Here is a 112,368-nt window from a genome sequence, read left to right as displayed (position 1 = left end):
GGGCAGTTTGGGAACAAAGCTGGGGAAAGAGAGCTGACCTGTGTGAATCCCTTACGCTGGTCCGGTTTTATGCCATTCCAGATAGAGCCACCCAGCAGCACGGTCCTGGGTGAGCTGGGAATCATCCCAAAGGCAGAGAGGCACCAAGCAGGGAGGCCATCCCTTCCTAATACGTGTTCACATCTGACTCAGCAGCGTATCCATTGGGAATCCAGATGCACAGAGCTTCCAATGTGAAGATAATAAAAATGGGGGAAAAAAATAAGCAGCGCAGAGCTTAGGGAGTTTCAGCAAGCGTAACCTTTTTTGTTTACTCATGTACACCAGTGCTGCAATCACTGGTGCTCAGACAGTTTACGGGAATCGCACCTGACCTCAGGAATGGAATAACCAGAGACGAAGGCAGAGCTGGCGCACGCAGCCGGTCACCTCCGCGGCACACAGAGCATCGAATGGACCGCGTCCGCAGCAGCCCTCTGCCTCTGCCAAAGATCCAGGAGCCACCCTCACGTTCAGATGTCACCAGGTTACACGTTGTTAAGACCTCTGGGGGTGCCTACCACAAAAGAAATGTCTTCTACTGTAGGGCGGAGGTGCTGTTTGGTTTGTATCACTGCAGCTGAGAACCCACCTGTCTGCGAGAGCTGGGACACCGTGGCAAAACCATCGCCCCATGGGTCGGGCTGATGAGCCCACAGAGCTGCTCTCTTTAACTTTCTCAAATCAATTGATCTGTGATTCATGATTTCCAGCATACTGAAGGAAACTTTCCGTAGAGGGAGAAAACAATCAGGTGTGTATGGAGCAAATACCATAACAACGAGAAAAACAACAACAACAACAAAAAAAGATATGGAAATAATCCATATAGCATTCAAGATAAAGTCCCTAGCATTAGATTTTAGACTTCATTTAGCACCCATTTTAAGTGAGGGTCTGTAAAACACTAAATAAACTAAATATAAATAAATAAATATAAAATATAAATAAAAATTTGTGTGTGTATATATGTGCGTGTATGTGTGTATATATATATATATAAGAGAGGGAACATGGAAATAGGAGCTAGTGGAAAGACCTGGCTTTGGTCTTTGTGACAGAATATTTGGCAGCTCTAAGGCCTGGAGCCTGTATTGCAGCTTATCCCACCAGTGAATCTGCAGATAGAGTCTGGTTCTTGTTTTCTAAGATAATTCCATTTTCCTTTTAAAGAAAAGCACATTCTGATTCTTAACTTTGCTGCACGTAATATTGAACATTTCTTGTGGAGTGCACACAATCCAAATGCATTTAGAGCCAGATTCTGCTACTGCTGAAGTCAATTAAAGGTTTCAAAATAAGACTAGGAACCCTTTATCCTGTTTGCAGGCTGTAATCCTTCTGTATCAAAGGCTAAAATCCCTCAGTTTCAGCATTTTTCCCTTAATATTGACATCATCATGGGAAAATGAAAAGGCAAATAAACACACAATAAATGAGCAGAAAGAGACAGAAATCCTTGCTGCAGGGGGTATAGCGCATACTGATAATGCTGCCTCACATGCCTGTCTTTTCCTCACTTCCCACATTGCAATGTTTTTTTATTTCTTTAGATTTAACAATAATTAATAAAAGCCCAGGCTGAGCCCAGACTCTGAACTACTTAGTAATAATGAAACAATATTAACAACCATCCTAAATCATTAAAAGCCAACAAAAAGTAAATTGAGTCAGCCACCAGTATGAAATAATAAATTAATCAATTAATTCACTAGACATAAGTGGAAAAGACAAGTTTAAACACACACACGTCCATTTGCATTCATTCCTATGTACCAGCCACCGAGCAGATTGGGGGAGGGTTATCCCACGACTGCAAGTTCATCAGTGCTCTCCATTTTTACGTGATTTCCTGACCATTGTAAATGTTTCTGAGAAATCTACCTCTCCACTACTGCAAAACTGAAGAAAAATGCTTTTTCATAGTAACAAGGCTTTCTTCTTTCAAAGCCAGGTTCTTCAACCCTAGCGAAAGTAACGTATGGCAGCCCACTAACGGGGCAGTGTTGCTCTCTGAGATGATTGGATCTCCAGGCTTTAGTTGACATTATAGTTAGGAAGCCCAAATCCAGCCTCCTGGGTGAGGAGACAGTCGCAGCCATGGCATTGCTGGCCCAAGGAACTAGGTCTCTGCAAGCGTGCTGCGTCCAAGGTGTTTATACAACCTGATGAGAGCATGTGAATTGGAGATAATTAGATGTATTTCTAGCATGAAAAATACAGCTGTATGTTCATCTTTCAAGGAGGGTAGGATGCAAGCAATCATGTGTGACAACTCTACTCCTGGTGTACTAGCAAGGGACTCAGTGCCAACATGAGATTGACGTACAAACCCTCCCGACTCTCTTTTTTTTCCCTGCAAACCTTTGTGTCACCGTCAGATGGGATTCCCTTCACCTCTGTTGCTTGAGATCATTCCTATCCTCCGGTTCCTGGGAGCCGTTACCAAAACTCAGATGTCCCCAATACTTAATGAATATCCTAATCACTAGAACTGAGGCTAATAATACTCATGGGCTCCAAGTCGAGTGACTTTTAAAAGGTTTTAAAATAAGGCGATGCAGCAACACTTCATGAGGAAGCCTTCCCCTTCCCTCTAACACCCACGGCTCAGGGCTGCCCCGAGACGGGAGGGGACGGGTCAGACCTGTCACAGGAAACGGTGCAATCTCAATCTGAGGTCACATCTCAATCTGAGGTGCAAACTCAAATCCAAAACCAACATCTTCACCGCTGGGCAAGAAGTGAGCCTCCACCTCCTCTTCCCTGTTCTGGAGCGGTGCCTAGAGAAAAGCCAGCGCGCTCCTCTTGCTAAAGCCACGTGCAAAGGAAGGAAGCTGAAATCGTTTTGCTCGTTTGCTTGTTTCAGCAAGAATAAAGAAAAGCTTTGGCTCAAATCAAACTGAAAAGTTGAGTTATTCATATGCACCTTAAACAGTGTAGCAGCCAAAATGCACAGCTTTCCACATAGCCGCATTGCAAACACTAACACCTCTGGGTGTCACCCCCTCCTCTCCCCGAGAGCTTCAGAAATCACAGGGGAAAAAAAACCTGTATGGTTTTGGCTTTCAGAGAGTACTGGAGTCCCGGTCCACCCTCTCCTGCACCAGACCTTGCTGTTAATATTCACAGGCCCCAAGCTGTGCACAACCTCTGCCACGCTCGCGCCGTTACAAACCGTCCTCCCCTCTCCCAGAGGCAGCGAGGATGTGAAAGCGCAGCTGCAGAAGGCTGGTTGCTCGGAAGCTGGGATCCAGCAAACATGGATTTGGCACTGCTGTGCTTCAGCAGAGATAATCCTGGGACAGAAAGATACGCCTTCACCCAAATGTTTAGTCCTCCTCACTCCTCTCACCTCCCACGCTCCTCCAGCGCCTCCAGCAGCTCTCCTGGCTTCCCTCACCCGCAAACTCACAGCTCTGGGGTTTTCTGCACCGATTTCCTTTCTCTTCTCTCCAGGGACTGAAAATGTTTTCACATCTATGATGTTATTTTTTTCATCTCACTCCCTCGCCACCCTCGTTCCCCCCCAACATGCTGACAATGGATATCCCATCCTGGACCACAACCTTGCCAGCAGCCTCCACTGCCCCTCCAGTGCACAGCAGCAGAGTGAACATTTTCCTTCCATGCATGAGCGGGTCTCATCACAGTATCAGGTCTTCCCCTTACATCTGCCTTCTGCAGGGCTTGGGCCCTTCTTCAGCAACTCTGCAGACCTTCATGCTACCATCACAGCTCCCCATAGAGATGCATCTGCCCCTGGACTCCAAGGTTTTCTCCCCATGGTTCCTCTGTTGGCCTTGGTATGATTTTGTTAAACACTACTCCCCACCAAACCCCACATCCTGTGGTTACCTACCACTTCTATCCCTTATCACACTGCTGCCCCATGGAGGTGGCCTCTTTGGTCTTACTCTCCACTACCACCTTCTCTTCCCACACCACTGGGTCCGCACTCAGAGTTATACCTACCTTCAGCTAAAAGTATCAGACCTTGTCAGTCAGAGGGTTGTTGTATTCATCTTCTTTTCCCAGCCCAGAGCTTCACAGCCTGTCCTCATTGCCTGTGTCCAGCAGGAGCCAGCACAGGAGCCTCCACAGCGCAGCAACCAGAATCACAGAATTATAGAATCATAGGATCATTCAGGTTGGAAAAGACCCTTGGGATCATCGAGTCCAACCATCAACCCGACTCTACAAAGTTCTGCCCTACACCATATCCCCCAACACCACATCTGAACGAGTCTTAAACACATTCAGGGATGGTGACTCCACCACCTCCCTGGGCAGCCTATTCCAGTGTCTGACCACTCTTTCTGTGAAGAATTTTTTCCTAATGTCCAGTGTAAACCTACCCTGCTGCAGCTTGAACCCATTCCCTCTTGTGCTATCGCTAATTACCTGTGAGAAGAGACCAGCACCAACCTCTCTACAGTGTCCTTTCAAGTAGTTGTAGAGTGATGAGGTCTCCCCTCAGCCTCCTCTTCCTCAGACTAAACAGTCCCAGCTCCTTCAATCGCTCCTCATAAGATTTATTCTCCAGGCCCTTCACCAGCTTCGTTGCCCTCCTCTGCACTCGCTCCAGCACCTCAATATCTCTCTTGTATTGAGGTGCCCAGAACTGGACACAATACTCAAGGTGTGGCCTCACCAGTGCTGAGTAAGGGGGACAATCACCTCTCTCCTTCTGCTGGTCACACTATTTCTAATACAAGCCAGGATGCCATTGGCCCTCTTGGCCACCTGGGCACACTGCTGGCTCATGTTCAGCCGCTCGTCAATTAGAACCCCCAGGTCCTTTTCTGCCAGGCAGCTCACCAGCCACACTTCCCCAAGCCTGTAGCGATGCATGGGGTTGTTGTGGCCCAAGTGCAGGACCCGGCACTTGGCCTTGTTGAAGCTCATTCCATCAGCGTTGGCCCATCAATCCAATCGATCCAAGTCTCTCTGTAGAGCCTCCCTATCCTCATGCAGATCAACGCTCCTGCTTAGCTTCGTGTCATCTGCAAACTTACTGATGATACACCCTATGTCCTTATCAAGATCATCAAAAAGATGTTAAACAGAAATGGTCCCAACACTGAGGAACACCACTTGTGACTGGCCGCGAGCTGGATTTAACTCCATTGACCACCACTCTTTAGGACCGTCCATCCAGCCAGTGCTTGATCCAGCAGACTGCATGCTCATCCAGGCCATGAGCGGACAGTTTTTCCAAGAGAATTCTATGGGGGACAGTGTCAAATGCTTTTCAAAAGTCTAGGTAGACAATATGCACAACTTTTCCCTCATCCAATAATCGGGTCATCTTGTCATAGAAGGAGATCAGGTTCATCAGGCAGGACCTGTCTTTCATAAACCCATGCTGACTAGGCCTGATCCCCTGATTGTCCATTATATGACTTGTAATGGCACTCAAGATGATCTGCTCCATGACCTTCCCTGGCACCGAGGTCAGACTGACAGGTCTATAGTTTCCCGGATCCTCCTTTCTGCCTTTCTTGTTAGATGGGTGCTACATTTGCTACCCTCCAGTCCATTGGGACCTCCCCGGTTAGCCATGACTTCAGGTAAATAATGGAAAGTGGTTTGGCGAGCACATCAGCCTTTCAAATGGTCTCTCTGCAGCAACAGCAAATACCCCGGGCATCCTCTCCTCCGGTTTCAGCACTCTTAGGAAGACTCTCCCCATTTTTTTGCACTTTCCCTATGGCTGTAGCCCCCTTTCATCCATACCCGAACCAGTCTTTCCTGCTACTGTTTACTTTCCCAAAGAGGCATCCTGATCAGGCTGCAACTCTGTGACCACGACCTCCTGTACACTTTTTCTCGTTGGCATGGCTGGCTTTGCTTTGGCAGGATGCTGTATCGGGCAATATCCTGCCTGCAGTTTCTCTTTTCAATTGACCCCCTTTGGGTGCACTGATTTTGTAATGGCTTCATGCTTTCTTCTCTGTGAAATCAAGTTTTTAGCCAGATTCAGCTACTGCAGTTGCAAATATATATTTTTAAAGCCTCTACTCGCAGCTGTGCTTACAAATGTTTCTATCATACATGCAGAAAACTTTAGTTCTGATCTGAAAAATCAAATCATATAAAAGTAGCAATGGAAGAGCTAGGCTTGAGCTGCAGAAACAAAACCAGACTGTGATTTTATGCCCCTAATCACACAAATCTGTGAGTGATTTAAAGCTCCGCTACAAGCCACGATATGCAGAACCTTCATTTATACACCCCAGACATGGATCTAGTTGCAAAAACTAAGCAAGATTTTAGAAGTCCTTTTCATGATGATACTTAGTTCTGTTCATGCACCCAGATGTCATGACATACCTAAAATACTATGCCTGCAACCAGTCTAGGATGTGTTTGCACGAAGAGACTGTTCCTCCTACTGTATATGAATAAGAGTGGAAAGTAGGTAACTGTATTTTTCAAGGACTTCGATACAAACCTTTGCCGATAACCCTGGCTGAAACAGTAGGCCCGTATACAGAGGCGTATGATTTTTTTTAGCCATGTACTCACTGAAAACTGACAAGAAGAGGTGTAGAGGCACCCACCTTCCACCGATGCCAACCCATTTAGGTAACTTCAGCACAGGCTGATTTGCAATTGTTAGGCACGTACATTTTTAGCTATGCTCAAAATCCTGCTTTTCCACCCACTTTCTTCATTAGCATATTAGACGCCCCCATGGCATACTTTAAAATGGTCTGTAAGTCAGGCATGTGTGAGGGAAGGTGGCTCCACTGCTGCAGCTGAGGCAGCTGAAGTCTTCCCTTTCAAAGTGGGAAAGAGCAGTAACATGCAAGGGACAGCCCCACGGGAAGGACATCAGCCCCACAGCCTGCCTCGACGTCGGGGTTATTGCCTATGGTAGGGTGGAGAGCAGAACTCACAAATAGTGTTCTGATTATTCTGATTGCAGCCCTAACAATATCCTGTATGGAAACCTGTATGCGTGTATATATACATGTATACATATATATTTCCTATAATTTTTTTCCGCATATAGATATATGGAAAACAGATGTCTTATTAAACATTCACTTTCTGCTTTGCAGGTAAATCATATGCCAAGGGTTGAAGTGCCAGGTGACATGCATTGATCAGCTTTTTGGCTACGGTGACCGGGGGAAGCCACACGATGAGGTGCCCTCTGCTAAGCCTGCACCCTGGGCAGGGACCCCTCCTGTCACTCAGTGCCACTGCGGCAGCTGCCCAGGGACAGCAGGGCTGCTTGGACACTGGATTTTCTGATGTCATCATAAGGATATTCGCCTTAGATTTGTCAATCATCTGTACTGTCAATCAGTTTACCTAGCACAGCGTTTGCCCAGGCTTTCCCCGGGGTTTTTGCATTCTAAATCTGCTGGCAAACCTCTAAGGGACTCCTCCAGCTTCTCCCCTCAGTCTCGCTGCTGCCAGGCTCTTGCTCCAAGAGCAAGACCAAGCAAGAACCTCCTCCAAGAGCAGGACCCTTGGACCTCAGTCCCACACCTCAGGGTGTGTTTGGGAGAGACGGTAATGTGATGGGTAGGCAGAGAGATAAGCTTGCCTCCTGGAGGGAAGGACAAGGATGTCCCTTACCAGGGTCCCCCTCCTGCTGCATACAAAAGCCCCACTACTCATGGCCTCCTCTTCTCCTCTATTACCTCCCTCTCGGCTCACCTGTCCCTGATCTACTCCTGTTGGAGACTGCTGCATAGTTTTTTCACCAAATCAATAGGGATTCTGTCCCTGACAAAACCTAAATGCCCCTTTTTCCTGCACTCCCAAAAGTAAGGCAGGCGGAGATGTACCAGGAAGAATCTGGGGTCCCTCCCGGTGAGCAGCCCTCTGCCCACTGCTCAACCCTGACTTCAGAAGTGAATTGTGAACCACTCGCTACCTCACCCCCAGCCTCAAGAATAGGCTTAGCCTAAGCATTTCACAAGGTGGCCAAAATCCCTGCTGTATTTCCTTCTCTCTCTTTTTCCCCCCCCGTCATTTCCCTGTAACTCCAGTGCCACTCCTTGTAATTGCCGCAGAAATGTAATTGCCGCTCTGTGTAATTGCTGCAGAAACAATCATCTGAGCTGTCATTGACTTACATTGTTCACACATCAGGAGAAACTGGCAGATCAGAGTCACCCCACCCAGCTTCAGGGACCTGCTGCATCTGTATTTACATCTGAGGTAGGTATCGAGGCTGCTGGCATAAGTAATGGAGACCTAGAAAATACAGACGAGTGAAATTTAAGGTACAAGTCACCTGTCCAAAGGTATGTTTCAACTCAAGGATTAAACAAATCATTCTTTATATCCATGGGCAGTATTAACTGTATCTCTAACAAATATATAAAGTAACACCAGTGTTTGGGATACAAAGGCAGCTTTGGATTAGACACCTAAAGTTAGACAAGAAGATCCCAACTGGGTTCTCTTACAACAGAAATCATGACTTTCAGATTAGCTCTGTTAATCTATTTTGATATAAACTGTACTTTCTTCTGCTCACACAAGGCCAAATCCCGTTAACTATGTAGTTGCCTAGCAAGGAAAATTACATCTTATGGCACTGCAGAGTGGGTCCCTTTGTGGTATAAGCTATGTCAGCTGTTACCTGTACATCCTTGTGGCACATGGCAGGAAAATCTCATACTTCTGTATCTGCCCCTTTCCAACAAAAGCATAAAACAAACAGACAAGATGCAATAGGAGGACCGGCATTCTCCAGGAGGCTGAGGTGGTGTGAGTGTGATGGCGCTTGATTAGCCACCCAGCACCTTCCAACCGGAAGACGAACATCTACCCGCCTGTTTGTGCCTTCACCCTCTCGTCAGGGAGTGAAGTTGTGGCATGTGTTGGTCTGGATTTTCTAATACTCACATGCACATATTTTACTCAATGCTCAAATGAGCAAGGACAAGATCAAAGATATGTGCCCACCATCACCAATTATCTCCTGGTGGCAAACAAGTTGCAGCTAACTGCTTTGCATACAGAGGGCTGATCTCAGCCAGGCATTGCTTCATCCTGGCTGTAGTATTGACTCTGGAAATTTTGAAAGCATGGAAGACGTTGAAGTTATGTGGATGTTGTTGGTATTTGACTTCATTGTGTTCATATACTAGCAAATGGTTACTGAAAAAGATGCCTGTGCAAGTCTATAAATGAGGGAGAACAGCAATTAAAGGGTAGTTTCCCCTCATCACATAGTTTCATCTTTCCAGAAAAGATTCAGATGACTAAGAAAGACCCCAGTTATCTCTCACAGGAACAAGGAGAGACATTAGTTTAATTTTTGTGCCCTGATTTAAGTTTTTGCCACTTGAAGAGGATTTGCATTAATTACATGAACTTCTAGCTGGCCTTTCCTTTCTTTATCAGCCTGCTCTGGAATTGAGGCTTGAAGCTGTACAATAACTATACGCTATTTTGAGATTGTGAGTGGATCTTTGCAGGAAGAGAATGCAAACGAGGTACAGGTTGGCGCGTAAGCAGACACAGGCCGGTGCAAAGCAGACACAAGGTATTTAAGAATACTCTTCCCAAACTTCGATGTCAGGGCCTTCTCCAGCGGGGCAGGTGAGTGGTCTTTGCAGTACGCGCCCTGAGTACTCGATGCAGGCGATGGGCGCTTGGAAATGCTCTAGTGGCTTTGCAGCTCTGTGCACCTGCAGGGGTGGGACTCAGCATCGGCACTGGAAACTGGTGCAAGATTATCATGGGAAGCAAGACACTGTCGGCATGGAGTTGGAAGAGTTACATTTCAACCCATTCCCATCTGTTGTTATTGCCTGCTGTTGGCACTCAAACTTCGGCGTTGCCCCTTGCTCTGGCACAGTGTTCAAAGTGCAAACAAGGAGGGTGGTGAATGAGAAGAGAACCATTTAAGGAGCATCATGTCACTGACTTGGGTTAGTGCACACAGACATCAAGCCACTGGGCCCCCCAGTTCTTTCCACTCTTGCTCTCGGGTAGATAGAGCGTTTGCATGTTTTAGCAGCGCCTGCTGCAAGGGCAGAGCAGTTCTGATGCATTTGTCCACTCAGAAACCACAGAGCTTGACAAGCCACCAAGACCATGCAGAAGGGAAGCCGTAGGAGGATTACACTGTACCTGGAAAACGTTCAGCTACTGCCTTACCTCAGGTTTGCAGTCCCTTTGTATTGCTAGAATAGAGCAAAAGGAATTAATTAAAGGCTAAAAACCTAACCCACTATTATTAAATTCCAGAGGATGAGCTATTTTTAAGGTACATAAATATTTGGCAGAAATTCTTAACAATCCCCTTTTAAAGGAATATCTTTATGTAAGCTAGGTTTAAGAAGACATCTTTGCAAAATCTAATAAAACGCAGACTAGTTTCACATTGTCTCATACTTCTATTGAAGCTGTGATGTCCAAATGGCAGCAGGTCCCAGAATAACTGAAAAAACCTTTTTCACATCTTTTCCTTACATCGAAATTAGATATCAGTGAAACATTATCAGTTCCAGTGGTATAAATTATTTACTTGCTACATACACAATTAACATTTTAAATGAGTTTGACACACTTAAGATTCTATAAACATTATTGTGCGGTACAGGATTTCTCAATACTTTGGGGAGACAAGGCATGAGAAATAAATCCAATGTGCATTTTCATATTATAAAGTTATTATATAGAAGATTAAAGACAAAACCACAAATAAAACAAGAATACAAATAAAATTCTGTACAACAACACTTTTAGACTGTGCACCGAATGATCACTTGGGATGAAAAAATATTAAAAAAATTCTTTATCTTCCACCCAAACAGTTCAGAAAACGTGTTGGTTGGTGTGCAGTATATTGGATGTGCTAACATTTTGAGTAATGCAGGCAAGATCGGCAGCCACCTGATCAGCCAGCGCTTCTCCGCAGACAAAGGTCCTCAGAAAAAAATCAAGAGCAACCTAGCTAAAAGTGACAGTTGGTCTACAGCAAGGAAATATTTCAGTAATGAAAGTTTGCCCTGTGTTTTAATTGGCGTTGGATTAGTGTTCACAAATGTTGTGGTTGTTCGGTGCCCTACCATGCTACGCTTGGGATGCTGTTCCAAGCGCACAAGCAGAGAGAAGTACCTGGATGTGCCACCTGGTTTTGCTGCAGGGAAAACACCCACGCTCTCCGCAGAGCAGCACTGTTGTCACACGGGTTTGCTACATTCCCACAAAGCTTGGAAATCTGCCTGGCGATGCAGAAAATATGTCCGTTTCTAAACCAAATACAATGAGCTGCGGTTGAGAGTTAGGAGGAGTGCCTTGGACCTGCAACGGTTTTGGCTTCTCACACCTCTTGATAAGGACCTGCCGTTGGGCCATGGCCTTTGTCTAACTGAGCCTTTGGAAACTTTCCAAAATCTTTGAGAAATTGTGAGAAGATGCCTCCGGGTGTTTGCATCACAAACCATACGGCACACTACTGCACACTCGCCCAGTCTCCCAGCTCCCGAGTACCTTGGGAGAGACCATTTTACATGACAACATTGTCCACGGATATTGTTTTGGAGAGGCCTGGGGTGAGTAGTAGCACCACTATTGAGAAGCAACTACTGGTAAGGATTTCAGTTTTGTGGCAAAAATCAGGCTACCTCTAAAAAAATCAAAATAAGCTCATAAACCCTGATTATCTCTGCCACGACGAGATAAGGAGGCTATCAGCTGAGCCACATCTTTTAACAGTTTTCTATTAAGAACAGTAAATTCCAGCATCAGAAAAGAAGGAGGAATAAAGCAACGCACACTAGAGCAAAGGCAGGAAAAGAGGCCAAAACTTTCAGGCGGAGAAGTGACGCGCGGAGGACCCAGCATCCTTGAAAGACATTAAATAGCTCCCAGAAGACTTTCAGGGGCATGAGAAAGGACACGGTACAGTCAGGTACTGGCTCCTTCCCACAGAGCAGTAAATCTCTTGCAAAGTCTCTTCGCAAAGCCTGTTTACGTGCCTTCAAAAAACATCGGTTATTTGTCATGCAGTCCCCCAGAGCGAAATTGCGCAGTGGTTTATTTTGCATGTGTGTTATATCACAGATTTGTTGACAAGGCACGCTGCTATAGTAATCCTAAGGGGGAAGTCCCCCTGCAAGTTTGCCTATATGTATATTTTCTATTCTTCACAGAGCATTTAAAACCAAAAAAAAAAAAAAAACCAACAAAACTGTGGCTGTTGCGGAGCCTATGAGGCTGAAACCACTACCATTTGAAAATCAGATACCGTAACAACATGTGAAATATGAGAGAACTGGTATATTAAATAAAACTTAGGATGCTCGGTATTTTCTGTGTGTCGGGCTTTTTTTATATCACTGGTTGTTACAGTTTCAGGTTTGAGTACTGATATGGGTCGGCGGATCTCCCTCTTACACATAAGGGGAAGGGGAGACCAAATTCCCCTTTTACTTATCATCGTGGGATTAAGGAGACATAAGCATAACTCTCTGTACAAGTGGAGTTTCAACAGGGGAAAAACTGGGAAAAGTAAAAGAGAGATGAAGCTACATAAAATCTGATTATCTTTAGGAACTAGCTGGCAAGATAAAGGATTAACCTGTCACGCAGCACTTCAATTAGGCTGCTTTTTTAATTGCAAGGAGATTTCATTAGTAGTGGAAATCACAGTATCATGAGGCAACTTAAAATCATATTGTAATGTCGAAGCCACACAGTAATTAAAACCGGACAACATCCTCAGTAAAATCTTTGAAAACATCAGCCAGAGACAGGCTGTCCACATTCATTTTTATTAACTACACGATCCATGGCAACTGATTCCAGCAGGTTTAGCTCTTATATTTCGCCAGATATTGAATAGGAGAATGAATATCTTTAATTATTTCTAAGTCTAAGTAATGAATTTCCATGAGTCCTAGCTAAGAAGTCATTGTTTTAAACAATATGCCAATAACTGGCATAACAGCGCAGCACAGGGAGGAACAGTTTTTCCCATGTTCCTTTGTTTACAGGATTTCCAGGCATTGTGCCAAGATTTTTCCCTACGCTAAAGAAAACTCCATTCTTTCACATTCTTCACTTTCCTGCACACAGCTTGACTCTCCCATGCTGCCACATTCCCTTTGAATCCTCGATCCAACCAAACCCAGTTTGCTGCACTCGGAATTTAAAAACAGCGTTTCTGTTTGCCGGTTTTCTGAGCACTTGTGGAAAGAAAACATGAGAAGGTGAAGAACCAACTCTTTGATTTGAACCTGGCTTCTACTAGCTTCATCTGATGGACCCTAATTCTTGTATTAGAAAAGAGTACAAATAGTCAATCCCTTTCCGTGGCCCTCAAGACTTTTCAGACTTTATTATATCTCCCCTCGGCTGTCTCTTTTTCCAGCTGAAGAATTTTTATTGCTTACTAAAAGTCACTTAAACGCACTTGCACAATGTAAGATAAGTAACCTTGTTTCATCTAAAATACTGATCAGAGATTAATAAAGACTGTAATTATTGCAGTTGAACTTCAAGCTTTTACCTGTACTAAGTCAGGATCTGATTTTCTAAGACACTCAAAAAGTCCAAAGCGTATCACAGGTCAAAAAGCCCTCTCTTCAGTTTGACTGGTGTAATGTTGGTCTTGATTAGAACAAAGCCATTAATTTTCCAGAAGATAGAAAAAAATTGTGACCCTTCATCTGTGCAAAGAAATATCCTCTCATGGGCAATTATTAGCAAAATAATACCAAAAAAAAAAAAAGTAAAAAAAGAAACATGGGAAAACCACTTTAAAAATACATAGATACTTAAATATTGTATTTTCACGTCATTGGGCTATGACTGTTTTGTTACATTGTGTGCCACACGGGTGATATACAGTACAATACAACCCAACACATCCTGTGGCTCAGTATAAAAGCTTTCCCCCTTTACCCTCAGCACAGACACAGCGTGAGTGCTTGCAAAGCCGGACTGCACCCAGTATGCTGCGGCTGCATTTTAACAGCACAGCCCATTGCAGTGTGGTACCTGGTTACATCAGTTTCCAAGCCTGTTCACTCACTCCTAATTCTGATCTCAGTTGCTGCCCGCTGTGTTTCCCCAAGTCTCTAGTGTCGTTACACCACTGTGATTTTCGCGTGATTCTCGCGTGATTCTCAAATTGGTTTTAATCTATTTCATAGGATATATCCTCATTCAGTCACACGCTGAGTTGAGCCTAATGTTAACTAGGGCTTTCCTCAATATCAAGAGCAAAATCACTTAGCAGTAGAACAAAAAAATCAAATATTAAAGCTAATGGGTGCTGTGTCCGTTTATATCACTGGAGCATTTGATGTATAACTCTTAAGCTTTAGGAATCTTACTTTACTCTTATAAAATCATGTGTACCTCTTTCTCATCTTACAGATTTGAGTTTAAGAAACTGAGTGACTGCCTCCAGTACTCTCAGCTATCCAGAAAATTCACAATTCTTGGTAGGCTTTAGAAGCAAAAGAAGAGAAGTTAGTGAATAATTACTGTAATGCTTTAGAGTTACCGCCTGTGTGGATCTGCAGCCTAGGAACTACGCAACAGGACTTTTTAAGTCTCACAATCATTTCAAAGAGTGAACCACCAGAAGGTCTCAATTTATACACTCAATATTGTTTCACATTGATGAGCAGAGGCCCAATGCTCTCATTTCTTCGTGTACCCTTTTGCTTGTCCAAACTCGTAACTTCTTCTGAAGAAAGGGGAAAGGAGGAAAAGGAGTGGGTGGCAAAAGCAACATGTCAGTAGTCTTAAGTATCTTTTCTTTCTCAAAACTCTGCCCAAGGCTAGAAGATTAACTGAAACTAGAATTAACGACAAGAAGATTGAGGGGCGCTTAACCGCTTATTGACAGAGCAATAACAAAATCCACCTTCCCCCACAGCTACGACACCAAGAGCAGTGATGAGTAGGGACCTGGCTGACCCTCCCACCACTACATAATTAGTATACACATTTCTGGTACGGAAACATCACCAGTGTTGGCTACAGGAGCAGCTATTATTCCCAGAACAGGAAATTCACAGCTTTTTTTTTTTTTTTTTGCTTCCTACTGCTTGTATAACAACGGTCTTATTGCATATATCCTTCCAGGCAATGCATTAGACAAGACTGAATTCCACCTGGACCTCTTCCCAAATGTTATGAGACAGATAGGAAGATATTAAGAAAATAATCCTAAGCTTTTTACACCAGCAACTGATTTTACTTCCACTTCAAAAGTCTACCGACACACAGGGAATCCTGCAGACCAGGAAAAAAACATTAGAAGATTAAAGTGAAATTATCTTAAATAAAAAGTTTGGATAGGGGAATTTAAAGTGAGTTTGTCTTTATTAAAGACAAGAAGGGTAGGGTTGGAAATAATAATTTTAATTGCACTGTGCAATGGAACCATCCCAGGGAAAATGATATAGAAACGGTAAGAGAACAAAACCACATAGGTCAATACTTGCATTGAAATACTATTTTCTCACTGTATGGGCTCTAACTCGTATCAGAGGAGATGGTCTGGCAGGCTTATTGAAAGCAACTGAAAACAACTTATAACTTGCAGAAACACGTCTCTAAGGGATATCTCCGTTGCTGCCGATGCCAAGCAAAAATACCAGAACTCTTAATTAAAAAGAGAGATTTAAACGAAAGTAGCTTTATACTGATTCTCAGTGCCCTTATTCTTCTCACTCTTGACAGAAATCAGAGATGGAAGGTCTGATGTCCTATAAACTCCAGTCCTCATCCTCCCTTGGCAAGATCTCAGTTCAGAGATGTAACCTTCAAAGCTGAGGTTCCCTTCAGAATCGTCACAGGAGCGTGTGCCAGCCTCTTCCAGTTTGACTCCATCCACGTCAATGATCCTGTTCACAGGGAGCTCCGTACGAGGGTTCTCTCTCACACCAGGAGGATTAAAGCTTCTGCTGGTCTTCGCTTTGTGAGAGGTTTGTTCACAAGAGTTTCCTGAAGTCCCTTGTGAATCTCTTTTCTTTCTGTGGTTTGCACCTAACAGAAGAATTAAAAACAAAAAACAAAACACAAAACAGAAGAGTTACGTATCACCTGGCTTTTAGCAGTTTTCAATATTGCAGCCTCCTCTGAGGTCCTAATGGTAGACAGTCAGCTGGGATGTTCCTCTGCCCCATACAGGAGACTTGATGTACCAAGTAGGTAACTAAACAGTAGATCTCAAAGATACATGTAAAACAGTAATATGTATCTGTCCTAATTTAGCATTTTTCAAAGTTTTTAAAAGAACTCCATTAAAAATACCTACTTAGTATAAATTTTTACAGCTGTAGAACAAAAACTGCTACACCAGCAAACCCAAAAGTGAAGGAAGAGAATGCAGAGCTTCCACTGGGGCAGAACAGGAGATGTTCCCTGACTTGAACTGGCCTCTCATACCAGATCCCTGCTGAGGTATTATTTTTACTTGGCTAGAGATTAGTTCTCTAACAGGCCAAGGAAGGATGATTTGAAGTTGGAGTTCACTGTTCTGAACTGCAACCGAGCAATTATGGGCCACGGTTTACAAGAGAAGAAGAAAAGAAATAGATCCACTGAAGGGCTTTAGACATTCAAGAAACACCTGAGTTACATGTGATTTTTTTAACCTTGAGGTTTCTTTTTGGTACAGTGCCTCTAAAATCACAGTCATTAGGATTTGGGTCTATTCTCTACAACTGCTCATACAAAGTCGTTACTATCCCGAGGTAACCCTAGATTAAAAACTCTGAGCTCCCCAAAAGGTAGTTTTGCATTAGGTGTGATACTGCAAACTGTGAGGCACTTGTTAAACAAATGCAGATAAAGCTGCTTTTCCTGTGTCAAAGGCAGCTTCTTGTGAAGGGAAGGATGAAGAATGAGCTGATTTCATGATTTGCACCACCGTTACGAATATGATTTCTGTAGTTGAGATGCTCGCACCATAATGATATAAAAAGGGGCAAAATTTGCAGAGAGAACTGCTTTTGTTAGATCAACTGGTATCCAGGAAAAAAAAATAGAAAACCTTTGAAGGCACAAAGGCAGACCCGAGGAAGGCCTTCCATATTTAATTTCATTTTTCCACGTACACCAGCTGGTCTTTTAAAATATACCATCTTGTCTAACATGTCTTACCTACACCATTTTTAAACTTTTTACCACAGTACACACATGTATCTGACCAGCACATTTAGCCACATAAATCCCATGAAACTTGTGTGGTAAAATCCCATAGCTGGCTTTGAAATTTTTCATTTGTGTTTGTTCCATAAATTGATGCGTACTGGGCTTTTTGCAAGAAAAATAAATGTTAATGTATAATCATCATAATCAAGAACTTTTTGATATGAAGAAGGGTAAAAATGCAAATGAAAGGGACACAAAAAGCCATTCCATACTGTTTCAATCAAATCACTCCTCTCAAGGGTCTGCTCAAGGGTTAAAGTTTTCTATTTAATGAAAATAAGTTAAAATTCTAAGTAGTGCAATATTATTTTAGTGCTTTAGCTGCAGCGCAACCCCACATTAATAATGTGGATATTACGCATCAGTAACGCTTGCCTTTTTTCACATCCCGAGGAATTAGATCAAACTGCAAACAAATCAGCTGAGCAATAGCAGAGAGAAGGCAGAAAGCTTTCTCAGCCCTGTTAGCCCAGCACGATTCCAGCCTACTAAATTACAGCTAACATTTAATGGGACTATATTACGCTTCATGTTTACATCTCCCTACTGCAGCCGAACACTGGCTTAATTTTAACTGCTGTTTGCATGGCTGTGGTGTAAAATGCTATTCTTCTATTCTAAACTATTTATCTTAACATGAATGTACTGAATTGTGCTCTTGACCTTTTTAATCTACTATTCCTCCCTTTGAGGAAGATCTCTAATTCTCCTTTCATCTTGGTTTAAGAGAGATATTAATTTCAAAAAAGCCATACTAATGAAAAATTACACCAAATAGTTTGCATTGACAGAGCGTGAGTCATCCAGTTGTCCTAGTACTGAGGATACATCTTTCTACTGGATGGAATGTAAAGAACCAACTTCAATGGTAGTGTAAGATCTCATAGCTCTGTTGACTTGAACTAAGCTAGAACACTTTCCACGGTCAAAAGACACAGTCTGCATTAACAGGGGACAACAGATGAAAGAGCTGAGGAAAGCCATGGAAGGCATAAGTGTTGCTGTATTCATTTGGTTGCTAAGTCTTTCTACAGCTACGTGCAAGAAATGCCATTAAGTCTTGGAATTATGGTGTCGCTGAGTCACCACATGGAACAACAGGACTTGCGAGTTGTCTAATAGGAACAAAGCAAAAACAAGGTCAGCGTTACCTCTCAGGCTTCACAAGACATAAGTCCATCCGCAGAGGAATAAACCTGTACTATGGGCAGTTTCTTCTATTAATGCCCTTTTCAGGAGCAATCCCTCTGAAGTATCTAATTTATTATACTAGAGGCAGAAGAGTAACAGGGAAGGTCTTATCTAAAATACTGGTTCAAAAGAATATGGAATGACTAAGGAATGACACTGTGAAGATAATTTCTTGTTTCCTGGTAGGGTACAAAACATCTTGGCTCATGTACACCAAACGGGAAGATGATTTCAAGAGTAGCACTACACTGAAAAAACATTTCAATGTGCTTTTTTCCCCCCTCATTTTTAAAAACAAAACATTTATGAAGCAAGGGTATTTAGCACAAATAGTAGAGGAGATTCCCAAAACCAGTTTGTGTATAAACTTATCCCACAAGTTTTAAAATAGACTCAAGATTTGCATGAACTCAGTGGAACTTTATAATGAGGTTTAAATGATGCCTACAACATTTCTGCACTGGTCTCCTACTTGTCTTCTCTTTTTGAGTCACAAATACCCGCGCAAACTCAGCTGTGCCGGGCACCATCGAAGGTGCAGAGGGCTTTCACAGATAACATTTCTCTTCACACATTCTTGCACAGAAGTGACAAAAACTTCCATGGATATCTCTGCGGATTGCTTTGCCTTACATAAAGCATGTCAGGAATTATACCACATTTTCCTGAATCTGACCTGTCAAATGTCCTACCTAACTTCAGAAGGGAAAGGAAGCCAGTGCTTAGAGCAGCAGTTGCACAGACCAACTTCCAAACAGACTGGAAAAGAATAATCACGCCTCTTGGTAACCTTCGGCTCCCCTGCTAAGCATTCCATGCAGCTCTAAGGGAATTTTCTTGCGCATCTGATCCCATTAATGTGTTCCAGCTGGTCTAAAGATGGGACGATGCATGTCGTCTTCTGTCTTTAAACTGGAGATCTGCTATTTTACAGGCTCGCACCTAAATGACTGCTTAGAAGGCTGCGTGTACTGGTCTGCATTTTTCAAAGGTAAACGACCAGGCAGTGTTTTGGCTGATCTCCTCATTTCCTTTACCAATATTCCTCTTTTTCTGAAATTTTGATTTTGTGTACTATTCTCAACCTCTCTGAATTTAATATTATGAGTATAGAAAAGTGTCTTTACAGACGAACACAAAGGGATTTTCTGTTCTGCTGTATAAAATATTGCTCAAGCTCCAAGTAAGATCTTAGCAAGATATTGGAAGACATTGTCTTCCAAATAGTTTAGGACCAAAGGAGCATTTGGCTAAATTCCAGGCAAAGAGGAGGTTACAAAAAACCTGGAAATTTCAGGCACAGCACTAACTGTCAAATGCAGATAGGATCAAATAACCGTAACTCAATGCAGATGCTTGGGATTTAAAGGCCCACCCACAATGTCTTGCAATGATATTATTTCTATACCATAATTATTAGATCTATTTATTTTCAATGTTCTAATTTCAGTTATGATTCACTTGTTAAAGCATAATTTAGATCCGATCTGAAATTCAGCACCTTTATTTTTAAGTGATCAATACTCGATTTAGTTCCATTCACTTTAGTTCCATCCATACTTATCTTTTTTTATAAAAGCAGGTAGACGGTTATTAAGTTTCACTGTAAGAGATGAGCTTCAAAGTCCGTACTTAGTGGATTTCATATATGACAGAATGTTAAAATTCTATTCCGTAATTTTCCCAACACTATTTCCTTATAGACAGACACCTCTTCCATGCAGATTCAGCATTTCATTTAGCTTTCTGCCTTTGCCAAAATCCTACTGCTCTTGTCAAAACCATTTACTATTTAGATGGCTCATTCCTACTGAAAGATAACAAGAACATTCTGCTGACTTCTACACCATTGATCCCAGGCATTCAACTTCTAATGCCAGAGAGGATCAGATATTCTGTTAAAAAGAAACGAGCTCCAGTTTAATGATTTTGTGCTTACAGCAGATAAGAGCCTGTTTGAAGTATTTCACAATACTCATAACTCTTGTGAACAGAAACGACTAAAGTTTTCAGGAACAACTCCTGGAATTGGTTATTTACTGGCATACACCACCTCCAAATGCAATCGCTCATTTTCAGTCCCCAGATTCTTTAATGCGGGAGGTTGGGCAGATACTGTTCTCATCTCTGATTTCATACAACAACCTGTCCTGAAGTGATAACACGCTGGCCGAGAGAGCATTTTTTTACATGAGACTATAAAAAAGGAGCTTTGCGAGGTCACTTCTGCAGTGGCATTCACTTCAATGTCCTGGAAATATTTCAGTATGAGTAATTCTTTTTCCTTAAAACACGTGTAATCTGGCAGATTCACTCTGGGAAAGACACTTCTCCCTTCCTATCCTAAACTGTTGTGAAATGGTACTTGAAAATTTTAGGCATTCCCACACGTGGATTCTTTTAAGTGGTGGATACATGACTTCCACACTGGCTGATGTACTGTTAGCACTGTAAGAATCTTTTTTTTTTTTTAAGTTTGCAAAGCGATCTATGCTTCCAAAGGGGAAAGGATACTTCACATTTAAGATTCAGAATTCTGCAGGTTAAATTCCCTTCAAAAGTTTCCTTCCTTTTATCTCTGAACGGATACAACACCAAGGAGAAAGAGGATTTAATAAAAGATTCCTACCTACAGTTTACGTTAAATCTTTTCCAAGGAAATTTGACTTTATATGCCGCATTTCACTTGCATGATGAAACACCAATTGCAGCATATGCTCAGGGCCTTGAAATCACACTCAATAACAATGTGGGCATCAAGCTAGGAAATGGCTTATTCTACAAAGCAGCAATACTCTGCATTATCAGTCTATTTACTTTTGTCCTGGGAATTTCTGGAATACATTTGCAGCATTACGTTTAGAAGCACAGGGCGGATAGAAATTCTTTCATTGCGCTCACCTCAAAAGCATTCGCAAGAAGAACAAAGCACAAAACATTTGGAAAGACAAGTTCTGAATATCCCATAGCAGACGGAGCTGGTATAACTACTACTACTGCTCACCGGTGGCATAGATCATCAAAAAAGGAAACACTGCAAACTGTCTTTGCTGGGGGCAGTGACCTTTTATACACACGGCTACCCCAGCTGCTGAAGGGAACTGCACACAACACCGTTTAAAAGCCAGGAACGGTCTGAGTAGAAATAAAATACGAAGTTCTGAACGCTGATCCCAAGTGGCACGCGTGCCCTCAATAACTGGCCAATTTGCTTCAACTTCCTGTTTCTCTACTGCTAAAATTGAAGTAATTTTTTAATTCTTCCGAGCAATAGGCGTGACAAAAATCTCTGCAAGAGCCTAAAAGTATTCAGCCCTCGGTTTGATCCTCCAGCATTTCTTGTTAACATTGGTTTTGCTTTTCCATCAGTAGACAGAAACAGCAGGTTTAATTATTGCGGAGAGTAGTATGTTGGGAAATAGTGGGCTGAACTACTTCAATCAGTTTTAATTTAATCTGCCATTCATTAAGTTATTTTTCAATTAAGAAACTCTAAAATGCGGCTTAGCAGGGCTACCAGTTACATTTCAACTAATAATTCACCTAAGTTCATTTCACCGTCTAAACGTAAGTCACGCGTTTGAACAGCTCGGGTTTTAGCCTGGGTGCATTTGTTTCAAAGAGCAGTTGTAATTTTTCTAACATTTTATCCAGTCAGTGGTACAATTTGTGATTCTCTCCAAAATGCGTATCTTGCTGTTTGATTGAAATAAGCTTACATTTCAAGTAATTACCCCTCAAGGCCTTCCTCGCTTCCTGGTTGTCTACTCTTAACATAACTCTCCTTCTCCTTTGTTTATTATTGATCTCAGTCATGTACTACATTTAATTCTCCGATTCCATCGTGCTCTGATTAAAAGAGGATTAACAGATTCTGGCCTTAGTATTACTGGATCCCCACGAGTACTGCTTCATATTGATCCAGAATCCAATTATCTTCTACAAAATTACACAGAGCCAGTGAGGCTATAATTAACTGCAGGACAATAGCCTTTGTCATAAATAATGATTTATATTATTTTTACATCTTTTAGTCATAATCCCTTCCTTTTCTTAAATTTTTATTTCATTTACTTTTTCATTCACTTGGTTGTCTTGATTTACATAGGAAACGGCTGGATTTTCTCTAAAATATGCCATGTGAATTAAGGGATTGTGTAAAATATTAACTACATAAAAATATTATAAAATTTCTTACAAAAATAAAGGTTTGGTTTGAATTTTGGAAGATACACGCGATTGACTTTAATCTCCTTAACTATCACAAAGTTTATCGCACTTGGAATTCATTACCCTTATAAGTGAAAAGTTTAGTAGCCAAAAAGTGAAAGTCACATAAATACTGCTGATATTATCTGATCTCTATTGCTTGGTTGCAGCGCACGGCGTCCTCTCTGTGACTAATAAAAAAGAGCAGTTGGGAATTTTTTTTTGTCTTTGGGAACAATAGCCAGCCCCAGGCTCTGAGAGTCCACCCTGCATTTTATTTCTGCATAATTTATCTTTCAAAGCAAAAAAAAAAAAAAAACAACAAAAACTGGCACGAACTCTCCCATTTCTGAAAGAATTCTTTTCAATAAGAAAAGCAGCAAGTTTATTTTGAGGATACCATTGCCCGTCTATTTCAGAAACAAAGAAGCATCTTCAGAACAAATGAAGTAACTGTTTAAATAGTCTAAATTCACCCTTTATCTTCCACAGCCTTATTATTCAAGTATAACTGCAGAGAGTTCACCACGCTTTTATTTTCCCTGGCTGGCTCTCTATCTTAACGAATGACATTATCCACCTATTAAAAGGGAGTTTTGAATAAACTCTTTATTTGACGGAACTCAATTGCTGGATCCAGGCTATGCATCTACTCAAAAAAAATACCTTCTTACTTGGTAGGCAATAATTCCATTGACTGTAATTGTAATTTCCTTTTAAGAATATTTCTTATTCGGAATAAAAGAAAAAAAAAAGGGATTTTTTTAATAACAGAAGGAAGAACAATTTGATGGAATCAAATCTACAGTCTGCACTCCTCCAGTCTGTTGACTGAGCTGGTATAACTACTACTACTGCTCACTGGTGGCATAGATCATCAAAAATGGAAACACTGCAAACTGTCTTTGCTGGGGGCAGTGACCTTTTATACACACGGCTACCCCAGCTGCTGAAGGGAACTGCACACAACACGGTTTAAAGGCCAGGAACGGTCTGAGTAGAAATAAAATAAGAAGTTCTGAATGCTGATCCGAAGTGGCACGCGTGCCCTTGATAACTGGCCAATTTACTTCAATTTTCTGTTTCTCTATTGCTAGAGTTGACCTATGTAAGGACGAAATGGCGCTCGCTGAAAAAGCCCAATGGCTACTAAGACTAAATGCCCACCCACCCATAGAGGCAACAATCCCAGTGAACAACTCACTGGCCCCCGTGGAATATCGCTGAATAAATTATCTAGTGCAAAGCCTGTGGCCTGATATTCACAGCTCCTGCGGGCACTAAAGGTCTGAATGGCTGCCTCTCCCATGACAGCTATTTTTCGCTTGGGCAACGAACGTGCCTAACCACCTGGGAAAAACTGGACAACATTCAAAGTATCTAGATTATACTATGCAATTTAAAAACAAAACAAAACAAAAAAAAAACCCAAAAAAACCTCAAAACCAAAGAGATTAAATCAGTATTTTAACACTTCCAAAAATGAATGCAGCACTTCAAGCCAATTTCACCACACAATAATTAAGTTATTTCTTCCACAGATGGGTACCACCACCATTATATGTAGAGGCATGAAGTAAGCGCATTTCAGTATTAGTGTTCAGACTCACAGAAACCCCTGACTTTTAAAGTGGGAAATTTGCCAGAACTAGCAGGCTTATTTAAAATAAAGGCATTTTCTTCTTGATGAGTAATGCAACTAGAATCAGTACTGATTCTTGTATTGCAAACTGATCTGATATGTACTTCATAGCTAAATATTACTGCAGTATAAACACATTTCACCAATTTAAGAAAGTTAAGATCTATGTTTGAAAAACTGTTCTCAAAAGCTCTGAGCGATGCAAACCTCATTCTGCTGTTTTCCGTTATGCATATTTTGCTTTCTAGATCTTCAAATGAAAAAAACCTCAAGAATTACCTGTTGGAGGGACAGATATTGGCCTGGCTTTGCTACATCACTCTGCGGTTAGAGAATTGCCCCCTGGAGAATGTGAGGGACAGCTACAGCCCTGCCCAGCATACACAGACCCAATGTATACAAACCCAACGCATAGTGTAAGCACACATGTCATTTGCCTTTATACCAATTTGAAAGCATGATTAGAGACCACTTTAAATTACGTAGTCATTATTTTTCTTTTTATCCCAACATTCTAATTCAATAAACCAATCAGAAATGCATTTTCCATTGATAGGAGATTATGAATGGAGAACCATTAAAGCACTTAAAAAAGCAACCATTATTAATGATTTAGTCCTTTGAAATACTGATTATTGACTGGAGATAGTTTCCAGCAGTCTTTATTATAATTACTGTACATCATTGAATAGTCTTTCCATGCAAACTCCATGAAATCATGAAAATAGAAAAGTTTTGTTTCAGCCCACATTTTTTCCATAAAATCACCGTTGTTTTGTAGAATACAGTTCCCATAAAATAGTAGTGTACTATGAGAGGAGTGTAGAATACAGTTAAGTGTATGCAATAAAGTTGTAGAAAAAAAAAAAAAGGTGTTTTACATCTTTCTTTTAGATTTTTGTTATTCCTTAAAAAAAAAAAAAGATAAAATCTGGTTTGTCACAAAGCTAAGAGAAACTAAGATTTTAGTTTTGCAAAATTATTTTGATTACTTAAAGGTCTCATAGGTGACTATGATAGAAAAATAAAACACAATCACCAGTGAAAGTAGACCAGACCAGTTGGAATACATGAAAATTAAAATCTGTAAAAAAAATAATATTAAAATAATTCAATATGTAGGATATTAGTTATTTGTTGTGGTAATGTTGAAATAATTTTAAAAGGGGAACTGCTACAGAGCTTTCAACTGCTTCATTTTCTTCCATGGAGGCCCACAGCTATGTGGGAACACAGTGACTTTTGGAAAAACTATATTTTCAGCCCCCAGAACACAATGAGACCTAGGTAACAGCACCACAAGCCTCTCGAGTATTTTTTTTTTTAATTAGGCTTCACAGCACCGTTATGTAGGACCCATCTCTAAGAATGAAAAGGGCAGTGTGGTCTCCAGCACCCACCCAACCCTTCCTTTCTTACCCAAGACTACTCAGTAAAGAGGTTGTTACATTGGTTACCCCACATCAAATGAACCGAGATCACCAGCTCATTTCTTAAAGGCCAGGGAAGAATTGCTTTAGTTTAAAATAAGAAGGAAAGTAATGAATATAAAGTTTAGCCCAAGAACCCAAAGACAGAAGAGACTCTCCTTTCAGGAGTTCCTGTTATGACTCATTTAAAGAAATCTCCTGTCTTATCTGCCTTCTGGTGCACATGTCAATGCTATGGATTTCACATGTGACCCATCAGCATCTCAAGACAGCATTTACCCTTTGATATCCAGATTATTAACAAATATAACGTTTGTCAGCTTTGTCTCATGGCAATTGCTAGTTCATATCTATTAATCTGTTTGTTATTAGAAGATAATTTCAATCAGAATTCTTAATCCAGGACTGAAAGAACCATTTTTAAATAATGAAGAAAATCAAAGCTTAAAACCAGTTTGCGTAACTAGGTCTAGAATTTATTACTCCTGAGAGAACAAAGATACAAAATACATGTGAAAACTACACAAAGATTTCTACAAAGTAAAAAGTAGAAAGTGGGAAAAGGGAAAGCTACAGTTCAGTGGTTACACAGAAATGTATGGCATGCATTAAAATACTGTAAATTCATGAAGTTTTTTTTAAGTGCAAATGGTTTTTTTAACAGTTCTCACTGAAAAATATGCAAATTGATACCTATGTTGTACACTTGTCATATTATCAGAAAGACACCAACACAAATCTATGCATATACACATCAATAAGTCTGAAGTACATTTTGTGTTTTTGTTATGTGTAGGCACTGATTACAAGTCTGTTCAATACCCAGTTTCAGAAATTAAGTGGTAGCGCTTATAGAACATTTCTCAAACACTACTAATAAAGGAATTTGTTTTTAAAATACCGAGAGGAAGAAATAATCTGCATTGCCATTTATAAGCATCCAACAACCAAAGAAGTATTTACAAATCATCAACCATACAGATAAAGAACAGTATCAAATACTCTGTGTAAAAAGATAAATAATTAAAATGTATATTCCCACATCACAAAGAAATGTGATCATACAAATTATGGCACCACATGTTTGTGAAACATCAAAAATAAATGTAGCACATAGATACCTCTTCTTATATTTTACATTAAAATGTACAGTACAATGACTGTAAAACGTCAATGTCACAACACCCATTGTCTTCAAACTCTTGTTTCCGGTAATAACAATTATGATTAGAGTCCGTGTTTATAAAGAAATTCCATACTTCAGCCTTGCGCTAATATTGCTCTGTGATATTGCTAGACCATGAAACTTACATCCTAAAAAAAGTTACATATTTTCTTTAAAATGATCTAATAGGAAGAGTTATTTCACATGTGAATATTCTGGGAGAAAGCGTGATAGATGCAACCTATTTCTCTGTGTAGCAAAGTATGGGTTAAAAAAAACCTAACATTTTTATTTTTAGTCACAAAAATCTAATTTACTAGAGAAATATTTCTTAAATTAAGGTTTACCCATTTCAAATTTTAATCATAAACAGGAATGCAATTTTCAACACATAATTAGGGTTCCTGCTAAAGCACTTAAAACTTCCAAACCCTAATCATGTATCTCATTATGACAAATGGATCAGAAAATCTGGAACGCAACAGTGTTATGCAGCTCAAAATGCTGATATCGTGTTTTGTACTCCTAGGCTAAAGAGTGAGATAATTATAGTACATGGATGTATTTTAAAGGTTTGTCTGCATGTGTCCATTTCCGGCCACATGCCAAAGCCAAACAAAAGTACATTGTTAAAGGCAACCAGAAATATTACAGTTAGTACAGACTAAGGCAATGAAAATTTTTTTTTTTGTAAAAAACTTAAGGTGCAGAGAGAATTTTCTTTCTTGTTTTAATGGGTGCCAAATAATGATTAACAGTGCCAAGGAAAAGTAGTTTTACATGAAAGGAAAGACTATTAAAATCTAGAAATACCTGAATTGGATCTTTGATATCCAGATTTTTCCTGATTACCTGCAAAAGGAGTTGGGGGTGGATAGTTGGCTTCTGTGAGTTTACTGATGTCTGACGGTGGTGTTGGTGGTGGCGGTGGTAGCAAAGTGCTGTTAGGACTACTAATATCTCCTTCAGCCACAAGAGTCAAGTCTGCCACATTCTCATCATCTACCGTCTGTATGCCTTCAGCTTGCAATTCTCTTGACTGCCTTTTCCATATTGTTGCATTGTTTTCCTGTGCATGCGGAATTGGAGACAATGCAGTATTAAAAGGAACACTGAAAGTCTTCTGACTGTGGAGTGCTGTCAAAGCAGATTTATGTTTATTTTCTGAGTAACCCATTTTCTTAACTGAATTTTCATTAAAGTTTTGCAAGGACTCCTGTTGTCCAGTTGGTGATGTACATCCATCCTTGCCATCATTTTTTGAAACTCGCTTGTTGAGGCCTTTAGGGCCTACGGGAGTAGATGAGGATGGTTCTGGTCCAGTGGGCGGTAAACGAAGAAAGTCAGGAAGAATAAGGTCTTCTTTCCTTAGCAGTCCACGTTGGTCATCTGCTCTGTTACTTTGAGCTTTGGATATGAGTTCAAAAAATTCTATTGGGGAAAAACCCAAAATTGACAAGTTTTTGTCAGAAAGTGCAATGCCATTAAAACGTAAATTTTCAGCACATTTATTTTCCATGAAGATCTTCAATTCTTTCAATGCTGCCTTGAAATAAGATCCCATGTTAATTAGGAACTTTTTCAATTGCAGCAATGTTCGCTAGCATCACTATAATTAAGACCATCAGGATTGCTATTGTAAGAGTTTTGCAGTTTAGAACAGCTGCAATTCACTGAGCCTTGAACACATCTTCTATTTTATGCAGTTAATAAATCCGTACACACACACGGGATTTTTTTAATTCTTTATACAAAACAAGGCTCTGGTCTTACTGACAATGGGTGCGCATTTTTATATTCTGGATGGTTTTTACCCATCTTAACTCAAAAATAGCCATGCCATTTGAAAGTTCAAAGATTCAAAATGTTGCAAACTTCCTTGTTATACTGAATTTATCTCAGTTTAACGATATTTTATCACAGTTTAAATTCAATTCACGGTATAGTTTTAATCCAGGATGTTATCATCACAGGGCATGATCAGATGATTTTTTAAGTAACCCCATTTTCATTTGTGCTGCAATTAATCAGTAGCATATAGGCAGTCAATAACCATCAAAGGCACCATTACTAAAAGCGATGGGGCAGCTTTTTTTTATAGAGTTTTTAACACAATTAGAAGTGATTTTCTGATCATGCCCTTAATGATGTCCAATGGTTTAATATGTTTCTATATATAAATAATACTCATAGTAAATCACCACTGTTCTAGAAAGTCTCAAAACTTGGCAACAAGAAACTTATCAATCATAAGCCAAGAATTATACCACTCCTCAAAAATGAAGCATCACAACAATAAACAAACTCTTCGGTACAAAACATATAAATATAAAAATATTTAACTCTTAATATAGGGTCTCTGCATGTCCTAATTTTTCAAGAAGAGAGCATTGAGACTACAGAATATTAAAGATGCTTAAAAAGACCATCTCCAACAGATGAATTAAAATCAATAGCTTCAACCCAGCTTATAAATATCGCTTGAAGCAAAAGCCATTACAAAATAAAGCACAGAACGTTAGTATCAGTTTTAACTTAGCATAATATGAGGTCATACACTTGCACTTCTATGACCTTGTTCCTAATCCTCTATTCATATTTGGCAGGCTTTGCAACGTGTCTGTAAAAATGCCATTTTAACATGCTTTGTCAAATGCCATAAAATCTGAATGTAGCCGAGATGGAAGCTTCAAAATGCTTCTTATTGCCAAAGTTTTGCAAAATGGCGGTATGCATATTAAAACATGCAACATTTCTGAAATATGTGTCATACAAAAATGTTCCTTTTTGAAATTTCAAACTTCATAGAACAGGTTTTGTGGTTTGTTTTTTTTCATTAAAAAACAGTCTACAACATTTGGTACGTATTTTCCAAACTTGGACAAATTTCACAAAATGCAAAATAAAATGTGAAAGCCTCGAATTCTGAAGTTTTCAAATTATGTTAATGTTTTACTCAGCCCTAGGAAGAAAAATGAAAATATTAAAATATGGAAAACAAGTTAACAAAATAGTAAGCAACAGAAAATAATTTAAAACGCACTAATATTTTGTAATAACACTTATATTAACAAATATCTATTTTGCAATAAAAGTTTCAGTCACAGCATTTTTTTCCTTTCCGAGACATTTATTCACAGATGAACATTCACTTGCTGTATAACTATGCATAACCAGGTCTTGGATATGCATATTAGATAACATCAGCAGTAAATTTTAATCTGTGGGTAAAACATGTCCTCTGATTTTTTTTTCTACTTGGGGAAATAGGGAGGAACGTGTAGGGCTGACAAGACTGGCAATGGCTTCAGTTAGTGCCCTAGGGCACAGGATAGTATTTCAAGTTTTCTACTGCTACACTGGTTTTATTCCTCTTTATCCCATGGACATCTTTCTACAAGAAAGCAAATTATCGTATGAGTTCTTTTCCAATGGTACTCCCCAATCTATTAAGATGTAATTGGAGGTAAAATAGGCCTCAGAATATACAAGACTACCAATAACCTCTTTGCTCATTTCTGCTTCTAACCACCTTTTCAGAGCAGTTACTGAACATAAACTAAGCTTTTACTTTTGCTCATCACAGCTCCTCCAGAGTCATCAGATTATACTGCCCTGACTGTTATAAACTTTAGCATAAAATTTTCAAAAATCCTTTCCTGAGTAAGTTAGGGCCTATACCACTGTGCAGAATACCTTTCAGTGAATTAAAGGCTCTTAGGTAAAGGTGAATAGAAAGGCAAGCTTTGACATGGCTTGCAAAGGGTATCAAATGGGATATTCAACTGCAATTGAGTAACTAATTCCTTCTTATTTTACCTGGAGTTAGGTAGCTTTCACTTCTTAAAATCCCACTAGGCACCTGCGTCTATCTTTAGGTATTCTTGAAATTTTACCTTCAGCTTCAAAAACTATACAATTCGAACACAGTATCAAACAAAAATATAAGGATCATGACTATGATTTTCACAATGCAGTATTAAACACATGGTACCTTTTCCTACACAGATACAAAATCCTAATTTTTCTAAGACTACTTATGTTAATACATAAACTATAAAGTTCACATACCCTCTGCTTCATCCAAATTTATTTTCTGACATTTTTTTTTCCCAATCTTTGCAATAGAGTCTTCTCTCTTTGACAGCCGGACTTCCCTAGCATTTTTTCCATTTTCGCCTTTCATTTTGATAGAATTAGACTTTCCTAGAGTTCTTCCCTCTCCCTGCATTAGAAGGAAAGTTAAGGTACTACTTACATTTAGGTTATATCATTTTGTATATAATATGGTCTAAGTGAATAAAAAAGTTATTTTGAAAACACATTTCTCTAACACCGCCACAACAAATGTTTTAATCTTGATTATTTTAAAGAACATTTGCTATAGTACTTCCCAAAAATGTATAAATAAATATAATATTCTTTACTCTGAAGAATTCACATTACAGAAATGGCCTTTGAATTTCAGAGTAATTCAATCATTTTCAAATATAGATAAACCAATGAGACACGAAACAACAAATACAACACAGTGAAAGAGCTATTTGATTCATCATGAAGACAAAGTTCTCACAAATAAATGCCGTTGACAGTGCAAAAAATATCAGATGAATTACAGCTATACTCAATCTAGTTACATAATTTGATCGACTAAAAATCATAGATGAATGCAGCTTTTAGTACAGAATTCCAGAAGGAAACAAAAGATGATCTAAGGGACAAAAATCATTGCAGAAGACTTACAGTAGATACTTGATTTCTCGAAGTAGTTACAGTTGCACTCTGTTTTACTGATGCACCTTTTTGTTTATCTGTAAACACTGAACATAAACATACCTTCTATAACTACAAATTTATAATTTCCCAAAGAAGTAATATTACAAGTGACAATGATGCACAAAACAGATTTTTTGCTTTAAAATTTCTCAAAGATAGAGTGAGCAGTTGATAACCCTGATACTTTTCAGTCAAAACCTACTAGAATCTCCCCCTCATCTTCAAATTTTTCTAATACAAGCAATACTTTTAAAGATGCTGAAGTTTCATTTAAGCTCGCCTAAATTTTCAGTTGATTTCAGTTTGTAATTCTCAAATTTAGAATTTAAACAAGAATCAAAATTCAGCAGAGAAGACTATTGAAAGGTCCTTTGAACCTTTTCCAACCTGTTTTATGCATCAATTGTTTTCTAGACATTGCCATATTCTCCTTGTCTACTTCTAAGTAACTAAATGGCTCCTTCAAATACATCTGCCTACAACAAATTTACTAACTGAAGATGGGGCTGCAAACACAGATTCATGGCCCTTTTTCACTAGTACATTGCCACAGAATCAGCCTACTGCTAGAATGATTTAGGCTTTTACCGCAGCTGGCAGCACACAGGATTACAGTTTTACTTGTAATCCTTAAACTAATTATCTGTGAGAGTATTTAGATTGATACCTTTTTTCAAAATGACAATTGGTTCTGTTTCCTAGAAAAATGACCAATCTGATTCTCCTCAATAAATACCTCCATGTTTATTCTCCTAGTTCTTCCTCAAAGAGGATGTCTGCTTTAAGTCAATTTAATTTAACTATATCTAATTTCATTTTTAAAACTAAATGTTCTATATCTATAAAAAGGTTTCCTAATGGAATTGAACCTTTACTCTCAAGGCTGCTTACATGAATCTAGCGTGTTAATTGTGACAAAAGATTGTCAGCTGTTCAGTTGATCAGCTTCTACTTTTCACATTATTTTGTCCAGGGAAATCACAAATTACATCTTTTTTACTATTATCTCCAGAAATCATCACTTTAAACTGGAGATGTAGGCTCTGCATGATAAAGAAGGGGGTTATCTCAGCAGTATCTATAGCTGCTGCACAAACTACATCTGTTTTACTTATATAGAATGTTTCTTTTGAATTAATTGCCAAATCCACAGAAGTTATCTGGCATTTTATTCTCATTATTCTCACTGGGTACTATGTCCCTAAATGTGTGCACGTGTATCTATGGCTGAGCTAAGTATTCAATTATTACTACTACAAAATTTCTTACTGCAGCAGTAAAGTCTTGGTATCAACAGATGAATTTAATCTTCAATCTTTACAAACTGCACTCCTTTTTAGTTAAAAAGAATATATGCCACATGTGACACGTCCAAATCTAATCACATTTACCTCACCTTCGCATCAGCAGAAGAAACTGACCACAGTCAGGGTTAATGAAACTGTCTTGACATTGTAAATAAAAGCTTTTATTCCAACGTACCTCTACCCTTTGTTGGCTCTTTTTCATCTAGAACAACTCGCTGACCATCCAGATTAGATATAGGGACACCAAGATCAAGTGGTTCCTGCTCACCATTCTAAAGTCGGATCACAGTTTGTATATAATAGAGAAAAAGCTGTTTTCAGAACAAATTTATGCAGTCTTGACATTTTTTGAAAGAAAATGAGCAAAGCATTTTTATGTTTCAGTGTAGGCTCAATATATCTTTCTTCCACCATTCTAAAAATGTTTATTCCATTTGTGTAAAACTACCTTGATTACAATGAGTGTAACCCATACACGTGAGGAGAACGATATTTGGGGAAAAGAAGATACAAGGAGAAAAAAAAAATTTAAAAATCACCCGATTTGCAAGCATACACAAATACTCTAGGGCTATCAGGGTGTATGTTCAGCAAATCATATTTTTCAGAGGAAGCTTGAGATTATTTTTATATTCTAAATTGGTTGTAGTCTGTCAATTTTTATAATTCATTAAATTAAGTTATCTTTATACCAACATGTTTTCCAGTTATTTTAAAAACATGGACTGGTTCAGCCAAGACAACATACGTTCTAGAAATATCACAAAAGTAACTTTCCATTCCCTGATATTCCATCATAATAGAATAGAAAAAATGCTAGTCAAGCATTTTACTAGTAAAGAAGTTGAAGTAGTCTGCCTCCACAGAAATTTTCTGCAAGGAGATTTGAGGTAACTTTCATGATTCCCAGGATAATGGAACAATAGCTTTAACTAATCTCAATAAACATTCCCCGGCTAATAACGCAAAAAGTTGAGCTCTGGAAGAAGCTAAATTCAGGCTTTACTACTTAGGATGTTAGACTTATTCTGAAAGAGAATATAAAACAGATGCAGACTACTTTGAGGTAGTTACTATTACGCATAATGGTTATGACTACTATGCATTCTCATCTCAACGTGTAGTTATAAATACAGATTTTAATGCCTAATTATAAGGATAGGAATAGTTTCAGGGACTATCATATGATCTTCTCCAGACAAAAAGTATTGCAGCTTGAATTACATCAAAAGATACTTACTAGTCTTGCCACAAGTTCATTAAGATTTAAACCATATTTTGCAACCACAGGCCTTAAGACCTCTGTTACTGGTTTGGTGGGTTTAGCTTTCAAACCAACTGATCGATTGATTGGAACAAGATCCAGCCTGAAACATATCAATTTTAACATTAAGTACGAAATATTCCAATAAACAAAATGTACAAAATATACAAAATCCAATCTACAGCAAAGTTATACTGGTTTACAGCTACTGACCCTGAAACTTCACTAGCACAAATCTATCACAACCTGAAGGTATAAAGCACTTTAAATACAAATAAAACTTCCACTGTTTCACTCGCCAGAGCTGAGTGAAGACACGAGCCAACCTAATTGCACGGTGATCCTCACACCAATTAGATACATTCCATAGCACTTGCATCTTTACAGTGAGGTTGCTGTGACCACTCTGGTCCAGGAGTGCTTCCAAAGTGATTCCATGCCTTGGATGGAAGAAAAATATCTCTCCCACTTCCACAGAAGAGGATCACAATGTCCTATTCAATTACTTGAGATGGGCTTGGACGAGAACTTTTATTTTTAAGCATAGGAACAAATACAGTGAAATTCCAGAGGATGCTAATTTCATGCTAGATGCCACCATATCACCAAAAAATTGCTGTAAAATAAACTTACATGCCAAAGCTGTAAAAGCAATTCAGTTCTAATTTAAAGAATAAAGACAGCCCTGTTCAGAGTCTATTATGCAATTTTATATCACTTCATCAAAATAGAAAAAAAATAATGAAATAACAAAAATTTTAAAACCCAAACAACTATTCCATTTTTGTCTGTTTTCCTGCACAGAACTGTACCTAGTTGGTTGTTTGGGTTTTTTTAAATGCTCGTCATCTGTGCCCCAGTTCCTCCATAACAGCTACATTGGACTATAACGGCACTATAGTTACTAACAAAACTATCAAAAGCAGTGTACATCATCCGAAGAAATGAAAATTATTAGTGATTTTGTCAGTCATGATTAAACATAAACCCCATCTTCTCTCTCATACAAATTACTTAAATACAAGATTTTTAGTCTTATTGAGTCTTCCCCTCCACAAGAAACATGAATAACTGAAACTTTGTCTTTCATGTTTTCTTTGAATACAACAGCTACTAAATGAAATGATCAATTTTAATCATTAACTGGTAATTGACACAGAAGTGGCAGACATTCAGGTAATGAAGTATATCCACATAGTATTTGTCTTATGTCTGAAAATATTCCAAATATTTGAGTATTTTTGCTTACACAGTGTCTACCCACAGAAGGAAATAATGTAGAACATTTCTACACTTTAATTAACACACAAGTAACATATGGTACTGCCTACTTAAAAGTTCCTTTTTAATTTGGAAACTCAATAAACTCACACCTAATAAAAGTCTGCTCAATCTCAATTTCGAAATTGAATATGCTAAACCACATTCATTAATCTGAAGTACCCTTAAATAGAAACTAGCCCTATTTCCTGAAGAAAAGTTATATAAAGCCACAATGAAGAATGCCTGTTAAAACAAATTTTATTCACTTCAAAAGCTCAACTCAATAATATAACACAAACATTCTACTTCATGACTTTTTTTTCAGGAGTTTTCATAGCACTAGTTTGGATTGTTAGAATTTAGGAACTTTAAAACATTTTCTGGCATTTTGGAAAAAACAGAAACATAATTTTGAAAAAAAATGTATAATATTACATAATACTAAATATATGATGTACTGAATTATATTGTACCCAAATTAATAATAATATTATAATATTGACTTAAGATTCAGGGTTAGAAATCTATACTCAGATGAATTTATATACTCAGAGGAATTTATATTTATATACTTAGTCTTACTGTAATCTGCCAGTTAGGCACATAATTACAGATGTAACTAAATGGGAATATGTACTCCATAAATACATCCATTTAATCTTAAAGGCCTAATTTTTTATTGTTGCATTTAGGATTAGACTTGGAGGCTTGCAGTTCAATTTCCATCTCATTCTCATGCTGCTCCATCCTACTAAACATGTCTCTGACTGATGTGGAAGGTCCCTCTGTGCCTAAAGATCTGTCCTATATGCGTGTTCACAACTGCTTCAGCTTAGGCAGTTCGACATCATAATAATATTTAAAAGTACCTAAACTGGAACACTGGCATCAAAATCCCACTTGTATCCAAGACAGAAATCCAGAAAGCTTCCGCTTGCAGCATTTAAAACTTGCCATGTGCTGTTCTACTCAGTTTGAAATGTTCCTGGAGGCCCACATTTCTCCCACTGATCCTTACCCTGGTTGCCCTCCTCTGAATTACCTTTTAAAGATACCCTAATCTCACCATTACCTGTAGAGGAAGCACTTAGCAGCTGACTCTAAATCTAAGGGATATCAGTGCCTAAACGCAGGCACGGTATCTAACTTAGGCACTTGTGTAACACAGAGAATCCCCATACTAAATGTATGTCTCTTGCCTAAGTGTTACTGCAATCTAAAGTAAAAATGGACTTTTACTATAGCAGAAATTCAAACTGTGACTTCACTGCAAGATGTGGAAGTCAATCATTTTCAGTTATAAATGTTACAATGCCTTCCTTCTTCACATGAGACTCTTTGCTTGATACTAAGGTCTATTTCTTCTAATGTGCCTGTACCATGAATGGGAATCTAACATCCCGTAATGCTGGATTCTGGATTACAGTCTAAATGTTGCATTGCATGGCTAACTGGATTTTTTGCTGGATTCAGATAAATTCTTTTCTGTGTTAACTACTGCTTTGCTGCACAGGTGATGGACAATATACTTTAGTGCACTGACAAAAAGTAAAATGGAAAATGCCAGAGGAAGATAGTATTTTTGACTCTTACCGAAATAAAGTGCGTTTTTCTAAACGTAGGTCCCGAGACTCCAGGATGCTACTGTCTTGGTGCAATACAAGCGGCTACAGAGCATATATCAGGAACAAAAGAAGAGAGCAGGAATTAATTTTAAAATATGTACAAAAGAACAGCTAAGTGGTTAAAAAAAATAATTTCAGATAACTCAGAAAATTATTGATATAGGTTGCATGCATTCTAGTGGATATTCATTTACAATATGCAACACGATTAAAGTGTATTTTCTTTCAGCTAGTTGTGAGACAATGGCCAAACTTCAACTTCCCATGGAGTCAGAAGGTAGTCAGGAACTCAGTGTTTTAAAACAAGCCTAGGTTCTTCAACTTAAATAAGTCATTACATAGAGTGATGCATTAGAAAATATGTCAAGTTAACAGTCATTAAAATATTTGAAAAAACAGGCACATATCTATGCACGTTCATTGATTTTTGTCATTGTAATCATCTAGATTTATCATAAGCACAAATTTAAGACAATAAATGTTTCACATCCACAGCTTCTATTTGAATCGAAGATACTTCTGTCGGAGTAAGAGCCATCACCCCCCACCAACGTAGACTACTGTCTTGGAAATTTCCTTCAATATTAAAACTTATATCTAGTATGAATTAATCTCATTTCACCTTTGAACAACTGAATGTCATTATGTTTCTTTGCTTTAATGAAGTACCATCTACTGCAACACGTTTGTTTTCTTTGTGGATACTTTCAATTAAGTACAAGCTAACCATTCCCCTGGACAAACTACATGGACTAGATACCTAAATTAATTTAGTATTACAAGGAAATCCTTATCATCAGCTCTCTTCTGCTTTCTGTAATGTATATACCCCAAACACAGTACTCCACCACTTCTAGTTGTACTAAAATTCTCCTTCAATCAACTAGCATTGACAATGTATAGCTATATGTAGAACCAGGAGATACACATTGCTATTGTCAGAACAGAATTCCTTATTAGTAAAATGAGTATGAAATCGCCTTAAAAACAGCACAGGAATATGCAATACCTTGTCACCTCCAACTAAAAAAAGGTCCACTGCAGCTATGTTAATGCCATGTTTCTCACAGAGCCCAGACAGCACCTCTTTGATAGAGAATCCAGATTTAACAGCCATTTTGCTGGATGAACCATCCGGAAGGTTTATACAGCAGTATTTGGGGGATTTCTCTTTATCTGGTACAAATGCAGGTAATCTTGAGGCTTCAGACTTGACAGGGGAAAGAAAGGAAAGTCAGTGCCCAGTGGGAAAATTAGGAATATGCATAAACTTTTTGAGTCCTTACAAATCAAATCAAGCCAAGAAGCATACTTTCTACCCTGTTTACAGTTTAGAAATCCTTTTAAATATCACAAATATCTAATAAATTTAAATCCTGAAAAAAAAATGTTTAGATAAAGATAACAGCACTGCAAAAACCTAAATGTATTTCAGGAACATATGAAGTTTTAGACAGCAAGTGTGTAAAACAGATTACAAGATTCTCAAACTGTAGAGCAGAACTCCTAACCAAAAAGTATAAGAAGTAAATAAATCTTATTCGGCTTCCAAATAGTTACGTGTCTATACTCAACAACGACCTGCTGATGTAAAAATTACCATTGGCACATTATGAATCAACATTTAAGTGATGACGAACACCTTTAAACACCAGACTCCTCAAACAAAGTTTTCTCCTCTTTTAACATCATCTGAATGCTACACATACAAATACACCACAGAGAAATTAAAATTTTAAACTAATTCACTTAATGACCATGCTTTTTTTCTTATTAAAGGGAACATGAAGTACAATATTATGGGTTAAGGCCAAAGGGCACACCATTAACTTTTATTCTTGAGTAACACTAGAATAGTAACACTAATATGACATATCAAAAGTATCTTTGAAAATTTAACAAAAAGCTCACTTATAACTTAAAAGGATGCTACCAAAAATACTATTTTCTACAGTCTTTTATGGTACTCATCGTGCTTTTTCTCTTCTCTAATTTGTTAATTCTCAGCCAAATCACAGTAACTTTCTGATTTAATCAGTTGGAGTGGGAGAGAAAAGAGGGGTTGTTGCTTTAGGGAGGCTTTGCATTTTCTGTTTCTGAAGATAAGACTTTTCCGCAACAGAAATAAAAACGACTGCCATGCTTGCTTCCCTGATCAATATTTTAGCATAGGCAAAATTACATAGTTGCTAGAATCTAGTCTGTTAGAGGGGTATCAAGACTACAAAAAAACTTCTTAAAATTTCCTTTTTAATAGTCTTCCTCCATATCAACATAGTTATAGTATTACATTACATTCTATTATTAGCAGTGTTTTAATTTGGCATTTCATTAGTTTTACACTGCAAATGTAGAACTTGATGCTTAGAACTTACAGCATCTTCAGTGATTATTTTCCTACATACTATGACAAAATCACAGTGTGTGCAATGACATTCCCTACCTCTCTTTTCTCAGATTTTAGGAGAAGAATTAAGTCATAATGACAAGAATCAAAACTCACAACTTTACAAGAAACAGGGAGGAAAGAAGGACAACAGACAACACAACTTGCATACAGGTCAAGCAGACGGAAAGCTTTAACATGTGTCTGTTCAGAATAGAATCTCAAAGCACTGGCAGGTGGAAAAAGCTGTTTATAAAGAGCTACAGTAGCTCCCTTTGAAAGGCAAACTTTTATCCTGGACATTCACTGGTGCCTGAAGTTAAGACAGACAAGATGCAAAGGATGTCTTTCTGTTACAAGGACAAAATCAGAAGAAATATACAAACGCAACCTCTATTACATTCCTAGTATTCTAAAATTGCTTAATACTACATCTTGCCCTCTAACTGTATCACTTAAAGACCCTTTCTCAAAATACTACTTCAAGCAAATTACTTCACACTGCTTAGAAAATTAGTAATTCAATGTTTTCACTGCTTCCCCACTTCATTATAAAGAGCCGTCCATTACCAAGTCAAGACTAGCAGTTGATGACATGGAGCCTTGTGATTCCCGTCTGTATGACAATCCATTGGACTGAATAGAATCTGTTTGTAGAAAGAATGAGTGATCAGAAAAAGGCTTATTTTTATTATTTATTATAATAGAGAAAGCTATTTCAAGTATTAGCTCCTCTGGTCACAAAAATAATTCTTTTCATTAAAGGAAAAAGAAACACATCTTCATACTGTGCACTGAAGCATGGAAACCAAAACAAGTATTTCTTGGTTATGTAGCCCTTCAATAACCCCATTTGATTTTATATTTAAAAAAATTAATCTTAAAACGTCTTTGAAAATTTAAAAATTATTTTACATCTCCAGGTATTTTGAAAGAAGATAAATATTTTTAAAAGTGCAAGTATGGTGGTAGAAAACTAAAACCTAAGACAATTACTAGTTGCTTTCAGAACTTTAAGTCTATAGTTTTAGCAAATGCTTCTGATGTCTTTTCACATGTGACTATAATGAGAACACTTAAACTATCCATATGATCAAAGATATTTTGTGGGTCTGGGCCTTTACTAGAAAATAGAGAAGAAGAAACCACAGTCACATTATGGTCCAAATTTGGCGCCTTGGTGGAATTTCTCTATTATTGTTAACTCAATTGAATGAGTTAATGCAAAACTTTAATCTCTTTCTCTAGAGGCCATGCACAGGTGCTTTCATAGGGGTACTCTTCCTTGAACTCTCAAAACCAGTTAAGTAACAAAACAGAAGATTACAAGGGTTTTCACAACTCTGACTCTTCTTTTTTCATTTTAGTCAGGAAAGGTGGAAACAACTAGTGAGCATGTTCAAAAGTGAACATACCTGTATGGTACTAAGAAAGAAAGGTAGGATAATGCAGATGGAGGAATTTTTAAATAGCTGTAACTATAGCACTATTTGCATGTACAGCTCTTGAACTTCTCTGTAAAGAAATCATCTTGCTACAAAAATAGTAGGCCCTCTGTTTGAAAAAGCAATTGCTAGCACACAAAAATGCAGAGCCTACTGGAAAGCAGAAAAAAAGTCTCTTGCAAGTCAATAAAAACAAATTTAAATATTTTCATACTTTTAACTATCTATTTGTAGATCTGCTTCCACAAAACTTCCAGTGATACTAGCCACGCTATGGCCTTCTGACTTGACAGTTTCTTTTCCTTTGTCACACCCAAGGATGCACTTAGATGCAAACTAAACGCACTGAGATTAGTCACATCTATTGTTGAAACAACTTTGCAACGAAGTGGAAAGTGAATACTCACCATTTGGATAATCACCATTTTCTTTTCTCTTCTGTGATTTTCCCAAACTCTTACTTCTTGACCATGAGAAAAATGTTCCCCTTTTTTTCTTCTCAGTATCCTCCTCTCCTGACTCTTCATTTAAAGATCTTCCTGACTTTGATTTGCCACTTAACTACCACAAAACAGAATTAAATCATTGGTTGGATCACAGCTCTAAGAGTATTACCTAAAATAAACCTTCCTACGCTTCTTCCCAAAACAAGAGTGTGATGGTCAGGTTAGCTGTCATCTTTACACCACTCACAAGCGTATACGACAACATCCCTCTCTGTAGCAATCAAAAAAAACCAAAACCCAGTGGAAACAAAAAGAAGTATACAGATGGAAATGTGCTACTCGGTAGGGAGTACAAAACGGAAGGTGGAAATAAGCCGCAGAAAGCTCCTGCAAATATGAAAGAACTCTCCACAGCTCACCAGTAATGCCTAAGTTAACATGAAGAGGACACTTGCCTTGCTTTTAAAACACAGAATTTCATTTCAGTATTTCAGATATTTTTCCTAGGCTAGGCTTGAACATGAACTGCATTTAAAGACAATGACAAAGTATTGTTTAACATTTACAAGTATAATCAAAGTATTTATTAGTGCTGAAGAATACAAACATCAGGTATGTTTGATATTAAACTAAACTTGCTTTTAACAAGCTAGTATTCTTCTTAGATTATTAGAGTATTCCTTAAAATGCTACTTTTAAAAAGATTCCTAGTCATAAAAATACATAATAGCAGATGGGCTGATGTGTAGTGATTGACACAAAAAATGCAAAGTTATAATTTACCCATACAGTTATGTAATACTATGGTGGTATTATCTACATGAAGAAAAAATAAACTCTAAATAATGTTAGGAGACCGGTAAGACTTCTGATCTGATTTTTAAGAACTGTATCTGTTTTACACAGAATTATCTTAGTTCAGTAGGGGCTAAGAAATTTAAAAACTATCCTCTGCAAAGATGAGTTAGATTAGGTTAAGCATCCTCCAATAACATCTCATAAAATGTCTGCTCTCAGCAAAGGTTAAGATACCACACCTTAATTCCAATATTCAATCAAAATAAGCTTCTGAACTGATGCATTAAAACAGTCCTAATTTTTTATTTGTACAGATATATTTAAACGATAACAAAGATTTAAAATTATATTCAGGAAGTCAATCGCTAGAAATCTGATTAAAAGGTACAGATTTTAAAAAAATAAGTTTTTTCCTGAGTGCATAAAGATTTTGTAATTATATTTGCCAGCACCACTAAACAAACATTCTAATTGTTTCCTATATGTTATCTTTGATCTTCTGAAGAACTTGAAAAACATTATTTAAGAACATAGTTTTCAGATAACAACAAAACAAAGGTAACCTTTTTCGGTGTTGAGATATTGGACTTCTCTGAACTGATACTGTGTTTAGAAGTGGGGCTGCTGGGAACACGCTGAGGATCAGGAAGAGGTCGACCTTCTACTTCAGCTAAGATGCATTCTTGGTACAGGGGGGATTTGAGAAAGCGAGTATAGCTATCAAACTTCATCAGGTTAAATATCTGAAATTAAAATGCAGTGGATAATGGTTACATAGCTTAAATAACACACCAAGAAAATGAAGCTATCTCACAACAGCCAACTCCCGCAAAATTTAGGGCATTAACCTGTAAACAGCAGTAGGCATGATTTTGTTTAGACCTGGTTAAGTACACTGCACCAATTTAAAGTGAAACATAATTCGATCTATTCCCTTAGCACAAGTTCAGAAAAATGCTATGATTTGTGCAAAATGCATGAGAAGCTGAGAAGCTGTAGAGTTTTGACAACACTATCCTCATAGCCATCTTTTACTGCATTTATGCCTTTGTACATTCTATGCAAAGCACACAGCAAGCTATCCATTTTAAATATTATTTGAAGATTATTATATCAGTGCTATATGTGACAGGATTGAATTACATAAGTGTGTTTTAAGGTAGCTGTGAGCAAGAAAAGTTTATGGTCTAAAACTCAGGAATATTATACAATCACAATACACAATACCATGCAATGATACAAGATACACTAGGTTAATTACTGACGTGGGGAAGAGCAAAGAGTCCTTTACAGTATTATATGCACAATCATAAAGAAAAAAAGATCAATAGCTTTGGAAGATTCAATAATCAAGGTGCTGTAAAATCAAGACCTCGAAAAAGAACAGTTTACATAAAATGGCTGCTCTGGGCAAGATCAACATTTATCTTTAAATACATAGGAAGGAAGCAGCTCTACACCAGGCCTGGAGCAAATGTCTGAGGCTAATTCAGCCAAAGCTAAATTTAGGAAAGTAAAGGAAGAGAATTTCTTTATTAAATGCTAAACAGAGTATTTTACTTTCTTGTTCCATTCTTGCAAACCTTTAGTTTTAAGTGAATTCATACTTTTACTTTGTATCTTCTCCAGTGGTTCACTTGATCTGAAAAAACAGTATGAATGCCACCTTCTTTGGACGTGACAAATTCCCTATAAGTGAAGAACAGTATGTGCCACACAACTAGTTATGGCATTCACAAAAGTCTACAGGGAAATCCATCACTAAATCACAGTGGCCCAGTTGCACATCGAAATAATTTTTCAGGTTGTGTCAAGACACCGTTCTCAACAAGCATTAGCCCAAAGTTTTTCTGGCAAACAGCAAATAACACAGAGAGAACTTGACCCTGCAGAGTCACAAAAACCGATATTCAAACTGCATGCTGACTTCCACGTTCCTGCCTTCCTCACATATATTCCGATTTCTGCTCAAGTGCTACCTGTCATGTTTGTTGGGCCTTCTAATGTGCTGTTTTCCGCACGGTAAGTTATGGAAAAAATACTTTTGTAGCGTTAGTTTTGCCAGCTTAATGTGCTGAAATGGCTCAGCACAAGGCCTGATGTGCCCTCAATGCAGTGTCAAAGAGATAATCCAGTGTCATAGATTTCCCACTTGAAAAACTGCTCACAAAGGGGAATCTCTCTCTCACACTATGAAAAATAAAATCCTTCTCTGACCACAGGTACGCTGGCAAAATTCAAAGAGACAACTACTTTCAGAGCACACATGGTTTTCAGGCCAAGGCTCAACAAATTATTCAGCACACACAACACACGTAGCTTCAAAACATTTCTTGAGTTCTGTTGAGCTCAAAGAATAATACTTTTGTGTATTGCCAAAACAGCGTAAAATACAGAACAATTACAAGAAATCAAAATGCCTCAATCTCAAGGACTTACAGATACACTGATACGAGGTTATTGGGGAAAAATGCTAAGTACAGTCTGCGAACACCAACACAGATGCAAAACCCAAGCTAACTGAAAAATACAAAATACTTCATCTGTCCTTGAAGTTTTTAAGAAAATGAAACTTAGAAGGTTACCTTCCTCAACAAATCACAAAATTTTAAGCTAAATGCAATTTGTGCCTCCCAAATATAAGACATGATTCTACAGCACAGCTAACACTAATACCCTAACTTTAATACAGTTTCAGGATGAAAACCAAAGCTTTTCGGAGTTGCCTCCTGTCACAGAATCTAGCACCAAATGAAGATAAAATTGTTATTCCATGATAGGTAGGAAGACTAAAGGAAAATATTGCAGAGAACTAAGAGACAAAGGAGAGTTACTGCAAAGATGAAGTCTGTAGATTAAATATACTTAATACAATAAAACATTCCAACCTTTTAATTTTGCTGGACAGTGTGATGACAGCTTAACTAATTTACCTTGAGATGATCATCATCTGCCCTACTGTTGCTAGCCCACACTACATCCCCAATTTCCTATATTTAGCATTATTATCATATTAATTTACACATTTGGAAAAATCTAGCAGATGCTATTTCTTGTTCCTACAAATGAGAATGAGAAATATAGCTTACAAAAGTGTAATTTGAACTTTACACATAAACAAGGGTAGAAAAACTTACATGCATTTACACAACTCTACATGAAGTAAATGATCTTTTATTCTTATTTTAGTATCTTCAAGTGACCTACACCGCCTTGCACCCAGAAACACTCAGAATGCTTGTTCTTATTCTATTCTAAGAAACAGTGAAACCCTAACTAGGTATTTTGGCTGCATCCACGCTGTCACATTAAAGCATCTCTAACTCTAACAACAGGCTCAAGGGCAAATTTGTCAGACTATGGACAGAAAGCAACTTCCAGCAGCTTTCCCAATGGGCAGTACTTGAGAGGTAACACCCTCAGAAGTCCTTTCCAAGGCACTTTCCCACACACACTTGCGCAACTCCACTGCAGCCTTACAGAAACACTCCCTATTCCCCACCATCATGTAACACTTATCTGACAACCACCACAGATCAGCGCCTTTGCACTCTATGCTCAGTGCTGAAATCTAAAAAACTCTTGTGAAAGACCACAAAAACCAGAGCCTTCGCATTATTAAGACAGTGTCACCACCACAAGCTGAATGTTGGCAGTCTGTGGGCATGTTGCAATAACTACACGCACCCAGAGTTCTGCGTTCCTAAGGTCATGCCACCTATCAGGACCACAAACTGACCTACTGCAGAACCACCACTTAGTGAAACCAAGATACTAAGGGCCATCAAGGCAACTGATCACCCAGCACCGACCTCAGCCAGGCAACACACCATTAGTACCTCAGCTGTACCAGCACCTAGCTCCAAGGCTGCTTACTTTGGCAAAAGTAACTCTCATCCTGCTTCACCTAGTTTTTCAGTGGGAAGAACGGGCCTGACTGAGGGATCTGATGGCAGAACTACAGAGGCATTGATAATTTGAGAGAAGCAGGTGAGGTCCAGACAGGCCACGTGGCTGGGATTAGACCCACAGCAGCACTTCACATCAGCATTGTCACCCACTTTATAAGCCCTCCAACCTAAAGACACAGCATTTTCAAAGAAGGAGGAAAACCTGCATCAGCCCAGCCACCAGACTCATAAGAACACCTTCTGCTCCACCAAAAAACTGGGAGAGGATGAAGAGGAATTCAGGCTCGGGCTCCACAAAGCCAAGATGAGGAATACATGAAAAAAATCTCTGGGAAGATCATGGCTGGTAGTTCCCACAGTACCCCCAGGCCTTCGTAGGTGCATGGAGGGTAGCTGTAACGCTAGAAGCTACCAAACCAGCAGTTAGCCCTTCCTGTCTATCTTCACTTTGCAGATTGAGTAAGATACTATACCCACCTGCTCTTATGGCCCAAAAGCACACAATCTGAGGTTGCACTAAGACTGTGACCTGCTTCATTTATGCAGTTAAAGCCACAGCCTTGATTTCTAAATAACATGATCTCAAAATTATTCCTACTAATAAATTATTAGGGTAGGAGTTACCAAAGAGATTACTTAGGAGAAAAAAGAAAAAACTTAAATTCCACAGAAAATGTGAAATGTATCCTATTGTTACATAACTGTTCTGTTCTAAACATTAAAAATTATTTAAAATTAATCCACTTCTAAGATATTCAGACACCAACAGTTTTAACCAGCTCTTTGTTTGACAGTTCTATTAAAGCACAAGGGAAGGACTCCTTCAATACAACAGACATATTTTACAAACCACTTTAACCAAAATTAGATGCTATTTGTGTGCACAATTGTCCACTACAGAAAAGAATAAGCAACCATATGCAAACACCATATGCAATGTTATTGACCACATGGCATTATTTACTTGCACTAAACTTTCATTTCAATAATAGTCTTTTTCAGATTATTTTTTAGTTAACATCGTTTTTCCATACATATGCAGATGTACAGAAAAAGTCAAGACACATTCCATTATACAGTGTCTCCCTATTCTGCTAATAGAATCTATATGATCTTGACTTCTCTCTTTTTATGCACAGTAAAACATACAGCATGTGAAACTACTTTTATAGATTTTAAAGCACTTCAGTGGAAAAGATAATAGACATAAAAGTACAACAGTAATGTTTTCTATGGTTACCTGAAGTTGCTGTTCCTTGAACATATCTGGATGTGGAGAATTGAGAATATCATCTGCCAACTGTGCCTGGCTATCAATATTAACTGGGGTTGTAGCTTTGCTACACAAGAACTTACTGAAGATCTCCCGTGCTCTGTAAGAAAGCTAGAGAAAAGAAATGCTAAATGTATGTTTGCTTTGCAAGCATATTTTTATACAGGTATTTTTTACACTGATATATTCCACACAAACATATACAGCCACTCCACAGTTTCCTTAATATATAAGCATTTTTCATTTGGTAGTTTTTGTTAGTTTTAGTCATATAAGTAGGGCTTTTCCTTGAATATTACAAATATTCATAAAATATTTCTTAAGCAGTAAAAGTTGCCATCAAAATAAAACTTAAAATAATGAAACTATGAAAATAATAAAGGTAAATCACATCAAATCCTGTCTTACAAAGGAGAACGGATTTTTTTAGATTTTAGACCTTTTACATAACAGCTACTATTTAAATAAATCCTCTAAGTTTCAATTTCTAGAAGTTACAAAAATGTAAACATATATTTGGACATTCACTGTTAAAAACATTCATGCTCTGTTTTTAACTTGTTTACTTTGAAACATCCACATTCTGGAAATAATGAAAAAAACACCAAACTGATCTTAAAACCCTTAAGGAGAGTGTTCAGAAAATACACTGTTCAAAGACAGAAGCAAGTGGGAAAAATCTGAATGGTCCCCAAAAGAGCAAAGAGGGACTTGCAAGATGAAACCATTTCCACAGTGTAAACTTGACTAGATTTGGCTGTGGTCTCAACAGAAGTGTTGCCAACCTGCACTGAAGTCACAGTACAAAGAACAAGCACAGCTCCAATAATTTCAATAATTTTGAAGAAGTAACAATTTTTAGTAAGCAACACCATATACTGAAATACCACAGAGACTTACCTCTTTTTTATCATGTGCAGGTACATGGTTAAAATATTCACAGGCCTGCCAAAATAAAATATTTTCTTCACTAAATTCTTTCCGTAGAAATTCCTAGGGGAAAAATAAACAAATACAAAATGTCTCATAAAAAGACATTACTTGCCATTTCAAAAAACAAATTTATAATGCTTGATAAGAATATTAAAGTTTGCTTAATGGTAGCATCTCAGTCAGTCTCACAGTCCAGTTTTCTTCTAAAGTAAAAATCAATGCATGCCCAATATAGGCCTACTGCTTCTCCTCTTTCTCATTTCTTTTTAAACATATACAATTTAGAAGAATCCATCAAGTTACAATCAAATCATTTGCATGTACAAAGACGAAGTTTGATACTGCATGTTAAGTAGCGCATAAACTAGTGAATAAAGTTTTAATAAAAATTTAAATAATTTATAACTACATTTAAAAATTACACTGTTAACCAGCTGTCTTTAATTGCAGTTCTACTAGTATAATAGAGTAGATGTTTATCAAGAAGTGCCCGTAATCAATTCTGTATTCATCACAGCGTCTTTCTGCATCACATGGCAACTACAAAAAATCGTTTATCACTGCCTGCTGATGTGGTTACATGGTTCTCCTTGGAAAATGCATTCCTAGAGAAAAAAAAAAAATAATCTCCCAGTACAACATACAAAAATTAGGACATTAATATTATAGTATCCGAAGGTCCAAATGAAGACCGGGATTCCATTCAGTGGAAAATTGTACAATGACAAAACTGTCCCTGACTGAAATCTGTATAATTCAATATTCTCTCAGTATATGTTCCTTGAAAGCGTTTTAACCACTGGGGAGAGATATTAAAAAAAAAATTAACTTGGTCCTCTAAAAAAATTATCTAGGCATTCATGTAATTGGAACAATGCTTGTTTACACTTTAGAGCTTTAGGTATCAGTGTTTAATTGGCAATTTCATTTTAAGTCAGCCTGCAAGCAACAACCTTCACACAACTGTCACGCTGGTAAGACTCAAGCTTCCTTAATATACAAGGCAGTCCCAGTAAGAGGAACCTTCACAGAAATACTTATTTGTGCTTTTAAGATTTAGACAGAGTTTAGGGAGTCCAACCATCAGAAAGCAATTGAGATAAACTACAATACAGGGAGTCTAAATCCACTAGCAACCTTCTCAGTTTAAACTAAAAGTTCCTCAGATCCCTAATCTGAGACACCAAAGGTATAAAAGACAATCCAGAGAACAGTCAGGGGACCTTTCTGTATTTTACATGTAATTACAGGTTAAAAGAGAATCAAATTACTGAGCAGGAACTGGAACTCAACTACTTACTTCCTCACTCAGTGCCTTCACTATGAATCTACCATCAATCTCCTGCCTGCTTTCTTTCTGGCCACGTGATTTGGGCACAGCTGGCTGTACAACATTTCAGCTTTGTTGGGAAGACCGAGTGGTGCCCCAGTTGGAACATTATGTAGCCCAACCGTTGTCACACATGGCTGGGAAGCTGGAGATGTTGGTTTGAGCCACTTGAGGAGGGAACTTGCAATCAAGTCTCACTTCCTGGATGACTGCTCTAATCAGCAGACTATTATGCAAAATATGAGTATTTGCAAAACATGCAAAATCTTTTCTTCTTAGAGAGTAAATCCTGCTCTGTGACAAAGCTGTCCTCAGGAAAGGCCTATGCATGATGAATTCCAAATGCACAAAGATGCTTACTAGGCAATTGTAAATTAAAATGCTGATGTTCCACTGTTCTTGAATACTGGCAGAAATCTGTATCTTTCAGATAGTCATAGGTGAATGCCTTTGCAGTTCATGGGCTTTCTGAGCTTCCCTTTGAAGGAATATTAACCATTGGCTTCAAACTGGAAGAAGGTAGATTTATATTGGATATTAGGACGAAATTTTTCACTATGAGGGTGGTGAGGCACTGGAACAGGGAGGTTGTGGATGCCCCATCCCTGGAAGTGTTCAAGGCCAGGTTGGGATGGGGCTTTGAGCAACCTTGTCTAGTGGAAGGTGGAACTACACGATCTTTAAGGTCCCTTCCAACATAAACCATTCTATGATTCTATCACTTAAAAAGGCTCAATGATTCGGCTTTATGCCAGACTCTAAGGCACTCACTCTTAAGTGTATGTTTTACTGGTGTCTCAAAAGTAATGAGAAAAGACAACTAAACTATCAGTAGCACTCCCTCAAACTATATCAGTTTTCAGGTGGATTCTAACATCAGATTAAAATTGTATTTTTTCTTTCAGTCTGAGTAGTCATCTCAGTTATCTAAGCAGAACCGCTAATAACTCTTGGGCTACTCTACTAAGAAAAATGGAAAGACAGGGAATATAATATCCAGGATACATTATTTTCCTTTCATCTTCTCTGTTTCCTCAAACAGGTTTTCACTGTTAATGTGTTTTTTTGGGTCCCCACACCATTTAAGATGGAAGTCTGCTTATTAATCATTTGATATTTTAATGTACTTTTGTATCAAGTAAAAGGAGTCTGAGTTACTGCAGATTCCAACAATCTACATCTCTCAAACCATGGGTTTCTTTAGGTCCTGTTTGTGAAAAGTATTTGGGCAGCAAAAGATGTCCTTGTGATTCAGAATCAGCAACAGACTTTCAATGCAACAATGCAAAAGTGTATAAACTTTTATTTCCTCACATGTAAAAGATATGATAATACTTACAACTTCATAAAAGTCCTGCGCAGAAGCTTAATTTATTTTTGCAAATACTCAGCACCATCCCTGCAAGCTGCAGCTTTAACCAGTGCTGTTAGCTACCTTAGAAATACTTTTTGGAAGTAATTAAAAGCCTTTTGCCGGAAGATAAGCCGCTGTATCATTGAAAAAATGTTCTACGTGGCATCCAACATTTCAGTAGGCAAACATGAACAGATTACCAGTTCTTAGGAAACCACTGAAACTACTGCCTCTTTCTTTTTTCAAAGGCTACAGATACAAATATAACCAAATGTAATTGTTTTATAAAATGGGGAAGATGTCTAGAAGTTCAGATTCAAAGAAAAGTACAGCCCTCATTTTTATCTGAAACTTTTGCTATGCATGGCAGTATGTGTATTACTATGAATTCTTACTCAAATGCGAACCAGTTCAAACCTAGATGCCCAGATAACAACTGTGCAACAAGGAACGCCTGTCTCTTGTCCTATGTCAGAATACTGTCAAGGGAGAAAAAATACAGAAAAGTTACTGCAGCAATATCAGGTATTTTGAAAGGCCTCTTACTGTTCCTCCAAACTTACCGAAAAATATTTAACACCAACAGGATCCTGAAGAAGACGCTCAAATGAAACAGCCCAGCTTGCAACTCTTCTCTCTCGAAGTCGTCGGCAGCTCTGTACACTGGGAAGACTAGCATTGCTGCTGAGGCTGTTTTCACTGATGCAGTCTTTTAAATCAGTACTATTCAGCTCTGTAAAAAAAAAAAAAAACCAAAAAAAACACCAAAACAAAAAAACATACTTGTCAATAAAATATTATTCACTTTTACTTTTCAGCATTGTTTACTTGATTTATCACACCTCCTGCTGAAGCTGAAAGTAGTGCAGACTTCAAAATATGCCTCTCCATGTTTATTAGGAGGACCTGCACAGAAAAAGCAGCCCCAACCACCTCTCAATTTTCTTCTGTTGCACTGCAAAGTAAATTAAACGAGTGTCTTAAAGCAATCCCCTGCCAGAAGCAAAATGAGCAGACACAAAAGGAAATCTCTTTTCTTGCTCAACAAAATAAATATTTTGGACAAAATTTACTGCTCACATTCCTCACCCCATGGACTGCAATCCTTTATAAGATTATCCAAGGAAGGTAGACCACTGTTCACCAGAAAGTGGGCAAAAGCCCATTTAATGATAGGAGATAGCAAAATCTCATAGAGCCTTCAGTCAGTAGACAGGGACTCTGAAGCTTTTCATGGAAATGAGAGATTCCTGTTAAATGCAGAAAATTTAGGGAAGGAGTCAACTAAGGAAAATACCAAGGGAAATGATCTAAGTAATGGATGCCTTCCTCATCTGTGGAAAGTAAAGGTATCAAACCATAGATCCTAAATTTATCAGGGTTTCTGACAGGAACAAGGGTCTGTGACTCCCTCCCAGATGCAAGCAACATAGTGCAGCTGGGAACCTCAAGTTGTGAAATGACAGAATTCTCTAGATCTCAAAAAAACAGGAATTTCTTTTATATTCCGAAAGACAAATTAACAAGAGCCCATAAATAATTCAGGAAAACACAACCTCGTGTATGTCATAATTTCAAGTATTAACCCCAGATCATCTTTGTCAATATCTTTTATTGATATAATAAAACAGAGTACCCACAAAAAACTCATAAGTGACCGCTTGTTCACAGAAGAGGAAAGGTGAAAGAAATAGCTGCTCTAAGTAAAAGAGAGAACTGTATACAACAGGGTTCTACTCACAGACTTGTCATTTATTTGTTGTGTGCCCTTTTACAAATCACTGCTCTCCATCTTGCAGTTTACACAAATGTAAAATTGGTATAGTTCTCCTCACAGATACCAACTTCACAGAGGTGATCTGAAGTTTAATTAACTGTGAAGACACAACTAAATAAAGCCCTGAGCTACCTGGTCTGGTCTCAAAACGGACCCTGCTTTGAGCAGGAGAGGTTGCACTGGAGAGACGCCAAACTGAATAATTCTGTGATAAAGGGAGAACAGTAAAGCAGACATTCAATTCCTTGAAAAATTAGCAGTAATAGATGTGAGAAAACAGTACCTTCAAATAAAATAGATGGTATCTTCAATAATTCTATGCCAAATGGAAAAGCAAATATACAGCTCACTATAAATGTAAACTGATTGAGAAAACTGAATTCACAACCAGTAAGAAATGGTCTGTTCTTCACAGAGACATTTCTACTGGTGTTTATTTTCCTCACTTAATCACCTGGACTAACTAAAGCTATTTATAAAGATAAGAAAAAAACAAACAAAAAATAGTTTTAAAACTTCATTTTTAAATGTATTCTGTAGCTTAGAAATATTTACTCAGATGTAACAATTAACTACTACAAATTTCTGTAAGCAAAGCTATTGTTTAAGACAAAAATAAGTCAAAATAAGACAAAGATACAGAACTAGATTAGGGAGGAATGAAAATGTAACTTTATATTTTCAACAAGGATAATATTTGAGGACCATAATAACACATGAGGTATATAAATATTTTTCTTTGCCTAATCGTTACATTAATCAAAGCTAATTAAAAACATTCAGCAAATAATGCCAATTTTTCTTATAAGAAATATGTATTCATTTTTTTCTTTAAGACATATGAAAAAGCGTAACTAAGTCAACTGTTAGCTTCAGTAGAGAATACCTGTCACCGCAGTGAAACTATTGTGAAAGAAGCTAATGTGAATCTGAAAAGAATTGTATCTAAATTTATTATCTGAAGTATGTTGCTTTAACTCTGCAGGTGGATACATTTTATTTTACAGTCCAGGATATAAATAGACACCCACTTCTTGATATATCTGGAACAGTTTCAGATACCGCCTCACTCCTAGAGGGTTCAATCCCCAGTGTTCTCCAGTGATGAATGATGAAAATTTCCTTTTTTCAGAAAGGTAAACTCATCCCACACACCAAACCGTTTAAACCTACTTGGCTGACACAGGGAAATTAGAGAGTAGCCACACAAAATGCTCAGCTCTGAATCCACAAGTCACAGCGCCTTAGGACTCAGAAGGGGATACAAAATGGTAGGCACAGCAGTCATTAACAGGTCAGCTTCGCCTTCCTCCCTCTAAGTGGCGGCTGTTCAATTTCCCTATGGCAGGCAAGAAGACCAAACTGCAATTACAGTCTCTGGGTGTTTACACCAGTGGGTGACTGCTAACTACCTTTAATTGCTAGCAGCTGCTCACGGTCTCTAGCTTGTCAGAGTTACATTTGCTCTTAAACTACACTGGGTTCTCGTTCCTCTGATATGCTGCAGACTCTGGAGGTCCCATGAAAACAAATGAACCAAAATAAGACTCCATTTTCAACAACTTCAAGAGCTCCTGGCACAGGTCGTCCAAAGTGTTAAGGCAGCATTAAGGAATTACTCATTCACAGTAAACTGTCTCTGTTCTAGTGGATTTTATTTAGCTAATTCCAGTTTTTTTCAGAAAGAACTATTGGAACTCATACTCAACCCTGACACTGCTTTGTTTTCCCTTAAAGCAAAAATGCAGTTGGTTTGCTTTTAAAATCTGTATAGATTTCTGCTGGGGTACCTATCAACCTGAAAACACCACAGAACAAGGCTGTTTCCCAGAAAAGGCTTGGTTATTCTAGTTACTTTTACCACATGTATCAACAGTTGCAATTAAAACAGCTACAACCTACTGCATATAGACCATTTAGAATCAGCAAAAAAGAAAGGTCGGATGGGAAGGAAAAAATCCCACCAACTCTTAACAACAGTGTGCAATTTATCCAAATCATGCTAAATGAAGACTGTGTATGTCATAACTCCTGCTCCACTCCCTTTGCAGAGGAATGTTTCTGATGTAAGACTTCAGTGTCAGGTTTCCTGACTCTCACAATTCATGCATTCCTAGGTACACACAGCCCACCTTGAAAAGCAGGAATGCAGAAACTTTCCAACCGAGTCACATATTTCATCCAATGATCACTCTGTGATGATTGTTAGAGGAAACGTAGAGTCCTGATTCCCACCCTCAAAGGTTCTAACCGCAAGGCTGTTGTGCAAAGTGGCCTCCTCTCTCTTTTTAAGTGTTTAAAAAAGGAAGATTAGCCACTGGGAATCCCAGGATGCCAAAGGAGCCAACTCAGGTGCACGAATGATGTAGCAGTGTGTGGAGTTTCCTAATGCCTGCCTCCCTTTCTCCTTAGTGCGTGGAAGCATTAACGCATCTTGCATTACCTGTAAAAAGAGGTAAGTATCAAGTATCCTGAATCCTAGGGACCTAAAATTTCTGTTCTGTTCAAGAACAACCATACCTAGCGAGGAAGCACTACTTTCTGTGCAAACACATTCAGGTTCATTTATTACCTTCTGTAAATCGAGAATTGACACACAATGTTTTCTAAATATCCCGCAGAAAAACAATCTTTTAATGTTTACACATTCTGTGGAGGTTCTTGGTTTTGTTTTACAAAACCAGCATTATGTAAGAAAATACACGCATTTAATCAGCTAAAATCTTGAATGTATGCAGAATAAGATGGCTTTGAAAGTTTTGATTTAAATAATACAAAGCAGTAAATCTGAGTACAATTAATTAAGGATGGTTTTCTGTGCATTTGTTTGTAAAATCTGTATGTACTTTTAGACCTATGAATAGGTTTTATTATTGTGAGAAGCTAGACATAACTCCTTGTAATCATCGAAGTGCAGAAATTCATATAATTAAGATATTCCAGTTAATCACTAAGTACATTACCTGGATAAAGCTGGTAAGAACCACTGTGGTGCCACTTAATCAAATACTTCAAGCCATTCACTAAAAGCCATCCTTCTGAATCCATACCAAGTTCAGCTGTAACGTCCTGGAACCCATCGGGTGCAGATTGGTCTTACTATACGGCACATTGTTCCTCTGCAACTTCGGGATAAGGGAAGCAAAAGCATTTCCCCCAGCAATTCCTGGTAGCCTCTAACACCATTCTAAACAAATTGATTCTTTACCCTCATGGCTTCAAGCAGAGGAAAGCAATAGTATACTTAACACAAAGCATTCTAAAATGCTACATAAATAATTTAAAGAAAAGACCTTTTGCCACTGCTGCTAAAGGAACCTGAATTATTTATGTTACAGTGGAACACAGCTACAACAAGCATGCGCTGCCAATGTAACTGAAAAATAAGTCATATACCTGCTGCAGGAAATAATCCATCTGTATTTATAATGTAAACAGCAGAGTTTTGTTTTATTTTGGATTTCCTTGCGGATTTTTTGCTCTACCTTCTTTAGTTAATTTTTAAAATACAGTTTTACATTATTTATTATTGTGAACACCAGCTTCCTTTCAAAAATGACTTTAAGAATGCTTTTCCTTATGAAAATTCTTTCCAGGTGATGAATACTAAAAAATCAGCAAAAACTACAGCAAAGTAGTACCTTAGGAAAAAGACACGCACACAGTATCTGTTATGCTTAAGTATTTGGAAATAACAGACTTCAGCTTTGTGGAACTGATCTCTGTAGGGAATAGCAGGCAAGAACTACCTTAGACTTTCTCAACAGCTCAGATATCTCACCGCCTGTCTGTCTGGGACATGAATGATGATGTACTTCTATTATATGTCCTTTGACCTTAAGGTTTTCCCTTTGTAAAGCACCATCTAGGTATCAATAGCCAAAGTCAGACATTAGCTGGGGCTATTGATCATCCCTGTGATGATTTAGATGGCACAGTGCTCAAAACATCCGCCACAGCCAGCATGCTGTGTACGCACTCTCACTATTCCCACAGTCAGCAGGAACATACAGTTTCCAAGATAGGAAGTGGGAGAAATCTGCTAATTACAGGTCATTGTATTAACATATAATGGTTTCTGCTATTCCTAGAGCATAGGCGCTGCAGATTAACCGATCTATAGCAGTGATCTTGCATCTAAGCATTATTACAATTTGCATTCTCATTGTCTGCAATTCATGAAGCAAATCAACTACAGTTAAGGGTTCCTACTGGCCCCCACCTCTGGAAACAACACTATTTTAAGTACTTTTATCTTTTACATGTTACCTATCTTGCAAAGCCCAAGTGCAGAGTTTTGGCTAATAAGAACATCCCAGCCTTGCACAAGCTGAGTCACCACGTAAAATAAATGTAACAAAGGGTATAGTTGGTTTCCAATGCCTGGCTCTAATGTAATAAAGGCTGTATGACATGAGGCTTCATTGACCTTGGAAAGAAAACATACAGAGAGCTGTCACGCCTCCTATTATGCTGAAGAGATGTATAAAACCACATAAAATTACTTTTCACACATAAGCTTCCCTTCCTGAACTAAAGGCTATCAACAGTATTTATAGTAGCTATTTGTATGTACAAATACTATTTATTAAGATTTAGTCTAGGAAGGGAAGTATGCACTGCTATACTAATGGTTACACTAGTGCAAATTTCTCTAATCTAGACATGCCCTAAAACGTGTAAATCTGTGGATCTATTAACAAATTAGTGAGATTAGAGAAGACTGAAAAATTTCAGTGCTGTGACATATTCAATAGAAGTGAAAGCCTGAAAATGTAATTCAGACATGAATCAGAGCTTTTTATTCAATGAAGCTCTAAATGAAATAAATTAGGATTTTTCTTAGGATTCACTTTTTCTGGTTACAGTCTCTCTGGTTCTTATTTTTCCAATCCACTTTCTAGGTATTTAAGCATTAATACAATATTACTTAGGATAGCTCAACTACCCCTTTTTACATAAAATACACTACCCCGCCCCCAAAAGTAGCATATAACAATGAAGAGAGAGTCCATGTTAAATCTCCAGCACTAGCTGAAAAAATAGGTCATGCAACTCAGCAGAAAAATACATATAATTTATTGTCTGTTCTTTCACCTCTGCAACCTACATGGGCTTAGATTTCATGACTTCAGAAAACTGTATAGAATTAATTGTTAAAACACAATTACCTATGGAATTGGAATGAAATACACAAGTCATATTGGAAGAACTCAAAATAAGTCAGAACTTTAAAATAAATTTTCAGATGGAAGCATAAAAAGCTTGAAGTGACTATCACATGAGTACTATCATAGAGATCTCCAAGTTTGGGTAGGCAACAGAAGTAAAACAATTTTCATTAACATGGAACAAGAATCTTTGTGGAGACAAGAGGCAAGCACATTCCACTTTAGCTACAAAGCATCAATCCCTCAGCACCTGGAACTCAATTCAACTACATACACAAACCAAAAAAAGTCTGTGCTTTGTCTTGATTTTTGTATCAAACAGGTAACATCTGGGGGAAAAAAAACCAAACATATTTTTACTACAAAAACATAGGCTGCATTTTAGAAACAGAAAGCAGAATAGACACAATTATTTTCTGTTTCCTTCTTCTGTCACTTTGCAGACAAGACAGATAGAATATAGAGTCTATCTTCTCATCTAGACAGAAATACTGTTACATCAGTAGAGAAGGAAAATACCTGATAAAGTCGGTCATCCATTGGAAAACGGCTCTGTCAGAAGGACCAAAACAGTGACATTTCTCTCAACTGTAGTTTCAGTTTTGCAAGGAATCAGAAATTAGGACATGATGGAGTTTTGCAGGTAGTATTGCTAATTTTGCATTTACATTTGCATGTAATATAAAATATTATCCTTACCATTCAAAATATTTCTTAATTTCACTGCTCTAACTACAGCAACATAGTTTGTCCCCTTTTTATTTAATAAAATTGTCTTGTACTATTGTTAAAGAATAGCAAAAGTAATAATATTTGTGTAAGTGAGTTTCTTTGCAGGACCAAGTGAACCAACTCCTGCCAAGCAAGACAAGTGAGAAAAGCCATCTCTTGTGCACGCTAAACTATACAAATTCCTTTATACCATTAAGGAACCATACTTAAACTGTTTCAATTAACTTCAAAGGTTCAGAGAAACCATCTTCTAATGTTTAACAAAGAGTGGCATTAAAGCCATGTTAACATCAAAACAAATAAGCTTAGGTGACATAAAGAGGAGTTTATTTAGAAGTACTCCAGAACTGCAAAAGCTCCATGCTGGGATTTTACAAATACCAAATTACTTACCCCCTTCTCAAAACGCATCACACTGTAAAGAAAATTCAACCTCGACACAGCTTACAACTTATGAGCTAGAGCATATCTCTTCAAAAGCAAACAGCGTACGTAAAAGACAATAAAATACAGAAGACGACTTTATCTACCATCTAATTATACAAAAGTCTACCGGCTCTGCCCCCTTATTATTATGAATGAAGGAGACTAGTTACAATAAAAACATGCATATCTAGAGAGATGTGCTTCCAAAAGAATTATGGAAATAAATCAGTGCAAGTATGTGAACATAATCCTGCAATATTTTCACTAGCACAGTTCCCAAAGAAGTCACGGACTTCTGCACCACTTTGGACTCACATCTTGTAATGCATCACCTTATTTATCACACAGTACATTGCTTAATGTGGAAAATGGATTCTTTTTTAATATAAAAGTAAAAACAAGCTTCAGCTTACCTCCATCAGAAACAGTTGCTGACTGCAATAAGAAAAAGAGAAATATGCGTTACTTAAGTTTCATGGTATTAGAAACCTCTGAGCTTCAAATATGTGAAGTGTTAGCTACTTTTGTCATCTTATTAACAGATAATATGAGAAAGGAAAATCTAAAGAAACCAGCTGTTGCTTTCTCACTGGTGTTTCCTCCCCACCATGAAATTCACCACAAGCCCTTTAACCACTGTCCTGGAACTTGATCCCACAATATTTACTGGACAAAGTACTTCCTGCTGTGAGTAGCTACAACAGTCCTTCTTCGACGAATAGTCAACTGGTTGGTATATGTGAGAAAGCAGGTACCTTAACACTGACCTGAAATAACTTAAAATGAGAACACCACCTCGTAATACTTTATTTTGCTGCAATATCTGGAGATATGTGGAATCAAAATTAAAATTCGGTATTTCATCAGTCAGATGACGTTAAAAACGTCCCCTGCTGATCACTTCTGACTTCCACAGAGCCAAAAGGATGTTAAAAGTGTTTCCAATAAGCTAGGTAAGAACTCCTCACCATCTCTACTAATATTTTACATCAAATTTTCAAGGACAGTTAGTCTTCTAGTGAAATGTTGAAGTTTATGTGCTAAACTTCTCAATTTGATCACAAATTACCTCAAGGCGGCTAACACTTCTGTAAAAACAAGTAAGTGACCATTTCCCAAACATGTACTCCAGAGCTTGCACTTCAACACTCAGCTGAGTGAAAAACTACAAGGGCAGCTGATTTTTAGATTGAAGTTTGTATTGATTTTAATCACTATTAAAAAAAATTATTATCTTAATTTGGGGAATCTTTTCTTGGTCATTTAAAGTATCCTTGAACCTTTAAATAACTTTCTAAATAGTTAAAAAGAAACACTTTTGTTTTGTACTGCTCTTTAAAAAGGTAGAGAAGAGTGCATTATGTATCTACAATATTTCCAAGACGGAATACACACAGAAGAAAAAAACATACATACATAAACAACTCAAAAGAAAAGCTATTTCTCCATAGTTTGTCTGTATTTTCCAGTCTTGGCAACAAACACTCCCTCTCCCCTTCAAAATCCACAAAAACCTTAAAAGAATAATATCTTCTCCTATTCTTTTAATTTGTATTTCACTGCAGGATTTCCTACTGCTGTTAATACTATCTGAAAAATAATATCACCTGTTATAAACTGCTGTGGCCTCAACATTCAAATCATCAGCAGAGGATCTGATCTCGTTTTTAATACAAGTATTTTGGAACTTTCAAAGTCGAAACTAGTCCCTACTGACATCATTCCTCTGGTTCTAGTTCAGATAAACACAAATAAATCTTTCATGGAGAAGGTCAAAAACATGATGGCACTTCTTATTTAACTACACAAAAATAAATGCTTCTGAATCTGGGAAGCATAATAATATAATCAAAAGTGTATCCAGGCCTCTTACATTTTTTAATGTTTCAGATAGCAAAAAAGTACTGCTTTGGGTACAGTTCTTCAGTGAGGCTCAGGACATCCTTTCTACTTCTGTTTTGCACATAGTCTAGCAAGCATAGTATGCGTTCAGAAGTTGTACCTTAATTCTTGCTTGTAAATTAGAAAATTTAATTTACATTACTGAACTCTGTTTTATAAATATGATTGCTTCTAATTTCTTATTCACATACAGTACAGAACAGCTGATGAATAAACTATTTCAATGTCATTTCTCAAAGATGATAGAAAGGGATGAATCAAAGCAAAGTAACAGTACCAGTTTACACAGTAGACAGAAAAAAATAAAAATACTTTCAAAATGTATTCATTTTAGGAATGATCATTTTACTTTGTCAGCTTGCATGAACCTAGATTCAGACACCAAGCACAATTCTCCTCCATGTTTTTGAAAGGTATCAAGTAAAACGAATAGGATTCCCATAACAATAATCATAATATTTACACTTCTATTTTCAAAAACTGGGAAGTTAACTATTGTAAAATATAATTTTAAAGGAAAAATTGTGTGATGTCATAGAAAAGCTCAAATATTACTGTAACAACACCACTTAATTACGTTCTATGGACAATGAGATACTGTTTTACCTCAATCCATTTAGCATAACTTAATGCAGTGACCTTTCTACTCACCATGGGTTGGTTTTTTGTGTTCATTTTAAATTCTTTGTGTAATGCACATTGCATTACATGTATCAACATCTTAAAATCTCTCCAAGCAAGGACTTAGTTATTATGTTTAAACATTAAAAAAAAAAATAAAAGAGTACCCACAGGAAGAACACAATTTCTTATCTAAATATCAACCACCTATTTCTGTGCTATCAAAGTATTTCAAATTTCCCTTTGGTTTTGATATAGTCCAACTTTATGTTATTTTTTTTTTTACATTACATTGTCACTAAAACTACTCAGCACGTTCCAAGCATTATCAGTTTACTTCTGTAGATCACAGAATAAAATTTATTTTAAGAATATTTTTTAAATTCATTTATGTAACTGAACTAAATCCATCAACAAAGCCAGCTAGCAACTTAAGCTTGTAATTATTGTGTAAGAATTTACAGTACTATGTTCAAAACATGTTTGCGAGTACTTAGAAATCTTAATATAAACCTGTCAGAAACTGCATGGAGTTCACATTTAGACAAAGCAGTTTCTTTTCTAAACTGTTCAGCTGAAACTTGTCTAGATTTGTCCAAAGGTATAAGTTGCAAGACCAGATTTTTTTTAAATGCTATGATGATCTCATTTTAAAAATTCACTATATGTTGGGGGCTGTTTTTCATTCTTCAGCGCTCACGCTTACCACCATTGGAGGCTCTTCAGGACAAAATTTGATCTACTGTACATATAAAGTTTGTTTATTTGATGAAATATAACACTTACCACATAGGTATTAAGAACTACCTATTAAAAAAACATATCTATTAAAAAGCTGTAAAATTTAACAGTTCCTGTATGCAGCCATTTCTGAAAGATAAGGAAGGATAGAGTATGACCCTGTGCCAGCTAGGGCTAATGTGAAGATTTAAGAAAATGTCATTCCAAATGACAGGACATACCTGTATTCATTTTGTGAATGTACATATGAACTATCACCCAGAGATAAAATCTAATTGTATTCAACCCTCAAATCTTTCACAACCAGATAAGAACTGAAATTAGTTCTTCAAAGTACCCTGACTTCCAATTGGTTTAGGAAAAAGGCCATGGTATATGTCAGGACTCTGATGGTAACAAATTACCAAAATTTAAAAAATGAATCTAGTTTAGGAAAACTAAAATGTCTTCCAGTATATCTCTTCGTGGGAACTCTGCTGGCTCATCTAGCTGGATTAGCAGCTGAGCACACACCACAAAGGTGGAGGATGCAACTCCTCCCTAGACTTCAGGTCAAGATCTTGATCCCTGTGATCCAAGTGAGGAACCCAGTGCCAGGGCCAGCAAGCTGAACAGTGACTTCCCAGGTATCATACACCATAAAAGATGTTCTAGGTCTCTGTAAATTGGCAAGTGCTTCAGCATGTATTATATAGCATAAAGTTCTGATTAAGAGAAAACATGTAAAATTTCTCTTTGTATCATCTGTATTTGCTAGGTGGAAAAACCAGAAGGGCTCATGAGTTTTTTGATGTCATGTTCAGGATTTGCTTGCAACAAATCTAAAAGAAAATAAGTTTACAATAATTAACCAGGACAAAACTACTTTGTGAGTACATAAACCTTTTGTTGCAGTCTAGAAGTCAACAATGTAGTATCTTGCACCAACAACAAGGCAAAAAGGGAGAGAGGGCATGAAGGAGAATAATTCATAATGTTGAAACAGCCTATAACTTTTAGCTTTCACAGTCTATAACCTGCTAGATGTGTGCACCACTGCATGAAACTAGTCTGATGACATCTTTCAGTTGACAGAAACTGTTAGCCAGAAAATCCACTTACTTCCATTTTACATGGACCAGGTCACAGGAAACTAAGTACTATCAAAGTCTGACATAAAACCATGATGCAGAAAACCCAAAAACACCCCACCCAGATCCCAGACATGACATTGAGCAAATAAAACCATGTGTACAGACTACCCATGTAACACAATACATAAATGTCCTTTTTCTCCACCTCAAAATTTGTCGTTCAAGTCAAAGTCATGCTCAAGCACTTGAGAAGAGCAAAGGGAAAGACGGGAATAGCAGGAAGGTTGACAGATACTGGGAAATGCCAGGCCTTAGCAATAAAATGGAGCAACATGAAATCATCTGTGCTAATATACTGTGGGTGAGTGCCTTCTTGAGTCAAAAAAGATATATATATTTCCAACTGCTTCTGAGATGCAGAGGGATAAAATCTACAAGGAGACTGAAGAAGTATTCCTCTCTCCCACCCTAACGATGACAAAATCACAGACTAAACAGAAACATCTATTTATTCCCTGTGCATCCAGAAAGATTCAGAGAAAAAGGGATCTAAAATGACCTCTCTATGTGTCCTTTCTAAAGCACACTTTCTTCCAACACAGGCAGGCATCGACTTTTTGCTGTATCCAAAGAATTCTCTGACTGCTGCCTTCAGAATCTGTTAGACTTACCTAGTACAACATTATACTACACACTATTTACATTAATTAATTAAGCCTTTCAGCTTGGAATAGCATACCTAGCTCCACCAACCCTCTAAACTGATTTTCTTAGATTATTTTAATATACAAAAGAAGTTTGGGAAGCTTGTGCTGCTTACAAGATGAAGATTTACAGACCGAATACAAATAGCCAACTTTGAAATCTGTCACTTGGCTCAGGGAAAGCCTATCACTCAGTCAACTGTCTGCTTCCATCAAGCTTTGTTCAAACTCCTTATTAAATCACCTGAAGCAACTTCTTTTGCCAAGGTATGAATTACGAGCAGGTCCCTAGATCTTCTGTCACATTACTCCAAGACTTATATTACATACGTGTATTTTTATCCTTTTAAATGCATTACAGCATTAACATTGTACAAATGCCATGAACTCTAATGATCGCTGGGACACAGATCACGCCTCAAAATATGGTAAACATTGTTTTAACATTTTAAATAAAAAATAAAGCCATATTACTTATAAATTTTGCTAGATTTCCCTTCTAATAAATACTCCCAAGTGTCTTCCTCACCTAAATATTTGACTAATATTATTTTTATCCTCAGTTAAAAATATTATTGCAATTAATTTAATGATTTAGAATTCCACAAAAAAGATGCCCCTTCAGAATGCCACTTAAAGGAGAAGTATTACATAATTTGTCTTTTCAATTCTCTGCCACCAAAGAGGTGCATTTCTAATAGTTAATACAAAAGTATTATAAATGTAAGAATTACCCCCCCAAAAAAATACAGTACAACTACTGTACAATAATTTTACTGAATACATTCTTCTCTGAAGGTTAAATATTTTCATCAAATATTTTAATGTATAAAAACAAAATATGATCAGTAAATGATGTGACATTTGGAATGCCTTTAAGAAATAAATGTTCAACTTTTTACCCCAAACAAAACCAATCTTATCACACATAAACACAATGCCTTAAATGCCAAATCCATCCCCAAAATTATTTTGATAAAGACTTATACAAAATATACACAATTTTACCTAAAGATATAATGTTGATATAATAAGACAGAAATCATATACAAAATATATTGCACAGAATTAAAAAAATAGGCATAGATTATAAACATACTGATTTTTCAGCTTTATACATATTGGGCACAGTTCATAAATACGTCTCAAAATCTGAATGTTAGTTGGTACAATAAGATTCCCTTTACTCTTCTCTGGTAATAAAACCCAATGTTTCCATTTACAAAGGAATTTTAACTCAAATACTTTAAAGTAAAAAAGCTTAAAGGCTAAGCAAAAAGCATTCTGAAGCTGATAACATTCTTCTCCAATTTCTTGCCAATAACAATAGCCTCTTTTAATTTCTCACTGCAACAATGCCTTGCCTTAGCTAAATATAATACATATCACTTACCCGCTCTTCGTAAGAAACAGCAGTTATTTTTCCTAACAGTACTCTTCCTAAATTCATCTTCACTTAATAGGGAAAAAGCATTTCCTTAACACATCAGCTTCTCAAAGATTAAACTAAAAAATTCAACCCCGTTCCATGCCTGTACATGCCAGTAAAGTTTAAAGGCATTTCGTATGAAGTTCTATTTTACTCCCTTTATGTTACCCATAGCAACAGGCCAATGCAGGAAGCTGTGGTTCGTCAGGGATTCAGATTAGATCTCAATTATCTCTCAACAGAAAAGCTAGATCATTTTATATAAATCATGCTGATTGTATTTTAAAACGTTTCCTATAACAAATCAGGAAAACAAAATCACGTTGAGTTGTGTGATAGTCCTGTATTCAATAAAGCAGATTTCCAAGACAGTTTTCAGAAAAACATTAGTTAATCACCCTAACATTAGTTATAGAAACATTTACATAGTAAACCACTATTTTCAGAGGTTTACATAATGCAAGCCAGAATAAAGTAGGACTTCAAACCGTCTATTCTGCTTAACTTCTCAGTGGTTAACACTATAAATTGCATGTAAAAATCTGCAGTACAAGGAAACTTGGCATATTTGGTTTAACCCAGGGGCAGCCTGTTGTCACTAAAGACAAAATTCTCCTTTCAGAAACTAACTGATATTCTGCCCTTTCTTCCTCTCTACCCAAGCCTGTGCTGAACTGATGTCAAGGCAGTTCTGTGCACAGCGCCTTGGGAACAGAGAGCAAAATAGGAGACTTGTAATGTAAGAGGGAAGTGCTATTAACTTGCCTGTGACAGCAGTGTCTTCAAGAGACTGTATATGGAAAGTATAGGATTTCATGAAGTTTGCTGCTATTCACTAATACATAGGAATATGACCTAAACCATTCATTGCTGTTATTTTTTAAGCAGTCAGAATACGATTTTCCGCTAAAAATAAACACCAGAATTGCAAACTGGGAAAGATCAGTGGGCATTTTTATGCTAGTGGGATGTCCTTAAAGCCAAGGTGGACTTACTACTAGTAGTTTAGGAAAGAGTAATCTTCTCCCTTGCTCAGTGCAGCATGTGGAATCCCCCACATCCATACTGTTCCTAGGTTGAGCCCCTACTATAAAAACAACTCTATGAAAAAGGCAAATATTACTCTGAACTTATAGAGAGAGAAAATGAGGCCAAAAGAAGTTAAGAGCCTTTACTCAAGACCTCACAGTAAGATTGCCTTGCAAAAGACAGTCCAAATCTGCACATCTTCCCATTTTTGGATTTAGGATGAAGAGACTTCGTTAACAGAAAAATTCAGTCTTCTCCATTTAATTTAGAGTGATCAGAGAAGTTGTTTTAAGCTAATTGCAGATGAAAATGGAGCAAGCATACTTCAACAAGCATTCCAGAGACATAAGCAAATTGCTGCAATGGACAAAGTTCATTTTATGACTGATTACTTGTTTGAATAGGCACACCACGGCACTTTAGCATGCTGTCTTCTACAAGTATTTAATATCATGAAGAAATGCAATGGAAACAAATGGGTAGGTAGACAGGGAAGGAATGTGTTTTACAAATTACACCCTCCATTATTTTAGGACTTAAGAAGCAAATTTCCTATGTCTCTTGCACTGAAGAACAGTTTTACTATGTGTGATAAGTATTAAAAATGTATAATTTTATAAAGAAAAAATACCAGAGCTGTTTAAATACTGCATTTTGCTTCACACTAAACCAAGAGGAATGCAGAATGTATTTCCACTGCCAATACTTTAACCAAACAGCACCACCATTACAAATACGCAGGTGACCAGGTACATAATAATCCTTACATTGGATAAGTAAAAAGCACAAATGGATCAGAAATGCCCAGAGAACTTTCCTGTGAACACCCCTTTGGGGTAACACAAAAAAGGACTTTTATCAACAGAGTTTACTTAACGCTCAACCTAAGCCCTCTAGGAACCCCCTAGAAAGATCAAATGTACTAGCAGAGTTTTCACAGGGTACCCAGGGATGTTACCCAGAAGGACACAAGAACAATTAGGAGAAAAATAACCCCACATGCAATGGGATGTAGCTGCAAGACTAGCAGTTCACTAGAGCAACCACAGTGAACATTGCTAGGAACACTGTGTGTGGGCAATGCTTTATACGTTCTAGGCACTCATACTTGGTGTTATAAACCTAATAATCCCTTAGTTTAAACAGACCTTTAGAGTTGTTGATTTTATTTCATTGAACTAAGCATTGCATGTCCACATTTCTTCCATACAGTGACTCTACTGCAAATAAGCTCTACCAATTAGAAAGTAACAGTTAATGATAATGGCTACGAAACATTATGTGACTCTGAAAGCCCTTTAAAAAATTCATATCCCTCTACATTTTCACAGGTTATTTCAGCATCTGCCAGATTCAAAATCTTGTGATTTTGTGTACCATATTCGTAAACCAGGCAGGCAACTCAAAGTTCAAAGGTCAAAAGCAGAAGGAATGTTAATTTGCCAAGCTATTAATGGAAAGTGTTAAAATATGACACAACAGCTTTAAAAACCTTATTACGATATACCAAAGATGACAGTTGTAAACCCACATCCATCTGCTGAGAAGCTAAACTGTGGGAAGGGGTAGAGACCCCAGATATGGTTGATCCATTTTTCTCTTCCACCCTCCCTCCACTTCCTGCTCATATTTTCTTTTGTATATTTGTTTTTGGGGCAGCAAAAGCTGAAGAGAAAGACAGAATGACAGGAAGCCTGGATAAGTTTTAACTTGTCAAAAGATGAATAGGATTTAATATATCCCTGAGTCCTAAAAGAAGAAAACACACACAAAGAACACCAGGCAACTAGAAAGAGGCAATCCCCTGGGCCAGCTCCTAGTCCCACAGATTCCTAACGTAAATTTGACATTGGTGGAATGCACCATCAAAAATCTTAAATCTCATCAATACCAATTATTTCCTTTTTTTATCTCATATTAAAGAAAGTAACAGCTACTTGCATGAAAGCCAGAGAAAAAAAATAACTGTTAAGAGTGTGACTTAGCTCACTGACCCTAGTTACTGAAATAAAAGCAGGAGTACCAAAAAGCCTACACACAAATTAAGGAAACGTTGCTATAAAATAAAATAGGGGGTTTTTTCCTAATTCTCCAAATTTTCTATAATCTGTCCAGATATATTTTTGTCAATGATTTGGCAGCTACTCAACAATAAACAGATCCCATACGTTCCACTGATTAGAAGAGGGAAGATTCTCGTATTTACAACATTGTGGTTTCCCTCTATCAATTTCAAAGATAAAAGTCCTTCCTATTCCAAGGCGCTAGTAACAAAAAATATTTTCATGCCAAACTATTTGGAATTTGTTCGTTTATAAATAACTGAAATACAAGCTGCCTTCTTAAATACCAAGATATCCTATACAATAAATTCAGTGAAGTGACTGGATGCAAACTGCTGTTCCGAGTGCCCCCTGCTGTCTCTGCCTACACTTCTGAGACTGACGTACACATTTTAAACTGTTCAGTTCAGGAAGATTTGCCATCCCAAAATCTACTCTAAAAACAAATATTTGGTTTGGAAAGCCATGTTGTAAATTTTGAAAAATACTTCTGTAGAGCCTGACTGTAAGCTGACAATAAAGAATACACTTTTTCACAAATGTTTTTGAAATAATTATATTTTTTTCCCTTCTGTTGATCAACATTTTAAGACAACTGAATTCTCTCCACTAATACAAACATGCAGAAACAGCGTAACTTGAACATCCAGATGGAAGGTGACTTGCAGCCCGATAAAAAACTAAAATTCAATTACATATTAAGGAGGATATGATTAAGTGACTGATCACTGTAACATGTTGAGTCACTTCTGAATTTTTTACTACTGCAGATGGAGCCTCTAAAAATCAACAGATTTTGAGGAAATCAACGTAAAACTGAGCATGAAAACTAGTAATTTTAAGTAAACAATGCATAGATATCTTCCTAAGCCTTGCAACTGTTTCTTTCCCTTTTCATTTAAAAATATCTGATAGATTTGCTGCTGTACTTTTAGCATTAAAGACAATATACTGAGATATATACACATAAAGAATAAGACTATAATGTCAAAAATTGGTAATACAGCTAGGACCTTTACTTAAAAAATACGTGTTTTCTGAGCAAAAAGAAGCTGAAATTGGTTTGAAGTCTCTACACCTCAGAAATTTTGTGTTCTATAAAACTCTTCATTTCTTTTCAGTTATTTTTATAACTCATACCATCTGGATTCTGTTTTATCAGATGAAAATCCAGCTGGAAGAAAAAAAAAATCACTTTAGCTGCACACCTTAAAAAATGCTGTAACAATTAGAAGGTAACTTATAATTTTAACATGACATTCTTCCTTTACAGAAACACATGTGCAAGTATAGTGAAAATTAAAGATTTATAAAAAACTTAATTAGAGAATTACCTGTATATCTACTAAACTCACTCCACATTTTAAAAACAATACAATGCTAAAGAAAGATTTAAAACACGTCTATAAAAAAGGTGTATTCTTAATTTCATAATAGAGCTTATATAGAAAGTCAACTTAAATACTTATACTTACGAACTTTGTCTCTTTAAAACCTCATTGAATCCTTAGAAGCATTATTTATCATATTTCACTGCAAGATTTCTTAGCTCGGAAGGCTACTCATTAAACCATATTCCTGTTTTCTGTTCGCTTTAGACAAACAAAACTTTATACTTACAGACACTTGACTATCAGTAAAAGTTTTCTCCATGTATAAATAGTTTAATAGCTCATTGTTAAGAAACAGTCCCTCCAACTTTATTATTACGCTCTTTCTGAACACATATTTACTTCTTCCAGAGTCCAGTGAAAAAATGAGGCTTCTCTGTCTGTTGCCCTATCAACACCTCTCCCATTCTCCTCCCTCCCCACCACATTCTCCGCCCTCAATACTGGTTCCGTATCTTCTCATCAAAAGGAACAGGCAGCTTTTAAAATGTTGTTTAGGCAGGTCCTGTGTAACAATAAAGCCTCTGTAAAGACAACAGCATGCTGCTGAGGAATCTGCTAATGTAAAATGCATTCGGTAAGGGCCTACAGGACTCTGTCTTAAACGTTTGTCCAAACTTGTTTAAGCATTGAGTCAACATCATTTTCTCCTCCAAAGTATTCTCTTTTTTTAATACATTCCCCTTTGATGAGTATGTTATCTGAATGAAGTAGGCCATCAATCCCTATTAAAAATACTTAAAATATAATCTAAAAATCCTTAAAGAAAAATATTGTTAAAACTTGTAAGACTCACAGCAAATTTATTTCAGTTTCTGGCGTGTAGGTACGTGCCTCAGTATGATTACAATCACATGTATGCATATTATGCAACCTATCTCATCCTACCAAAACTCTCTGTGTTCTTTTGAGTAAGCAGGGCATTGGCATTTACAAGGATCGCGTTCCAAGTGAAACATGATTCTCGTAATTTTCAATACCACACCTACTCTCCAGACAGACCAGCGAGAGACGTGTATTTTCAGAAATAAATGCATATGCTTTCTGTCCAACAAGTAATGCTTAAGTACTATCCTTACGTGATGGAACTTAAGTTCCTCAGTCAAGAGCGAAAGAGGGGAAGGACTTATACTATATATTTTTAAATATCAGAAGAATGATGAAATGTTTTGAGGATTTAATATTGAATTAAAAGCAGTAGCTCATCTTGTAGAAGCTCCACAGGTGATTCCTCTGATTTGTTTTTTGTTGTTTTTTGGTTTGGTTTTTTTTCAGACTTCACTGGACTGATATATCCACAAGGACAATGAAAATTAAATAGTACCAACACTCAGCCAAAATCTCAGCAGTTTAAGCATGGAGACAGGATCAGAAACAATTCACAGATTGCTACAATGGTATCATTTGTGCCGTACGTATTCTGTGATTATACTCTAGAAACACCAATTCAGTTCATTCAATAAGGCCTTAATATATTCCCTAACATTAACCAGATCTCATAGAGCAAAAATCCCTCCTCACCCCCGTTAGTACGTGACACAACAAAAAGGCATACCAGGTAACAGGAAGAGCAGCTGAGGGAGGGCAGGAACAGAGAGGCACGAAAACAGTCACCCAGTTTCTTATTCCCACCCAGAATTACATGGGCAGCCTGTTTTGCAGCAGAAGCTCTACACAATAAAGCTGCAGGTGCCCTCTCCCGCCCCCAGCCCACAGCAGTTAGGCAGCGCTAAGAGATACTACGATCAGAGAGCCCTTGGGTTTGCAAACAAGTTTACACCAAGTGAAAGGTAATGCGGCTTCCTGTGCCAACAGCACAATCCATAATCCCACAGTTAAAGAGAAGCAATGTCCATCCTTGAGTCTAAGCACATAAGAATCAGTTCAGAACACAGGTTTATCAAACCTAGTATTATGTTTCCAGCAGCGGCCACGCATGGATGTCTACTGACAAGCGGCACAGGGCAACACATGGGACATTTCCCTGATTACGTTCTCCCACACTCCAGGGACTTTTAGTTAGGAGATTTCCTGAACCTGGTGTTGCTTGTCTCCTTAATAATCCCCAGTGGCTTTGTTTTACAAATACTTGTCCACTTTCCCCGCAGGACATGCAAATTTCTTGCATCCACAGCACTCAGTGGTGGGGCGTCCCACAGACCGACTTACCTCCTGCATGAACAATCGTGTTCTGTTTGTTTTGCTCCTGGCTCCAGCTACCTTTAATTAATGGAGCTGACTTCTTGTCCTGAAGGAGACAGCAAGTGGTCAATCCCAACTACATTTTCTGTGCCAACCATGACTTTGTACTCTTGTTAGGCCTTTCTCAACCTTTTCAACTTCTAATATATTGTAGCCTTTTTGAAATAGAGAGACCAAAACATAACACTCAAGCTGTGGGCAAATCATAGATATATACAATAGAATCATTATGTTCTTCTTCCTTTATTCCTTCCCTAATAATTCATAATATAAGATTTTGGTTTATTGCTACTGTATTGAGCTGGTGTTTTCATGCAACTGTCTCATAACTCAAAGACTTCACTTGTGAGAGGAAACAGTCAGCTAAGAGACGTATATATATCATTTGATATATGAAGCTAGGACTATTTTGCCTCATTTGCATTGCTTTACATTTATCTGCATACATTTTCACCTGCCATTTCTTTGTCCAGTCATCCAGTCTTATAAAAGCAGCCTGCTCTTATCTTCAGAGACTGCTCTTGTCCTTACTACCTTGAATAACTTCACCTCACTGCCCACCTTCTTGGGAGGAGCCTTAAAAGAAGCTCTTGAATCAACAAGTGTAACACAAGCAACTGAAGCAAGGGCCAGCCTTAAGCAGCAAATAATCCTAGGTTTCAATAAGAGACCCCATTGTTGTAAGCTATTACTATGCCTTAATGTCAGGTGGTTAACACGCCTCATGAATTAGACCCAGGAAAGCAAAGAGTTTTAGTTCAAAGAGAGCAAGCACAATTTTAAAAGAATGCTAGGTACCAAAGGTTATGGAGAAAGACACCCCTGAGAGGTTGCTTGCCTACCAAGAGTCCCAATCCAACAAGCACTGACTGTTTCGTCACTACGCAGAAAAAAAACAGAACCAAAGGAACAGACCCAAAATGAAGGTCTGATACCTTATATTGCTGAACTAATGGATAAGACCCCTCGGTAACTTCAGGTAGTTACCCTAACTTGTTCACCCTGGCTGATCCTTGTAGTTCCACAAAGGTGACTGCATCAGAGACACTGAAGCTTATGAATTCACCTGTGTCCATTTAATCACACGTCTTAAGAATGGCCAAACTGTCTACTGACAAGAAGTAAGGCCTGCTGACTGAGGATTTAAGCAGACTACAAGTTCTCATCTAGTCCCTGAAAACATATACTGTGCCTCTGGATCTGTGACAGAAATTGGCTTGTGTTGGAGAGCCAAGCCCAGAGGCAATAAGGCTTGGACAGCACTTGAATGACAGGGTCGGACAATATACTGATTGCTTCCTCAGGGAGAAATTTCTCCATACAGTGCCAACCGTCTTTGCACATATGGGGACTGAATTCCCTATAGAATCCATCCTAGGCAACACTGTTGGTTTCTTCTGAGGCACCAAAGTATGGGATGAGCACTGCCGTGATGAGCAGTGCCATATGCACCTCAGAAAGCAGAGATGAGATCTGGCTCTCAGCACATTCTCTGACTACTCAGCCTTTTACAAGCAAACTTATATGGCAAATTTCTCCACAATCTGAAGTAAAGAAAATAACACGAAAGCAGTAGAAAAGAGTAAACAGTAAAATTACAAAAGTACAGTCACTTTACCAATTGCAAGCACAGAAAAATAAAAAAAATCCTGTTTTTCTCAGTGTATGGAAAAAAATCTCACAGTTTAACATTCTGGATTTTATCTAGAGATAAATATCTCCAATTCATGATAAACAAGAGGTTACAGATACCTGTACTCATCTGTTGACCAAGACACCTTTGTGCCTCTGACACCTTAAAAAACAGTGTGAAGAACATAAGAACTTTCCATGATAAAGTCTACAGATGTAAGGAAAACTTAGGAGCATATATTGGTAATTTTTAAACATTATGGTACAGTATAAAATACCAGCGAAGACTTAAGGTTAATGCCAGTGCACAATCATGGAAAAAATTAATGAATGTATAGCGCTAGCATGATGTTGTAACTCCTTTAGGTAGTAATAATGGATATAACTAAAGTACCTGATAAGATCACACATGCCAAAGCAAAAGCCTGGAGAAAATCCTCTAGAATACGCTGAAAAGAGTTTGAAATTCTTAACAGAGCAGTCTAGAGGAATGATGTTCTTGTAAATCTTTTAAGTACATTAAGAATGATGTCAGAAAAAAAGAAGAAAAAAAAAAAAGAAAAAAAAAGAGACTAAGGGTCACCATAGACATCATCCAGAACAAGATGACAATAACCTACAGACATTCTGTCTATATCACTATATCACTACTAGTCAAATAAATATTGCCATAAGCTACTGCGTAGTTCTAAAGACAACTGGTGCTTTCTGGCCACTATCATACCACCAAGGTCTCACAACGTCCTATCAATAAAGTTGGTTGCGTCCAAACTGCCTGCTGGGCACAGTGATAATAGCTATTAGGGCTAACATCTAAACCATGTCTGAAAACATTTGAGAAAATGCAGTAGTTGGCCCAGGATGAAGCCACATAAATGACAACTCTAACACTGTGACAGTACAAACATTGCAATCCCCCACCTGCCCCCGCGTCCTGGCAGTGTTTCATTTATCAGCAGAGGTGTGCAGCCGCTATGCAGCACAGCAGGTAAACAACTCCAGCCAGGACTGTAACAGTCAAAGGTCTGAACAGGGCAGAAGAATGCTTTGCAAAAACCACTGCATGCTTTCAATGCCTTATGGATCAGCCCCATGACCACATACGCTACAGTAATTCAAGGTAAAGAAATCAACATTTAATGTCATGACTAACTTACACTATTTAAAGCTATATATTATAGTTCGACAAGAGGGTCTGGGCTATTATAGCAAGTGACTGTAAAATCACTAAACATACATCTTATGCTTCGCACTGATTTAAAAGCTGACCCCTGGTGGCACACTCCAAGAAACCGGATCTGTCAGTCATTGCTCCTCCATCGAGCCACACCAGACAGGTCCTAGCAAAGGGAAACAAGAAACAAAACCTAGGCTGTGGTCACAGATCCATGAGGCTTCCAAAGAGCCATGCCAGGCGCTGGACTGTGTTAGCATTCAGCCTTCAGAATGTATGTATGTAAGACAGGAGTAGCCCTTTAAGAACTCTATTATTAACATGCTAGAAATACAGAACTTCCTTTCACATACAAAAATGGAGACTTTATTCTTGCATGCAGTTTTATTTCACAACTGGCCTTTTCTCCACCTCCATGAAAGCAGACAGCAAAATTGTCAATTGGTCAGTTACATCTTAGATAAAACTTCGGACAAAATACATGCAAAATATGCAATACTTAAGGGTTGTACATGGTGGAACCTGTGTATGCTGGCAGCCCGTGGCGAGTTATCATAGCTTAAAAAAATTGGTGAAACCTAAGGCAAAAATGTACATTCTTTTCAAATTTTAAATTCACAAATATAAGCTGAGAATGAAGAGGCCTCTTGATTTCAATCACGTAATTACAGTAGCCACAGTGGTGGCGTTGTGGCTGTGGTGATGATCTAAGAACATCAGTGAAGCAAGCTCTGCAGGGCGCATTAATACTTTTTATTAGATCAACTGACAGGGTGGGAAAAGTTTGGGGCATGTTTAGCTCTTCTTGTCTGGTTTTCCTAGTATACTAGTTGGTCTCATAGAAGCTATTATCTCCCTGTGTAAGCTTTGTCTGATTATTTAAATAAGTCAAACAAAGACAGGTACCCACTTAAAAACTCATTATTAAGTCAAATGAGCATTTAGGGGTTTTTGCCACCCACAGATGCCAAAGCTAATATCCAGCAGAGACATGTCATTCATTAGTATAAAAACCTCATACCAAAGAGATGCGTTGTACGCTTTTAATTAGCAGATGAAATGCAAAAAAAGTTGCTTCAGTGGAATTAACAAAACAGAAAAAATATCAAGCATTATTATCTATAATAACAGCTAATAATGCTACATTATTAATGGTTATAATTAAGATAGAACATTCTAACAAAATTCCTCACACTGATTTTTAAAAGGAATATATGATACATTCCAACTTTGAAAAATTACTAAACTCTAGAAATTTGATCCAACAAATGTTCTTTTTCATATGGGATATAGCTTCAAGGTTTCCAAAACGGGATGAGGACCAGAAGAAAAGCAGCAACACACATCTTTTTTGTCCTGCTATTTACTTAAAAGAATTAAATAGTCTTTAATTTTACAAAAATCTCTACATGAAAAGATTATTTAACAATATTCATTACATCTCTCATGATAATATTCTGCCTTATTTTTAACCACTGCAAAATACCAAAAGTACAAGTGCTACAATGATTTTCAGGAAACACAACAGCTTTGAATGTTTTCCTTGGCGAGGAGGAACCTAAATTTGTTGTCTTCAAGGGAATACTGCAAGGCTCCCCCATTTTTACAGACCTCAAGAAAAACTAAGATATGAACAGAACGAGCTACAGTCGAAAGTGTATGGAATCTGGTTCCAAAACTGTTCATCAGTAAAAGGATTACTCTGTTTAATGTAAATTTTTACAAAGGCAGTGTTATAAGTCTCTGCAGTCTCACAGAGTCACCTTTAATGTGTTTATAAATCTACAAACAGTGTCTTTGCCGGGACAGAATCATGCAAGAGGATGAGAGTAGTGGCACTTATCTACAGGGAAAAAAAGTATGAAGAAAGATAGGGTAATGCTCTCTTACCAGTCCAAATATCAAATAATCCTAAATCATGGTAAGTTCCATTTAGCTTAAGCTACACCTTGCAAATATGAAAAAAAAATATGAACCAGGAAGCATGCTATAAAGTAAAATTGGTGGAAATCACAGAATTTTAATATGGTTGTTAACAGATATTATTTCATAACGACAGTTGATTCATGTAGGAAAATTTAGTAATAAATACAAAATAGGAATGTGTCTGTTCTTAATAAATATCTTGCAATTTAATAAAGAAAAAGTTCTAAATACATTTCTTGTGAAAACAACATAATTAAGGTATATAACAGACACACTAATTTTCTGAATGCAGTTCCAACTTACAAGATATTCATATTCAGCCCTGGTATCAATAAGCTCAATTTCCACAGTTCAGAAATAAAATTGTGCATTTTGTGACACGTTTCCCATACAATAGTCTCAGTACAACTGCATCCATTAATTTTGTACTCTCATCCTATTTTGATCCCTGCAGATTTAAAATAATCTTGTATACAGGTTCTATTAGTAAAAACAGCATCTAGAGGTTAATCCTACAAACTTGCCTAGTTTTTCCTATGTACAACTCACCTTCTGCAGGTAAGAGGAAAATGCTTAAGGGGGGGCAACTATATCATTACAGCTAACTCTAACCTTATAAGAATATTGTCTCTGCATGTATAGCCAGCCATAATCAACAATTTAGATAATAATAATAAAGAATTTAAAAGAAAAGGTGACATTTTATCTTGCAATACATTTTTATTTACTAAAATAATATCGATAAAAATATGTTTTATGCTTGGATAGATTTAAAAAGAAACTGCAAAGAAATCGCGCCACCTTATGGCAGAAGACAGCAAAACTGACGGCTAGTATTTCACAAACTACAGGTCCAAAGACAAGAGGAGCAAGTTCATACTTCACAAAAAATCCAAATACAATCTTCTTCAGACTTATAAGCAAATGAACAGTGTTCAGCATATGCCCATAAAAGAAACTTCATGGAACCTACTTATATTGCTCAATTTAGATGACTAATTTGGATGCCAGCAGGAATCAAACCCACAAGCTGAGAGAAGCATATTCATTTTCAAATTTCATGTTTGGGTTAGTACCTTATCCATTCTGCTAAGATAACTGGAAAGAATACAAAAGAAACTAAGTAGCCTATATAATATGTCCATGATCATTATTCCAAAGGTGGAGTCTCTAAGAATTTCCTGGTATTGTTATTTCCTCTTCCAGTAACTCTAAATAGATGGCCTGAGATAATCTAAATGTGTACGAACAACATTGTGTTCTACTACACTTTATGTAACAGTACTTGGGAAAAGTGCTGCAGTAGCAACGTTAAAGTTAGAACCAAAATTGAAACACCTCAACACTATCTTACTTATGAAGTTTTTGAAATTCTTCTCTGCGTTGGTATTTCTCCTGGTGGCTAGGATATCATTCTCTAATGACATGCAGATGAAAAAAAAGAGATTTCAAAGTGAAAAGAAGCAATTGATGGAGAGCCATCCACACCCAAAAAGCTACATGTAGTCAGGGCATTCATCCAAATACAGATTTTGATACAGATTGTTTCTTTCTCCGATTCATACCATGACCTACAATGTAAGTTTCCCCATCCTAATTAGGACACTGGGTAACACAGAGAGCCTCTCAACCCCTCTTGTTGGTGCTACTCAATTTGTATACAATAATGAATATCAACTAAGACATAATGAGAGAAAAATGGACTTTTTAGGCCAGTGCCTATGACATCTTTCTGAAATTAACAGAAATTAAGTACCACATCCCTATTTTATTGAATATTTATGCAATGTAAAACAGCTCCTACAACAGTGTTTAAAACACTCTCTCAAAATACGAGATACACACATAAATCTCTATGAAATTTCAACCTGGAAGAACGCGGCTGAACCACGTTCTTCCTATTGCAAGTGCACTAGGTTCTTACATATTCTGAGAAGATTCTCTCTTACTGTGACCAGAAATTCTGTCAAAACTGGTAATATATAGTAGCAAGCTTTTTAATTTAGAAGAATTGCTATTTTCTGATGAAGAAGATGTAGCTAGACAGCTCCCAAACAACTTTATCCAGAGCATCTTGCTCTGTTTTTTGTTTTTTAAAGTTATGCACTTACTGTATTACTGTATTAAATGTCCTTTAAAGCATCTGAGAAATAAATAATTACAGTTCCTACCTGCATTCCCCAAGAACACCAGAAGTTCCTTCCATATATTCTGTTCCCTAAAAATCCAGTGCACTGAGCTCCCCTCTCCTTTAGTTCAGAGTCAGTGCAATGCCATTCTTCCTACATTTTCCCATGGCACCAAACTCAGAATATCTCCTTCTTTCCTCCTCCCATCTCAAATGCTTTTTAAACACCTCCTTCCCATCTAGAGAAATCAGTGTGCCACATTCCCTCCCATGCTAGAGAGCAGTATAATATGCATTACATGGCTCCTATGCCAAGAGCTCTGCACATATGTTTTGTTTCTTCCCAACCACAAATGTTCTTACGGATAAGCACGATAAAGGGGTAAGGGAAAAATGTCTCTATTTGCCTTCACATCACTATGGGTCAGGTTTTCCCAAGGAAGTGCGCAAGAAGATAAGATACAAATGAAGCCACATTCCTACAGCTGGTTGAGGGAGGCTCTCAGCAGAGCAGGAGGAGCATATTTTTAAATTCAGATGGCTTTTCATTCCATGTTTTCACCAGAATCAATAAGGTTTGGCCCCTGGGGCCCAGGCATCAGCTGATGTTATACCAGATGTGAAACAGCATTGTTATATTACCCTCAGAAAGACCCAAAATCACCATAACCAATGACCAACACCAAGCTGATTAGGAATTCCCTTTTCTCAACGGCTGACATGTAAAGAGTAAAAACCTATTTAAGCATTTTTTAAAACTTTTCCATACTCAGTAAGCTACGTTCCTTAGGAAGTTGCTGCTGCTCCAGCAATAAATTTTAACTCCCCCCCCAAAATTTTCTCAATGCAATGATCATCAGCTTAATGAAAAACAAGTATGATAAGCATTTGGGTTTTTTATATGATATCATGATACAATGATTTCTAAGATATGATGAACATTTTGGTCAGCAAAACTGTATTGTTTTGCTTTACATGAACAACTGTGGTGGGTAAAATAAAGTTAAAATTTCCCACAGAAAGAATGGTCACTGCTGGCATCAGTGTAAATTATTAAGGAAACACTGAAAAAGTCAGACAATACCTGAAATCTCTATTCCCCTCACAAAAATGTCATGTAATGATTAGTAACTTTATTACACTACAGATATTACTTTATTTCATTAATGATCAGCATTAACTACTGTAAATTCCTCTCCAGGACTCACTTAGAAAGTTTTAAGTGAAAGCTGATTACCTCAAGGTCATCCAGAGACCGAGTAATACTAAATCGCTTAGATCTTCCAAATGATCTTCGAACAGAAGAACGTGGGGGAGGAGCCTGATTTAATCCCATTGGATGTCCAAATTTTGCACCCTAAACAAAACAGGAAATATGTATTATTATTATTTTACTTCTTTAATTTTAGTACATTGCTGGTCATAGCGACAGCATCTGAACTTTAAGCATTGATAGGTACAGAATTCCAAGGAGATGGACTTGCAAACCTGTAACAGGACGCTGGTCACTTGCCGTGCCCCTGTAAAATCACGTATTAAAATTGTTAAAGTTATGACTTTTCCAGTCTCAAGTCAAATATCATAAATATTCAGCATTAAGGCACTGTATAAACATGAGTCATCAGTTAGGCTGCTAAAGTTTACAAATACTACATGTCAGTATTAGTATACAGAGCTTAATTAAAAACAAGACCATTCTAGCTCTTTACTGTCTTAATGGAAAATATTTACAATGTCAAAATATTTGTTCTTTCTATAGAAAATTACCATCCTAGAAATCATCTCACCCAGCTTCTGTTGGAATCTTTCTCCACACTTTTAAATATCTTACTTTCACTACTCTTTTTTTTTTTAAAGGCTTCCTACTGTCGAATTAAACTTTTTAAATCACACAGTACAAAATGGAGGAACTTTTGTTCTGTGGAAAGAAACTACCTCATTGGATGTTCCATGACTAGAATTGGTGCTGCAATAATTAAATCTAATGGCTTTCTCTCTTCCCCATAATCATACTCTTTGTCCTTAAAAAGTCACCAGATGTCAGTTAGGCTACAACAGCTCAGCATGTACATATCTAGTTTATGCTAATTGGCAAAGTGTAAGTAAACCTAAGACTAAGCACACAGTTAGTGACTGGTGCTAAGCAGATGTACATAAACTCACTACATTATGAAAACTTGTGATTATGTGCCTGAAATTTTAGATTCCTTTCACTGTAACGACATTCAGTGCAGGGAAAATTCCTCCCTGTCTTCCAATGCTTTTTCGCTTTAGAAAATAACGGAGTTTAATTCAGAGTAAATTTTCTTCTATTTTATTTCAGCATTTTTTTCATCACAGTAAGCTTAAAAATATATTTATTAGTACTTTTAAAATTGCTTATTGGCAGCTTTGTTATATTTCTTGAATTTTGTATTTGTATTTGTTTCTTCCTTTGGACAAGTTGCTGTGTTCTCAATTCTGAAATATTTTGGCATCCCTTTGGTAAGTTGTTTGAAAGTCTACATACATCAAATTAACAAAAAGAACAATCATATATTTCACATTCTTATAGTCTCATGCTAACAACCCCTCATACAAAGTAGAGAAGAGCATCAAGAATATTAGACAGCCTCCTTACTGCAATAAAAGATAAGGTATCCAACAGAAGCTGTCTGCCTGTTTGCTTATTCCTTTGGAGTCAACACTATTCTTCAGCAACAGGGCTCTGACTGTCACCAGCACTCACAACAGACTGTTTGCAAGCTCATAGAATTGTGAAGACTTAACACAGTATACAGGAGTCTGGATCCAAAGTATGTAGCAGGGTTCATCACTGCAACAGGCTGAAACTCCAGCTTCTTCATTCAGTATTAAAAGTGATCCATTTTTACATGAAATCTCCTCCCCTCAGAGTTTTCAGTTTACTAAGGGGGGGGGGGGTTTGGCTGAGAAGAAAATCGGGCACGTTCTGCCACGGAAAACTAGAAATCTGGCAACTGGAGATTAGCTTCTAAGGTTTTTAAAAGAACATTTACAACTGCAGTATAAACATGCTAAAATGGCTTTTGCTAAAATGATCAACTAAATGTGAAGACAGGAAAGTTGCTCTCTGTAAACATTCACAGATAGCACCCACTGGAATGAGGATAGTGCCTGTCTTTCTGAGCAACTTTTAAAATCACCTGTTCATCCAGGTGGGTCACCCTTGGTGAATACCTTACAGTCACAGTGGTTTTTACTGTCTAAACTGACAGCTTATACCTAATGCAGTAACCTGTGTCAAACAGTGAACTCCACATTAACCCATGACTAAATTCCGCAGTATCCATTACTATTACTGCATAACATACCAAAACACTGACATGGCTTCTCCTATATGAGTGTGTTCCTGTTAAAGCAGCCTGAATATATGTGTACAACTACTAGATTTCACCACTAGTTAAGTATGACCACATCAGTTTTGCAATTTTAAAATTTTTAATCTGTGAATTAGTGAAAAAATTATCAGACTACAAACAGCTCAGAAAATTCTAAGGCTAGTGAAATTAATGACATCATTAGTGTGAGTACAACAGGTATTTTGAAACTAATGAAATAGTTAACACAGTATGGATTTTGCTTAATGGTCTTTCATGTATTTCTCAAAACAAGATGCATTCCTCAGACAACTTTATCTTTCATGAAAGGAAACAAAGGGAAAAAAACTATCAATAGCAGTTGTATCTATTTTGAGTAACAAATACATTTTCCCTTTTCTTTCTAATGCAGCCCCAAAAGAAAATAAACTGTCCAGTATATGTTTAAGTAATAGTGGGGATTGCCGTGTGTGATCCTGGGAAGTTAAGACATACAACTAGAGAACATACACTCAAAAGATTTTGAAACAGTAACATTACAAATTGAAGGAAGAGGAACAAACTGCCTGAAGACAAATCTAATTAGATTCCACTGAGAAGCAGATTCTAGATAAGATTAATTATCACCAGATGCCTCATTTTAGAAATAAATGCTGCTTACCTATTTGTGGTGAAAAGCATAACAAAGACAAAGAGGGAGAGTGGACAAAAACCACTTGCAAATTGTGTGGTAGTAGAAAAGGGAACAGTAAATTAGTATCCAGTCAAAATTTTTATTGAAGGTTTTTGACATTCTTATACAAAACTCACTTCTAAATCCTGGATGGAATGGTAGAGATAAGGGCAGGAAAAAAAAGACCCTAAGAATAAAACAGTGCTTAAGAAACGATTACAAAATATAAAAATTCACTGAGGTAACCATTTCCTCAACCTGTTTGGATAAAAATTGCAATTAGGAAAACATTTTCAACTGACAAAAATCTCTTCCTTGCTCTGAAGAATCAAATTAATAATCTAGGAAATTAAGGAAGACATTCCTAAAAAAAAAAAAAAAAAAAAGACTGCAGTTCACAAAGTATTTAATTTCCTGGTAATGGTGCTGAGAAGTCTCCCTTTTCATCCTTTCTTGACTCTATTCCAGACATTCAGACTATGAAGGCAGACCTCCTTCTGCGGATCAATTAAAAAAATTGCCTTGCATACACAGATAAAGAAAGAATCACATAGCTTAAGCAAACAGCAGCAACATTTTGGCAAATGTTTTCCACAGGACTCTGAAGAGCTGGAAATAAAAGCATCCATTACTTGAAGAGAGAACAGCCATTGCAACTGGAATGTACTAATCACCATGGCTAAAGAAATCCACAGTATTTGAGCAAAGAGAGATCACTATTGCAATGACTAATATTAATGTAAATTTTGCAGTCTGTTAGACATAAAGAAATTGTCATACTTCTAAAAGCCTTTATTGTACTATTAAACAGGTATTAAAAAACATTAAATGAGCCTAAAAAAAATTCAAAACAGTACACTATATATACTAACAGTACAACAAGAAAATGCTATTTCATTCACTGTTAGCTCTCACACTAAAACACTGAATTTTGCTATGTGAACATTGGGCTGGGGGTCTTTTTAAATACAAATTGCCTATAACCCATAGAACTATTTACTACTGTATCTTAAAGATTCTCTTCCAGAAACACTGTGTTGCTGAATCTATAAAAGAAAACTCTAAAAATATCTAGATATTCAAGAAAATTTAAGAAATCCTATCACAGAAGAGTATTAGAAACCAAAGTCCATCTGATACTTCACTAAGTGTCCTCATTTTAGGAAGGCAGAAACAAACAGAAAAGCCCAGAAATTTGTGAAAACAAGTTGATTAGTGAAAAGCAGGTGCTACAGCAATACATCCTCTGTATTTTGCCATACAAAATACTTACAACTCTGCTACTACTACCTATTACGGTGCAAGTACAAAAGAACGTACCTCTAAAAGCCTTTATCCTGTTATGATTTGGCAGATGGTGAGGAAAAACAAAGGATTAAAGGAATTAACACACTGATGCTATAAAAAAATCCATTCCTTTTTCTGTTCTTATAACAAAGTAAAAATTGTAAACTAGCATGGACTAAATACCAGTTCAATGCATAATCATAAGAGAAAAAGCAGGACAATGAACGGGTTTGCAAAATTTTTTTTTAATATATGACTAGATCACCCCTTTTCCTTAGGCTAACAGGAAATGGTAAGTGCAAATACATTCCCCTGAAATAACCATAAATGATTTACCAAACTATAGTCTTCAATACCTTTTTTTTTTTTAATTTAATTTTTAACTTGCTTATTTGGCCTTGTGGATGAGCTACCTCCTAATCTACTTGACGAGAAAGGCATTAAAAACAAGTCACCAGAGGAGGATTGATATAGCAGCAGTTTGTGAATGTGACCAAGTGAGAACAGTTTCTGGCTCATAAGAAGAAAGGTGTACAAGAGGAGTACAAATGAGAAAGTGGAAAATGTTGTACTTCATGTATTAGCAAGACAGAGGGAGTGAAGAAGCACCTGACTCACGTTAGACTGCAAACAGAGGGAAAGAATAAAAATGATCCAATACAAGCTGACTTGCACAAATCTAGTTCTTTAAAGGCAGAAAGAAAAAGAATAGACTTTTAGAAGCAATTTTAACTGATAAACAATAACAGCAGTAGTTTCATACAACATTTTTGTCAGCAGCTGTGCTAGCTAAAGGACTTTGCATGTAAATCTGACCACTCATGCCAGTTCCCAGACTGCAGCAGGCTGCCCCCTCATCTCCGCTAACAATAAACTATAGTTTACGAAATGAAATAATCCTGTTTCTAACGCACATCCACAGACAGTCGATGCTCACTGCCTACTCTGGCCTGAGCAAGACAAGAACTCAAAGTTGGTACTACCAAAGGAACGCAACGTGAAACTATGATAGTCAATACGATACTCTAACCTGGAGCTTGAGTGCACAGAAGGAAGTTGATGAAACCTTATCAATTATTCAGAACTCAAAGAAACCAAACACCTTTAGAAAACATCTTCGATTAGCTTAAAGAAATTCCCAGCTATAGCATGAACAGTATCATGCTCTTTCATATTACAGCAAATGCACTTATCAAGTACTATAACTTTTTAACAAATTGCCATGCGTAACAACCTGAAATTTCCATTTTGTACCACATAGTCTTTGTGCCTCTCTATGGTTAAACATGCATTGTCCTCTCATCCAAATATATGGATACAACTAATAAAACAATGCAATTCCTCTCCTCTGGTACAAGAGTTTTAAAGCTGGAGGAGCAGTAAAGAGGTAGCAAGGAAAGAACATTGTCTGCTCTTGGAGTACCAGAGACTAAGGAAGTGGGAGATTTTTGCTAGGTGTTCAAGCATCCTTGACAACAAAATAATACAGGGAGCTGGCAGCAGGAATCCAGAAAGGGCAAAAAAAAGGAGAAAGAAAAACCGTGAGGCTTAGGCCAGCTTTACAACATCTAGCAAATTTAATCTTTTCATGGAAAACACATTACAGTTTGTGACCTTGAGGGGAAACTAAAGGGGCTGAATCTTATGGGACCAAGATTTTGGCTGCTGTGTGGAAGAGGAGGAAGAGGGAAATGTAAAATATAAGAAAGGAAGCTCCTCTAAAAAGTTTATAAAAATTACTAACAAGCCCAATCATCTACATTTACAGACAGCTGTTTTAAAAACTCTTTCACAATGAAAGCTAATCTCACAAGATTCTCAAGCATGCGAGTGAAATAATTTTTTTAAATGTTTGAGGAAAAAAAGCCTAAGTAAGTAATTGAATGTCATGAACAAAGTTATAAGAGCTCTAAACCAAAAATATAGTTACTGGTACATAGTAATTTTGATAGAAATTACTTCCTCCTCCTGTTCAAATGGAATGAGTATACTGTCCTCTGTCCTAACTATTTATGATAATAAAAAAGGACCACGCGTGTGCTAGAATGGTCATGTGGGACTGCTTGCCAGCTGGATTAGAAAACTTCACCAAAACAACAGTCTGGGGAGTCTTATACAGTCCAGCTAAACCACTCTTGTCAATTCCCCAGGTAAGCATCTCCCTATACAAAAAGTCCAATAAATTAAATTCTTTTAACAAAAACTCTGTCTATGAGTGTCCGTACAAGTAGTCTCAATTTGAGTACTTATTTCTGATTAATTGCCTCTAAGAAGCACATGACAAAAGGAAGGTGCTTATATTCACTGATTTTATTGAAAAAGAAAAAGGAACAGCACCATCTAAAAGGCCTCAATTCAAGGAGCTCAGCTAATACCATATTTGCAACCTTCTATGTGTCACAGAGCTTAATCATACTAACTATAAAATCATCAAATTTTAATTTGTCCTACTCCTATTTCCAGCTATTGAAGCTTTTAAAAACTCACTGTTTTTAGGTTTGACTCTATGACTTTGTATGGTAAAGTGCATAATAGTTGAGAACCCAGATACATAGATAATATAATCTGAAACTTCTGTGATATTCAAAACATGCCAAATTTACTCTCAGATGTTAAACAGCAGAAGGGTCAGTCTGGAGTGGCAGTTCATATTTACAAATAACACAGGTTTAAGACTTCAGAAAGACAGTTCCTGATTTAGACCCTTCTGAAAAGGGCTGGGAAACAGGGATGCCACAGTAATGCCAATATTAGTCAGTGCACAAAATCTCAAAAAAATACTGAAAGTCGTGGAGGATCATAGAACAAAGTAGTTGATACAAATACTATTCTGTCATCAACATTAGTCTCAAATTCTGCTCTGGATCATTTGGCTTAATCTTCCTCTGCTGTCCACTACCATCCCTAAGTGCCCATTCTCCCAATTATGGGTGCTGTTTGCTGAGTGACCACCCCACCAGAGCAATGCAGAGCAGGCAAGGCTGTAGGCCATGACCCCCTTTACCCCTCATCCTATCAGCCAGCGTCACATGCTCCTCCACCCAAAATCTGACAGTGCAGACTTGCATGACTTGCAAAGTGAGGGTCTCTGGTGCCTGAGAACAGGATGGATTGAAAAACGGGCTATGTTGGCTCAGGACTTCTCGTACCCTTAAAGAGATAAAAGAATCCAGGAGGTAAATGGGAAAAGAGCTTGCTGTGGTCCAGTCCCGTGGACCATAACAGGAACAGGAGCAGGAGCAGTAAGTCCTGGGGTAGTAGCAGGGACACTGTGGCAGAGGGCTCCATACGCTACGGAACTAACCAAGAATGAAGCAAAACTCTCCAGGCTGCCCTGCGCTGCTGCCATCATCATGGATTAACATCACCTTACAAAACTGGAATAGGTGGGGGAGGGTTAATTAAAAATGTCTAGCATCATTCAGACTTTACAGACAATTTTTCCACAGGCTTTAATTACATTGCAAGTCCTGTAATGATTTTTTATTTTTTTGGCACCATTATGACAAAGGATTCAAATGGTATTATTCACCATTACTGGTCAATGAATTTGATCACTTTTAAGAACACCTCTTTACTAATCATATGATAATGACACGTTTCACTGCCTTCTAACCATTACAGTGGCATTTTTAATGGCAGTTAAGCCCATCATATCATCAAGAATGATGTAAAATTTCATGTAAGATCTCTATGCACTCTGGGAAGACATAGAAAAGAGGCTGTCCTGTCACATTGGACATCCAAGTAAATGAAATTTATTGCTTGTCTCCTCTACTAAGGATACTAGGCACAAAACACTGATCACCTACATTTCAGTACTATCCTAAGCCCTTTTCAAACAGAAAACCCCCGCATGCTGATGGTATTAATGCAGATGGAATAGTAAGATCATTTTCTCAGTATAACTAGATAATAGTATCTTGTATGAGCTGGAAGCCTATTAGTTGGAAATTGCAGAGGAACAGAAAGATCTGAGTACACTAGGGGAAAACGTGGAGAAAATTACAAGTACACACATAACAATTGGTTCCAAATCATCTTGAACATTAGGTAGGCATTAGCGGGAACATTAAGTCAGTATGGTCCAATAATCAGTAACAATCAAAAAGGCAAATGAAGAATCATAAGAACAGCAAAAGAAATCAAGAAATAAGCTTTATGAATACACTGCTTGCACACACATTTTAAAAACTGCTTATAGTTCTGGTCAACCCATCTCAAAAGTAATTTAGTACAACTAAGGGAGAAAGATTACAATTATGAAAAAAATTTTGTGTAGGAGGAGACTAAGTTTACTTCTGCTTGGAAAATAAGTGATTGGTGATTGAGGTTTAAAACAAAATAAAATGACTAAAAGAAAATAGAGTAAGACTGTTCAGTATTTCTCATGACAAATATTAGCAGGTATGAAATGAAACTATATGGAAAGTACAATTATGTACTGTTTTCTTTCCATGCTATTAAACTGCAGAATATATAAATCAGGTGATACCAGGAATGCCAAAAGTACAACTAAGTTTAAGAAACAACAAATTCAAGAACAAATGTTCACAAAGGTTAGTACACAGAATGATGTGGACGGTGTCTCTATCAGAGGAAAGTCTCTAAACCACGTGCTGCCGAAAATTAAAAGGATGTATTTTTCACTACTCTTCCGTGTTTTTTCTAAGCAGCTGCTCCTGGCTGGTGTCCAAAATACGATATTGACCTCAATATTGGATCTCTCATCTGATACATATGGATGTTTTTACTGATTGATTACAAAATAAGTATTAACCATCAATGCTATGTGCCGTGAAAAAAAGTAAATTATATATGAAGCAGTATTGTATAAAGTATTAACAATAAAGGCAGGCAAATTACACTACAATTACACGAAAGCTTGACCAGGAAATAAGCATAAAATTTTGGTCATGCAGCTCTAAGAAAGAAGAATTTAAACTAGAGTAGTTTCAGAAAAGGGCTACTGAAGTTATCCAGAGAATGAAAACTTTACTTCCCAGAAGACTAAAAGACTAAGCACTTTACATCAGACAAAATGAAAGCCGAAAGAGAAAATGATTCCTATGCACAAACAAAAAGCTAAACATTGAAGAAACAGTCACTTTCAACAAGGGAGACACTAGCAGCAGAAGAAATGGGTAGAAGGTGGCCATGACTAGATTTCAGACTGGAAAATAAAAAGAAACCTTTCCAACATCGTAAAGTGATGGAATATTGTTCCTGTAGAAGGCAGGGTGGAAGGGAAGGCAGGGTGCAAACGTATGTTTTTCAAAGGTACAGCTGCTAAGTGTATGGAAGGTATGATAATACATGATTGTCTAAAAGAGATAAAATTTGGTTTGGAGATAGAATGATGTAGAACATCCTTCTCTGATACTATCTTTGCAAACTTATTGATGTCTTAATGGCCATTTTATTGATGGGATTAATTTTCAAGTCTTTCTCGAAGCTCCATTTTTCCATGTTTCTGTTTAGACACTTCAGGTAAGTTTCAGCAATTCCATCTTTATTTTTGTTAATTAAAGACTTTTGTTCCTAGAATCATAGAATGGTTAGAGTTGGAAGGGACCTTAAAGATCATCTAGTTCCAACCCCCCTGCCATGGGCAGGGACACCTCCCACTAGACCAGGCTGCTCAAAGCCCCATCCAACCTGGTCTTGAACACTTCCAGGGATGGGGCACCCACAACTTCTCTGGGCAACCTGTTCCAGTGTCTCACCATCCTCACAGTAAAGAATTTCTTCCTGATATCTAATCTAAATCTCTCCTCTTTCAGTTTAAAACCATTACCCCTCATCCTATCACTACACTCCCTGACAAAGAGTCCCTCTCCATCTTTCCTGCAGGCCCCCTTTAGGTACTGGAAGGCTGCTATAGGGTCTTCCTGGAGCCTTCTCTTCTGCAGGCTGAACAACCCCAATTCTCTCAGCCTGTCCTCATAGGAGAGGTGCTCCAGCCCTCTCTCTGATCATCTTCATGGCCCTTCTGTGGACTCGCTCCAATGGGTCCTTGTCTTTCTTATGTGTTGGGGTCCCAGAGCTGAAGCAATCCTATAGACAATCCCATCTGTAATGCAGCTCTTCATACAATTCTGGGGACTAAACACCTAATTCATTTTAAGATACAGGTTCACATATTTACAAAAGGGATTATATGACATGGTTGCTGGTGGTAGCAGGCAAGGAATCAGTAGAGTTCCTCCATTCCTGTATTCCTACAGCTCTGGAATTATTATTCTCACAGCATACAAGGAGAGGGGCTACCTGCTCTACGGTAGAAGGTTCAAATATGCTGCCATTGTTATTGCTCATTAATGTGATTTAATTGCTATAAGGTTCAAGTAGATAATGTCAGTAAATATTATTAGTTCCCAGTGTCTCACCACCTTCCCAGTACAGAATTTCTTACTAATAGCTAATCTAAATCTATCTGCTGTCAGTTTAAAACTGTTATCCCTCATCCTATCACTACGCTCCCTGACAAAGAGTCCCTCTCCATCTTTCCTGCAGGCCCCCTTTAGGTACTGGAAGGCTGCTATAGGGTCTCCCTGGAGCCTTCTCTTCTGCAGACTGAACAACCCCAATTCTCTCAGCCTGTCCTCATAGGAGGGGCTGAGATCCCAGCTCTCTGATCATCTTCGTGGCCCTCCTCTGGACCTGCTCCAGCAGGTCCATGTCCTTCTTGTGATGACGACTCCAGAGCGAGATGCAATACTCCAGGTGAGGTCTCAAGAGAGCAGAGTAGAGGGGCAGAATCACCTCCCTCGACCTGCTGGCCACACTTCTTTTGAAGCAGCCCAGGATATAGTTGGCTTTCTGAGCTGCGAGCATACATTGCCGGCTCATGTTGAGCTTCTCATCCACCAACACCCAAGTCCTTCTCCTCAGGGCTGCTCTCAATCCATTCTCCGCCCAGCTTGTATTTGTTCTTGGGATTGCCATGACCCAGATGTGGGACCTTGCACTTGGCCTGGTTGAACTTCATGAGGTTTGCATGGGCCCACAATACTGATATATTCCATATTGATCTATTTCTTCTCCAGTGAAGAACTGGTATTTTACAGATCCTTTTCTTCTCTAAATTTCACAACTGCAAGTTGTACCTTTGTACAACTGAAAGGTCAGACAATAATTTTATAATCTCTTATATCAAAGCTTCTACATTTAATACTTAAAATAAAGCCATTTTGCATTATTTCAGTTCATTCTGTGCTAATTAGTTTTCTCCACACTGTTTTCTTCATTGTTTCTCTTTGTTTCTCAAGATGCTACCTTCTCCGGTGACTTTGCAACTCAAAACTAGCTTAGAAATCCTTAGATGCCTGCATCTCCCCTTAATTGTCATGATGTTAACTGGAGTACAAACCCACACTTGATCTAGAAAACATTTAAATTCAAGTGTAATGAAAAGTTCTAGATCTCTAGCACATAAATTTGAAATGAGAAAATTTCAAAGTCAACATTTACTGTCCAGATTTTATCTAATTTCTTTTTCAGAGAGAAGCACCCAGCATTATTTTGGCTATTGATACATTTTAAAAGATCCTAGAACTTATCATTTTTTTTAAAACATTCTTTTCGAAGATGACATATGAAAAGGCTGCATGAAATTACTAAACATTTAATTGCTTTTCATTTTCTCATAGCAAAATGTATCAGAGGACCTATTTTATATAAATGCCTCTTCGCAGATTAATTCATGTTAGCACATTCTCAGATCCAGCCTGGTGTTTGGGATTTCAGTTGAGTTCTCTTTAAGGTATACATACGTCTCAAATCAGATCAAAGCCTATAATTCCAATGGTTAACATTAAATTGTACTGCATAAGAATAGCAATCCAGCTGCCATTAATTCTGCTTTATAAACAGCTGGGGTGGAATAATTTAAGCTAGTGAGCAAACAGAATTGTAGAGGAAAGGGAAAAAAACATGTAATTATACAACAAAAAACAAATATGGGAACCACACAGCTTTGCCAACATTGTCTTTGCATCTAAAATATCTGCCTTTCAGTTAGTTCACCATCCAGTTACCAACATTAAAAACTGCAATTCTTATATTTGAAGAAAATTGTAAATTTTCACACAAAAAACCCAACTATTCCATTTCTAACTTGAACAGCATAACTTTTTCAGTAATACTTGCTTTAGAAACAAAGACAACTATGAAGTAGTTATAGTTAAACTTCTGATCAAAACAGAATAACAATAATAGTAACCCAGAACATATATTAGCAAGGAAAGATTCATTAGTGAACCCCACAGCACTGCTTACCTTTCTTCTCTCTTCTACATTTTTACAATATTCTCAGTAGCTTAAGTCATGAAGGTTACAAAGCAGTTGATACGTTTTAAGGTTAAAAAAAGGTATTTGTAATACTATTGTCCAGTGACTCTCAGACAATGAGATTATCTATTTTTTCTTCCTCTAAGATCTACAAACAGGATCAATTTACAAATTCACTCTTCATGAGCACAAACAATGTGGTCAAGACAGAAGTCTTACAACAAATGTGAAGCAGAAAAGGGTTTCTAAAAATCAAGACCCCAAATTTTAAAAGGCTTTTTAATTAATTTGTAATAGATTGGTCACATTCACTTGGAATAAACCTAGTACCCAAATACTAGCTATTAAGCTCAGGTTGTAAAACCTCTTGTGATCTTAAATGTTACGCTTGCCTCCACAATATTAAAACAGACTTTCTTTTTTTATTTTCTTTTTTTTTTTTTAAAAAAAGTGTTGAGAGGTCAATGCCTAAGATTCTGTCCTCATCGAGAGAAAATCCAAAGACCAAACTGACTTTTATGAAGCTTTCCAGTGGAAAAAGGAGTATTTTCCCAGTAAAATTTAATTTAAAACAGTAATGGGTAGACATATTTTTGGCCAGGCGCTAGCCCGACAACAGAGTGTGAGGGTTGAACAAAATCAAATGTATTAGATTAATTTAGTCTAGAGGGGAAGGAATGCTTCCCTGGTCAGCAATTTCTCAAGTCCCTTGCCAATATTAACATCCCCTGATGTCTTCATATTGCTTATGGTGCTTTTTTTTTTTTTGTGTAACCCAAAATCATGCAAAAGGATGAGTAGGTAACTGAAACTTAGTGGGACGCTGAAAAAGGTGGAACTAACAAGGCAAGAGCAAAGGAAGTAGTACAGCGCAAAAGGAATAACAAACAAAAAAGCAACAATGATTCCATTCCCACTGAAACCGTAACCAGTCTCCTCATCCTCTAGTCTAGTAGATATCATGAGACCACACACCCCTACCCAGTATCAGTCTTGGAGCAATTCAGAAGTTTCTAGCTGCCAGAAATCATTCTTAGTCATTCTGAGATTCAAAGCCACCTTCCACGATCTTCCTTTTCAGTGAATTTCAGGAACTTGAGCAGGGCTCCCACTAGTCAAGGAGACCCAAAAAAATTTTATAAGATGCTTCAATAGAAATCTGTTCACGTGAAACTTGTAAGAAGCATGGGAAACATTAAGTTCAGTACAGGAAATAATTTTAGAGGTGCATAAGGCCAGAGATACCTTCCAGTATATCTCAGTCAGAAGAGGTGGAATAGAACTAAAATTTCCCTGATTTGGTTCTCCTCTTCCCACATACAACAACCGTTTCAAAAGCCAAAGATTAAAAAACAAAAAATACAGCAATAGCGAAAGTATGAGTTCAGTAACTTAGGGATAAATTCCTTACAACACTTTAAAGTAAAACAAAAAACCTCATGCTATCCAGTAACATTGAAGCAAATTAGGCGTTTTTAATTTTTTTCAACTAGTCACACTTATACTGAACTTTAGAATGCTTTGTAGTAGTGTAAAGAATATTAATATTTAAAAAGCATTTTTGCCAATTATTACAAAATAAACCACAATTCTAATTTGTGAGCTGAAAACATCATCATTAAAGGGACTACAATACTAAAGGGAAAACAAAGCTCAGAAAATGTGTTTACTTCGTGGTAACCGTGAAGTCTGAAACACCATACCTTTTGCTACCCACAAGAAACATTTCCCAGGGCCAGTTCTGAAAGTGCCATTTTAAATATGTGTGTTCACTAGCACTTTCTCACATCTGCTTTTGTGTTCTGTACAATTCACAAATGCTTTATCAGTGCAGCTATAAAATCAAGAAAGAGTTTATGCCCTTCTCTACCCCCCACTAGTACTGTACAGTACAGCATATTTTCATGCTGTGATCATCACTGTTTAGCTGCACAGCAGTTCTGCTGGATCAGAATTGCATCCAGGAACTCATGTTCTTTCCCCAATGTAATGAAAGCTCCAAGGAAGATGGTACACAATATGGATGCGCATCACAAAAAAAACTATAGCTTTGGTAACCTTTTCTCCCTCTAGTGGCTTCTGCACATTCCCACTCATGGGATATATTACCCTTCAGTATTACTGTAAAGACAAAAAAAAACCACCTTAATTACAAAGCAATTTAAAGACTGCTCTGCCAAATGAAGCACTAGACTCAGTCACTAGGCTGTAAAAATATGAATGTAATCCCATGTGGGCCACTTTGTATGCTTTATTCCATGGCTGGAATGTGTCTGAGCATGCTGCGTAAAATCAGTTCTCACCACTTAAAAAAGGTCACAGGAAGATGAGGACGTATAGTTTTCTAAAAGGCAGCATCTAACCCATCTGAATGGATGGGTTGGAATAGACAGTCTTACCTCTTCTCTTCACACAAAGCAAAAAGAGAGTCTGAATATCATTCTGTTATGAAAGCAAGTTAGTGCCCTAATATGCAAAAACATAGATTTTCCCTATTTCTGCAGTACCTAAAGAAGTACAGTGGTACATTCATCAATAATGACATCCCCTGACTATTTTCATTAAAGATTTAAGATGAGAACATAGTACTACTTCATCTTTATGAATTACTCTGAATAATGCTAAGTGCTTGCAACTCACTTGCAAATGATTTCAAGACTTTCATGAGCTTTTCTCATCAGTTTCAACAGCCTTCAATAATATTGAAAAACAAAATTAAAATGCAAAATAGGTGCTGTAGCCTTAATGAGGAGACTAAATGCTAAAGCCATGTAGAAACATTTTAAATGTGTCTTGCAAACAAATTTGTTATTAATCAAAGAACAGAATGCCTGTTTTCTTAGTAAATAGACTTAAAAGAAAAGACTGAGAGCACTGGCTTCACAGTGCAAAAGCAATAAAAAATAATTTTTCTTTCCACACTGAAACCAAAATGTCCTGAAGTTCTGCATTCTAATCCACAAAAGATCTATGTCTGAGTGTCATACCAATGCAAAGATTTTGTTTATAACAGTGTGAAACAACTAATGAATCTCTACTGTCATCCACTTGAGCAGCAGTTGGATATTTTTAATCAGGTGAAAAAAAATTTTTTTCAAACAGATTTGAATGGTATGATGGACACTTGAATCAATCATATAAGCAAGACTTCCTCATGGAAGGACAATACTTCTTGAAGACTAATTTGGAGTACGAGGTTCTGACTTGCCCTGAAGTCAGCAAATGTTTTAGATACAACTCTGCTACTAACTCTTTTAGTGTAAGATCAATGACCTCCACTTTGCCAGAATCCCAGTTATCAACAGCAGCCTCCCATGAGATTAGTTCCCTCAATAGCAAAACGTGTATGTGACAAAGGGAACAGTCTGTAATTATGTTGGATGCTCATCCCACGCTTTTTTTTAAATCTTCTTGCTTTGGTTTATAGAAGCCTAATAGTAGACAAAACAAGTAGGTGAAGCAGTAATTTGGAGTAAAATTTGAATTACAGTTTACTGGCAGAATGTTAGATTTGTGACCTAACAGTGGACACCATAATCACCAGTAACAACTATCCTCTGATGTAGGTTTAATGCTACTTGTATTGAGAGGTTTGCTGGAGTGAATTTTTATAACAAAATCGGGTTTTTCGGTTAAAGTTAGGAGTATATAACACAAGTTTTTGACTAATGATTAGACTACATCTCTATAAAAATAGATGGCACTAAAATAATAACATTTGCAAGCCAGCCTCCTATAAAAAAGGAACCAGACTGAAGATCCAGACTGTTTCCATTCTTTTGCTGCTGGAGGTCAGAAGGAACTGAAATTGATAGAATGTCATGTCTCTTTTTATTGTAATGCCACTGCAACATTTGGAAACAATGAAGAGACAAGAAGAAATGTGAGAAAGCTCTTAACAGACTTCCAGCAGTACAACTCCAGAGCTGCTCTCAATTAAACAGGAATATGCAAAGCCTCTGCAAAGGAGAAAGAACCATATTATGTTCTTAATCTGAAATTTTTTAAATTATATAATACACGTTTAAATTTTAGTATGCAAATAATACCACAGGGTGTTGGGTTTAGGGTTTTTCTGGGAACCAGTATCAACATATTCTTACCTTTTTATCTTCTTTAGACTTCCTAATACTGTGCGAAGGGCCAAATTTGTTCTGCATGCAAAACATCTTCTTAGACCATTCGTTTTTATGAGATTTTAACTGCGGCTGACCAAAGCTGCCATCAACTCTGTATCTGTCAGCTGGAATCTTATTCATTGGTGGGGGAAGGGTTCCACAGTTAACACTTGACCAACCGTCCGTAGAATCAGTGTATGACTCCTGATCACTGGCATTTCCATGCTGCCATTCCTGTAAAACATGCACAGGCAACCACCTTTGATTGCCTATGCCTGCAGCATTTTTCTTTGCTGGGGGTACTGAATTTCGGGAGGAAACCAGTGGAACTTCAATACGAGCAGAAGGACTCAAGTGTTTGCTTACATTTTGGGACTTATCATTCTGAATTGCTTCTAAAGGAATGTTTCCTTCTTGTTCATGACAAAAGCCATTCCAATGGGAAGCAGGCTGATTTTGTCCCCTTCCTACTGGATTTTCCCATATGCTGTTAGGAATGTGTTTACTTGGATTGCTGCCTAAATCAACCACCAGAACTCTATTATTCTTCTCTTCTTGGTTAAAATTTCCAATTCCACTGTCGCTGTTACTGCTTGTACTATTATTCTGATGAGCATCTGCATCACCATCAAGAAAAGCCCTCGCACGCATTCCCTCAATCAATTCGCCCATATCCCTATACAGAACAGAAATAAACTGAAGAACAGGTAGAGACGATGTTGGAAACTCTAGACAGCCATTTGTGTCTGGATCTGCTGTACATTCTAGTCCGAAACGCCTTGCTATGCCCTGGTGAATTTTATGATGAAATAATTCAGGATCCACCATAAAAACATGGCAAGATGTCCTCAGAACCCCTTCATCTTCCTGAGCCAAGCTTGCATCATCATTTGTCTGCATTGTAACTAGTCCAAAGAATCTTCTATCATCTGGACAAACAGCACTGAATGCCAGTTTCTCTGCAGGATATTCTGCCACTACACCTGATTTATCACTGCAGAGCTGAATACAGTCATGCATTATCTTCATCATGACTAGTGAATGGATTTTTTGTTCTGCCCGCAGACGTCTCATGCATCCACGAATAGCCTGCAAACTCTCATTTTCCAAATTCGAGGTTGTTGAAGGAAGTTCAATTGAGCCTAGGTAACCTACAATCATGGCAACATTTAAAATGCTTGCATCTAATCCAAAGTCTTCCGCACTTTCCAGTCCAATTCTAAAAACTGAATCATCATTCAGGACTTTGGACATTTCTTCCTTTGACAGTAGGTTTGGATTGCTTATGCTTTCATTGCCAGTTTCAAATCTAATAGCAGCAGAATCTGAAAACGATCTTTGTTTTGGTGCAGTATTATCCACGTTACCAGCACAAAGAGTAGGATTCTCAAAGATCATGTTAAAAATGCCACCAGACTGCATTTCTTCAACAACTTTCTCTGCTCTGTTTATACCCAGAGCTTTAGAGTCAGGTTTGGGTTTCAGCCACCCCTTCCCATCATAAAAACCAACTTCTTCATCACTTGAACATGAATCTCTATGACTAATCCCTTCAGCAATGACCATGTGCAGGACTCCAGAACATTTTCCTATAAGTTTCACTACATCTTCATGAGAGGCTTTTTTCACATTGATTTCATTAACTGCAAATATCTGATCTCCTGCTTTAAGTCCAACATAATCTGCAGGGCTTCCTTTCATAACACAACTAAGAACACAAGGAGCTTGTCCTGAAAGGGTAAACCCATAACCTGCTCTTCCTCTAGCCACTTCCACGCTTCTTATCCGAGGAGGAGCATGCATGTTGAGTCGACGTTTTACTGTTTCCCCTGGCCTATACATTTTGGCTTTTTTTCCTGAAATAGGAAAACTTTTAATTAGTCCAGATCTTTGTCATGTTTCAAGAGTATCGCTCCTTCATCTGATGAAGCTCTAAAGAAAGAAAGAGGAAAAAAAAAAAGACATTTTAATTCTCAATCATATTTCAGGGGTTTAGTATTCCCTTTACTGTTCAGAAATATTGCAAGTGAACTCTAGCAAAAACTACTGCTAGAGAATTAACACAATACTCAAAACAATTTGAAAAGAACAGGTACCACAGTCTTAATTTTACTGATGAGAAAGCAGTAGCAAATGTAAATACAGTGGCTGTCCAAAACGACAAAGTAACTGAATGTCAATGCAAAGAATGGAATCTAAGTCTTCTGGTGTACAGCCAGTGTTTTTATACTACAGCATGTTACATCTTCCACGTTATCTACCATTCAGTTAACTTCTGAGTTACTGCACCATTGCAATACCATATTTTACAGCACAGTGAAAATCCTGGATGAAGCTCATCTACCCTTTCCCAGCAACATAAAAATTAGAGCTCAAATGTATTTACGCAGCTATAGCCCACTCCAACTTTATACTCAATGTACAGAAACAGGTACCAAATGTATCCATGTAAACAGGTTAGAGAAATTACCCCTAGAGTTGCCTGTACCTCTCCAATGACTGAATGTAAAGACAGCTTAAAATAAGTATCTCAAACTTTCACCCATACATTTCAGTTACATATGCAACAACAATGGAGATCCAATCATGTATTAGACCAAAGGGATCCAAAATCAGATTTACTGTTACACCAACCAATTAATCCACTCAAAAATAACTTGTCAGAAAGCAAACACTATAAAAAAATGCATTTCAGTCAGTCATTCCAGCATCCATGTGTTTTAGTTTAGATAAAAACTTCCAAAAAAAGAGGAAAAAAGAAAGAACTCCACATGCTGCCAGTATTAATCTAGTCATGACTTTACAATTAAATGAAAGCAGCTTTATACGTACAGCAAGAAATAGTAGATTTCAGTATATTTTGGTGTTGACATTGAAGTCTGGATGTCTCGTTCTAATTATACTTAGGTAAATTCCATTGTTTTAGAGAGGTTTCTTCCACTAAGCAGGTTAAAATGCATAAAAATGTTTTAACACAAAGAACAGAAATGACTTGTTCAACTTTTGAAACTATCCCCTTGTTGCATGATCTTACTTCCACAGGCCTGGAGGATGACTGACTGAAATAACTGGAGGACTACAGCTACATAAAATTTCAATAAACCCGGTCTGAGCAAGTGAGAACTAATCTGAAAATAATTACTTCTCTGAGCTGGTCCCCAGGCTTATTCATAACTCAGTCACACTGTAACATACTTAAAGTGTATAAGGTACTTGAAAGCAAGTATCACGTATAGGTGAGCAAAATGTGGGCAACATTTTGGATAAACAGATGCACATTAAAAAATATATACATATATGTACACATACACACATTTGTTTATCGTATCTAAAGTCTTGAATTAGTGGACTCAACCCACTACGTGCATGGAAGAAAAATGACCAAGAAATCCTTCTGACATTGCTCTCAGCTACAGAAATAACAAAAAAACCCACACTCAAAATGTGATGCAATGCACAGCACACTACTTTCACAGTATTTCTGCCTGGGACATGACTTCAAAAGTTCCACAAAAAAAAAAAATACAATTTAGGATCAAAGTGTTAACTACATATGAGCTGTTTGATTACCCAATTTAAAAAAACACCGCTGTTCCTTGAATATTCTGCTAAACACTCAGCTACAGGATGTGATGCCCTTAGGAATCTTCCAAATCCTAAACAGGACAACCGTGAGGATACTACAGAAGAGATTTACTTGGCTCTACTTTAGGGTTTTAGCTTGTATTTTTTTGAACAAAGGGGCATCAGGTTTTTATGTCTCCATGGTGCAGCTGTGACTGTTCAATGTAGTATGGTTTTTGCAAGTTGTTTTAATATAGCAATTATGTAGCTTTAATAACAACAGTTCCCCTATAATTTGAGAAAATAACTTAGCTTTAAGAAGTAATGAAACTTCACACTTAACCTTTGAATGGAAATCATAACATAAGAAATGCTTTGCAAACATTTAACCAAACTCACACATTGCTGTAAAAGACCCCTGTCAACTTGCATCCAGTCTCATGCCTTAAACATAGATTGACCTTTTCATGATGAGGCTAAAATTGTGAACCATGAGATGACTATGCATTCAGCTATCTCTAATTAGGTCTGGTACTTTCTCAGAATAATCATTAAGCATTTCAAAATATAGTTCTTCAACTAAAAAAAAAAAATGAACCAACAAATACCTAACAGTAAATAAAAACCTGCTATCTAGGAGCATGAATATATCCATGTTTCCATTTGCCTTACAGTGAATATTTCTGTTCACAATTATCTGGAGAACAGCCTAATGTGTCCCTTGGTTACCCTCCAAAATTGTGCTGCTAACCTGGTCAACATAAAGCACTGTAGGATCTGGCACCTAAAAGTGTGCTACTAGCTTGCAAGAGGAAAGGAAACAATTAAAAGAGTATTAGATTATAAATAATCTGATCCAAAAAATATAATAAAAAGCAGTAGTTACAAAAAAAAAATTAAGATTCAATATTGTAATGGTGAAGTGGCTGATAAGAAAAGAACAGATTTTTTCAACTATCTTTCTAATATATAAAAAAATACCCTACATGCAACTATAAAAATCACACAATGAAAGCACAGTCAGGCTACTCTTGGGAAGAAACAAACACCAGCACTGTCTTACCTCACAATTCCACATTTGCTACAAGAGGATTCCTTTTAACTCTATTGACAAGTCAATTTATCTACTTGCCTTCCTAACCTATGTCCCTTACACACCAAGCATTTATTCCAGATGGCAACCACTGATAAGGGAACGTCATTCCAAAACCTGACCATTATAAAAACAAAACAGCAGGCTGCTAATACATTACTTTTCTCTAATGATGAAGTTGCAGAGGTGTGAAGACTTCCAGCTATTAATTTGTGTAATTTTGTAAGTGTAAAGTTAGGAAGTAATTCAACGTTAACGGGTTTTTTGCTATTAATGTATATATACACTAAAAAAAAAAAAAAAGAAAATAAAAGAAAAAACTGTGTTACGTCACTGGAAAAGCGATCTCTTCCCTCCCTCAGTGGCTAAATATTATTCTGCATTTTTTGTGCCAATTACGCCCATGACAAATAACAGCTCACTAAATTTATCGAGGAAACTTCAAGACAAAAGACAAATGTAGCCCTTCAGCAAGAACCCTCAGCATTCAAATATGTTTCACTGCAACAATGCATGACAGGCAAATGGAAAAATTACGAAAATAGCGTTTCTCATAACCAGAGAGATTATAACAGAGATTAGCTGAGTTACAAACTGTTAAAAAACTAGTTCAAAACTAAATTATCAGATTATCTAATTGCCTAAATTTTCTTTTAATTTCTTTGCAGACTTGAAATCTGGAGCTAAAGAGATATGGCACAAAATTCCACAGTTTCAAAGCAATCATATGTCTGAATATCCTTTTCCTGTAATAGATTACAAAATGTGTAGTGTATGCAGTGAAACAAAGACATCATTTTAGTTGCACTGATACAAAGCTTTGCAGGTGTCTGCATGTTTACTAACACGTGAAATTGTTAGTGAACTATATAAGCCGTGATAATTGTCATAAGTAACCAAAGATAAAATGATTTGAGCTCTTGATTTTCAGTATAAATACTGCATCTTACTGACCCTACTAGTAATATACTACCATAATTACTTCTATTATAGCACTGAATTTTATTAATTTGGTAGCATATCTACATTCAGTCATATACAGTAAGTCAGAAAAATGGTTACACCACAATACTACACATGGACAAGCTTACTTCGACTTTCTGCTATCACTAAGTATGACAAAGTAAGCCTTAAAGAAAAAAGTCCATACAACAGAAAAAACCATTTGTATTAGTCAGATGATATATGCATTTTATAGGAGAAAACAGGCCTATAAAAGCATAATAATTTGTAATACATAGTAACTAAATCTTAAGCAAATAATATAGTTTTGTGACATTTCAATATACTTATTAAAAGCACCGAAAATACAGAATTCTTACTATCATATGAAAAACACTGCAAGTATAAAATTACTACTATGATTTCAGAAATTTCAGCAAAATTTGTACCAACACAGCTTAGTTTCATAACTACAAAATGTTTCACAGGACATTTCAGAGAGAAACACCAACATACACAAATTAAGAGGTTTTCAGCGATATGAAATAACATAATTTGCCCACATACATCAGCTTTGTCACAGAACTGGAAAACAAAAATAAACATTTGAGTTTTCTGCCAGCATACATTCTGGTCTACCATTTCAATCAATTATTTTGGCAGTATAAAACACCAAAAATACTAGTTGTGGTAGAATTGTACTTTATCCCACAAACGCTGCATTTCTTTCTGCAATGTTTTTACATATCCATGATAGCTTTACATGTCATTTTCAAACCCTCTACTACAGAGAAAATAATACTTATTTGCTTACTTTCAAGGAAGAGAGGTGGTTTGCTTCCCAATTCTGCTCTTGTTAACTCATAGCAACAAAAAGAGCAAACAGAAACAGGAGGCATGCTCCTGTTATGGTCTATGTTACACTATAACCTTAACACCTACAGAAGGCAGTGAGGGAGCATGTGAAGTTTAAGACTACATTACTGACCACCAGTTCATTTTGAAAAGCCTTTGGAAATGAACTGATACTCAGCACTCCAGTATCCATGTTAGTGTGCTGCTTTTTTTTTCTTTTCTTGTAAAGCAGAGAACTGTATGGCGTCATGTATTTTTTCAATAGTGAGACTGTAAGAGGAAAAAACATGCAAAGTGGAAGTATGTAGAGGAGAGAGACTGTTCCCTCACACACATCTTTGCAAAAGACTCTTCAGCATGGGTGCCGCTCATTAAGGCAGAACTAACTTTCACAAATTATGCCACTACAAAGATCAAATGAAGTTATAAAATTTGAATTCCACTCACTATTCAAATACGGTACATGTTTATAGACAAGTTACACGAGAAATATAACAGCACAACCTGTAGAAGACAACTACCAGTTGTTTGAGAACTTGGGCGGGACAACATTTTAATAAAAAAAATCTTATCAGCATTTCACAATTGGCAAAACATACCATTATGTTTCCTGTATAAGCAGCAACTGCTTTGCCAGAAAACAATTAGGCGTACCTAGTGCGATCATTCAAAAAATACTGACTTTAATTAGCAACAGCAGGCTAAAAAATTGTTGTTAATAAAAACTCTCCTCACACTGAAGCCAGTGTATAAAGCGTAAAGAACACATTTGCTGTTTTGTCTGACAAGTCTCATGGGACTAAGGACAAAGTTTTCTAAAGCTATTGTATAAACAGTCATGAGTTTACGACCCAGATTGTTTGATGTATTTAAGAACGTGAAAAGGTTTTGTTGGTAGTTAGGCTTTCCCCCCCGCACCCCGTTCTTTACTTGCAAATACGCTCCAAAGCTGCTGGGACGCCGCGGAAAACGGCAGCATTTCAGACTGGAGCAGCTCAGGAATAAAAGCGGCGGGGGAAAAGGCTTGGGATGGTCGGGGCTCCCGGCCACAGGCAGGAGTGGGGAGGGGCAGGTCCGACCCCCGCCGCAAAGGCTGCAGGAAAGCCGCTCCGAAAGTTACGCTGCCGGCTCCTCCGGCGGCACAGGGGGACCCGGCTTTGCAGCCCACCCCCCCGGGGCACTCCGGCATCCGCGGGCTGACCTCGGCGGGGCCGGCAGCATCCCGGCGGGCGGAGGGCGAGCCGTCAGGCCGCCCAGCAGAGCCGAACGGAGGGAGGGGCGGTCAGCGGGTCCGCGCCGCCGCTCCCCGCCTCCAAGCAACGGTCCGCGGGGTTACACATTAACCGCCCCGCGGGGCCCGGGAGGGTGGAGCCGCGGGGAGGGGAGAAGCGGCAGCACCTGAGCCCGCAGGGAGCGTTTGAAAACTCAAGCGGTAAAACGACGGGAGGGCGAGGAGGACCCACGACCACCCGTCCCCTCCCCTCAGCGCTGCCTCCCCCTCGGCGCCCTCCGCCGCGCTCCCCTCCCCCCCGACTCCCCTCACGCCGCCCATCGGCTGCTGCCCCCCTCCCTCCCTCCCGCCGCTCCCCGAGCCGGGTCCCGGGCCGGGCGGCGGGGGCTCCCCCACTCAGACCCACTCACCTCCGTCCCCCCCGGACTCCGGCTCACTCTACTGAGGCACCCGGTCACCGAGGAGATGGGCGCCGGACTCCGCCACACGGCGCGGCGGCCAATGGCTGCGCGGAGCTGTCAGTCACGGCGCTCAACCCGGCAGGGGTGGCGGTCGGGTTCCCGGACAGAGAAAGGGGAGAGACAATACCCCGCCCCAAAGAACTACAGCTCCCGGCGTGCCCTACGAGGCGCCCACTCCCTGCGGCTGTGGGCAGCGGGCCGCGCGGGGCATGCCGGGACACGTAGTTCTTTCTTCTCCCCCAGCTCCCTTGCCGCCGGCGCCGAGGGGAGTGCGCAGGCGCGGGCGCCCGCTGAGGGGGCGCGAGGCTGAGGCGGGAGGGAGAAGGTAAACGATCGGTGTCGCGCAGTAGCGACAGCTTGTTCGGTCCCCTCGGAGTCGGGAGGAGAAAGTGAAGCCGGTTGCCTCGTATAAAAAGCCCAATGACGTTAGCTGGCAAGGGAGAGACTGGTTAGAATAGCCTGCAGCGCTGGAGTGGCGCTGAGGAGAAGGGGCAGGTTGGTCAGGGAGGACGGGCCGGGAGGCGTTCAGAGGTGCATCAAACAGGTATGCCATGTCTTTGAAGCCCAGGAAGAAAGTGAGACAGACCTTACAAGGTAAAGGTAAAAGTGGGAGGGAGCAAGGTGGCACTAGGATCAACCATGAAGCCATCCGATGACGGTGAGGAGGTACGTGAGGCATCGCATAGTAATTAAGTGTCCAAGGGGCAAGAGTAAAGTACATGTAAAGAGGAAGTTCAGCAGGGCACAGGCAACAAGTTTTCAAAGTACGTTGGGGACAGTTCTTTATTTCAAAAGGGCAATATTAGAAAACCTTATTTTAAATAGGAGAAATAGGAAGAGGGGAAGATGGTACACAAAAAAGTGAACATCAGTTAAGAGATTCCCAAGGAAAATAAGGTCCAGAACAAGAGAAGAATTAACCTAATGTATTTGACTTTCCTACAGAACCTGAAAATACTTTGTGATCTTTGCAGAAGATTACAGTCTCTAGTAGTGGACAAGGAATTGCAGAAATCCTTTGTACATAGAGGATTTCTTCACTTAAGTCTATGCACTAGAACATGAAATGGAACTGAACCTACAAGGCAGAAGGTGTAGAAGAGAGCTTACCTTTTCTTTAAGTTTTTTTCTGTCTCAAGGGCAGGATATGTATCCCACATCTCACTGCTGCTGTTAGATCATTAAGAAAACTTTTAAATTTCAAAACTGTGGCTTGGTGGTTTAACTTCAGGAATTTTTTTAGTTTTTATCCAGTCGAGGAATTTTTTCCTAGTATCGCCTTCCCTTTCTGAAATGCTTACAGTATACTGGAGTCTTCAAGAAAAACAAAAAGCTTTTTGGAAAAACGGGATCTTCCACCTCCACTCCTAGCTCCATCTTCTCATTCTGCTGTTTTTTTCTTTGACAGTCCATTCCAAGGGGGTTTCTACTAACATGAAACATTTCAGATTAACTTAGATCCCAGTTTTGTTCTCTCTCTCACAAGGTTTTATGGGAAGAGCCTCTGAAGGGGAAAATAACTGAATAAAACACACATAGACCTCGTAATTTCTCCAGACATGCTGTGTCCTATAAAAGTAATTATTGAGGCTCAAAATTCCAAACGTAAAGAAGAAAATTAACTGATTGATTTTTAAACCTCACATGATTGATTCTTTCAGGTGTGGTACAATAATTAAAAAAAATACCCTAGAAATCTAAATTTGCCCAAAGAAGCAAAATATATATATATAGTTCTTTATCCCCTCGTCACAGGGACGAGAATTGCACTCTACAAACAAAAGGTGTTTTGGGTTGCCATTCCTTAATAACCTGATTATTTCCAGCTTCCATATGAGGTTGTCAAGACTTTCTGTCTTTTGCCTCTATTTCTGTTGCCTGTGCTACCTCAACAGAGCTAGCATTGACTTGCACTACCTCCTTGCCTACAGAAGGGAAGATTGGTCAACCATGTATTTCAAACAGTCTGACCTTGTAAACAGCTGTAACAGAAATCTCTTTGAAAGTGACAAAGGGGAATTGTAACTATTCCACAGAGGTATCTGCAGGTCTCCCATTGAGCCTTTATGAAGTTAATACTAAGAAATTATGCTTTATCTTGTTTTGAAGAAGAGGGGAGCTAGGAAGTGGCATCAGCATCTACTAACTAATATAATTACTCCATGGTAATGTCAGATTACCTCTTCCACAGATATTGAACCAGCCCTATTTGTGATAGCCAACAGAACTGATTGGACTTTTGTAATAGCACAGAAGTATGTAATTAGTGAGATTTCACAGAAGGCTTCTCTGTAGCAGAGCAGAATTTCCTACGTGAGTATTGCTCAGCAAGGAAGAAGCAAACACCCAAACTGATATGGAAACAGGTATGCTTACACAGCCTACTTACAGGCAGAAATATCCAACTCATCGTGAATGAATTTAGGGCTTTTCTTCAGTGTTTTTAGAAACGGTGATTAAGACTTTATGTTAGAATCTGGAACAAGGTGATTAATGGTCCCTCAGAAACCCACACAAGGTCTCAGCTGTAACTTGGCTTACTATTTTCACCACTGTTGGAGACAAGGAAGAAAGGGTGTGAAACAAAGTGATAAGGATTTGTGGCTTTGGGGCTGTAAAAGCTTTGGCTTATAAGCCTAAGTAGCTTAATGTTGGGTGTACAGACATCTCAATCACACTGAGGGTGGCTGTCACAAAACAGCTTGTCAGATTTGATCTGGAGAGATTTACAATGCGTCCTGTAATGAAGTGTGATTATTGCTGTCACAAACACCAGATGAGAAGTCAGAAAATAAAACTTAGTCCAGCATCTGATGCAAAGTCTATGGTTTTAATTACCATTGTTTAATTACCTTGGTTAAAGGAATGAAAGCATTGGTTGCTCAACAAATCTCTTATTTTAGACATACAGAAATATCCTCGCATAAATGTCAGTTTTCTCATTTAATGTTTTCAACATGTTCAAATAATAAAATTGTATGTAATTGTCAGCATTAAATGCTTCTTCAGTATACAAACCTCATTCCAAGTGTCCTAGCTTAATTTTGTTCTGAATATCAGGTAGGATTATATATCATATGCATTGTAGTTAGTTTGTGTTGACCAGTTAATACGTAGTTGGGAGCAAAATCCTCATTAGAGAACCTATTTCTTAAATGCCGAAAGTTCGTCCTCCTTCAGTTAACCATCAGAGTACAATCCAAAGGATCACTGAAGATCGTGTTTTCCGCACTGAGGACTGCAAGTTGAACACGTAGCCATCAATATCTTCCTTGGTTTACTAGTTAATCTAATCTTTAGAAATACCTTTCCCTTTATTTTAAACGTAGTCTTCTCCTTGGTGGGAGACACTCTTGGCAGTGGGAAAAGGAAGAAAATATTTTATATAAATGCATTTTAGTTTGGATGATGGTGTTTCCCACCCTAGCATACTGATGTAAAAAAAAAAATCTTTACAAGGAGCTGTGAAGTAGTGGAACTAAACAGGGATACTGATCTCGTTAAATCTTGACAGGCCAATAGAGGACATATCCTCCCAATCCTATTTAGACATAAAAGGATTGATCTATCTACCTTGTTCATCTACTTGGCTTTGTAATTGTGACCTTACCTACTATGCTATTTAATTAAGCATTAAAATATAGTTAAATAGTTTTTATGTTGAAAGATTCTTGTGTGCACCCGCTCTTAAATATGTGAATGGTACCATTTGCAAAATTGAAAGTTTACAAGGTAAACAGTCGGAAGCATCTTCCTCGCTGTGAAAACAGGCACAGGTAGGCCATGGTCCTGACTGCTCCTTTCGATAGCACTGCAATATAAATAAAATTGTTTAGTATCCTAAAAGAATTTTTTTCCCTGCAATAGAATGTGCTGTATTTATTTTCCCAAATTCGCTAACATAAATCAAATTAAGCATTTTGTTACATACAAAAATTGAAAACAGCAATTATTGCTCACTGATCTCCATTTTTTTTTCCCTTACCCATGACTACATGATCAAAGTTGGTGTCTTGTTAAACCTCCAGTGCTGATGGGCAACCCTAATACATATAACCAAACCATCTACTTCAAGTACACAAGCATACCTAGTATGCCTCTGCCAAGAACTGGAAACCCAAGAATTCATTTTGGCCTTACTGGTGTCAGGGGAAGCACAGAAATGTGTACCCCATCATTTCTTGTGGGCAAATAGTGCATACCCTAAATGCCTCAGTTCCTGAGGAATACCTTGCTAAGCCAGAATGATTTTAAATTCTTAATTTCATATTGTGTCATGGACACCTTCTAATACTGTTAAAACACACAAAAAATTTAAAAAAAATATTTTCTAATATATTTAATTCTATTTTTTGCTCTGAAGGGATATCTCTGAAACAATACTGAAGGGTTTGTTTGTGGGGTTTTGAGTTTGTTTGTTTGGGTTTTTTTTAAGCCTTGGAGCTTTAATCTTATAATTCAAAATTGCTTGACTAATTACCCTGACATGGCCTTGCTGCTCCATTCAACCTGTGTCTTCAGTCCCATTGGGCTTTAAAATGTGTATCGTGTAGCAGCTGAACATACATGTTCTGAAGAAGCACTGTATATGTTTGGTGCTGTAAGGAAAAGGGATGTCTCAGGGAAGTATTCCCTGGGGCTCTGTGGCGATGTGCTCTCCCCTTTTCCCCTTTCCTCCCCTCCCCGGCTCCTGCTCAAGCCATGGCCATCAGCAGGAGTTGTTATGAGTTGCACTTGAACTGTGGGAGATGGCTGGCAACATAACCAAAACACTGTCTGGAGTGGGAACTTAGGTATCTTGTTCCCATGCGAATACGGCTATAGGTCAATTATCTTACTCCATAAATAGCGGACAGACCAAGAGCCCTTTGAGCTCTCCTGCACGGCAGCGGGCTGCGCAACAAGCTCTCCCCTTGAGTGGGGATGCTCGCTTAAGGTTCTACCCCTTGAGGTTGAGAGATTCGTTGCCGAAACAGATTCTTAGTAAGTGACTAATAGCATGCTAAACTTTGAAATCTTAGCTAAGTGATACAAGGATTGATTGCGCATATATAATCCATTAGACATAAACCGTTGACCAAGTCTGGGACTGGGATTGGATCCAGCCGCACCTAGACTCCTCTCTGAGAAGGAGTTTAGAAAGCAACGGGGTCCTTTCCGAACCTCATGACTCAATGGGGGGTCCTCCCTGACAGCTTGTCTGACCCTGGCCTCTATGCAGTAAATAATCAAGTGTACCCTGGCATCGAATCTCGTAAAACACTGTCGCATTCACTACTAACTTTGTTAAATCTCTGTTTTATGTTAATAAACATTTCACTACTTCTCTCTTACAAGTGAAGTCAATCACTCCACCCGTGACAGGCTCTAAGTACCATGCCAAAAAAGTCATTATCAGTGTATTCAGCGATAGCTTCTCACAGAGTGAGCAAGCTCTATCCTTGCATCTAAACGGCAAATGTCAGTGCAAAAGTGTCACTTCTATCCCTAAACCTCAGGAAAAACATGCTAAGAGTTCCCCAAGTTCACACACGATTCCATGAAAAGAAACTGAGTGAAAATGAGAGCCTGAGGCACTGAAGAGGTGATGGCAGTAATAGACATAGTGACTTTGCATATTCCTGTTTAACATAATTCCCTTTATAAAAGACCCTGGCTTCAGGACAAACTATGCACCATCAAAGTGAGGAGGAGGGATCCTCTACCCCTAGTCATTAACCCTGGAATCAGAGAACACGTTTTATCTCCTCTCCACTGGGGATGTGACAAAGTCAAGTCCAAGCATTTTCCCATTTCCTCATCCAAGCCTTTTATCTCCAAACTTTGGAGAAAATTGAAGGTCCTTTTGGAACAAATTCGGTCTGTCTTTAGGATCCCTGCCAGAGATGCTGCTCTGCTCGTAATCTCTTCTCCTGAAGTTCAGCTGAAAAGGCATGACATGACCACAGTGATGCTTAGGTCCACCTTGGCAGAGGCTTTTTTTGGAGCTAAGAGCTTCCATGCTTAATGACACAGAATTACAGGATTCTGCCCCACAACTCAGGCTGACTTAAACTTCCTCCACCTTATAACTACATTCTGAATGACTTCTATGATTAAAAGATACCTGCATATTCTGGGTAAAAATAATTATGATTATTAGTATAAAAACTCATTAAGATATACCTACATAAAGTAGAACAATTTCTTTGTCTCCACCAAAACTTTGGTTTCATTTAAGACTAGCCTTGCAGTTATTCTAAATGACCTTTTGGAATGAAAAGAAATGGATTTCTCCATTAAGTTCATTTTTTAAGTCATGTTGGCCTTGATGGCATTTGTGGAAGTCTTCTCAGTACTCTCACCATTGCTTCTTAAGGTTCCTCTCAGAACTAGGTTAAGATCTTGCCTCCTATTAAAATTTCTGTTCCATGGTAAAAGTTGAATGCTGATGGACTGTATCTTTGAACCTGTGGCATCCAACTTCCTCTTTTTAAGGACACAACATTTGTGGTGGCCATTTCATGAGCCACGTGATCCAGGTGGTTCCTGCTGAAATCCTGGTGATTGTGGCAGATCCTCCATAAACATCCTTTCCTTGATAACTGGCTTACTCTAAGTTATTGCCTAGCATAACATCCTAATTTAATCTGAAATAAAAAATTAGCCTATGCTTTTTTCATATTATTTTTAAGACTGAACCTGAATCACGTACCTTACACATCAAGTATATTTTCTTTTTATTTGGAGTGGGCAAGACAAGATCACAAGACTTTGCTGTGTCTCCAGCTAAGAGATTCAGAGGCACAGCTATATCTGGAGACAGATGACTGACTATAAGGGCTATTAGAGAGGAATTTTCTTCTAGCACTGAGGAACGCTGGACCAGTGTTCAGGCAACTCAGACTTTCATTAGGTGCCATCCCATTCCTGGTGTTTCAGCACATGGGCTAACTGTCTTCAACTGAAGACACTGGTACCCTCCTGTAGATGAACTACAATGCACAAATGAATACGTACAGTCAGATAACTCACGCAGAAGGAAAGTCTGTTTAAGAATGAAGTTCTTCAATGTGTATTGTACCTTCTTTAATCACCTTCCTACTCTGTTTTCGTGAGAGTCTGTAGAAGTTCCTGGGATACCAAAAGTTAAGCATAAATTGGAGTAGGCACAAATTTTCTATGTAAATCAACACATGAAGGGAGCTGCATGCTTTTACAGATACTACTGAGACAAAGAATTTTCTCACCTTTAGAGCATATGTAGCACGTCTATATGTACAGAAAACACATCTTTAAAGATTCCAGCAATCTTCCTGCTATATCATTTTTAATGAATGCATCTCAGTTAAGGTCACGGCTTATTCACATGAGAATGCATAAACCAAATCACAAGAAGTTCTTGCCAGGAAGGAGACATGAGACAAGTACATAATTTCTGGTATAATCTGAATTATGCCATTTCAA

The 112,368-nt window shown here is 37.8% G+C and overlaps 1 protein-coding gene across 5 annotated transcripts; it reads right to left on the bottom strand.

Annotated features, from left to right (window-relative positions):
* Positions 1-15,074: 15,074 nt before the first annotated feature.
* On the bottom strand, positions 15,075-105,011 carry RGS12 (regulator of G protein signaling 12). 5 transcript variants are annotated; one of them, XM_074587460.1, is made up of 18 exons: positions 104,872-105,011; positions 96,762-98,708; positions 80,306-80,425; positions 59,467-59,488; positions 51,511-51,680; positions 48,231-48,323; positions 47,298-47,441; positions 42,710-42,889; positions 41,310-41,463; positions 40,028-40,104; positions 38,081-38,281; positions 37,040-37,113; positions 34,160-34,286; positions 33,095-33,191; positions 31,580-31,656; positions 30,908-31,061; positions 27,650-28,267; positions 15,075-16,029 (listed from the first exon to the last, which is right to left on the bottom strand). In XM_074587460.1, the coding sequence occupies exons 2-18, from the start codon at positions 98,616-98,618 to the stop codon at positions 15,665-15,667; spliced, it is 4,530 nt and encodes a 1,509-aa protein (XP_074443561.1). In that variant the 5' UTR covers positions 98,619-98,708; positions 104,872-105,011; the 3' UTR covers positions 15,075-15,664. The 5 variants fall into 5 exon arrangements, with proteins under 5 accessions (XP_074443561.1, XP_074443563.1, XP_074443565.1 ...); XM_074587461.1 differs by lacking the exons at positions 15,075-16,029; positions 27,650-28,267 and adding an exon at positions 29,632-29,798; XM_074587462.1 differs by lacking the exons at positions 15,075-16,029; positions 30,908-31,061 and having other exon boundaries at positions 26,126-28,267.
* Between the last annotated feature and the right edge of the window lie 7,357 nt (positions 105,012-112,368).

Source organism: Larus michahellis, chromosome 5 (assembly GCF_964199755.1).
Source record: "Larus michahellis chromosome 5, bLarMic1.1, whole genome shotgun sequence".
Classification (NCBI taxonomy): Eukaryota; Metazoa; Chordata; class Aves; order Charadriiformes; family Laridae; genus Larus; species Larus michahellis.
The sequence above is the reverse complement of the archived record's forward strand: the minus strand, read 5'-3'. Positions and strand labels throughout refer to the sequence as shown.

What these genes read in the sequence shown, in the direction of transcription:
- RGS12 (XM_074587460.1), bottom strand. Translation starts at nt 98,618, where the DNA reads ATGTATAGGCCAGGGGAAACAGTAAAACGTCGACTCAACATGCATGCT. An exon ending in GAAAAACGCACTTTATTTCG is followed by an intron (nt 34,287 to 37,039) that starts GTAAGAGTCAAA and finishes GATATGTTTCAG; the next exon opens with GCTGGATCTTGTTCCAATCA. An exon ending in CGAGAAATCAAGTATCTACT is followed by an intron (nt 31,062 to 31,579) that starts GTAAGTCTTCTG and finishes CTTCTAATGCAG; the next exon opens with GGAGAGGGAAGAACTCTAGG.